The 133,277-nt window shown below is 41.1% G+C and overlaps 7 protein-coding genes, 3 long non-coding RNA genes and 1 pseudogene across 17 annotated transcripts; 3 read left to right on the forward strand and 8 right to left on the reverse strand.

The window, feature by feature from the left end:
* Positions 1 to 9,500: 9,500 nt before the first annotated feature.
* LOC146578631 (myelin-oligodendrocyte glycoprotein-like) lies at positions 9,501 to 18,187 on the reverse strand. 2 transcript variants are annotated; one of them, XM_085269087.1, is made up of 3 exons: positions 17,960 to 18,187; positions 11,068 to 11,430; positions 9,501 to 10,829 (listed from the first exon to the last, which is right to left on the reverse strand). In XM_085269087.1, exons 1-3 carry the CDS (start codon positions 18,015 to 18,017, stop codon positions 10,684 to 10,686), a joined length of 567 nt encoding a protein of 188 aa, XP_085125213.1. In that variant the 5' UTR covers positions 18,018 to 18,187; the 3' UTR covers positions 9,501 to 10,683. The 2 variants fall into 2 exon arrangements, with proteins under 2 accessions (XP_085125213.1, XP_085125212.1); XM_085269086.1 differs by lacking the exon at positions 17,960 to 18,187 and adding an exon at positions 12,281 to 12,568.
* A 3,302-nt stretch (positions 18,188 to 21,489) lies between these two features.
* LOC146578632 (low affinity immunoglobulin gamma Fc region receptor II-like) lies at positions 21,490 to 26,809 on the reverse strand. The gene is made up of 6 exons (XM_085269168.1): positions 25,482 to 26,809; positions 25,095 to 25,358; positions 24,770 to 25,015; positions 24,498 to 24,683; positions 23,556 to 23,648; positions 21,490 to 21,785 (listed from the first exon to the last, which is right to left on the reverse strand). Exons 1-6 carry the CDS (start codon positions 25,561 to 25,563, stop codon positions 21,613 to 21,615), a joined length of 1,044 nt encoding a protein of 347 aa, XP_085125294.1. The 5' UTR covers positions 25,564 to 26,809; the 3' UTR covers positions 21,490 to 21,612.
* Positions 26,810 to 29,192: 2,383 nt separating this feature from the next.
* Positions 29,193 to 38,482, reverse strand: LOC146578633 (junctional adhesion molecule-like). Of its 2 annotated transcripts, none has more exons than XM_085268927.1 (4): positions 38,387 to 38,482; positions 32,270 to 32,611; positions 30,606 to 30,971; positions 29,193 to 30,367 (listed from the first exon to the last, which is right to left on the reverse strand). In XM_085268927.1, the coding sequence occupies exons 1-4, from the start codon at positions 38,442 to 38,444 to the stop codon at positions 30,252 to 30,254; spliced, it is 882 nt and encodes a 293-aa protein (XP_085125053.1). In that variant the 5' UTR covers positions 38,445 to 38,482; the 3' UTR covers positions 29,193 to 30,251. The 2 variants fall into 2 exon arrangements, with proteins under 2 accessions (XP_085125053.1, XP_085125052.1); XM_085268926.1 differs by lacking the exon at positions 38,387 to 38,482 and adding an exon at positions 33,463 to 33,715.
* A 2,566-nt stretch (positions 38,483 to 41,048) lies between these two features.
* Positions 41,049 to 44,665, reverse strand: LOC146578634 (uncharacterized). Its single transcript, XR_014891549.1, has 4 exons — positions 44,466 to 44,665; positions 43,975 to 44,067; positions 42,121 to 42,208; positions 41,049 to 41,884 (listed from the first exon to the last, which is right to left on the reverse strand). It is a non-coding gene; the product is annotated as an uncharacterized LOC146578634 (long non-coding RNA).
* A 3,867-nt stretch (positions 44,666 to 48,532) lies between these two features.
* On the reverse strand, positions 48,533 to 51,518 carry LOC146578635 (myelin-oligodendrocyte glycoprotein-like). Its single transcript, XM_085269170.1, has 3 exons — positions 51,393 to 51,518; positions 50,670 to 51,005; positions 48,533 to 50,438 (listed from the first exon to the last, which is right to left on the reverse strand). Exons 1-3 carry the CDS (start codon positions 51,460 to 51,462, stop codon positions 50,323 to 50,325), a joined length of 522 nt encoding a protein of 173 aa, XP_085125296.1. The 5' UTR covers positions 51,463 to 51,518; the 3' UTR covers positions 48,533 to 50,322.
* A 14,984-nt stretch (positions 51,519 to 66,502) lies between these two features.
* LOC146578636 (uncharacterized) lies at positions 66,503 to 69,980 on the reverse strand. The gene is made up of 4 exons (XR_014891565.1): positions 69,853 to 69,980; positions 68,462 to 68,551; positions 66,974 to 67,061; positions 66,503 to 66,759 (listed from the first exon to the last, which is right to left on the reverse strand). It is a non-coding gene; the product is annotated as an uncharacterized LOC146578636 (long non-coding RNA).
* A 6,624-nt stretch (positions 69,981 to 76,604) lies between these two features.
* LOC146578637 (uncharacterized) lies at positions 76,605 to 78,069 on the forward strand (annotated as a pseudogene).
* An 898-nt stretch (positions 78,070 to 78,967) lies between these two features.
* On the reverse strand, positions 78,968 to 85,111 carry LOC146578638 (low affinity immunoglobulin gamma Fc region receptor II-like). 2 transcript variants are annotated; one of them, XM_085268934.1, is made up of 8 exons: positions 84,582 to 85,111; positions 84,172 to 84,423; positions 83,847 to 84,092; positions 83,644 to 83,760; positions 83,337 to 83,429; positions 81,283 to 81,342; positions 81,075 to 81,162; positions 78,968 to 80,775 (listed from the first exon to the last, which is right to left on the reverse strand). In XM_085268934.1, the coding sequence occupies exons 1-7, from the start codon at positions 84,655 to 84,657 to the stop codon at positions 81,119 to 81,121; spliced, it is 888 nt and encodes a 295-aa protein (XP_085125060.1). In that variant the 5' UTR covers positions 84,658 to 85,111; the 3' UTR covers positions 78,968 to 80,775; positions 81,075 to 81,118. The 2 variants fall into 2 exon arrangements, with proteins under 2 accessions (XP_085125060.1, XP_085125059.1); XM_085268933.1 differs by having other exon boundaries at positions 78,968 to 81,162.
* Positions 85,112 to 100,268: 15,157 nt separating this feature from the next.
* Positions 100,269 to 106,761, reverse strand: LOC146578639 (ICOS ligand-like). Its single transcript, XM_085269138.1, has 3 exons — positions 106,403 to 106,761; positions 102,820 to 103,161; positions 100,269 to 102,078 (listed from the first exon to the last, which is right to left on the reverse strand). The coding sequence occupies exons 1-3, from the start codon at positions 106,458 to 106,460 to the stop codon at positions 101,993 to 101,995; spliced, it is 486 nt and encodes a 161-aa protein (XP_085125264.1). The 5' UTR covers positions 106,461 to 106,761; the 3' UTR covers positions 100,269 to 101,992.
* Positions 106,762 to 112,714: 5,953 nt separating this feature from the next.
* Positions 112,715 to 117,810, forward strand: LOC146578640 (butyrophilin subfamily 2 member A1-like). Of its 5 annotated transcripts, none has more exons than XM_085268973.1 (4): positions 112,715 to 113,043; positions 113,131 to 113,237; positions 116,601 to 116,939; positions 117,178 to 117,810. In XM_085268973.1, the coding sequence occupies exons 2-4, from the start codon at positions 113,165 to 113,167 to the stop codon at positions 117,342 to 117,344; spliced, it is 579 nt and encodes a 192-aa protein (XP_085125099.1). In that variant the 5' UTR covers positions 112,715 to 113,043; positions 113,131 to 113,164; the 3' UTR covers positions 117,345 to 117,810. The 5 variants fall into 5 exon arrangements, with proteins under 5 accessions (XP_085125099.1, XP_085125100.1, XP_085125096.1 ...); XM_085268974.1 differs by having other exon boundaries at positions 113,152 to 113,237; XM_085268970.1 differs by having other exon boundaries at positions 112,715 to 113,020.
* Positions 117,811 to 119,714: 1,904 nt separating this feature from the next.
* LOC146578641 (uncharacterized) lies at positions 119,715 to 120,478 on the forward strand. The gene is made up of 3 exons (XR_014891563.1): positions 119,715 to 120,068; positions 120,154 to 120,265; positions 120,346 to 120,478. It is a non-coding gene; the product is annotated as an uncharacterized LOC146578641 (long non-coding RNA).
* Positions 120,479 to 133,277: the final 12,799 nt, after the last annotated feature.

The raw sequence follows: 133,277 nt of genomic DNA on the forward strand, positions 1-133,277 counted from the left end.
CCAGGCCAAAACAACTCAAATGGTGGAAGGTGAAGGAGCACACGGAGAATCTGACAGTTGCACTCATTTCACTCATTTCACTTGCAGCAAACACCGACCAACCCGCCGAGAAGATGTGGACTCAAGCGGCGGTCGAGTGAATCCATGAAATTGTGGAGGACACACTTGGCTCGACAAAATCGGGAAGAAAATACATTGACAAACAAGTGGAAGGAGGAAATACAAGAAGCAATAAAAGTGAAGAAGCTGGCCTTTAAGACTTGGTGGCACTTGTGAACTCACAAAGACTTTGATCAATACCACTCGCTGAAATTGGCAGCAAAGGGGGTGCTGGCCTCCACAAAAATCAGACAAAATCAGGGTTGCACATAACGTGAGCCTATCAGAAGCAAAAGACCGCCCAGACTTGCAAACCCAAACACAAGTTTGGAAAGATCGTCTCTCCAAAAATGGCAGGTGCCTGAACAAGAAGATTTAGTACCTCCAATGAACAATGGTACCATCACCATTGACCAAAGTCACTCAATTCAAATACCTTGGGTCCCTTGTCACCTTGTACTGCAAAACCCTGTACGTTGAGCCCATGTCAACGTAGAGTGGATGAAGTGGCTTCAGGTCACTGGAGTCCTGTGCAACAACAGAATTCAAATCTACCTCAAGGCAAAAGTCTAAAAGTCGATCATGTGTCTAGTGGCATTCTACGGGTCAGAGTGCTGGCCAGTGATGACCAAGCACGAGCGAGTTCTTCACACCATGGAGATGAAAACGCTGACGTCCCACATGACTCGACCGAGTAATGAATGAAGACGTCAGGAAACAATTGGGAGCAATCTTCCCTCCTGTTGTCAGGCCTGCAGGTATCAGGCTGTTGTTCTCCTTTATCTCATAGTGGACAGAAATATTTTTTGGAGTGGCACAAATAATTTGTGTGGCATCAGATTTGATGCAGAACACCTGATTGTTCTGTAAATAGTTTGAAATGTTTGTTTAAAAAACGCCTTGGCTGCATTTAAAAATATATGGCTGCAAAAAACTTTGTTGTTTGCCAAACTGAGTTACTTTTTTGAAGAAGTAACTATATAATTAATTGCCCAACATTGGTTATTATTTACTGTATTTTGCAGACAGAGTTACAGGACTCTCTCCCAGACCACAGACTCATAATACAAGTCAGAGCTTTATAAAAAAAAGAAAAAAAAAGAAAGAAAGTTGTGTTAATTTTCATTGTAAGTGGGCAAAAGCAGTTAATTAAAAGTAGTGTAACATAAATGTAAATGCTGTAATTTGATTATTTTAACAAACCATGTAACTTGGATGGATTGGATGCCGGCGTGACCACACGTCTGATGTCGCTCACAGTGGTCCAAGGGATCGCTCAGGTAGTTTGTGTGTTCGCTCAGACACGTGAAAAATTAGAGGGAACATTGGTTGGGAGTGGTCCAGATCATGGACAAGATGCAAGAGTCTAGTCTCTGATGGTACACTGAACAGCTCAACAATTAGACCTGGGTGGCAATACACCACAAGGAAGACCAAAAAAAAAGCACTGGATGGACCAAATCAAAGACAATATAAAGGCTGTGAAAGTCACACCGGAAGGCGCTCTGGATTGGAAGAAGAGGAGAAAAGCGTGCAAAACAGCGGACCCTGCATCGAACAGGACATGAACCGCTAAGACAGAGGGATGTGTTCAGGATGGTAATGATCAGACTTTGAAGACTGTGAGTGTTTGAGAGAAGAATAATAAAACATAAACTGAAGAAGAACACATTTATACAGATTACAGAGAACATAGTAAGGAGGAAAAACTACTCTCTGTTTAAAGTATCTACTCTGCTGATCAACACAACATAAGCAATTTTAATGTTAAGTCATTGTCACGGCTGGGGCAGCAGTCGTATGGTGGAGTGAACGAGGACTCAAGTAGCAGACAGAGGCGGAGGTGCAAGTGAGTTTTATTTACAGTGAACAATAACCAAGGTTAGGGCAGAACTGAACATAAACCTAAACTGGGAAAAACTAAGAAACAAATCCGAAAACATAAGGACAGCAGGAGATACACAGAGATGACAGATGAAGAAGGCAGGGCAGAGAGACGCAGAGAAACACTGATTGGCATGGAGCAACACAGAGTAATGCAGAGTAATGCAGACGATGCGACAAGGAGCACAGACTGACACCCACTATACACACACACACACACACACACACACACACACACACACAAGGTAATCCAGAAATGGCACACAGGAGGGGACACAGGTGGAACTAATGGGCATAACGAGACACAGACCTACAAAGTAAAACAGGAAACTCACAGACTGTTTTACAACACAAAACTCGGGGACACGAACAGAGCACAGAGGGAAGACACGGGTAGGGATATAAAAGACACAAGAACTAAACCCAAAGACTTAGCACAAAACATAAGCTGACACCAAAATGAAACACAAAACGCTGGGTCAACGACACAGGACCATGACAGTCATATTAACCTACAGTGTTGGGGAGTAACGGAATACATGTACCGCCGTTACGTATTTAAAATACAAAATATGAGTAACTGTATTCCGCTACAGTTACCGTTTATAAAGGTGGTATTTAGAATACAGTTACTTTGTTGAAATAAATGGATTACACTGCGGTACTTTCCTGTTTCATTTTGTCGCGGGTCAGGACTGTTTGGGTTTTGTTTGACAGCTACGTTCTGTTGTTCCAGACGGCAGCGTTACGGTTGCCATGGTTACAGTGTCTCTCTGCGTGTTTCCTGGGTGAGTGAGGCCTTTTGTTGTTGTTATGCTAAGCTAATAGGCAGAATGCTACAGGTATAGCTCTAAAGAATGTAGCATCATGGGCAGTGTAGTCCGTGCTGCAGGGAGAATGAACTGCCATACACGTTATGTATCTATGAGCAAGGGAGGGAGAAAAAGGAAAAGTACGAGTTATCATCGAGCAGAAACGGGAGCTGGAAGCATGTAAATATAATAATAACCACTGCAGCCAAGAAGAGTGCCTGACGAGCCCAGTTGTAAGTAAGCTATTAAGACTCGACTGTACGCTGTGTTCATGTTTTCCTCCGAAACAATAAGTTCCGTTGGAGCAGCCTTTCAACGCCTCTCTCTTTGTCTCTCGCAAGCAAAGTTGACCCACACATCAAAGTAAAGCTAGTTTTCGGCTACAAGCCCGACACGGACTCCACCGTATAAGTCAGAGGTCCCTTTACTACAGTTCGGAGCTGCGGACCTTCAGTAATCGTAATAAATCACACAGCAATAGTACATTCACGTTGTTGTAAACAGCATGATAATATATTACGTAATCCAAAGTATTCAAAATACGTTACTGTCATTGAGTAACGTAACGGAATACGTTACAGAATACATTTTGGGGCATGTATTCTGTAATGGAATACATTTTAAAAGTAACCTTCCCAACACTGTTAACTAAACGTTGAACCATTGAACTGAAATTCTTTAAATATGTGATCTATTCAAATGTTTGGCAGGTGGTTATAGATGTAAGACTAATAATATAATATATTTAATGAAAATAGGTTTTTTTAATACTGTTGAAGTAGCTTCCAATTTTTAGATTTAATTTACAGTAACAGTAAAACTAGGTAGGTAGTTAACACAAACTTACTCAAATCTTTTAGTTTTATCTCTCAGTCTGATGCCGTTAAAGCAGGGGTGTCAAACTCAATTGCACAGGGGGCCAAAACTCAAAGCACACTTTAGGTCATGGGCCAAACAGGTTAAATATTTACTGAACACACTATAACAATGTTTTGTGAACATAAATATGAATAGAAACAAACAGGAATATTATTCCTGAATAAATAAAATTATAATAAAGAATAACTTTAAACTTTAAACTTTTAATATTTTGCTCTCCATAAAACTATATCCTGTCAAAATTAAACAAGAACATGCTGCAAAAACCCCCAGAAAAAATACATAAAATTTGTGCTTTCTTAAATAAAGCTCGACCCACGACTGTCGAAGCTTTGAAAATCTTCTCATCCAAAGTTATCTCCTGGAAGAGGCAATAACTGGTTATGACTTTGTGTTTTTGTGTTTTTTCTTTCCTGTCCCCTTGCCTTGTGACCAATGTTTGCTTTGATAGTGCAGTTTACTGTTGTGCTGTATATGTCTGTTATGTCAGCCAGAAACGCCAACAAACATTTTCACTTGTCATCCCGCAAAACTGTGGAGTCATTTCCTTTACTGTCCATGAACTGACAGATTTCCTTGCTCTGCTCAAAAACTCTATTGAGAACTTTTATTTGACTCAGCCAATGGACCTATGATAAGGAATGTCTGTAAACTCTGAATCTATTTCCTCTCACAAACCTGATTTCTACTCAGGCTCACATTTGCCAAAATTTGCGCTTTGTCTAGATACAGGACATCGGTAAATGGCCCGGTGTTCCAGATCTACTGGCGTTTAGATCAACTGGCGTTGGTTGAACAGATGTGTGGCAGTCTTGCGTTTCAGGAGCTGCTACCGACAAACCAGCAAAAAAACGCCAAATGTGAGGTTATCTCAAACATACTCTGTCAGTCTTGATGCTGTTGAACAACAAAATGTTTAAAAATGTGGCGAGTTTACCTGGTGATATCCTCACGCGCGACGCGATTGCGAAAACAGCAAACAATTAACACCACGCCGATGTTGTTCACAGGACAGCAAGAGTAAACGATCGGGAAAGCGAGCAATTTACTTTGTGCACTTACATGGAGTCGAGTCAACCAGCGCCACCTCTGGCCAAGTGCCACAGCCTACAGCCAGATCAACCTGTGACACACATCTGCAACACGTTTGAATTCGTGTCATGCACAACACATTTGTACCTTTCAATTGTGTCTGTTTGTGCATCATGCAAATAAACCTCTGAAAAGAATGAAATGATATCATATATTCCTTATTGGCCTATGTGATATTCTGGATTAGGCTCTTTGAAAAGATCAGGACAGAAGGACGTGGATAGGTGCCTTTATTGAACAGCAGGACATCACACACTAACTTGTTGTTTTCTTAGCGTGCAGAAACTACCCTTTTTTGTTGTTATATATTGGTCAACCAAGAACTAGCCGTGTAACAGGCACTTCTGTATTTTACCACTGGGGGGCAACAATTCACTCTATTACAGCCTACATTTGTACAAAATTCCAAATTATATACACAAAGTCATAGAAATCACCACTCCAATTGGTCATCATGATTTTGATATTCTCTTTTCCCATAACAATGAAATACACCTTGGACAAACATGACACATCAATATTTCATTAGTGTTGTCACAGTGTCACAGTGAGCTTTATATATTTACTAGGTATGTGTGTTTTTAAAGGGATGTCAAATGCTGTCATTTTTCTGTAAAGCAAATTTACCTTGCCTTTGGGTATAAATAAAGTTACCTTACCTTACCTTACCTTACCTTACCTTACCTTACATCACATCCTGTAAGCACAGTCTGTCTGTGTCCTTTCTCTGGAAATTAATATTTCCAGCCAATATAGGCAATCCGTCAACATGGCTGGAGAGTTGGTAGTTATATACAGTCTGTGGTTAATCTAATGAACATTTGTAAGGAGATGACAGTTACTGTGAATTCACAGCAGTTACACAGTGATTAGTAATAAACAGCCAGTGAGAGTGAGTGGATATAAGTCAGTGACTCAGGTGTGTCGCTTGGTTTGTCATCTGTTTGTGAGACTGGAGGAGACGTAGAAATCTTTTGTTTTAAATCTTAGTTAGGAAGGTTCCTGTTTTAAAACAAGCACTTTTTGTGAGAAATGCAAGAAGTACATCTACAGAAAGCACACAGTTACATTCTGTCCATCATGTCGACAAAACTGAAAATGTTGAACATTGAAAAACTGAGAACGTTGGGCAAGTTCAAAAGAAATGTGTTTGTAAGAACGAAAAACCAAATTGTTCCTAAAATAGTTATGGAAAGTCAAACTGTTGGATGTCTTTGTTCTACATGTTTATCTCATGGGAAATAAAGTTGCTATTGTTTCAGTGCAGTTTTTTGACAATTCTGAGTGGATTTACACAGTACAGGTCAAAATGACCCGCAACAGAATCAATGTCACTTTTTTGTTCTTCAACATAATACAAGGGTTTTCCAACACTTGCATATGATCTTCAATTTGTAGCAGATCCACTATCACACAGCAGCTGGAGCAGTTTCAAATGGAGGTCAGTCCACTGCTGCCACCTGTGGCCAAATACCATAGCCTACTACTAGATTAACTTGTGACACATCTGCACCTGCTGCTATGATCACATTGAGTAGAGGCTGAGTGGCTGCACTTACCCCTGATACATCCAAATCTACCCACAAACATGTTGAAAGATGCAATCCCAGCAATGTGGATTGTCAACACTAAAAACAATCAGTAAGCAAAGACAACAGGGATCAATTTTCTCTGTTTATTTAGCACCCACAACATTTGTAGTTGCCTTCTGCAAAGGGGAAGTCCACACACACTGTGTGGTACCACTTTCCACAGAAGGAGCAATCTGCAAGATTGAATGAGATTGTCAGAGTTGTAAATGTCCAGTTTTGTTTATTGATCTAAGCCTGAACAGCTACGCGTAGTGTCCAGTAAAGGGCTCTGTTGTTTAGTTAGCGGCAAGCTGCACTTCCAGCTCAGACCGGTTTTTGTGGCGCACATGTCCCAGTAGGCAGCTCTCAATGAAGCGTGAAGCAGCGTGATACCGGACTCTAGCGAAATTAACAATTTGCAGCCCTTGGAATGCGGAGCGAGGTACATGTTTTAAGTTGTATTTCTTTGCTTAACTGATATTTTGTTGTATTTTCTGCTTTATTTGAGTTCATATTTGTAATAAGCATCTAAGAAAATGTATTTTGTGTTTCTGTTTAGTTTTCACGGTGCATTGGTGCACCTCAGCACTGTTAGATTCTGAATGAATCTCAAAGTAAAAATTACTGCACCCGTCGAGGCTCTCTCTATTTCTTCCTTGGTCCGAGGGACTGCTACAAGAGTCATTGTCTGACTGTTTATTACTAATCACCTGCTGTACATTCACAGTAACTGCCATCTCCTTACAAATGTTTATTAGATTAACCACACTTATACAGACTGTATATAACAACCAACTCTAAAATGTTTGTTCGCAGAGAAAAGACGCAGACAGACTATGCTAACGGCATGTGATGTTACAAAACTAGTGAAATATTAGTGTCATTTCATTCATTTCAAAGGTTTATTTGCATGACGCACAAACAGACACAATTGAAAGGTACAAATGTGTTGTGCAAGAAAGGAAACAAACGTGCTGCAGATGTGTGTCACAGGTTGATCTGGCTGTAGGCTGTGGCACTTGGCCAGAGGTGGCGCTGGTTGATTCGAGTCCATGTTAGTGCACAAAGTAAACTGCACGGTTTAGTTGTGAAGCAAAAACGCTGAAACCGGAGAAATAAAACGTGCGAGGGGAACGATAACGACGACAAGAGTCTCCCGATCGTTTACTCTTGTGTCCTGTGGACAACATCGGCGTGGTGTTAATTGGTTGCTGTTTCGCGATCGCGTCGCGCGTGAGGATATCACCAGGTAAACTCGCCACATTTTTAAACATTTTGTTGTTCAACAGCATCAAGACTGACGGAGTGTGTTTGAGACAACCTCACAAGTGTCACAGTTGACACATTTGGCGTTTTTTTGCTGGTTTGTCGGTAGCAGCTCCTGAAACACAAGACTGCCACACATCTGTTCGACCAACGCCAGTTGATCTAACGCCAGTAGATCTGGAACACCGGCTGATTTGACTGTCTCCTCTGCTACATTAAATCTTGCTTTAAAAACAGCTTCACTTTGAGATTTTGCTCTGGTGAAAAAGTCTGCTGAAATGTCAGATTCTTCTTCAGCTCTTCTACTTTCTGTAACTTCTGCTCTGCATTTAGGTTTTTCAGCTTATCCTGACGTTTTGTCTCGTAGTGCCGTCTTAAATTAAATTCCTTCATTAAAGCCACATTATCTCCACTAATAAGACACACGGGTTTACCAGCAATGTCTGTAAACATATATTCAGCCTCTCACTGGTGCTGAAAGGCTCTGCTTTCAGAATCAACTTTTCTCTCCACCATTGTGAGCGGCTAGCTTCACAATAACAGAAGTTTAACTGCACGGGAATGTTCCCAGGTAGACTAGCGTTCAGCAAGGAGGCTGCAGCGCTGCATTATGGGTAGGGATGGGTATCGAAAACCGGTTCTTGTTGAGAACCGGTTCCCACTGTTTCAATTCCTTGGAATTGGTTGCCATTTTTGCAAACGATTCCCTTATCGATTCCAGTCGCCCCTAATGATGTCACCACGTTGCGGAGCGTCATTTACCTGGCAGGAAACATGGCGGCTCAAACGCTAAAAAGTTTGGTTATACTTTACAAGAACGGATGACAACAGGGCAACTTGCAATACTTGCAAAGTAGATACAGGTACTTCATTTAAGGGAGGAAACACTACGAATATGCAAAAGCATTTGCTCACAAAACACGTGATAACCTTAAATGAATGTCGTGTTTTTAATTCCGCTCCGGACTCGTGAATCTCAACCCAGCAGCAGCGGTAACGTTTGCACGTCCTCTCCCGTTAATGCGGCAATGATAATCAGCTAACAGTGCATATTATGTTAGCGCGATCTGCCTTATCTGCCATTACTGTGCGTTTAGGTGACCATGATGAGAGAGACAGAGTCTGGCTGGCGCTCGCTCTCGCTGGCAGTTCTCGCTGCAGTCTACAGGTAGCATCTCCTTTCAAGCCAGGATAGACTAATGTTACCGAGCAGTGACTAAGTTTGTGGTCAAAGGCTTGCACCCATTTGCCACAGCAGATGCCCCCAATTTTCGGTAAGTGAATGTGTTTAATTGTAGGCAGGGACATTACTGGATATTCTTGTGTAATTGCTACAGAATAATTTATGCTATACTTTGTTATTGCTACAGAAGAATATTTATTTTATTATTTTACATTTACAATTTTTTTCCGCGGGGTCCCTGTGACACCACATTGAAGAGCCATAGGCTGGATCTCTTAAGATCTCACTGCTGGGTTTGTAAGGCCATGTTACTCCTAAATTTCTATCTTGTTCAAAGAGAAGATATAAAACAAAGTTCTAAGCTAATCGACCTTAGTGTTCTCCTTTTTTAAAAAGAATCGATAAAGAATCGAATCGTTAAACAGAATCGAAAATGGAATCGGAATCGTGAAAATCTTATCAATACCCATCCCTAATTATGGGATCTGTAGTTTGTGTGTTATTAGCGTGTCACATCGCCATGCATAATGACGATAATAAATAATACATTTATAAATCTATATAAATTGATCTTGCGGGCTGGATATAAATGTACGTCAAGCCAGATGTGGTCCGTGGGCCTTGAGTTTGACACATATGACTTAAAGAGTGTCTAGATTATTTTATTATGTATTATTGAAATCTAGCTGAGATAGAAATCTGCATCCGCTGCTCCAGAAAAAAAAGAGAAGAGTTACAGCCACAAAAAACACATGAACAGACTGAATCAACACAACAATAGAGTCCTAGTTTTTTTTTATTAGCAAAAACGGATTCAAAAAGAGTAAAATAAAACATTACAAATGTAACAAGTTCTTGAAATATTTAAACTGAAATAACACCCAGAAAACAAACAACCAAAAGAGTCGTTCATGGAATGAAAAGTTCAATAAAGCTTCACAGATAAGAGGAAACATCTGCCTAATATATAAACATTCATAGATTTGGTTTCATGACAAAATTACTGTTACTGTCTGTGATCTCCACATGAGGATGAGTCTGTGTGGGTCAAACCTCTCAGAATGAGTTTGATCTCACAGATAACTGAACCTGAAGATGAAACAAACACACTCAATCGTTCTGATGCTGCAACATTCTGAGCTCATGAATACTGATGAGAACCAAACTATGAAAAAGTAATTTGCGTTTCCACAGAAATGTAAATATGCACAGCTAAGCTCACAAACACAAATCTGAAAGTCATTTTTCTCTACAAGCTAATTTAGCTGCCTCAGTCCAAACGTACAATCAAATGATGAAAACCTGTGTGTGTTTGAAACATTTAACATTATCAAAACTGAACATGACTACTAATTATACTAATTTACAATTGTCCAATACATCAGAAGCCAAACATCCTCAGTGCTGGAAATATATACATAACAATGTTTGTTGTTAAAATGCTACCAGTAACAGTGTCGGCTTTAGTAATTCTTTCAACAGTATGCAGCATCTACTGTAAACGTGTTTACTACTGCAGCCTACAACCTGTTGATTAAAATGTCTTTGATCCTTCTTGGATTTAATTTCTCCCTCAGATGCTTGAGAATATTTTTTTTTCCTTAAATTGGATTTTCAAATTACAGTTAAAATAACCTGCAATTTAAATAATTGCAGTTTCCCATTTTCAGTTGATGAATGTGCTGCACCTTGTTCTCCACCTTTTTTCCTTCTTTTTGATTATCTGTTATTTTTTTCTTACTTGAGGAAAAATTAGCTTTTTCTTTAACATTGTCTCTGCTGTGAAATCTCTTTGGAATGAAGCAGCTCTTCTGGTTTTCTACATGATGTGATTGTTTTAGTTTCTGAAAGCAGGCCTCTGCTTTTTGCCTTAGTGATACAGGCGACTCTTACATCTTCAAACATGCTGCAGTTCAACAGGAGGCTGGTATGAATCCTGACTCTGCTGTTGTTTACATTTTCTGTAGATCAGAAAACCAACAACAGCAACAACAAGAAGCACAGCAGAAACACTCAGACCGACGATCAGTCCAACAGGTCCTCCTGCAGGTGAGAAACAGGTGTGAGGTGTCAGCTGTCAGGTAGGTGATGAGTGAAGAACAGAACAGAATCCATTTCCTCTTCAAACTGCTGTCAGACATTATCTACTGCACTCTGATCACATCACTCAGACCAGCTGCTTTCTACAAAGTCTCATCAACAACATCTTTAGAAACAAACATCAACAAGCAGGAAGCAGCTTCACCTCTGATCACACACACACTCAACTCTACTCACTCACCTGGAGGATCAACTTTCAGTGTGATGATGCTGATGGGGTCACCATCCAGATTTGCTCTCTTCTTCATGTTTGTTCCTCTCATGAAGACTTGACACTCATATATTCCAGTGTCATTAATCGTCACATCCTTCAGAATCAAAGACACATCTCCATCCTTCATCTGTCTGTCCTGCAGATCCACCCGGTTCTTAAAAGATGGATGCTGGTAATCTGGGTCAAATAACTCATCCCGGTACAAAAGAACATATTCGTCTCCCAGGTCAGCTCTGCTCCACTCTACACCGGTGATGCTGCTGCTGTTGTTTGGAGCTCGACATGGTAGCATGACATTCTGTCCAGGCTCAGCTGTGATGATTTTCTGGTCTGAAAGTAAAAACAACACAGAGCAGAGAGGTTAAAGGTCAAAGTACAACTGTTCACTTCGACAGCAGCCAATGAGAGGACCACAAACACACTCATTGCTGTAGTATCATTTTCAATAAATAACAGCAGGACCTGTGTTATATAAACATTTATACAGTGAAACGTGCTGAGAGAAAGCAGCCTCTCATCATAAGACACTGTGAGTCTCTGCATGCTGCCTTTATGTAGCTACAGCTGTTTGTATACACTGAACTAAAAGCTTTGTAGCTGTATACAGGGCTGGATGTAATGAAGTGTTCTTAGGGTGGCGTGGAAATCAAAGGTAAAATCAAAGCAATTTCTTTACACATATTGCAAGTGTAACATTGTGTAATGTGCCTTACAATGTAAACAATGATTCTGACATTTCTTTGTACAACCATTTAAAACTCAGGGGCAGATCTGCAGAGGTGGCATAGAGAGGCATGTGCCAGCCTAATATAATCTGTTGCCACACCTTAACAAACAACAATGTCCTATATAAAACTACTGTGGCACTAGAGGTGGCAAGAGATCATTTTAGGGTGGAGCATGCCACTCCATGCCACCTCTGTAGATCGGCCTCTGGCTGTATATTGACTCCTGAAACTACAACACATCACACTGACACACACACTACACTTCTTTGTCTCTGTGCTGGAAACAGCATCGCTGACCAAGCGGGTAAATCCACAGACACAAACAGGCCTCGTGATGCCGTCACACACGCAGACGCTCAGAAACTAAATGTTTGGGAAGTAACATGTAAACCAGACTGATGTTTATTCCTCTTTATCTCAGAGGGAAACACCGTTTGGTTTATAAACCTCACCTGCAGAGACAAACACGAAGACACCGACAAACAGCAAAGTCGAGCAGAGCGACGCAGTTACAGGAAACATTTCCGTGTTTTTGTTTCTGCTGATCTGACTCTTAGTTTGTTCTAAAAGTCTGAGTCTGTTGGTATTTTCAGCTAATAACAGAACCCGAGTTAAAACTGACTACATGAGGTTAACTTTGAGGTTTAAATAAAGCTGAAACATTTGTGTTTCAGACACTCGTTCAAACGCCACACTTTCGATGTCTCTTAAGGAAGTCGCGTTAAAGTGACGTTTGGTACGCTGCGCTGTATGATGACCATGAATAAGTGCGTCATAACTAAGGCGGTGAAATGTAATGTAATGATTTCTTTGAGAGATATCAATGTGAAAATCAGGTTAATTCTCTTTTTCACAGACAAACACTGTTTGTTTTCTAACAGTTAAATTTCGCCTACATTCACAAACACAAAGACACCAACAAACAAACAAGCTTTACTGATACAGGCTTCTCTTACCCAGCATCACCACGTAAGAAGCTCTGAGACATTTCTAACCTGCTGCTTTTCACTGGGAGGCTGGAATAAATCCTGACTCTGTCTCTTATGTTTACTGTAGATCAAAACACCAACAAGAAGCTTTCAGACCAACGTTCAGTCCAACAGATGATGCAGGTGAGAAACAGGTGTGAGGTGTCAGGTAGGTGATGAGTGAAGAACAGAACAGAATCCATTTCCTGCAGCTGTTTGTACACACTGAACTAAAAGCTTTGTATACAGGGCTGATGTAATGAAATGTTCTTAGGCTGGCAAAATCAAAGGTATTTATTTACATATATGCAGCTGTTGTATTGTGTAATATGCCTTAAAATGTAAACAGTGTTTCTGACTTTTTTGCACAACCATTTAAAACTCAGGGACAGATCTACAGAGGTGGCATGGAGTGGCATGTTTATAAACCTCGCCTGCAGAGACAAACACGAAGACGCCGACAAACAGCAAAGTGGAGCAGAGCGACACAGTTACAGGAAACATTTCCTTGTTTTTGTTTCTGCTGATCTGACTCTTAGATTGTTCTAACTATGTGAGTCTCTTGATTTTTTTCAGTGAATAAAAGAACCTCAGTTTTAAAAAAAAGTTTAAAAATGACTACATGAGGTTAAATTTGAGTTTTAATAAAGCTGAAACATTTAATTTTCACTCATACTCATATTCATACCCAACACATTTTGTAGGATGACCATAAGTAAGTGCATCATTACTAAAGTGGTGAAATCTGAGTGTTTAACAGGTTCAGTCCTTGAATGATCTCCACAGAACAACACAAACATAACCTCTCTCATCATCAACCATCAGCTACATACTAAAGACCATCATCAGCCAAAGGACTTCAAAATGACGTCACTGTATAAAAATGTAAATTGTACTATGGAGGAGGCAGCATTTAGCTGGAGCCTCCATCAAACCACAGAGAACTTTCTCCACCTTTGTACAAAATAGTCAAACACTTACTTTTTTTCTGGATGAAATCTGTAATCCTCAAAGTCTTTTCTGATCATCATGATGGAATAAAATAAATAATAAATAAATAAATAAAATATTTTAAAAATGTAAAGAGCAAAAAGAAAAAGTACAATAAAATAAAATAAAAATAAATGGACCTCTGTACTAAACATCCAGAGAACAAACTGAGCTGTGTTTCCTTATCAGCTGTTTTTATACAGACACACCTCAGATCTGTGACATCAGCACCCACAGCGTCACCTTAGCAACCACATTCCTCCACCTATCAGCTGTGAGTTCACATATTTTACAAACAAATACAAAGTCACAGCTGACTCTGAGCCTTCACAGTCAGCTGATCCTTCTGCCAAATAACTTAATGAAACCCTGAAATACTATAAATATTTCAGGTCCTTGAAGTACACACGGGTGGGGGCTGGAAACCCACTCCACCTGTCACAGTCTGAAGACAGAACGTGATTTCTGTCAGTGTGTGAGGATCAGTATGATGTATAATAATGTGAGTAAACTTCAGCAGGTTCATGTCTGTGATGTAGAAACAGGAACAAGCAGAGGTGCTCTGGATGTTTGATCTGTGCTCTGATAATTCAGCGTATCACCATGTGGGACAGGAGACTGTCCAGCACAAGTTACAGCCTGTCAGAGTGTCGCTCACGACAAACAACAGATGCATCTGTTACTGTTTCTGTCTGCTTTTATTCTAAGCCCACCTTTTATTTCCTGTCCTGTTCTTGTTTTGTGCTCATGCTCTGACTGTGAAATGATTTCACTTCAGTGCAGCTAAAGCTCCTGTTAGAGCGAACATAGCTGTGGTTAGCTCCACCTGCCCGTCTGTTAGAATACAATAGAATCAAATACAATAAAAACATCCTGAATATTAGGATCATTAGTTCAAACTAGCAAAGTCTATGTATTATTATTATAATTGTTTTAATATAACACTGAGATGCAGCATAAACTGTTCATTTAAAAGAAAAATTGAAACTGATTGTTGCAGTAACTAAATACATTTACTAAAGTGAAACTCATGATACAACCTGTTTAAAAAACAGATTTTACAAACCTTAAATATTCTTTTTAAATGCAAGATGTGTAAAACCAATAAATCAAGGTGATTAAATGATTAAATTATTGATCAGCTCCTCAGCACCACTGTGTTGATGGTAAATAGCTGTGTGTCAGTATCCTGGTCAGACTGGTTCAGCAGTAGCATCATGTGTCTGTGTGTGAATCATATCAGATTTCCTCTTTGGTGTTCAGCACATTCATCAGCTCTATTTGAACTTGGAGCTCCATTATTTTTCTTCTGTTGTTTTGTTCTCGTCTGGATGTAAAATCATTTTAGAGGTCAAAGCTGACACACCTGTGGTTATTTCTGCCTGTCCAACAGATCTAAACATTTCAAAGAGAAATGAGTAAATATTAACTTCCTTTCTCTGTGCTGACAGAGAGTGAAGATCAGATAGGAAACATTTTATGGTCTTCCTCTTGTCAGTAAATTATTTTGGGTCATTTCTTTTTATTCAGTCTGTGGAAATAAAATAGGGACACATTTTAGCTCAAGACTGTGGGAAGCAGGTACGCTGAGGGTGCTGCAGCACCTCCTGGTGGATGTTTAGATTTATGACCAGGGAGACGTATTAAAATAAATAAATAAATGATTAAATAAATACCAAAGATATCTCAAAATGTAAGTTCTTTTGTAAACAGCAGAGTAATAATGTGTAATTCCACCTGTACTTTGGCCCAGAGCACAAAGACTATATGCAGGTGAAGTCTATATTTTATGTATATGTTTTATATAATTACTCTTTTATAAAGAAGTTAAAATGTGTGTTAATGGCTAGAAAGATTCTAAAAAATGGATTTTGTTCCTCTGTGGACCTGGTATAAATAAAACCTTCCTACTCCTAACAGTTAAATCTTGCCTGCAGACACAAACACAACAACACCCACAAACAGAGAAACTGATCAGAGTAAAGCAAACATTCCTCTGTTATCTAGTTGTGATAATCTGCTGTCTTCTAAATGTCTGAGACTGTTTGTATTTTCAGTGAAAACAGAAACAGAGTTTCAATCTAACTAAGATTAAATTCAGATTTAAATAAGTTACCGATTAAGATAAGAGATCTGTGATTGAGCTACTTGGTTGACTTTCCCATAAATGTTGATGAAAAAAGAACTTTGTGTAACTACATATAAGTGCGTCATAATAAAATATTAGCTGTCACAACCATAAAACCACAGCTGTTCTGGAGAGCTTTGTCCACCTTTAGTATCCAATCTGTTATTCCACTGAAGACCATAGTTTTTTTTAGTTCTCTCCATGATGACAGCAGGGCTAACTATGTATTTAACTAGCTTTGCTATGCAAAACAGCTAAAGTCTGTCTAGATAGATGCAATATTTGTTGCTAGAAGGCAGAGCTATTTAGAAGCTTCTGATGAGGCTGTGTTCTCAGTTCTCCTTTCCTGCCGTGTTTCTCACCACAGCGTCGTAGGTGGGGTAGCAACAGCTCATTTGCTACAGACTCTGAAATTGACTGAAACCGCAGGTATACAGGCACGGTAGAATGAGCAATCTGAATGGTGTTTTAACATGAAACTTGAAAGGCACATTCTCAATCATGCAATAGCCTCTATTGGTAAAGCCTCAATTTTGCAGCAAGACAATGATCCCAAACTCACTGTCAATGCAGTAAAAGCACACGTGGATACAAAAAATAAAAAATAAACAAAACACACACACACACACACACACACAAAATGAAACTCTATCAATCATGGATTGGCTTCCTCAGAGCTGTGTTAGATCATTTTGCCAGAGAAAAGAACAAAAGGCAGCCAAGATCCAAAGAAACTTGGGTCATATTAAATAAAAAATCATTTTTATGCAACCAGGACAGCGTAGATGGAAACACTCATGCAGAGGTTTCACCGAATTCAGAAATCAGTGGACGGCATCATGGTAGCTATGTCCATCTTTTGTACTGTCTGTATTTACATAGACGTTTGCACTTGTTTCAGTAAATCCCTGGAGCTGTTTCCCACATAAATAGGAAAAAAGCTCATCTTACTATAATATGACTCCCTTTTAATAGAGGGTCTAACATGGAACATTAAATATGTGCAACACTTTGGTCACCGTCTGTTACATTTAAATGTGTTTTATGAATAAAGACTTGACTATCATGCACAGTGACATCAGAAAAATATATACACTGTGAGGTGCATCACTATGATGCAATAAAAGCACTGGAATTAAGACTATATTACTAAAAACCCTTAGTTCTGTTGACACTAACTGATTTGTGTGTTATACACTGGGGTTGAACAAAGTCTGGCTGCCATATTAAAATATTCTAATATTTTGTTTTATTCATCTTTATATAAACACATACTATTATATAATACAAACCAATCAAAGTCTACAACACTGCAAACCTCAAGCTCAAAAACTTATAGTCTGTGTCAAAACCAATTATATTCACTCTCCACAGCAACACAAACTTAGTGCAAATGCTGATAAGGTCATTTTTGGTCACTGGATAAATATGTTTGAGGTACCTCAAAGTACACTAAGAAAACATGCACCTTAAAGCTTTGATAATTTTGAATATGAAAAGGTGATTCTGTTTAAAGCTCTATTTCTTCTATGAAATCATATTCTTAAGTTTGATTGTTCACCTGCAAAAGACAAAAAAAGAAAAAAAAAGACCATAGCAACATTTTAGAAACCACAGTCCTGTCTTCTCCAGCTTTACATACACATATTTGACAAACAAGTACACTTACAAAGTAACAGGAAGTGAACTTGTCTCAGTAAAACAGGTAGATGTGTAGAAACATCCTGTCTGTGGAGTGTATGTGAATTGAAATCAACTTATTCTAATGAGTAAAATTCAAATGTCACATGTACCTAAACATCATGTACAATGTCCTGTACAACACGGTTATTTACAAAAACAACAGGCTCTTTTCTTAATTCTTCACATGCAACAAACCCCAAGAGAGTGACTGTTCAAACTATATCCACTGTCTTGAGTGAATGCATTTTTTCATTTGGAAACAAAAACAAACAAACAAACAAAAAAAAACATTGATCATAAATCCAGCAGGTCTGATCACATACTCAGACAACATGAATGGAAAATGTAAATAAAACACTTACTCTGTTTAAAACCACCGCACTTGTTTCTGGTGTCGTCTGTGTCATGGACGTCATTCATTACTCTACTCAGAGTACAAAGTGCTGTATAAGAACCATTTACCGTTTACGATTTGTTCCCTCAGAACTTCATAAGTTATGAAATTTCAATGGCTAAAAAAAACTAAACAACAAAAAAATTAAGTTCTATGAAAAGCTCAAACCACTACAACTGTCACAATCTAGAGACAAAATTTTTATCAAAGTTTTAATAAACTGAACCATCTGTGAGGAACAGAAACAAGTCCAGGGTAAACCAGTGCATTCTGGGAAACTTTAAAGGCTCATATGACCATGTGGGAAATGTGGGAAATGTGGCTGAGAACAAGTTTCAGAATAAAGTAAAACAAAAAGGCCGATGGAATTTTCCAATTATTTATTATTACTATTGATTATTATTTAAATAATATCCTGATTATTTATACAAATCCTCAGCAGCTGTGTGTTGGTGGAAAAGGTGTGTCTGTGTGTCTGTGTGTGTCTGTGTGTCAGTGTCCTGGTCAAACTGGTTCAGCAGTGAGTGTTTGTTTATTGTACAGATGTGTGTTTTGTTTCACATGAGCTGTTGGTTTGTACAGCAGAATGAAAACACACAAAGCTTCTTTCCTTCTACGTTTTTATTCTGTGTTCATGAAACATCTGACAGTGACGTGACCTCATGTGTCAGTAGAGCAAACAGAGCTGGTTAGCTGTTAACAAGATGCTTAGCTCAGCTGCGTGAAAGCGATAAAACCACACAGTTCAAAACGTTTTGAAACAGAATGGTTGTTGTTGTGTAGATTAGTGCTGCATTCATTTGATTTCTAGTCAAGGCTGTGGAAATGATGAGCTGCTCCCCCTGGTGGATCACCGGGGAAATTGTTGAACTAAATAGCAATAAAAATTAAAATACAGAAAAAAATCAAGACAGCACCAGTGTGTGTGGCTTGCCGTTCTTCTGTCAATTGTGTTATTATTTGTTTTGTTTCTGACAGTTCTTGCCACCCAATCAACTCACAACTGGTGGATGAATGCCCCAAAACTTTTGGATCTTCAGTTTTCTGCCATAAGTTTTGAAGCTCTAATCAGAAAGAGTTAAGAACAAGGTATCCACAAGGTATCTGATGTTCTTACTTGCTACGTGGAGCACTTCCACCTGCCCCGACACACCGTCATTAACGCCGTAAATGTACTGGTTTAAGGTTTAAGCTGGTGAAGTTTAAACCTTGCCTTAGTGTTTCTTCAGCGGCTGCTCCAGTTGGTTATTGTCTGTTCCATCCCAGGGCATCTCCTGGATCCTGTTGCCTCTTGTCTGGTTCTTGTGATGGGGTTGGGTGGAGGTGAGCCTGCTGGCTACTGTTGCCCTCTGACTGCTCATTTCTTAATGCTCTAAGGATATCAGGTAGAGGAGGAGGAATACTGACTGTTTTTAAAATAACGTTCACTGCAAACAACTCCATGTACCAGTTTCCCCCTCCAGCTTTGAACTTCTCATGATTGGATTTTAATAGTTGGTGATTTTAATATTCACGTCTGTTCCCCTGATGGATCGTTTGCTCAGGAGTTTTTAAATCTTATTCAATCTTTTAACCTTGTACAGTCTGTAGAAAGCCCTACACAGGGGCACACTCTTCAAACCGACCTTGACCTCTGTCTCGGTTTGCTCAAATGTTAGACTCAAAACTCACATTCCTTTCAAAGCTATTGGAAAAAAAAATCGTTTTTTTCCCAACTGATTATGTTTTTGGATGCTAATGGTGGGTTTTCAGTCTGGTTTTAAACTGGTTTTGATGTTGTTGACCAACCACAGTATTCTTGGAACACTGATCTAAAGGGTTGAAGGACCTTAGATCAGCCGACCTGCTGCTTTCGGTTGTCCCCAAAACTGGTTGAAACTTAGAGGAGAAAAAGCTTTTTCAATTGTGGCTCCCAAACTTTGGAATACGTTGCCTTTAAATATTAGACAGGCATCTTCGCTTCTTCCGTTTAAGTCTCTTTTGAAAACACAACTTTTTTCAGCATTTAGCATTTAGACTGGTGTGAGTTGATATGCTTTTTTTTCCTATATGTGCGTGTTTTAATGTGAATGGTTTTATCTTTTGTTTTATATCTTGTTTTTTTTTTATACAGCACTATGGGGAAACTTTCCACTTTTTAAATGTGCTATATAAATAAATTAGATTTGGATTTTGTATTTGAAAACCATTAATCTATAAATCAACACTAAACCTTCCAGGTGATGGCTATCTGATCATTTGTAACCTCTAATTATAAATTATTCCAATTCACTGGAATCAGAAAAAGCATTATTTTACTTTTATATATTTAACTAATAGTTTCCGAATCCTCTTAGGTAAAAAAGCAACTAAACTCTGACATCTTGAAGTAAAATGTGAACAGTAATCTATGGTGTGGAGGGCAAAATATTAATTAATTCAGTGTGAAAACACTGCCACCATGTGGTAAAAGTGAAACATTACATAATTATGAAAAGACACATTTGTGGGATCATAAATTATGCTTAATTCACTGGGTATAATATCGCATGTGACTGATTCTTCACCAGATTTACCTTTTGTTAAATCTGTTGTGCAGAACAGAAGAAGAGCACTGTCAGGACCCCCTGAGTTTCACAGAATTTCAGACTTTACTTTTCACAGAACGTTAAAAACACATCATCTGTGGTGATCTTAAGATGCCCCCAGCAAAGTCACAGGAGTGTTATACCCACTGAGATGTAAAGTCATCCCTCTTACCTAAATGGACATTGATTAGTTTCTGAAAATAGCAGCAGCACAAATTGGTTTGTATAATCAATAGATTAGTACGACTGTCATGCTGCTATGAGAGAGTATTAAGAAAAAAAAAAAAACATTGTCAATTTTGAGATTAAGCTCCAAACTCATATTTGACAAAGTTGAAATTTGGCCCTCAGAGTCGTTTCCAGCCGAACAACTGCCACAGTGCTTATACCCTCTACAAAATGCCTGTGTAGATGAGTCAGTGAAACACATTGGTCTTATTATGTCTTGTGATACAACACACATATTCTTTATTGCACAAGACTGTAAATATCCATATTTCCACTCCCAGCTATTTCATTTAGCACAAATCTGGCAAACTCTTTCATGTTTGTGTGTTTTTTCCTTTTAACCAGATGCAGATTTGTGCACCATCTCTTCTTTGTTATACTTATCACCACATTGTGTTTGTTTCTGAAGACATTCTGAATTATGATTTCACTAACTAATATACACGGGATATAGGCCCTTTGCACATTACTCATTTAGCCTGAAAAAATATTAAATATTCCAACAAAAAATACACAAAAAATGACATAAAACATATAAAAATGTGTTTTATGTATTTTTTTTACTCTGGTCTGAGGTGCTGGGGGACCAGTTAGAGACCAGCAGCTGGACGTCAGTGGTTGGACTGGTGGACTACTTCAGTGAACAGTAGACGACGTCTGGCTCTGGTTTAAAGTCTGAACACAAACACACACAGTTCAAACAACAGGAAACATGATTACAAGCTTTGTAGTTCAGTCAAGACCTCCAACCTCCATCTCTCTGCATCACACACAGTCCCAGTTCAACTGGGTCAGAGCTCTGAGTTTGATCCAGGATGAGGTTTGATCAGCTTATCTTAGCATGATGGATGCAAACAGGATGAGCAGCGAGCTTGTCTCTATGCAAAGTCAAAGATAAAGAGCAGCTGTACCTGTGCCTGCTTGTTCTGATGGTTGTTTGTCCAGAACTGATGTCTTCACTTCTCACTGCTGAGTAGATCACAACTACAAAATACATTTCTGCAAAATGAAAACAAAAAATCTTTGAAGCTACAACAACTACACCAGTGCAGCTACACAAAGCAAAACATTTTTACTGTTTCTAATGTTTCATCACGAGAGTCCATGACAGTGCCGGCCATTGCAAGGGTCACATTTGTAACCAGATGAATTTGTCCCACAAACACGTTTGTGTGACTTCCCAGAGTTTATCGTCCAATATAGTGAAGAAATTACAAGAACTTTCTTTCTGTTCTTCACACGGTTCAGTAACCTGAGAAATGTGATGTATCATGAGCAGGAGGAGCTACATGGCACTGATGTTCTGGTTTATAAACCGCAGCATCTTCTTACACTTTTTTTTCCTCATCTTAACACCTCTGCTGTGAAACACTGAGTGACCACAAAGAACTGGAGGCTGTTTCTGAGAAAGATGCAGGTGGACGACCACAAAGCTGCCATCTTTTTCCACTGCAGACTGACACTCTTCACCACAGAGCACAAAGCAAAGATGTTCTCACAACATGAACACTATTATTAGACAAACCAGTAAAAACTGTGGTGAGAACGTTCATCTGTTATAGATGAACTGTAATCAACAACAGGAAGTTGGTTTTACAGTTTGCAGAACGTTGAAACAGTTTAAAAGTTTTTATTATATTAAACAAGAACTTTTTTCATTATATGTCTAATAGTGACAATAAATGCGCTAAAAACCAAACAGCAGACACATATGGGACTATGCTCTGAGCTCCTACTACTCAGTTACAACACTGATAATATTCTGAGTGTCACAACACACCTGCCATCTGGACTTGAGGCTGAGCCATTAGTTAAAGTCAAATAATCCCTAAAGAAAATTGCTGATCTGCCACATTTCTTTACGCTTATCTAGAGCTGGGTTGCAGGGGCAGCAGCCTAAGGAGAGAAGCCCAGAACTCCCTCTCCCTCGCCACCTCCTCCAGTTCCTCCTCCGGGGAACACCGAGGCGTTCCCAAGGCCAGCCGAGAGATATTATCCCTTCAGCGTGTCCTGGGTCTTGCTCAGGCCTCCACCCAGTGGGCTATCCCCAGAAAACCCCAATGTACAGGCAGCAAGCTGAGGGGATGCCAAGATACCCAACCCGGCCCGCCACCTCTCCTGACTGTATCAGTACTGTATTTTCTTTGAATTGTTGCCTTTTTGTGGTGGAGGTGTGTCCCAGGGATCCCAGGGGCTATGTTGTTGTGGGCTTTTTGTCCCTTTGTTAGGGTCTGCTGTAACAAATTGGTCCTGGGTGAGGGACCAGAGAAAGAGCAATTCAACAACTCTTATGAAAAGAGGTTCATGTGGCCTGGCTGGGCATAGCCCAAAAAAGAGACTCTTTTGTCGGCCCGGCACCCACACGAGGAGCTGTAGGGGTTAGGTATAGCTGTGGGGGCGTGGCCAGGAGCGGAGACCCTGGTCGACCCATCCCTGGCTATCGAGACTACCAAGTTCATCTTTGACACAATAAGATATATCCAGTACATCTCACATCACATCTTTCTGTGTGTGTTCCAGTTTCAGCTGCTGACCGGCTCTTTTTGGGGCGGGGCAACCATGTTTATTGCAGATTTAGATTTATATGAAATTCTCCTTGAAATGTCTGTTTACACGTTTTTTAACTCATCGTTATTTGTTTTATAATACTTCCTTTATGAAAGTCTTTACAGGATTATTTATATACTTCCAAAAAATATTAAAAACAGATCGTTGACCTCACATGAAAGGGCAATGACCCACAACCCACCATAAAGAAAAAAATATTACCTTGTCTTTCTTTGACAGGTTGTTCTCGATGAGCTGATATCTTGATGATGACATGAGTGATGAGGTCATCTTCTTCACTTTCCTCTTGAGCTACTGAAATGATCCAAGCTGATCAATAATATGAATTAAATATCTAAACAGAGATTTGACCCAAAACCAATGTCACAAATGTGGTATTTCACCAGATACGTACTCTTAATGTCATTAACTTTGCCTCCAGGAACACTGTGAGAAACCTTGTAGTTATTTTTGACCAGATTATATCCTTCAGTGTCCATATTCAACTACTTGCTTTCTCCCATGTCTGTCTCAAAGTGATGCTGAAAAACTAGATTACCGTAATGCACTAAGTGTTTCTGTGTCAGTCAACTTTTACACTCACTATGTGCTTATACTTCACTTTTAAACATTTGCCATTATGAATCTTTGGCTCTCTCCTACAAGATGTCTCTGTCCTGTCTTCCCCCCCTCATGCCAACCAATCACAGCAGACGGCTGCCCCTCCCTGAGCCTGATTCTGCTGGAGGTTCCTTCCTGATAAAAGGGAGATTTTCCTCCCCACTTTCACCAAAGCTCTTGCTCATAAGAGGTCATATGACTTTTGGGTTTTACTGTTTGGTTTTGTTTGTTTTTTTAAAATTTCCATCCATTTGCCTCCACTTATCCTTTTCAGGGTCTAGGGGGAGCCTATCCCAGCTGTCTTAGGGTGACAGGCAGGGTACACCCTGGACAGGTCGCCAGTCTGGCGCAGGGCCAACACACGGAAACAGAAAACCATTCTCACTCACATTCACTCACGTATTCACACCAATGTGCAATTTAGATTTTTCTATTAACCTATCCCAACCTTTTTTATTTGTTTTGTTTAATGATCATAATGAATGTGAACTTTATTCTACTAAACAAACTCAGACATGAAAGATCAGGAAGTCTGAGTCTCACCTTCAGGTTTCCTGTGAACACATCGTCTCACCAGCAGAACCAGTAACACCAGTAGAACCACAACACAGACTGATCCAACAAATGAAAGCACAGAGAGAACAGGAGGAGAGAGTGATGGTGGAAGAGTGATGGAGGTGGAACCAGGAGGAGGTGTGGATGTAGGTGGAGGTGTGGTGGTGTGTTCCCCTAAAATAAAGCAAACACAGTCATTAAGTTGTCGTCACATTGTGAATGTTGAAAGCTGCAGAAACACAGACAGGTGAGTGTGTCACCTGTGACAGTGATCCAGCTGGATGGAGACTCTCCATGACCGCTGATGTCACACTTGTAGAGGCCTTCATCAGACCTGGAAACATGCTGGATGGTCATGTGACCTGTAGGCTGCTTCCTGATGAGGGAGCCATCTTTATAGAAAGCAGCTGGGAGGTTGGAGGGAGTGGTCTTTGTTTTACAGAGCAGAGTGACGTCATCTCCCTCCATCACAGGGAGGACAGGACTCTGCAGGATCACTGATCCACCTCAACACAGAGACAAACTACAGCATTTCATCCATTTACACACAGCTTCATCAACACTAACTCCACACACTCAGCTTACCAGTGACTGTCAGGTTAACCATGTTACTGATGGGACCCTCTCTGGACTCACACCAGTAAACTCCACTGTCCTGTGTTAAGATATAGCTCATGTTACAGGAAGAACCAGCTGGTTTTCCCCATGTGCTTCCACACTGAGTCCTCTGTTGTTTGCTTGTGTTTCTCCTCAGAGTCCATCCAGCAGAGCTGTCGTCCTCCTCACAGCTCAGAGACACAAAGTCTCCTTTAAAGATCTGAGAGCTGCTGGGACTCACAGTCAGACGAGCTGTGAGGGTTACAATGAAAAACTGATGATCTGTTAAACTTTACATTGTGAAACATGAACCCAATCAGGTCATATCAGTGAGCATTTCTCAGGTTTAAACTGTGACAGAAGAAGGTTACTGACCTTGGTTTGTTGTGCAGCTCAGCAGTGAGATTAGAACTAAAGAGAAATGACACTCAGGTTGATTTGACTGTATTTTAAACATTCTTTGCTTTATAAATGATTATTTCTCAGATCATGTATTCACTTAAAGTCAGTTCAATTTAATTTTGTTTATAATGCCAAATCACAACAACATTGGGCTGAAAGTTCTTTGTTTTGTAATGCAATTATGCTGAGACCCCCCAAAATCAGACAATCCTTCTGACCAAGCACTTTGACACTTACAGCCACACAGCGTTCCTTCAAGCAAATCTCATATATGTTACCTCCCCTCCCGTAGCAGAGCTGGGTTGTAAGATAGACAAATTGATGTTTCAATAAAGTTTGAACAACAAAACACCAAAAAGTGTGTAAAGCTAAAAAGCTGGTGGTGGAAGATTAACAATCATCTATCCCTTCCAGTTTTCACAGCATGTGTAAAGGTCATCCGTCCATCGCAGATTAGCATTCACACCTACAATCGGTTTAGAATCACCAGTTAACCAAACATTTCTCATGTCTAACCCTCATTTTTATTCAGTTCCTTATCCTTATCTGCTTCATGTTGTGTGGTCTCCTGTCTGTCAGTTAATCCATGTTTGTTAGTTTTTTTACAGTCAGTTTTAGTGATGTGCGAATGATGAACGAATTGTTTAATACTCGAGAATCACTTTAGACTGACTCGTGACTCATGATTCACAAGCCCAGCTGACTCACTGACTCATCCCTGTTGCTCTTAGCAAACTAATTTCATTATTAGAAAGTTGTGGAGAAGAACACAACATCCAGTATCTTAACAAAAACATTTCTGCTCTGAACTGGAAGAAAAAACCCTGAGTAGAAGCTCAATCTGGTCTTTAAGTGATGACATGACGAATTCTGCTTCCGGGTCTAAAGTAGTCTGCGTTTAATATGGCTTTTGTGTTGTTAACATGTTTAATGTTATGTATTTTCTTCTATTTAATCTCAAAAAGCTCCTAAAAACAGTCAGTGATGACTGTTGACCTCCCTCGGCTTTTATTACTGCTAATCATTTATTTAAGCTCAGTTTTTAAAACCTTAGGATGTAGCTTAAAAATGAAAGACTTTAGACAGTTTTTCAACTCTCAGTAATGCCACAGTGATCGTTTGATTAATGGACCTGCAGCGGAGTTTAAGCCCAGACACAGCTAGTGACGTCAGACTTAAAGACTTAAAGATAGCTCCTCAGTTCACAGTAGCGTCGCTCTGCTAACAGCACATTTGAGCTACTCACTTATGGCGTTATTTTTGTGCCACTATTCTGAGCGCACGTAAAAAATTTTTTACAAACAAATCACTCACGACTCACAACCCCTCGTCCTGGCTCACAGCTTCTTCTTCTTCTTGGTTGGCAACCAATGTTAAGGAGCATTACCGCCCCCTGGCTCACAGCTCAGTGGACATTTAGGTGAGAAAATATATATTTGACACATTTAAAGAAAATATTAATAAAATAAAAATAAATAAATAAATGTTCCCTTTAGAAATTTTTTTTGCTCTATAAAATAGTTGTTTTTCTTTTTCAATCACTCATCTTAGCAGTAGAATTTACACGAAAAGAGAAACAGATTAAGTTTGAGTGAAAATGTACATTTTTTGCACTCTCTAGTCAGTGACTCAAAAAAACCCGATTCACTTTGGTGACTCATTCAAACTTGATTCAGTAAAAAGAATCGAATTTACCATCACTAGTCAGTTTGCTTCCTCTGCCTTATATTTTGTTGAGACCTGCCAGTTTACATCTAATGAAGCTGTGTCTTCAGTCTGTATGATGAGTCCACTCTTTGCCTGCATCACACAGACACTAACCTCAGCACCTCTCTGCTACCTGTGCTGTCAAGTCTTTAATCAACAGTTCTCGCTACCCTGAAACTCATATGGAGGAACTTTGTCACTGACAAACATGTTTACACAGCTTGGGCTCACCTTTTTCTGTGATCATTATGTTTACAGCGAGTATACACAAGATATCCGTTGCCTCGACTCCTGAGCAAAGATAAAGAGTCAGTTCAGACCTGCAGTTGGTCCTCGTGGTGTTTGAACTTGAATTCAGCCTGATTTGTTTTTCATGTCTTCTCCTCCATCATCAGTTATCAGGAGAGCAGACAGTCAAAGTACAAGAATTCAAACAAACACAGAGATTCTACTTACAGAGCAGACACAGCACAGATGTTTCCTTCATCGTCCTTCTCACTCATTTGAGCTTTTTTTCATTTCTCTCACTGACACCAAGTAAAGCCCGCCCTCTTCCTCTGAGCACCAGCTTTCTATTGGTTCAACAACGATGATGGGGCATTGGGCTTTTTCTTTTTTCCTTTTAACAATAGAAATTATAAAACTATTTAAACATATATGTAAAGGCACACTGTACCACTGCAATTTTATATTGAAACAAAAAAAAAAAATCACAACTCACAATTATGTAATTTAAGACAAACATACATACAATTACTCAAGGATGGACATATTTTAAAAAAGTGTAAGTAGGCACTGTTGTAACAAAATCTGAATTTGAGATTTCATGTCCATGATGCCCACAAACATTGCATAATCAAATGTTCAAACTTATGTAATAAGATATTCATCATTTCACACAGAAAAAAATATAAATAAAAAAATTCAAATGTCCTCTGCTCTCAGTGATCCGTAGTTTGGTTGATGAACAAATCCATGTCCATGTAATGGACGTCCCCCTCAGTGAGAGAGGCAGATATGAGCTGAAACACAGGAATCAAACAGGGACGCTGCTGTTATGGAGCTGAACTGGAACCATTCAGACACTGAGGCCCTCTGAACACATTTTAATTACAGCTGTGCAGAGACACACTGATGACTGACTGGAACACTATGATTCACATTTTACATGAACACCATCCTCACACATGTTTATATTTGGCCACTAGAGGGAGATGTTGGACTTCAAATACTAACATGGATACAAGCAGATCATCAGTGATGATCGAGCAGGAACATCACACTGATCATTTGCATAATATTTGCATACTAAACGTATGTTCACTTAAATGAAATGGAGCTGTCACACCGAAAACAGTCACCTGTCTACTGCAGAGCTAATACAGAGATAGACAATGAAGCACGCTCATATTCATAGCTACGGCCCCACTAACTGCATGTCTTTGGACTGTGGAAGGAAGCTGGAGTACCTGGAGAGAACCCACACAAACACGGGGAGAACATGGACCTCCGCACAGACAGGCCCCGTGGTTGATTTAACTTCAAGATCTTCCTGCTGTGAGGCAGTAGTGCTGACATCAAAATGATGTCACTGTATAAAAATGTATATTGTGTACTGTGGAGGAGGCAGTATTTAGCTGTAGCTGTAAAGCCACAAAGAACTGTAGACAATGATCAAATATGTCATTTTAAAACACTTACTGTTCTTCTGACGGGACCTTAGAGTGATGCAATTAAACAACTTCAGGGTTATTTGAGTGATATTCTTGTTTTTATGTGATCTATTTGGACCGACTCCTATCTGCATCAATTATGTCAACACGGAGATAAAAGAGATATCAAAAAAACTTTCACAGCCACAGAAAACATGAATAAAGTCAAAACAACTATAAAGTACTATTTTATATAAAAAATGTATTAGCTCTTGAAATATTTCCACTGAAGTAACAACCACAGAACAAACAACACAAGTGTTCATGGGATTAAAAGTTCAATAAATCTTCAGAGGAAACATCTGACTTACAGAAATCATTTCATCTTTGGTTTCATGACACTGTCAGAACATTCATTCAGTTATAGTTGCCATCAGACTGATTATTGATCAGTTAGTGTCTGTAATTATGTAACAGCTGATCTGCACATGAGGATCAGTTTGTGGTTCAAACCTCACAGAAGACTGACTTTACAAACAGAGGTTGAACCTGTAACACACTGGGCACTGACCTCATCAATACTGTGGGGAAACAAACCATAAACAAAGTAAATTCCTGACGTCAATTGAAATGAAATTTAGCTTCAAACAAGTTCAATGAGAAATAGAATAGTCCGAGCTGCGCACTGGCTGCTGACATAGCTGTGCCATTGTTTTAGCATGGGGGGGGGGGGGGGGTCTAGCCAGGACCCTTATTGGATACAGGGTGGGACTCCTGCTCCAAAGGTGTGTAGTCTTACCAATAGACTAGCTCCAGACTAGCTACTAGCTCCTACACTAGATCCAGCTGCGATAATAACAATAATAATAATCATATCAATTTACAATTCTCCCATACATCATAAGCAAAAAATGTTCAGTGTTGCATGTAATTACATTCCAATAGATGTAAAAAAACAAAACAAAACAAACAAACACAAAAATACAGTTATGATGAAGGATTCAACACTTCTTCCAACATTATTCAGTATCTTCTCTAAGCCTGATGTCTTTGATCCTTCCTGGATCATAATTTCATCCCAAAAGGTGCTGGAGAACATTATTTATTTTAACGCGCAATTTTTAATAATTGTTTCATTATCTTTTTATTCCTTCTTACTTGCAGAAAGGACAGCAGATACAACGTTTCATTTAAATGTTGTATCTGCTGTGGAATTTTTGGAATGAAGCAAATTTCTGGTTTTTCACTTGAACTCTGGTGTTTATGTTTCTTCAGTCAGTCAGTACTCCTGTGTTTTTCCCTTAGTAATGTTGGCTTCTCTTATCCAGCTTCACCATGTAAGAAGCTCTGGGACATTTCAAACTTGCTGATGTTCATCAGGATGTTAGTTAAAATCTCGGTTCTGTTGTTTACATTTTCTGTAGACCAGAAAACCAGCAACAAGCACAACAGCAACAGCAGCAGAAACACTCAGACCGACGATCAGTCCAACAGGTCCTCCTGCAGGTGAGAAACAGGTGTGAGGTGTCAGCTGTCAGGTAGGTGATGAGTGAAGAACAGAACAGAATCCATTTCCTCTTCAAACTGCTGTCAGACATTATCTACTGCACTCTGATCACATCACTCAGACCAGCTGCTTTCTACAAAGTCTCATCAACAACATCTTTAGAAACAAACATCAACAACCAGGAAGCAGCTTCACCTCTGATCACACACACACTCAACTCTACTCACTCACCTGGAGGAACAACTCTGAGGTCGATGATGCTGATGGGGTCACCACCCAGATTAGCTCTCTTCTTCATGTTTGTTCCTCTCATGAAGACCTGACACACATATGTCCCATTATCAGTAATCGTCACATCCTTCAGAATCAAAGACACGTCTCCATCCTTCATCTGTCTGTCCTGCAGATCCACCCGGTTCTTAAAAGATGGATGCTGGTTGGTTGGATCAAACAGGTCATCCCGATACAAAAGCACATATTCATCTTGCAGGTCAGCTCTGCTCCACTCTACAACTGAGATGCTGCTGCTGTTGTTTGGAGCTCGACATGGAAGAGTGACGCTCTTCTGTCCAGGCTTAGCTGTGATGATTTTCTGGTCTGAAAGAGGAAACGACACAGAACAGGGAGGTTAAAGGTCAAAGTACAACTGTTCACGTCGACGGCAGCCAATCGGAATAAGAACAAAACACACTGACTGCTTGTAGCAAATAAATAAGATGGATGTAAGAATCAGTGTAATAAAAACATTTATACACGTGCTGATAATAAGTGAACATAATGTGTGAGAGAAAGCAGCCTCTCATCATAAGACACTGTGAGTCTCTGCATGCTACCTTTATAGAGCTACAGCTGTTTGTATACACTGAACTAAAAGCTTTGTAGCTGTATACTGACTCCTGACACTACAACACATCAGAGGATCTAGTGAAATGTTCTTAGGGTTGCATGGAAAATCACATGGGCTGGCAAAATCAAAGGCATTTCTTTACACATATGCAGGTGTAACATTGTGTAATATGCCTTAAAATGCCAATGCAAACTCAGGTGGATCAACAGAGGTGGCATGTGGCACCCAGGTTCAAAGTGTCGATACTAGCTTATTTTAATAAACAACATTGTCATTTACAAAACTACGGTGGCACAAGGTGTGGCAAGAGAATTATTTTTGTGTGGCACATGCCACTCCATGCCACCTCTGTAGATACGTCCCTGACTCCTGAAACTACAACACATCACACTGACACACACATGCTCTGTGCTGGAAACAGCACCGCTGTGCAAGCGGTCAAATTCACGCTACTTCACCTAAACTCGTGACATTTTCACACAAACAAACAAACTGATTCGATATGAAACTAATTGTTTAGGGAGTAACATGTAAACACTCTTTGGTTTATAAACCTCACCTGCAGAGACAAACACAAAGACACCGACAAACAGCAAAGTCGAGCAGAGCGACGTAGTTACAGCAGACATTTCCGGGTTCTCCGTTTCTGCTGATCTGACTCTTAGTTTGTTCTAAAAGTCTGAGTTTCTTGGTATTTTAAGTGAATAACAGAACCCGATTTAAAACTTGACTACACAGTGTTAACTTTGAGGATTAAATAAAGCTGAGAGACTTGAATTTCAGCCACTCGTTCAAACTCCACACTTTCGATGTGTCCTAGTCGCATCAGAGTGACGTTTGGTAGGTGGGCCTGTATGACATAAATAAGTGCGTCATAACTAAGGCAGCGAAATGTAATGACTTATTTGAGAGATATCAGCAATGTGTAAACCGGACTACTTCTCTTTCTCAGAGATATTTACTGTTTTCCTGCTAACATCTTTAGAAACAAACATCAAAGAAGCAGCTTTACCTCTGATCACACACACACAAAACTCTACTCACTCACCTGGAGGAACAACACTCAGTGTGACCATCACCAGGTTAGCTTTCATGTTTGTTCCTCTCATGGAGACTTGACACTCATATATTCCAGTGTCATTAATCGTCACATCCTTCAGAATCAAAGACACGTCTCCATCCTTCATCTGTCTGTCCTGCAGATCCACCCGGTTCTTAAAAGATGGATGCCGGTTTTCTGGGTCAAATAACTCATCCCGGTACAAAAGAACATATTCGTCTCCCAGGTCAGCTCTGCTCCACTCTACACCGGTGATGCTGCTGCTGTTGTTTGGAGCTCGACATGGTAGCATGACATTCTGTCCAGGCTCAGCTGTGATGATTTTCTGGTCTGAAAGTGAAAACAACACAGAGCAGAGAGGTTAAAGGTCAAAGTACAACTGTTCACTTCGACAGCAGCCAATGAAAGGACCACAAACACACTCATTGCTGTAGTATCATTTACAATAAATAACAGCAGGACCTGTGTTATATAAACATTTATACAGTGAAACGTGCTGAGAGAAAGCAGCCTCTCATCATAAGACACTGTGAGTCTCTGCATGCTGCCTTTATGGAGCTACAGCTGTTTGTATACACTGAACAAAAAGCTTTGTAGCTGTATACAGGGCTGGATGTAGTGAAATGTTCTTAGGGTGGCGTGGAAATCAAACGTAAAATCAAAGCCATTTCTTTACACATATCGCAAGTGTAACATTGTGTAATGTGCCTTACAATGTAAACAATGATTCTGACATTTCTTTGTACAACCATTTAAAACTCAGGGGCAGATCTGCAGAGGTGGCATAGAGAGGCATGTGCCAGCCTAATATAATCTGTTGCCACAACTTAACAAACAACAATGTCCTATATAAAACTACTGTGGCACTAGAGGTGGCAAGAGATCATTTTAGGGTGGAGCATGCCACTCCATGCCACCTCTGTAGATCGGCCTCTGGCTGTATACTGACTCCTGAAACTACAACACATCACACTGACAAACACACTACACTTCTTTGTCTCTGTGCTGGAAACAGCATCGCTGACCAAGCGGTCAAAACCCACAAACACCAACAGGCCTCGTGATGCCGTCACACACGCAGACACTCAGAAACTAAATGTTTGGGAAGTAACATGTAAACCAGACTGATGTTTGTTCCTCTTTATCTCAGAGGGAAACACCGTTTGGTTTATAAACCTCACCTGCAGAGACAAACACGAAGACACCGACAAACAGCAAAGTCGAGCAGAGCGACGCAGTTACAGGAAACATTTCCGTGTTTTTGTTTCTGCTGATCTGACTCTTAGTTTGTTCGAAAAGTCTGAGTCTGTTGGTATCTTCAGTTAATAACAGAACCCGAGTTAAAACTGACTACATGAGGTTAACTTTGAGGTTTAAATAAAGCTGAAACATTTGTTTTTCAGCCACTCGTTCAAACGCCACACTTTCGATGTCTCTTAAGGAAGTCGCGTTAAAGTGACGTTTGGTACGCTGCGCTGTATGATGACCATGAATAAGTGCGTCATAACTAAGGCGGTGAAATGTAATGCAATAATTTCTTTGAGAGATATCAATGTGAAAATCAGGCTAATTCTCTTTTTCACAGACAAACACTGTTTGTTTTCTAACAGTTAAATTTCACCTACATTCACAAACACAAAGACACCAACAAACAAACAAGCTTTACTGATACAGGCTTCTCTTACCCAGCATCACCACCTAAGAAGCTCTGAGACATTTCTAACCTGCTGCATTTGACTGGGAGGCTGGAATAAATCCTGACTCTGTCTCTTATGTTTACTGTAGATCAAAACACCAACAAGAAGCTTTCAGACCAACGTTCAGTCCAACAGATGATGCAGGTGAGAAACAGGTGTCAGCTGTCAGGTAGGTGATGAGTGAAGAACAGAACAGAATCCATTTCCTGCAGCTGCTTGTACACACTGAACTAAAAGCTTTGTATAAAGGGCCGGATGTAATGAAATGTTCTTAGGCTGGCAAAATCAAAGGTATTTCTTTAAAAATATGCAGCTGTTGCATTGTGTAATATGCCTTAAAATGTAAACAGTGTTTCTGACTTTTTTGCACAACCATTTAAAACTCAGGGACAGATCTACAGAGGTGGCATGGAGTGGCATGTTTATAAACCTCACCTGCAGAGACAAACACGAAGACCTGTGACATCAGCGCCCACAGCGTCACCTTAGCAACCACATTCCTCCACCTATCAGCTGTGAGTTCACATATTTGACAAACAAATACAAAGTCACAGCTGACTCTGAGCCCTCACAGTCAGCTGATCCTTCTGTCAAATAACTTAATGAAACCCTGAAATACTATAAATATTTCAGGTCCTTGAAGTACACACGGGTGGGGCTGGAAACCCACTCCACCTGTCACAGTCTGAAGACAGAACGTGATTTCTGTTCAGTGTGTGAGGATCAGTATGATGTATAATAATGTGAGTAAACTTGGGCAGGTTCATGTCTGTGATGTAGAAACAGGAATAAGCAGAGGTGCTCTGGATGTTTGATCTGTGCTCTGATAATTCAGCGTATCACCATGTGGGACAGGAGACTGTCCAGCACAAGTTACAGCCTGTCAGAGTGTCGCTCACGACAAACAACAGATGCATCTGTTACTGTTTCTGTCTGCTTTTATTCTAAGCCCACCTTTTATTTCCTGTCCTGTTCTTGTTTTGTGCTCATGCTCTGTGTGACTGTGAAATGATTTCACTTCAGTGCAGCTAAAGCTCCTGTTAGAGCGAACATAGCTGTGGTTAGCTCCACCTGCCCGTCTGTTAGAATACAATAGAATCAAATACAATAAAAACATCCTGAATATTAGGATCATTAGTTCAAACTAGCAAAGTCTATGTATTATTATTATAATTGTTTTAATATAACACTGAGATGCAGCATAAACTGTTCATTTAAAAGAAAAATTGAAACTGATTGTTGCAGTAACTAAATACATTTACTAAAGTGAAACTCATGATACAACCTGTTTAAAAAACAGATTTTACAAACCTTAAATATTCTTTTTAAATGCAAGATGTGTAAAACCAATAAATCAAGGTGATTAAATGATTAAATTATTGATCAGCTCCTCAGCACCACTGTGTTGATGGTAAATAGCTGTGTGTCAGTATCCTGGTCAGACTGGTTCAGCAGTAGCATCATGTGTCTGTGTGTGAATCATATCAGATTTCCTCTTTGGTGTTCAGCACATTCATCAGCTCTATTTGAACTTGGAGCTCCATTATTTTTCTTCTGTTGTTTTGTTCTCGTCTGGATGTAAAATCATTTTAGAGGTCAAAGCTGACACACCTGTGGTTATTTCTGCCTGTCCAACAGATCTAAACATTTCAAAGAGAAATGAGTAAATATTAACTTCCTTTCTCTGTGCTGACAGAGAGTGAAGATCAGATGGGAAACATTTTATGGTCTTCCTCTTGTCAGTAAATTATTTTGGGTCATTTCTTTTTATTCAGTCTGTGGAAATAAAATAGGGACACATTTTAGCTCAAGACTGTGGGAAGCAGGTACGCTGAGGGTGCTGCAGCACCTCCTGGTGGATGTTTATGTTCATGACCAGGGAGACGTATTAAAATAAATAAATAAATAAATACCAAAGATATCTCAAAAGGCAAGTTCTTTTGTAAACAGCAGATTAATAATGTGTAATATAACCTGTACTTTGGCCCAGAGCACAAAGACTATATACAGGTGAAGTCTATATTTTATGTATATGTTTTATATAATTACTCTTTTATAAAGAAGTTAAAATGTGTGTTAATGGCTATTAAGATTCTAAAAAAATGATTTCATTCCTCTGTGGACCTGGTATAAATAAAACCTTCCTACTCCTAACAGTTAAGTCTTGCCTGCAGACACAAACACAACAACACCCACAAACAGAGAAACTGATCAGAGTAAAGCAAACATTCCTCTGTTATCTAGTTGTGATAATCTGCTGTCTTCTAAATGTCTGAGACTGTTTGTATTTTCAGTGAAAACAGAAACAGAGTTTCAATCTAACTAAGATTAAATTCAGATTTAAATAAGTCACCGATTAAGATAAGAGATCTGTGTTTGAGCTTGACTTTCCCGTAAGTGTTGATGAAAGAAGAAGTTTGTGTAACTACATATAAGTGCTTCATAATAAAATATTAGCTGTCGCAACCATAAAACCACAGCTGTTCTGGAGAGCTTTGTCCACCTTTAGTATCCAATCTGTTATTCCACTGAAGACCATAGTTTTTTTTAGTTCTCTCCATGATGACAGCAGGGCTAACTATGTATTTAACTAGCTTTGCTATGCAAAACAGCTAAAGTCTGTCTAGATAGATGCAATATTTGTTGCTAGAAGGCAGAGCTATTTAGAAGCTTCTGATGAGGCTGTGTTCTCAGTTCTCCTTTCCTGCCGTGTTTCTCACCACAGCGTCGTAGGTGGGGTAGCAACAGCTCATTTGCTACAGACTCTGAAATTGACTGAAACCGCAGGTATACAGGCACGGTAGAATGAGCAATCTGAATGGTGTTTTAACATGAAACTTGAAAGGCACATTCTCAATCATGCAATAGCCTCTATTGGTAAAGCCTCAATTTTGCAGCAAGACAATGATCCCAAACTCACTGTCAATGCAGTAAAAGCACACGTGGATACAAAAAAACAAACAAAACACACACACACACACACACACACACACACACACACACACAAAATGAAACTCTATCAATCATGGATTGGCTTCCTCAGAGCTGTGTTAGATCATTTTGCCAGAGAAAAGAACAAAAGGCAGCCAAGATCCAAAGAAACTTGGGTCATATTAAATAAAAAATCATTTTTATGCAACCAGGACAGCGTAGATGGAAACACTCATGCAGAGGTTTCACCGAATTCAGAAATCAGTGGACGGCATCATGGTAGCTATGTCCATCTTTTGTACTGTCTGTATTTACATAGACGTTTGCACTTGTTTCAGTAAATCCCTGGAGCTGTTTCCCACATAAATAGGAAAAAAGCTCATCTTACTATAATATGACTCCCTTTTAATAGAGGGTCTAACATGGAACATTAAATATGTGCAACACTTTGGTCACCGTCTGTTACATTTAAATGTGTTTTATGAATAAAGACTTGACTATCATGCACAGTGACATCAGAAAAATACATACACTGTGAGGTGCATCACTATGATGCAATAAAAGCACTGGAATTAAGACTATATTACTAAAAACCCTTAGTTCTGTTGACACTAACTGATTTGTGTGTTATACACTGGGGTTGAACAATGTCTGGCTGCCATATTAAAATATTCTAATATTTTGTTTTATTCATCTTTATATAAACACATACTACTATATAATACAAACCAATCTACAACACTGCAAACCTCAAGCTCAAAAACTTATAGTCTGTGTCAAAACCAATTATATTCACTCTCCACAGCAACACAAACTTAGTGCAAATGCTGATAAGGTCATTTTTGGTCACTGGATAAATATGTTTGAGGTACCTCAAAGTACACTAAGGAAACATGCACCTTAAAGCTTTGATAATTTTGAATATGAAAAGGTGATTCTGTTTAAAGCTCTATTTCTTCTATGAAATCATATTCTTAAGTTTGATTGTTCACCTGCAAAAGAAAAAAAGAAAAAAAAGACCATAGCAACATTTTAGAAACCACAGTCCTGTCTTCTCCAGCTTTACATACACATATTTGACAAACAAGTACACTTACAAAGTAACAGGAAGTGAACTTGTCTCAGTAAAACAGGTAGATGTGTAGAAACATCCTGTCTGTGGAGTGTATGTGAATTGAAATCAACTTATTCTAATGAGTAAAATTCAAATGTCACATGTACCTAAACATCATGTACAATGTCCTGTACAACACGGTTATTTACAAAAACAACAGGCTCTTTTCTTAATTCTTCACATGCAACAAACCCCAAGAGAGTGACTGTTCAAAATATATCCACTGTCTTGAGTGAATGCATTTTTTCATTTGTAAACAAAAACAAACAAACAAACAAACAAACAAAACCATTGATCATAAATCCAGCAGGTCTGATCACATACTCAGACAACATGAATGGAAAATGTAAATAAAACACTTACTCTGTTTAAAACCACCGCACTTGTTTCTGGTGTCGTCTGTGTCATGGACGTCATTCATTACTCTACTCAGAGTACAAAGTGCTGTATAAGAACCATTTACCGTTTACGATGTGTTCCCTCAGAACTTCATAAGTTATGAAATTTCAATGGCTAAAAAAAACTAAACAACAAAAAATGAAGTTCTATGAAAAGCTCAAACCACTACAACTGTCACAATCTAGAGACAAAATTTTTATCAAAGTTTTAATAAACTGAACCATCTGTGAGGAACAGGAACAAGTCCAGGGTAAACCAGTGCATTCTGGGAAACTTTAAAGGCTCATATGACCGTGTGGGAAATGTGGGAAATGTGGCTCAGAACAAGTTTCAGAATAAAGTAAAACAAAAAGGCCGATGGAATTTTCCAATTATTTATTATTACTATTGATTATTATTTAAATAATATCCTGATTATTTATCAAATCCTCAGCAGCTGTGTGTTGGTGGAAAAGGTGTGTCTGTGTGTCTGTGTGTGTCTGTGTGTCAGTGTCCTGGTCAAACTGGTTCAGCAGTGAGTGTTTGTTTATTGTACAGATGTGTGTTTTGTTTCACATGAGCTGTTGGTTTGTACAGCAGAATGCAAACACACAAAGCTTCTTTCCTTCTACGATTTTATTCTGTGTTCATGAAACATCTGACAGTGACGTGACCTCATGTGTCAGTAGAGCAAACAGAGCTGGTTAGCTGTTAACAAGATGCTTAGCTCAGCTGCGTGAAAGTGATAAAACCACACAGTTCAAAACGTTTTGAAACAGAATGGTTGTTGTTGTGTAGATTAGTGCTGCATTCATTTGATTTCTAGTCAAGGCTGTGGAAATGATGAGCTGCTCCCCCTGGTGGATCACCGGGGAAATTGTTGAACTAAATAGCAATAAAAATTAAAATACAGAAAAAAATCAAGACAGCACCAGTGTGTGTGGCTTGCCGTTCTTCTGTCAATTGTGTTATTATTTGTTTTGTTTCTGACAGTTCTTGCCACCCAATCAACTCACAACTGGTGGATGAATGCCCCAAAACTTTTGGATCTTCAGTTTTCTGCCATAAGTTTTGAAGCTCTAATCAGAAAGAGTTAAGAACAAGGTATCCACAAGGTATCTGATGTTCTTACTTGCTACGTGGAGCACTTCCACCTGCCCCGACACACCGTCATTAACGCCGTAAATGTACTGGTTTAAGGTTTAAGCTGGTCAAGTTTAAACCTTGCCTTAGTGTTTCTTCAGCGGCTGCTCCAGTTGGTTATTGTCTGTTCCATCCCAGGGCATCTCCTGGATCCTGTTGCCTCTTGTCTGGTTCTTGTGATGGGGTTGGGTGGAGGTGAGCCTGCTGGCTACTGTTGCCCTCTGACTGCTCATTTCTTAATGCTCTAAGGATATCAGGTAGAGGAGGAGGAATACTGAGTTTTTAAAATAACGTTCACTGCAAACAACTCCATGTACCAGTTTCCCCCTCCAGCTTTGAACTTCTCATGATTGGATTTTAATAGTTGGTGATTTTAATATTCACGTCTGTTCCCCTGATGGATCGTTTGCTCAGGAGTTTTTAAATCTTATTCAATCTTTTAACCTTGTACAGTCTGTAGAAAGCCCTACACATCAGCAGGGGCACACTCTTCAAAGTGACCTTGACCTCTGTCTCGGTTTGCTCAAATGTTAGACTCAAAACTCACATTCCTTTCAAAGCTATTGGAAAAAAAATCGTTTTTTTCCCAACTGATTATGTTTTTGGATGCTAATGGTGGGTTTTCAGTCTGGTTTTAAACTGGTTTTGATGTTGTTGACCAACCACAGTATTCTTGGAACACTGATCTAAAGGGTTGAAGGACCTTAGATCAGCCGACCTGCTGCTTTCGGTTCCCCAAAACTGGTTGAAACTTAGAGGAGAAAAAGCTTTTTCAATTGTGGCTCCCAAACTTTGGAATACGTTGCCTTTAAATATTAGACAGGCATCTTCGCTTCTTCCGTTTAAGTCTCTTTTGAAAACACAACTTTTTTCAGCATTTAGCATTTAGACTGGTGTGAGTTGATATGCTTTTTTTTCCTATATGTGCGTGTTTTAATGTGAATGGTTTTATCTTTTGTTTTATATCTTGTTTTTTTTTTTGTACAGCACTTTGGGGAAACTTTCCACTTTTTAAATGTGCTATATAAATAAATTAGATTTGGATTTTGTATTTGAAAACCATTAATCTATAAATCAACACTAAACTTTCCAGGTGATGGCTATCTGATCATTTGTAACCTCTAATTATAAATTATTCCAATTCACTGGAATCAGAAAAAGCATTATTTTACTTTTATATATTTAACTAATAGTTTCTGAATCCTCTTAGGTAAAAAAGCAACTAAACTCTGACATCTTGAAGTAAAATGTGAACGGTAATCTGTGGTGTGGAGGGCAAAATATTAATTAATTCAGTGTGAAAACACTGCCACCATGTGGTAAAAGTGAAACATTACATAATTATGAAAAGACACATTTGTGGGATCATAAATTATGCTTAATCCACTGGGTATAATTTCGCATGTGACTGATTCTTCACCAGATTTACCTTTTGTTAAATCTGTTGTGCAGAACAGAAGAAGAGCACTGTCAGGACCCCCCTGAGTTTCACAGAATTGCAGACTTTACTTTTCACAGAACGTTAAAAACACATCATCTGTGGTGATCTTAAGATGCCCCCAGCAAAGTCACAGGAGTGTTATACCCACTGAGATTTAAACTCATCCCTCTTACCTAAATGGACATTGATTAGTTTCTGAAAATAGCAGCAGCACAAATTGGTTGTTAATAGATTAGTACGACTGTCATGCTGCTATGAGAGAGTATTAAGAAGAAAAAAAAAACATTGTCAATTTTGAGATTAAGCTCCAAACTCATATTTGACAAAGTTGAAATTTGGCCCTCAGAGTCGTTTCCAGCCGAACAACTGCCACAGTGCTTATACCCTCTACAAAATGCCTGTGTAGATGAGTCAGTGAAACACATTGGTCTTATTATGTCTTGTGATACAACACACATATTCTTTATTGCACAAGACTGTAAATATCCATATTTCCACTCCCAGCTAATTCATGTAGCACAAATCTGACAAACTCTTTCATGTTTGTGTGTTTTTTCCTTTTAACCAGATGCAGATTTGTGCACCATCTCTTCTTTGTTATACTTATCACCACATTGTGTTTGTTTCTGAAGACATTCTGAATTATGATTTCACTAACTAGTCTTTACTGGTGTATAGGCCCTTTGCACATTACTCATTTAGCCTGAAAAAATATTAAATATTCCAACAAAAAATACACAAAAAATGACATAAAACATATAAAAATGTGTTTTGTCTATTTTTTTTACTCTGGTCTGAGGTGCTGGGGGACCAGTTAGAGACCAGCAGCTGGACGTCAGTGGTTGGACTGGTGGACTACTTCAGTGAAGAGTAGACGACGTCTGGCTCTGGTTTAAAGTCTGAACACAAACACACACAGTTCAAACAACAGGAAACATGATTACAAGCTTTGTAGTTCAGTCAAGACCTCCAACCTCCATCTCTCTGCATCACACACAGTCCCAGTTCAACTGGGTCAGAGCTCTGAGTTTGATCCAGGATGAGGTTTGATCAGCTTATCTTAGCATGATGGATGCAAACAGGATGAGCAGCGAGCTTGTCTCTATGCAAAGTCAAAGATAAAGAGCAGCTGTACCTGTGCCTGCTTGTTCTGATGGTTGTTTGTCCAGAACTGATGTCTTCACTTCTCACTGCTGAGTAGATCACAACTACAAAATACATTTCTGCAAAATGAAAACAAAAAATCTTTGAAGCTACAACAACTACACCAGTGCAGCTACACAAAGCAAAACATTTTTACTGTTTCTAATGTTTCATCACGAGAGTCCATGACAGTGCCGGCCATTGCAAGGGTCACATTTGTAACCAGATGAATTTGTCCCACAAACACGTTTGTGTGACTTCCCAGAGTTTATCGTCCAATATAGTGAAGAAATTACAAGAACTTTCTTTCTGTTCTTCACACGGTTCAGTAACCTGAGAAATGTGATGTATCATGAGCAGGAGGAGCTACATGTCACTGATGTTCTGGTTTATAAACCGCAGCATCTTCTTACACTTTTTTTTCCTCATCTTAACACCTCTGCTGTGAAACACTGAGTGACCACAAAGAACTGGAGGCTGTTTCTGAGAAAGATGCAGGTGGACGACCACAAAGCTGCCATCTTTTTCCACTGCAGACTGACACTCTTCACCACAGAGCACAAAGCAAAGATGTTCTCACAACATGAACACTATTATTAGACAAACCAGTAAAAACTGTGGTGAGAACGTTCATCTGTTATAGATGAACTGTAATCAACAACAGGAAGTTGGTTTTACAGTTTGCAGAACGTTGAAACAGTTTAAAAGTTTTTATTATATTAAACAAGAACTTTTTTCATTATATGTCTAATAGTGACAATAAATGCGCTAAAAACCAAACAGCAGACACATATGGGACTATGCTCTGAGCTCCTACTACTCAGTTACAACACTGATAATATTCTGAGTGTCACAACACACCTGCCATCTGGACTTGAGGCTGAGCCATTAGTTAAAGTCAAATAATCCCTAAAGAAAATTGCTGATCTGCCACATTTCTTTACGCTTATCTAGAGCTGGGTTGCAGGGGCAGCAGCCTAAGGAGAGAAGCCCAGAACTCCCTCTCCCTCGCCACCTCCTCCAGTTCCTCCTCCGGGGAACACCGAGGCGTTCCCAAGGCCAGCCGAGAGATATTATCCCTTCAGCGTGTCCTGGGTCTTGCTCAGGCCTCCACCCAGTGGGCTATCCCCAGAAAACCCCAATGTACAGGCAGCAAGCTGAGGGGATGCCAAGATACCCAACCCGGCCCGCCACCTCTCCTGACTGTATCAGTACTGTATTTTCTTTGAATTGTTGCCTTTTTGTGGTGGAGGTGTGTCCCAGGGATCCCAGGGGCTATGTTGTTGTGGGCTTTTTGTCCCTTTGTTAGGGTCTGCTGTAACAAATTGGTCCTGGGTGAGGGACCAGAGAAAGAGCAATTCAACAACTGTTATGAAAAGAGGTCCATGTGGCCTGGCTGGGCATAGCCCAAAAAAGAGACTCTTTTGTCGGCCCGGCACCCACACGAGGAGCTGTAGGGGTTAGGTATAGCTATGGGGGCGTGGCCAGGAGCGGAGACCCTGGTCGACCCATCCCTGGCTATCGAGACTACCAAGTTCATCTTTGACACAATAAGATATATCCAGTACATCTCACATTTTTCTGTGTGTGTTCCAGTTTCAGCTGCTGACCGGCTCTTTTTGGGGCGGGGCAACCCTGTTTATTGCAGATTTAGATTTATATGAAATTCTCCTTGAAATGTCTGTTTACACGTTTTTTAACTCATCGTTATTTGTTTTATAATACTTCCTTTATGAAAGTCTTTACAGGATTATTTATATACTTCCAAAAAATATTAAAAACAGATCGTTGACCTCACATGAAAGGGCAATGACCCACAAACCACCATAAAGAAAAAAACTATTACCTTGTCTTTCTTTGACAGGTTGTTCTCGATGAGCTGATATCTTGATGATGACATGAGTGATGAGGTCATCTTCTTCACTTTCCTCTTGAGCTACTGAAATGATCCAAGCTGATCAATAATATGAATTAAATATCTAAACAGAGATTTGACCCAAAACCAATGTCACAAATGTGGTATTTCACCAGATACGTACTCTTAATGTCATTAACTTTGCCTCCAGGAACACTGTGAGAAACCTTGTAGTTATTTTTGACCAGATTATATCCTTCAGTGTCCATATTCAACTACTGGTTGACAGGTCGCCAGTCTGGCGCAGGGCCAACACACGGAAACAGAAACCATTCTCACTCACATATTCACACCAATGTGCAATTTAGATTTTTCTATTAACCTATCCCAACCTTTTTTATTTGTTTTGTTTAATGATCATAATGAATGTGAACTTTATTCTACAAACTCAGACATGAAAGATCAGGAAGTCTGAGTCTCACCTTCAGGTTTCCTGTGAACACATCGTCTCACCAGCAGAACCAGTAACACCAGTAGAACCGCAACACAGACTGATCCAACAAATGAAAGCACAGAGAGATCAAGAGGAGAGAGTGATGGTGGAAGAGTGATGGAGGTGGAACCAAGAGGAGGTGTGGATGTAGGTGGAGGTGTGGATGTAGGTGGAGGTGTGGTGGTGTGTTCCCCTAAAATAAAGCAAACACAGTCATTAAGTTGTCGTCACATTGTGAATGTTGAAAGCTGCAGAAACACAGACAGGTGAGTGTGTCACCTGTGACAGTGATCCAGCTGGATGGAGACTCTCCATGACCGCTGATGTCACACTTGTAGAGGCCTTCATCAGACCTGGAAACATGCTGGATGGTCATGTGACCTGTAGGCTGCTTCCTGATGAGGGAGCCATCTTTATAGAAAGCAGCTGGGAGGTTGGAGGGAGTGGTCTTTGTTTTACAGAGCAGAGTGACGTCATCTCCCTCCATCACAGGGAGGACAGGACTCTGCAGGATCACTGATCCACCTCAACACAGAGACAAACTACAGCATTTCATCCATTTACACACAGCTTCATCAACACTAACTCCACACACTCAGCTTACCAGTGACTGTCAGGTTAACCATGTTACTGATGGGACCCTCTCTGGACTCACACCAGTAAACTCCACTGTCATGAAGCATCATAGAGGTGTTACAGGAAGAACCTGCTGGTTTTCCCCATGTGCTTCCACACTGAGTCCTCTGTTGTTTGCTTGTGTTTCTCCTCAGAGTCCATCCAGCAGAGCTGTCGTCCTCCTCACAGCTCAGAGACACAAAGTCTCCTTTAAAGAACTGAGAGCTGCTGGGACTCACAGTCAGACGAGCTGTGAGGGTTAAAATGAAAAACTGATGATCTGTTAAACTTTACATTGTGAAACATGAACCCAATCAGGTCATATCAGTGAGCATTTCTCAGGTTTAAACTGTGACAGAAGAAGGTTACTGACCTTGGTTTGTTGTGCAGCTCAGCAGTGAGATTAGAACTAAAGAGAAATGACACTCAGGTTGATTTGACTGTATTTTAAACATTCTTTGCTTTATAAATGATTATTTCTCAGATCATGTATTCACTTAAAGTCAGTTCAATTTAATTTTGTTTATAATGCCAAATCACAACAACATTGGGCTGAAAGTTCTTTGTTTTGTAATGCAATTATGCTGAGACCCCCCAAAATCAGACAATCCTTCTGACCAAGCACTTTGACACTTACAGCCACACAGCGTTCCTTCAAGCAAATCTCATATATGTTACCTCCCCTCCCGTAGCAGAGCTGGGTTGTAAGATAGACAAATTGATGTTTCAATAAAGTTTGAACAACAAAACACCAAAAAGTGTGTAAAGCTAAAAAGCTGGTGGTGGAAGATTAACAATCATCTATCCCTTCCAGTTTTCACAGCATGTGTAAAGGTCATCCGTCCATCGCAGATTAGCATTCACACCTACAATCGGTTTAGAATCACCAGTTAACCAAACATTTCTCATGTCTAACCCTCATTTTTATTCAGTTCCTTATCCTTATCTGCTTCATGTTGTGTGGTCTCCTGTCTGTCAGTTAATCCATGTTTGTTTGTTTTTTTACAGTCAGTTTTAGTGATTTGCGAATGATGAACGAATTGTTTAATACTCGAGAATCACTTTAGACTGACTCGTGACTCATGATTCACAAGCCCAGCTGACTCACTGACTCATCCCTGTTGCTCTTAGCAAACTAATTTCATTATTAGAAAGTTGTGGAGAAGAACACAACATCCAGTATCTTAACAAAAACATTTCTGCTCTGAACTGGAAGAAAAAACCCTGAGTAGAAGCTCAATCTGGTCTTTAAGTGATGACATGACGAATTCTGCTTCCGGGTCTAAAGTAGTCTGCGTTTAATATGGCTTTTGTGTTGTTAACATGTTTAATGTTATGTATTTTCATCTATTTAATCTCAAAAAGCTCCTAAAAACAGTCAGTGATGACTGTTGACCTCCCTCGGCTTTTATTACTGCTAATCATTTATTTAAGCTCAGTTTTTAAAACCTTAGGATGTAGCTTAAAAATGAAAGACTTTAGACAGTTTTTCAACTCTCAGTAATGCCACAGTGATCGTTTGATTAATGGACCTGCAGCGGAGTTTAAGCCCAGACACAGCTAGTGACGTCAGACTTAAAGACTTAAAGATAGCTCCTCAGTTCACAGTAGCGTCGCTCTGCTAACAGCACATTTGAGCTACTCACTTATGGCGTTATTTTTGTGCCACTATTCTGAGCGCACGTAAAAAAAAATTTACAAACAAATCACTCACGACTCACAACCCCTCGTCCTGGCTCACAGCTTCTTCTTCTTCTTGGTTGGCAACCAATGTTAAGGAGCATTACCGCCCCCTGGCTCACAGCTCAGTGGACATTTAGGTGAGAAAATATATATTTGACACATTTAAAGAAAATATTAATAAAATAAAAATAAATAAATAAATGTTCCCTTTAGAAATTTTTTTTGCTCTATAAAATAGTTGTTTTTCTTTTTCAATCACTCATCTTAGAAGTAGAATTTACACGAAAAGAGAAACAGATTAAGTTTGAGTGAAAATGTACATTTTTTGCACTCTCTAGTCAGTGACTCAAAAAAACCCGATTCACTTTGGTGACTCATTCAAACTTGATTCAGTAAAAAGAATCGAATTTACCATCACTAGTCAGTTTGCTTCCTCTGCCTTATATTTTGTGGAGACCTGTGATGAAACTGTGTCTTCAGTCTGTATGATGAGTCCACTCTTTGCCTGCATCACACAGACACTAACCTCAGCACCTCTCTGCTACCTGTGCTTTCAAGTCTTTAATCAACAGTTCTCGCTACCCTGAAACTCATATGGAGGAACTTTGTCACTGACAAACATGTTTACACAGCTTGGGCTCGCCTTTTTCTGTGATCATTATGTTTACAGCGAGTATACACAAGATATCCGTTTCCTCGACTCCTGAGCAAAGATAAAGAGTCAGTTCAGACCTGCAGTTGGTCCTCGTGGTGTTTGAACTTGAATTCAGCCTGATTTGTTTTTCATGTCTTCTCCTCCATCATCAGTTATCAGGAGAGCAGACAGTCAAAGTAGAAGAATTCAAACAAACACAGAGATTCTACTTACAGAGCAGACACAGCACAGATGTTTCCTTCATCGTCCTTCTCACTCATTTGAGCTTTTTTTCATTTCTGTCACTGACACCAAGTAAAGCCCGCCCTCTTCCTCTGAGCACCAGCTTTCTATTGGTTCAAACACAGAGGTGGGGGACTCACTTTTTCTAATTACTAAAGAGACATCATCATCGAAGCTTTTTCATAAAATATGAGTTGCAACTTTTTGTCTGTTTTCCCAAAATACTTTAAAATAAAACATTCATTGGTTAACCAAATGAAAACAAAGTAAAAATAAATAAATAAATAAAACAAAGAAAGTTCAAATGTCCTCTGTTCTCTGTGATCTGTAGTTTGGTAGATGAACAAATCCATGTCCATGTAGTGGACGTCCCCCTCAGTGAGAGAGGCAGATATGAGCTGAAACACAGGAATCAAACCAGGGACGCTGCTGTTATGGAGCTGAACTGGAACCATTCAGACACTGAGGCCCTCTGAACACATTTTAATTACAGCTGTGCAGAGACACACTGATGACTGACTGGAACACTATGATTCACATTTTACATGAACACCATCCTCACACATGTTTATATTTGGCCACTAGAGGGAGATGTTGGACTTTAAACACTAACATGGATACAAGCAGATCATCAGTGATCGAGCAGTAACATCACACTGATCATTTGCATACTAAACGTATGTTCACTTAAATGAAATGGAGCTGTCACACCGAAAACAGTCACCTGTCTACTGCAGAGCTAATACAGAGATAGACAATGAAGCACGCTCATATTCACACCTACGGCCCCACTAACTGCATGTCTTTGGACTGTTGAACGAAGCTGGAGTACCTGGAGAGAACCCACACAAACACGGGGAGAACATGGACCTCCGCACAGACAGGCCCCGTGGTTGATTTAACTTCAAGATCTTCCTGCTGTGAGGCAGTAGTGCTGACATCAAAATGATGTCACTATATAAAAATGTATATTGTGTACTGTGGAGGAGGCAGTATTTAGCTGTAGCTGTAAAGCCACAAAGAACTGTAGACAATGATCAAATATGTCATTTTAAAACATTTACTGTTCTTCTGACGGGACCTTAGAGCGATGCAATTAAACAACTTCAGGGTTATTTGAGTGATATTCTTGTTTTTATATGATCTATTTGGACCGACTCCTAAGATAAAATCTGCATCAATTATGTCAACATGGAGATAAAAGAGATATCAAAAAAACTTTCACAGCCACAGAAAACATGAATAAAGTCAAAACAACTATAAAGTACTATTTTATATAAAAAATGTGTTAGCTCTTGGAATATTTCCACTGAAGTAACAACCACAGAACAAACAACACAAGTGTTCATGGGATTAAAAGTTCAATAAATCTTCAGAGGAAACATCTGACTTACAGAAATCATTTCATCTTTGGTTTCATGACACTGTCAGAACATTCATTCAGTTATAGTTGCCAAATGAACACCATCGGACTGATTACTGATCAGTTAGTGTCTGTAATTATGTAACAGCTGATCTGCACATGAGGATCAGTTTGTGGTTCAAACCTCACAGAAGAAGTCTGACTTTACAAACAGAGGCTGAACCTGTAACACACTGGGCACTGACCTCATCAATACTGTGGGGAAACAAACCATAAACAAAGTAAATTCCTGACGTCAATTGAAATGAAATTTAGCTTCAAACAAGTTCAATGAGAAATAGAATATGTTGTTAAGGAAAACAATGAAATATATTTGTACACATTTGAATATGTCTTAATTTTGTTTTGAAAATGGAAACTCATGTCTGTCCCACAGAAATGTAAAGAGTATAACATGTTAACAGATATTCATTTTTCCCTACAAACTCATTTAGCTGCCTGAGACCAAACATACAATTAAATGTAAATTCAACCTCTATTTGTCACATACACAGTACAACATGTAGTAAAATGCTTGTGTCCGAGCTGCGGACTGGCTGCTGACATAGCTGTGCCATTGTTTTAGCATGGGGGGGGGGGTCTAGCCAGGACCCTTATTGGATACAGGGTGGGACTCCTGCTCCAAAGGTGTGTAGTCTTACCAATAGACTAGCTCCAGACTAGCTACTAGCTCCTACACTAGATCCAGCTGCGATAATAACAATAATAATAATCATATCAATTTACAATTCTCCCATACATCATAAGCAAAAAATGTTCAGTGTTGCATGTAATTACATTCCAATAGATGTAAAAAAACAAAACAAAACAAACAAACAAACATAAAAATACAGTTATGGTGAAGGATTCAACACTTCTTCCAACATTATTCAGTATCTTCTCTAAGCCTGATGTTAAAAAAAATGTCTTTGATCCTTCCTGGATCATTTTGGGTCTAATTTCATCCCAAAGGTGCTGGAGAACATTTATTTTAACGCGCAATTTTTAATAATTGTTTCATTATCTTTTTTATTCCTTCTTACTTGCAGAAAGGACAGCAGATACAACGTTTTATTTAAATGCTGTATCTGCCGTGGAATTTTTGGAATGAAGCAAATTTCTGGTTTTTCACTTGAACTCTGGTGTTTATGTTTCTTCAGTCAGTCAGTACTCCTGTGTTTTTCCCTTAGTAATGTTGGCTTCTCTTATCCAGCTTCACCATGTAAGAAGCTCTGGGACATTTCAAACTTGCTGATGTTCATCAGGATGTTAGTTAAAATCTCGGTTCTGTCGTTTACATTTTCTGTAGACCAGAAAACCAAACACAAGCACAACAGCAACAGCAGCAGAAACACTCAGACCGACGATCAGTCCAACAGATCCTCCTGCAGGTGATAAACAGGTGTCAGCTGTCAGGTAGGTGATGAGTGAAGAACAGAACAGAATCCGTTTCCTCTTCAAACTGCTGTCAGACATTATCTACTGCACTCTGATCACATCACTCAGACCAGCTGCTTTCTACAAAGTCTCATCAACAACATCTTTAGAAACAAACATCAACAACCAGGAAGCAGCTTCACCTCTGATCACACACACACTCAACTCTACTCACTCACCTGGAGGATCAACATGAAGGTAGATGATGCTGATGACCTTCAACGGTTGTCTGACTCTCAGGACGACACAACACTCGTATGTTCCAGTGTCATCAATCGTCACATTCTTCAGAATCAAAGACACGTCTCCATCCTTCATCTGTCTGTCCTGCAGATCCACCCGGTTCTTAAATGATGGATGCTGATCGTCTGGTTCAAATCGACCATCCCTGTACAAAAGCACATATTCATCTCCCAGGTTGGCTCTGCTCCACTCTACAGCTAAGATGTTGTTGTTTGTAGCTCGACATGGCAGAGTGATGTTCTGTCCAGACTCAGCTGTGATGGTTTTCTTGTCTGAAAGAGGAAAAAAGTACACATACACATTATTTTTTGCTATCATTGCAGTACAATACATTACAAACATAATACTTTGAGGCTAATATACAAAAACATATTTCTCTTATTGTTGATGAAGGTCTGTCAAGCAAAACCAGAACACCTACAAAGAGCAATTCTTTATGTTCTCTCCCTCTTTTTCACTGTTTTATTTTATTATCTATTTCTATCTTTCACTCTCTCTTTGACAGAGATTTAGATTTAGACCTTAATATATTCCTGCTGAGACCAAAGCCAAGAGGATGAAATATACACATTACAATGAAACCAATAGTTTGGAAAGTATTGGTAACATGTATTCCTCTTTATCTCAGAGGGAAACACCGTTTGGTTTATAAACCTCACCTGCAGAGACAAACACGAAGACACCGACAATCAGCAAAGTCGAGCAGAGCGACGCAGTTACAGGAAACATTTCCGTGTTTTTGTTTCTGCTGATCTGACTCTTAGTTTGTTCTAAAAGTCCGAGTCTGTTGGTATTTTCAGTGCATAATAGACCTTAAGATTAACACTTGACTGCACGAGGTTGAATTTAAGGTTTAAACAATGCTGAAAGTTTTGTCTTTCAGCCACTCGTTCAAATTCCACACTTCCGATGTGTCTTAGGGAAGTCGCGTTAAAGTGACGTTTGGTAGGTTGGACTGTAGGACGACCATAAAGTGCGTCATAAGAAAAGTGCTGAAATTTGTCTGTTATCTACCTGTGATGATCTACTTTGTTCTAAATCTCTGAGTCTGTTGGTTTTTTTAGTCAGCAACAGAATATGACGTTAACACTACGTGAGATTAACCCTTTCACGCATAGTGGTTATTACAGCTATTCAAAGGCTGTTTTCAAATCTAAATAATATAATTGAAATAATAAATCTAAAGCAGGTCTGAGTGTTTAACAGGTTCAGTTCTTGAATGATCTCAGCAGAACAACACAAACATAACCTCTCTCATCATCAATCATCAGCTACATACTAAAGACCATCATCAGCCAAAGGACTTCAAAATGACGTCACTGTATAAAATGTAAATTGTACTATGGAGGAGGCAGCATTTAGCTGGAGCCTCCATCAAACCACAGAGAACTTTGTCCACCTTTGTACAAAATACTCAAATATGTCATTTTAAAACACTTACTTTTTTTCTGGAGGAAAATCCTCAAATTCTTTCCTGATCATTTTGATGGAAAAAATAAATATTCAAAATATTTAAAAAATGTAAAGAGCAAAAAGAAAAAGTACAATAAAATAAAATAAAAATAAATGGACCTCTGTACTAAACATCCAGAGAACAAACTGAGCTGTGTTTCCTTATCAGCTGTTTTTATACAGACACACCTCAGATCTGTGACATCAGCGCCCACAGCGTCACCTTAGCAACCACATTCCTCCACCTATCAGCTGTGAGTTCACATATTTTACAAACAAAAACAAAGTCACAGTTGACTCTGAGCCCTCACAGTCAGCTGATCTTTCTGTCAAATAACTTAATGAAACCCTGAAATACAACAAATGTTTTCAGGTCCTTGAAGTACACACGGGTGGGGGCTGGAAACCCACTCCACCTGTCACAGTCTGAAGACAGAACGTGATTTCTGTCAGTGTGTGAGGATCAGTATGATGTATAATAATGTGAGTAAACTTCAGCAGGTTCATGTCTGTGATGTAGAAACAGGATCAAGCAGAGGTGCTCTGGATGTTTGATCTGTGCTCTGATAATTCAGCGTATCACCATGTGGGACAGGAGACTGTCCAGCACAAGTTACAGCCTGTCAGAGTGTCGCTCACGACAAACAACAGATGCATCTGTTACTGTTTCTGTCTGCTTTTATTCTAAGCCCACCTTTTATTTCCTGTCCTGTTCTTGTTTTGTGCTCATGGAATTGATGGAAGATTGTGTCTCAGTATCCTGGTCAGACTGGTTCAGCAGTAGAATCATGTGTCTGTGTGTGAATCATATCAGATTTCCTCTTTGATGTTCAGCACATTCATCAGCTCTATTTGAACTTGGAGCTCCATTATTTTTCTGTTGTTTTGTTCTCGTCTCTTTTGGATGTAAAGTCATTTCAGAGCTTCACAAGTAACATACCTGTGGTTAGCTGTGCCAGTCTAACAGACTGAAAGAGTCTAAAGAGTTTAAAGAGTTTAATCCTCTTTGGCATGAATTAAAGTTTTTTAGAGAAAAAAATATTTCACTGTAGTTTCTTGGAGTTTGGAGCTCCTGCTTTATATTTGAATCAATAAATTTGCAATAAATAAATGTGCAATGCGGCTCCCAAAATGTCACATTTTTCTAATTCAGAACTTTTATGAAAGAAACAACTAATTGATTGAAAATTGTAATTTTTTTAAAACAAACATCACGTTGATTTTCATAGAAGTTTTTAATAAAATAAATTAAATATATTTATTTAATGGTAATTATTTATTCAATTACCATTAAATAAATGGTAAATTGACTGTTTTTATAGAGCACTTTTATATTGTACTTGAGCATCAAAGCGCTTAATGCAACATGCCTCATTCACACAAGCACCTTTTATACATGTTTTCCATCTAACATTCACACTCTGAGAAACACTTCAGGAGCAACTTGAGTTCAGTATCTTGCCCAAGGATACTTTGGGATCAGGTGGGCACAGGTTGTGTGCAATATCATGCACGATGCAAGGGTCTGTATGTGTGACTTTGTTTGTCTCTGTGTTTTTGTGTGTCTGAATGTGTGAAACTTTATGAATCAGAGGTGGACATCACATTTCTGTTGTTTGACATTTGGAGTACCATTACATCCTGGGAGTTTACATCTCCCTCCATTCTGTCCTCCTATGACATGTTCTTGTGGTAATTTTCTGCAATTTGTACAGGCTTGTTTTAGTGCATGGTTTGATTGCTACATATCCCATCACTCAGTGCTCAGACATTACCAATAAGTTTGATGTGTCACATGGCCCTCTTCCTATTGAACAAACAAAAGTTGTATCCAAGATGGCCGACTTCTAAATGGCCACCATGGTCACCACCGATGTTGAGGAGTTTGCCCCCTCACATATACTAATGTGTTTCTGATGGTAAAACTTTTGAAACAAAAAATTGATATTTGTGATTTATTGGAGAAACATGAACTTGTAAACCAGGCTGATTCTATTTAACAGAAACAAACACTGTTTGGTTTTTAACAGTTCACCTGCAGACACAAACCCAAACACACCGACAAACAGCAACACTGATCAGAGCAAAGCAGACATTTCTCTGTTATCTGGTTGTGATAATCTACTTTGTTTGGAGTTGGTATGTCTAATCTGAGAATCTGAGTTTCATAAATCTAACTAAGATTAAATTCAAGGTTCAAATGAAGTCACTGATTACGAGAAGTAACTTTGAGCTACTTGTTTGACTTTCCCATAAGTGTTGAAGAAAGAGGAAGTAATAACGCTGTGCCATTGAGAGCATCCTCACTGGATGCATCACCACCTGGTACGGCAACAGCACCGCCTACAACTGCAAAGCTCTCCAGCGAGTAGTGCGGTGCTCTGAACGGATAATTGGAGGTGAGCTTCCCTCCCTCCAAGACATCTACAGGAAGCGCTGCCTGAGGAAAGCGGGGAGGATCATCAAGGACTCCAGTCACCCCAGCCATAAACTGTTCAGACTGCTTCCATCAGGAAGGAGGTTCTGCAGCATCCGGTCCCGTACCAGCAGACTGAGAGACAGCTTTTTCCATCAGGCCATCAGACTGCTGAACACTTCATAGACACCTCAGCTTCACTACTGGAACTTCAACATTATGCACTCCACACTGTATATAAATGCCACTTGTTTTGCACATATTCAACTCTGTATATTTTATATATTTTATTATTATTATTATTATTATTTTATTATTATTTAATTTTATTTTTTTACTATTTAATTTGTAAAAATGTGTATACACACACACACACACACACACACACACACACACACACGTAGGAAAATATTTAGTATACACATCCAGGAATGCATACACTATTATATATTGTACATATATTTATTAGTTTCAGGTTGGCCATTCTTGTATTTTGCTCGTTTGTGTTGTTGTGTTTGCACATCTCTGTTGCTTGTGGGGCTTGCACACAAGAATTTCACTCGCATGTGCTGTGCCAGTGTGCCTGCACATGTGATGTGACAATAAAAAGTGATTTGATTTGATTTGATTTTGATTAACTACACATAAATGTGTCATAATAAAAGAGGTGAATGATGGAGGAGGCAGCATTTAGCTGGAGCCTCCATAAAACCACAGCTGTTCCTGAGAACTTTGTCCACCTTTGATTGTCTTTAAGTTGTGTTGGAGCCACAGAGAGCAAATCTTTGTTCTTTATGGAGAACCAGTGAGGTTGTTTGGACTTTCCTATGAAACATCAGTGCATGCAGCTGCTGCAGCACTTCCTGGAAATCACATGACTGTGTTCAGAGTACAGGACGGTCCATGAGTCATTTGGTACCGGGTTGCATGAGTTGAGGCTTGCAACTCTATAAACACAATAAACATAGTTTTTTATCGTTAACTTGGTTTCCCTGGGTCTTTTCTTGTGTTGTAGTTTTGTGTCTTTTTTTGAAAGAAATATTTACACATTACCATAGCGACCAGAAAACATTAAGGGGCAGAGAGGAGGATGTTACTCTCAGTGTTGTTGGCGCATTTCATGAGAATACTGCTAATAAAGTTACACAATTACACAGTGAATTTGCGTTTAGTATTATATTTACAAAATACCAGTTTTTGTCTTGGTCGTATCATTTTATTTTGTTGTATTTATTTGCCATACTTTCAACAAAAAAGGTTGGGGAACACTGATGTAGATTACAGAAATGGCTGAAAAACATCATTTTTTAACACTTACTGTTGTTCTGAAGGATCACTGAAACCCTCAAACACTCTTCTGATCATCAGGATGGAAAAATGATCCACTTGAAAACAACAAGCCCTTCACCTCTGTCACGCCATAGCTTGTTCCTGCCCACTCATACAGATATTTGACAAACAAATAGGTTTTTTGTTAATCCTTTACACAATACAAAAAACATAGGAGAAAATGAAAGTTCAAAATATATATTAAAATTGAAAAGTTAAAAAAACATTGATCATAACTCCAGCAGGTCTGATCGCTCAAACAACATGAAGAAATAGTTTATGAAGGCAAAATGTAAATAAAACACTAAGTCTGTTTAAAACCAACAAACTTGACTCTGGTGTCGTCTGTCTCTGGCACATTGTTCCCTCATAACTTCATAACATATGAAATCTTCAAGGCTAAAACACACATGTCACTTTTACTAAATTAATACATTTTACAGCACCTACTGCAGCTGTCAATATCTAGAGACAAGATCTTTATCACAATATCATCTGTGAGGAATAGAAAGAAATGCAGATTAAAACAGTGCATTCTGGGGAAACTGGGAAGACTCATATGACCATGTGGGAAATGTGGCTGCTCAGCCAGTTTCAATTTAGAGTAAAAGAAAAAACAGCTGATGAGCATAGCTGGACTGGCCATCAGGCATCGGGCATTTGCCCGGTATGCCCGATGGCCATCTTGCCCTATGGGCTGATGGTGATTTTTCGTTTTTATGGGCCGATGGGTTTTTTTCCCATAACGACATAAACACTGAAAGGTGGTGGATTGGCCAGATGAAGGGAGATTTGTAAAAAGAACTCAGTTGTTTGGTGGTGGCTATTGCGGAGCTTCCACAGTTTCAGTAACCTTAGCAAGTGGTGGAGGCCAGCAGATGCAACACGCTGGCAGGTGGATGACGGAAAGGCAGGAGGAGCAGAGACCCGAGGCGGTGAACTGAACTTCAGGTAAGAAGTTATGACTGCAGTCTATCTGGGTCAGATATAACCAAGTTTAGGTGGAGTTTATTTTCGTTATGCTGACTTTTTACAGTCAGTTACATTAACTTATAATAGCATTAACATTGAAAGGGGGGCACAAAGAAATACTTTTCTTTCTTATTCCCATTTAAAATATCTAGCTTTTAACAAATAATTATCTGAATCTTACAACAAACAGAATAGGGAGGATGGTGTGGGTTTACGTTTATTAGATTGATACATATACACCAACAAGACAGTGTACATCACTGTGACAACAGTGTTTGTTTTCATTCAAAGGCTTTATGGTTTTTCCTATAATACCTGGTGGGCCGGTCTCTAGTCAAAATGCCCGGGCCGATTTTTTGTCCCAGTCCAGCCCTGATCTCAGCTGCAGTCAGTCCAGATAGATCACATAAAATCAAAAATATCACTCAAATAAGCCTCAGACTGTTTAACTTCATCAGACTTGAAGATGAAACAGATTTGTGACTGTTCCTGTAACAAGAAACAAGAAGACGGGGAGTGAAGAGTTGTTTTTAATCTGCTCTTAATCATCTCCTTTAGTCAGAGACTGAAACACCCTCACTGCAGATCATTCATCCCAACAGCAGTTAGACTCTATAACCTATAACTCCTCAATCCCGATTTCACAAGTCACTGGACATCCACGGTCACCACTTCCTGCATAATGCACCTTCTATGTGTATGAACGTGTGCAGGTATATATGTATGTATATACATACATATGTATGTGTGTGTGTGTGTGTGTGTGTGTGTGTGTGTGTGTGTGTGTGTGTGTGTGTGTGTGTGTGTAGATGTCTATACATAGGAATAGTAAAGAATGTGAGTTTTCACTGTTGAAAGGTCTGAAGGACTCTGTAAAGTCAGCTTTGTGTCTGTGGAGAGCCTTTGAAAAAGTCCTCACCTTCAAAATAAGTATTTGATATTCTGATTATTCATTGAGTCCTCAAGAGTGTTGATATAAAACAGGTGTGTGTGTGTGTTTGCGTGTGAGTCAGTATCTTGGTCAAACTGGTTCAGCAATGAGTGTTTGCTGATCATACAAATGGGCTCTGTTTTGTTTCATATCACATGATCTGTTGGTATGTGCAGCAAAAGTAAAAACACTCAAAGCTTCTTTCTTTTCCATTTTTATTATTTTTATAAAAGTAGAGCTAAGATAGTTGCTTAGATGTTAACAAGGTGGTAATCTCAGGCTGTGTAATGTCGTGGTCTGGGTGGTTTTCCACAGCATCAGCTCCTCCCCACTGGGTGGAGTCTTTGTTGTTCCTCACCTGATGGCAATCGGACCAGCAGTATTTATGACCGGCGCACTCAACTGGTCTTCGCCAGATTATCTGCCAACTTTAGTCAGTTCTCGGCCTCACGTCCGTTCCTTGGTGACTAATCGTGTGTATTAACCGTATCTCTGTTTTTTTCGTCAGCCTCTGAAAACCACCTACCAAGCTCTCCTGGATACCAGTTTGCTGCCACCGGTAATCCCTCTCCGTTTTGGAGCTGCCATTTTCTCCTGCCTGCCTCCCTGCCTTGCATGCAGCACCCACCTGGACCTCTCCTGCCTCCACCCTCCACGCAACCCCCACCTGCAAGCTTGTAAGACAGCTCAGTGTACTATTTTTTAGATTCACTCGCAACCCTCTGTGGGATTCCCCTGACTGCTCTGTCCTCTGTTTCAGTGCCCGGGCCCGCCACAGTTTTCCCTGCCCAGTACCTGCACCCAGTTATCCCTGCCATCTAGTTTTCACCACAGTATTTTTCTCTCGCCTCAGACATCTAGTTTATGTTCATTGATTCTAGTCTGCACTTTCTGTTAGCCTCTGAGCATTGTAAAAATAAAGTCTCTTTTCGTTACACCTCACCCCTGGCCTCCGGTTTTGAATCTGCGCTTGAGTCCATCCCATGTCCACGGGCCACTGCGCCTGACAGTATAATCTGGCCAGTATATGGACTCAGCGGATCAAATCCGGACTGCCGTCTCGAAACAGGGCGCCATTCTTGGTACTCACGAGGACGCGCTCCAGTTTCTCCTGGCGAAGGTTAACTCACTCACTGACGAGCAAGAGAAGATGCAATCCGCGGTTCAGAACCTTCAGTCAGCCACTGCCCCTGAACCCGAACCCATTCCCAGTACGTCGGCACCGGTACCCGCGCCGCCGCCGCCGCCGCCTCAGCCCGCTGCGGATTCTGAGCCTCTGCAGACGCCGATGTTCCGCGATGCCGCCTCCCCGGAGCCGGAACCCTTTTCTGGCGGCCGGGGGGGATGCAGCGGTTTCCTCCTTCAGTGCGAGCTAGCGTTCGGTCGCTCACCCCGCTTGTTTGTTTCTGATACTGTGCGGATTTCTTATTTAGTCGGGAAACTGCGCGATCGCGCCCTTACATGGGCAGAGGCTTATCTAGCTAGACATCCGTTACCGACTTGTCATTATGATGACTTTTTGAGAGAGTTTAAGAAAACTTTCGCTCACCCGACCTCTGAATGCAGTTCGGCGCGGAGGCTGTTGCATCTTCGCCAGGGACGGCGGAGCATTGCGGACTTCCTAATCGATTCCCGCATCGCCGCCGCCGAGGCGGGCTGGTCTGATCGGGCTCTGCATGGGGTGTATTTGCACTCTCTCAACGATGAGATGAAGGACCACCTGGCCTCCCGGGATGAGCCCGCTACTTTTGAGGAGTTGGTTTCCCTCACACTTCGCATTGACAGCAGGTTGCGGGAGAGAGAGTGGGAGAGGGACTACAGTTCCCGTCGGTCCTTGCGGCGGTCATCTCCGGTCGTTTCTCCCCCGCCACCGCTTCCGGTTCAGCCGTCCACTCCCATTGCTGGCACCGGGGGTGGTGAACCGGAACCGGAACCCATGCAGATCGGGCGTTACCAGCTGACGGTGGAGGAGAGAGAGAGGCGCCGCCGTTCACGTTCTTGCTTTTATTGTGGCTCCGGTGAGCATTTGATTTCTTCCTGCCCTAAGAAGGGAAAAGAGACCGCCCGCCGGTAGGTCCGGGGATATGGGTGGGCGGTACCAGGGTTAACGCCAAGCCCCGATTTTTGCTTTCTGTGACACTCTTACTCGGTCAGGGAGCCCACGTCTCATCAGCGCTGGTTGATTCAGGGGCCGAGCAGAGTTTGATCGACAGGGGATTTGCTGAACAGCTTCAGATCCCTCTTTTTGAGTTAACTCCGTCTATTACAGTTAGGGCATTAAACGATCAGGTCTTTTCTTACATTACTCATCGCACTGCACCGGTTACCTTGATCACTTCCGGCAACCACAGAGAAACACTGATCTTTTACACCTCACAATCCCCTGACACGCCCATAATTTTAGGTTTCCCATGGCTAAGACATCATAATCCTCACCTGGATTGGGTGGGACAGAGGGTCGTGAGTTGGAGCCCATATTGTCATGCCAACTGTCTCGTCTCAGCTGCCCCACCTGGGGCCACTGAGCCCTCTAGCAAGGAGAACTGCACCCCTGACCTCTCTGCGGTTCCCCCCGAATATCATGACATATCAGAAGTTTTTAACAAAGATAAGGCACTGTCCCTACCACCCCATCGCCCTTACGATTGTGCCATTACCTTGTTTTCCGGCTCCACGTTACCTTCCAGCCGTCTCTACAACTTGTCACGCCCTGAACGGGCTGCCATGGAAAAATACATCGGAGACTCACTGGCGGCTGGACTCATCAGACCATCGACTTCCCCCGTGGGTGCTGGCTTCTTCTTCGTGGGTAAGAAGGATGGCACACTCCGTCCATGCATCGACTTTCGGCCCCTTAATGACATCACAGTTAAAAACAAATACCCATTACCACTCATCAGCTCCGCTTTTGAGCCCCTCCATGGGGCCACCATTTTTACCAAACTGGATCTCAGGAACGCATATCACCTAGTCAGAATCAGGGAGGGGGATGAGTGGAAGACTGCGTTTAACACACACTTAGGACATTTCGAGTATTTAGTCATGCCATTTGGCCTCACTAATGCACCTGCAGTTTTCCAAACCCTAGTGAATGATGTCCTTAGGGATTTTCTGGATCGTTTTGTCTTCGTTTACCTCGATGACATCCTGATTTTTTCCAAGGACCTCAAGGAACACAGAATCCATGTCCGGGCCGTACTCCAGCGGTTGTTGGAGAACAAATTATATGTCAAAGCCGAGAAATGCGAATTCCATGCACCATCTGTGTCATTCCTGGGTTACATTCTTGCAGGGGGGCAGGTGAAGACAGATCCGGCTAAAGTGAAGGCAGTAGCGGAGTGGCCACTACCTACCTCACGAAAACACTTACAAGGGTTTCTGGGCTTCGCGAACTTCTACCGCCGCTTCATCAGGAATTACAGTCAAGTAGCCGCTCCCCTAACTCGTCTAACTTCCTCTAAGCTTCCTTACCATTGGAGTCCAGAGGCCGACGCCGCCTTCTCCCGGTTGAAAGAACTGTTTACCTCTGCGCCGGTCTTAATCCATCCCAATCATAGTAAACCTTTTGTCGTGGAAGTAGACGCGTCAGGCGTTGGGGTCGGGGCGGTGTTGTCCCAGCGTTCAGGTTCATCTGCTAAGCTTCAGCCCTGCGCCTTTTTCTCCCGCCGCCTCTCACCTGCGGAGAGGAATTATGACGTTGGAGACAGGGAGTTGCTTGCTGTAAAGCTAGCGCTGGAGGAATGGCGGCATTTACTTGAGGGAGCAGAGCATCCATTCACTATTTGGACTGACCATAAGAACTTAACCTATTTACGCACAGCCAAAAGGCTCAACTCGCGCCAAGCTCGATGGTCCCTATTCTTTACTCGATTTAACTTTTCCATCTCTTACCGACCAGGCACCCGCAACACCAAGCCGGATGCTCTGTCCCGCCAGTTCGACCCTGTGTGTGACCCGTCTGATGCACCCACCATCTTGCCGGCAGGAGTCAGGATCGGTTCTGTCGCCTGGGACGTGGAGGAGGACATCCGCCGTGCGCTGGAGACTGAGCCAGACCCCGGCACGGGCCCTCCGAACCGACGCTATGTCCCCACCGTGGCTCGCCCTAAGGTGATCGATTGGGTCCACAAGGGCAAATTTTCTTGCCATCCGGGTGGGGGGAGAACAGGCTCACTCCTTAAAAGGTATTTCTGGTGGGAGACTATTGATAAAGACGTCAAAGAATATGTAGCTGCCTGTCCTGTCTGCGCACGTAACAAATCGAGCTCACTACGCCCAGCTGGACTTTTACGACCCCTCACTATACCTCATCGCCCCTGGTCTCACATTGCGTTGGATTTTGTCACTGGCCTTCCCGTCTCCTCAGGTAAAACCACGATTCTCACTGTGGTGGATAGATTCTCCAAAGCTGCACACTTCATTGCCCTAAACAAACTCCCCACTGCAACGGAGACAGCCAAGATTATGACTGAGCAGGTCTTCAGACTCCACGGCATACCTTGCGAGATCGTGTCAGATAGGGGCCCTCAGTTCATTTCGCGAGTGTGGAGGTCGTTCTGCACCGCTCTCGGGGCTAAACCCTGCTTGAGCTCAGGATTTCATCCACAGACGAATGGGCAGGCCGAACGGCTCAACCAGGAACTGGAGGCCACCCTCCGTTGTGTCGCTGCCTCCAACCCCGCCTCATGGTCCTCGTTGCTGCCGTGGGCAGAATACGCTCACAATTCGCTTACGTCTTCTGCTACTGGCCTCTCGCCTTTCGAGGCCTCCATAGGTTACCAGCCGCCTCTCTTCCCCGACCAGGAGGCCGACCTCGAGGTTCCCTCGGTCCAACACCATCTCCGACGTTGTCAGCGGGCGTGGAGGTTGACCCGTCGGTCGTTGTGCCGGTCCGTTGCTCGCCAGTGCCTGTACGCGGACCGTCGCCGCAGGGCAGCCCCTGCCTACTCCCCTGGGCAGAAAGTGTGGTTGTCTGCTAAGGACGTTCCCCTCAAGGTGGCATCCCGTAAGCTGGCCCCGCGTTTCATTGGACCCTTCGAGGTGGAGCGGGTCCTCAGCCCTTCTGCGCTGCGGTTGAAGCTGCCTTCCTCGCTGCGCATTCACCCGACCTTCCACGTCTCCCAGGTCAAGCCGGTGGTCGTGAGTCCGTTGTGCCCTCCTTCCGCTCCCCCTCCTCCCGCCTGGCTCGTGGATGGGCATCCTGCCTTCGCGGTCCGGCGCATTCTGGACGTCCGTCGGCGGGGACGGGTCCGGCAGTTCTTGGTAGACTGGGAGGGTTATGGGCCTGAGGAGCGGTCCTGGGTGTCTCGTTCCTTGATTTTGGATCCTGCTTTGCTTTCTGCTTTTTACGGGGCTCGACGCGGGCCGCGGGTGGCTCGGTCGCCGGGGGTCGACCCTTGATGGGGGGGTGGTGTCGTGGTCTGGGTGGTTTTCCACAGCATCAGCTCCTCCCCACTGGATGGAGTCTTTGTTGTTCCTCACCTGATGGCAATCGGACCAGCAGTATTTATGACCGGCGCACTCAACTGGTCTTCGCCAGATTATCTGCCAACTTTAGTCAGTTCTCGGCCTCACGTCCGTTCCTTGGTGACTAATCATGTGTATTAACCGTATCTCTGTTTTTTTTCGTCAGCCTCTGAAAACCACCTACCAAGCTCTCCTGGATACCAGTTTGCTGCCACCGGTAATCCCTCTCCGTTTTGGAGCTGCCATTTTCTCCTGCCTGCCTCCCTGCCTTGCATGCAGCACCCACCTGGACCTCTCCTGCCTCCCCCCTCCACGCAACCCCCACCTGCAAGCTTGTAAGACAGCTCAGTGTACTATTTTTTAGATTCACTCGCAACCCTCTGTGGGATTCCCCTGACTGCTCTGTCCTCTGTTTCAGTGCCCGGGCCCGCCACAGTTTTCCCTGCCCAGTACCTGCACCCAGTTATCCCTGCCATCTAGTTTTCACCACAGTATTTTTCTCTCGCCTCAGACATCTAGTTTATGTTCATTGATTCTAGTCTGCACTTTCTGTTAGCCTCTGAGCATTGTAAAAATAAAGTCTCTTTTCGTTACACCTCACCCCTGGCCTCCGGTTTTGAATCTGCGCTTGAGTCCATCCCATGTCCACGGGCCACTGCGCCTGACAGTCTAATAGCGATAAAACCACATAAAAAATCTTGAAATGGAACATTATTATCTACGCAAACTTAGATTTTACTGACTTTAAAAATCTATATTTTGCAAACACTACTCATACAGAGTATGAGTAGTGTTTGCGCCCCCCATGATCTTGAAAAGGATAAGCGGAAGTGAATGGATGGAAAACTGCAGCTTCCTTGAATGTAAATGTTTAATATTCAAACACTGAAATGATGACAGAGACGGAGATATGACTTAAAGACATTAGGAAACATGAATAAAAAGCATAAGAGAAGAAATGTGGATAAAACTGTGACCAACAGGAACCATTAAATAGATTCCTTTCTTTGTGCTGACAGTGAGTGACCACCAGAGAAGAAGCCGTCTGTGGTCATCAAGCAGTCAGAAACCACTCTGGATATTAGTCACTGGAAATAAAACAGGAACAGTGCTGGATTCAGGGCTGTGGGAGGAAAGATGCTGAAATGCACCCCGTGGTGGATCGTAGAGACTCGAACTCAAAGACAAATGAAAAATAAATAAACATTAAACTTTTCCTTTATTTGTGTGATGCATATCTGATTCTTATATCTAACATTAATGAACAGGGTTTGAATCAGATTTAAATAATTTCACTGTGAAAAACCATCAAACTCTGACGTTAAAGGAAACATTAAGTGTTCTGTAGAGAGCAAAATATTCATGTTTCATAAGATAAGATAAGATAAGATAAGATAACCTTTATTAGTCCCACACGTGGGAAATTTGTTTTGTCACAGCAGGAAGTGGACAGTGCAAAAGTTATGACGCAAAAATTAGAATACAATAAGAATAAATACAGTACACAGCTGTACAGAATAGAATAAAATAATATACTATATACAGTAGAATAAAATAGAATAAAAATATACAATAAGATAAAAATAGAATACGAATGCTATATACAACTGAGTAAAAATACAACGATGCCAGAAAAGATTATTGCACTTAGTGTTATTGCACATGTGTGGATGTGTGTGTTTGTTCAGTTAAAGTCTTTGTTGTGGAGTCTGACAGCAGTGGGGAGGAAAGACCTGCGAAATCTCTCCGTCCCACACCGTGGGTGCCGCAGTCTCCCACTGAAGGAGCTGCTCAGTGCTGTCACAGTCTGCTGCATGGGGTGGGAGATGTTGTCCATCAGGGATGACAGCTTAGCCGCCGTTCTCCTGTCACTCACCACCTCCACTGGGTCCAGAGGGCATCCTAGAACAGAGCTGGCCCTTCGGATCACCCTGTTCAGTCTCTTCCTGTCCCCAGCAGAGATGCTGCCGCCCCAGCAGACCACACCATAAAAGATAGCAGAAGCCACAACAGAGTCATAGGAGGTCTTCAGGAGTGGGCCCTCCACTCCAAACGACCTGAGTCTCCGCAGCAGGTACAACCTGCTCTGCCCTTTCCTGTAGAGGGCGTCTGAGTTATGAGTCCAGTCCAGTCTGTTGTTCAGATGAACACCAAGGTACCTGTAGCTGTCCACAGCCTCAATGTCCATACCCTGGATGTTCAGTGGTTGCAGTGGAGAATGCTTGTTTGTAACAACACTGCCACCATGAGGTTAAAGTGAACAATGACAGCTGTGCAGACATGCTCTACTCACTGGAACACAATGATTCAGATGTATGAGTTTTATAAATGGCTGCATTGTGTATAACTGTGGACGAAGATTCCTTTACTTTCACTTGTATTCAGGTTAATCATGAAATAGTCAGTGGAATAAACATGACTGTACTCATGATTGGGCAGTAATACTTCTAATATGAACCTAAGAACAATTTCAACAGCACAGTGAAAATATTTAAAATGTGTTTAATATTTCTGTTGGAAAGATTGTCAACAGTGTGTGAGAGCACCCTTGTGGCGAGAGAGCGCAATTGCACTATTGAGCACGTGAGCTAACCAAATCAAATCAAATCACTTTTATTGTCACATCACATGTGCAGGCACACTGGCACAGCACATGCGAGTGAAATTCTTGTGTGCGAGCCCCACAAGCAACAGAGACGTGCAAACACAACAACACAAACGAGCAAAATACAAGAATGGCCAACCTGAAACTAATAAATATATGTACAATATATAATAGTGTATGCATTTCTGGATGTGTATACTAAATATTTTCCTACGTGTGTGTGTGTGTGTGTGTGTGTGTGTGTGTGTGTGTGTGTGTGTGTGCATATTTTTACAAATTAAATAGTTAAAAAAATAATAATAATAATAATAATAATAATAAAATATATAAAATATACAGAGTTGAATATGTGCAAAACAAGTGGCATTTATATACAGTGTGTAGTGCATAATGTTAAAGTTCCAGTAGTGAAGCTGAGGTGTCTATGAAGTGTTCAGCAGTCTGATGGCCTGATGGAAGAAGCTGTCTCTCAGTCTGCTGGTACGGGATCGGATGCTGCAGAACCTCCTTCCTGATGGAAGCAGTCTGAACAGTTTATGGCTGGGGTGAGCCACTTTGCACACTGGCTCAACAGAGGATGTCTAGGCATGGTGTGAGTTGTGTGTGTTGCAAAAGAAGTGTCTGTAGACATTGATCCCTGCTTGGAAAGGACAGTCTTGAGCCTTTTATGTCATTCAGGCATTTGGTTTATTTATTTATTTTTTTAAAGAAAAATGTGTTGCATCTTTGTTATAATTTTGTATTCTGGTCTGAGGTGCTGGGGGGACCAGTTAGAGACCAACAGCTGGACATCGGTGGTTGGACTGGTGGACTACTTCAGTGAAGAGTAGACGACGTCTGGCTCTGGTTTAAAGTCTGAACACAAACACACACAGTTCAAAACAACAGGAAACATGATTACAAGCTTTGAAGTTTAATCAAGACCTCCAATCTCCACCTCTCTGCATCACACTGGACTGAGTTCTGAGCTTGAGTGAGGATGTGGTTTGATCAGCTTAGCTTAGCATGATGAATGAAAACAGCATGAGCAGCTAGCTTGTCTCTGTGCAAAGACAAAGAGCAGCTGTACCTGTTCTGTCATCTTGTTGTGATGGTTGTTTATCCATAACCGATGTCTTCAGTTCTCACTGCTAAGTAGACCACAGCCGAATAAATGTCTAAAAAAAAAAAAAACTTCAACAAACTGCAACTACACCAGTGCAGGTAAACATGGCAAAACATTTTTACTGTTTCTAATGTTCCATCACGAAACTACATGATGTGCCAGCCATTGCAAAGGTCAGGTTTTAGTGAAACCAGATTAATTTGAATCTATTCGACTGTTTTTGTGACTTCTCAGTGGAGTTTTTAGATTTTAGATTTTGTCTGTGTTGGACAGAGTACATCTTTCTTTCTGTACATCACATGTTACAGTAACCTGAGAACTGTGATGGATCATGAACAGGAGGAGCTACATGCCACTGATGTTCTGCTTTAAAAACCACAGCATCTTTGTACAGTTTTTTTTTCTCGTCTTAACACCTTTGCTGTGAAACACTGAGTGACCACAAAGAACTGTGGGGTGTTTCTGAGAAAGATGCAGGTGGACGACCACAAAGCTGCCATCTTTTTCCACTGCAGACTGACACTCTTCACCACAGAGCACAAAGCAAATACGTTCTCACAGCATGAACACTTTTATTAGACAAAACAGTAAAAACTGTGGCGAGAACATTCATGTGTTAGATGAACTGTAATCAACAACAGGAAGTTGCTGCTGATGGTTTTACATGAAGAACTTCAAAATAATAAACGATTGTGAACTTTTTAAAAAGACATCGTGTCCATTCATGTTTTTTTTATTTCTCATAGTGAAAATAAATTCATGAGCACCAAAAACCAGACAGCAGATACATGTCAGACTAATCAGAGCTTCTCTAAGCTCCTACTTTTCAATTACAACACTGATAATGTTCTGAGTTCACAACACACCTGACATCTGGACCCATGGCTGAGTCATTAGTTAAAATAAAATCAAAGAGTCCCTAAAGAAAAATGCTGATCTGTCACATTTGAACCAAATTTCTATTAAATTTTTGACACAATTAAATAAATATTTGTTTCAGCTGTTGACTGACTCTTTTTGGGCCTAAGGGTACATCTTTCACCATCTTACAATGCTGTGATGGCAGCCATTCCCCAACTCTCTGTGAATGGTGATAATGGCCATTAATCAATTATTATTGATCAGTGGCTGTGACAATTTGCATATTAATGATCAAGGAACTGACCTCCCAGCCCATTGTTCCTTCTGTGGGCTGATTTCAGTCAATATGCAAATGTACTGTTTATAAGATTGAAACCTGCAGTCAGCTGAGACTGAAGGAGTCACCTGGATGAGTGACGAAACGTTTCTCCCACTGAAAACATTTTGTCCAGATGAGCAGAATCAACTTTTGGGGATTGCTTGTCAAAATTATTTCCATAAATATATTTACTAAGAATATTTAAAGAATATTAAAGAACTCACGTGCGATGGTGATGAACTTCATAAAGAACAAAATAATAATAACACTACCTCGTCTTTCTTTGACAGATTGTTGTTGATAAACTGATATCTTGATGATGAGATGAGTGAGGAGGTCATCTTCTCCACTTTCTCCTCGATCTGCTGAAACAATGAAAAACAATTCAGTAATATAATTTAAATCTTTAAACAGGGTTTTGACCCCCAAAAATCTCATAATTGTGCTATCTAACCAGATACTTACTCTCATTTTTGTTACTGTGAGATCATTTTATTATCTTGTGCCGTGTTATACCCCTAATTAAAGATTGTGAAATTATTATGTAGTTTTAGTTTGCATTATTCTCCTGACTTAGAAAAAGGTGATAACTATTACATTTATTAAACTGATTTGTATTATTATTGTATTGATTTGTATTACATTAGACTGCTGATTTATTGTAAATGGATGATATTGTTTTATGATGCATTATACTGCTGAGGTATAAGAAATACTGTTTTCAGAGAATCATGGCCTTTTTTGACTGATTAGAAAAGAACAGAACACAGGAAGCCAAGGTCATAACTTAGGCTCACTGAGAGAGAGAAAGAATGTGGATGCTTAGGTATTATGACTTTGGAGGGGGGCTGAAGCTATAAGAATGTGAGAAACGCTCAGACACTTTGAGAGCAGGCGGACACCCTCCCATGCTCTCCCCTCCGGATGGTTTATGCTCAAAAGTGTTGTATGGAATAATAAGAATTGTATGGAATAAAGAGATTTTTTGATTGAGCATTTATACACCGAGTGTTGTCCTTCCTTCAGCCCAAAGATCAAAAGAACTGAGAATTTAACATTACCTTGGCCTCCAGTGACACTGTGAGAAATCGTATAGTCATTTTTAACCAGGTTATGTCCATCAATATTAATTTAAATTTCTTCCATTTCCATTTCCTCTCACAGTGATGGTGACATGCACTGAGTGTTTCCTTCTCCTTCACCTTTTTTTTTTCCACTCGCTAAGTGTTTATATATTTCTCTACATTTAATTATTAGCCATTATTAGATTATTATTTGTCCTGTCTTCCTCCCCTCAAACCCTCACATGAGTCTCCCTGAGCCTTGTTTTGCTGCTTTTTGACTGTCACTAAAGCTCTGGTTCATGGGGGGGGGGGGGGGGGGGGGGGGGGGTTATATGATTTTTTGTCTTTATTCCTTTTTTTTCTTTTTAAACTATACAGCTTTTACCAAACAATAGAAAACACCTTGAGGCAACTGGTTTTGCAATTGAACTCAAATGAATTGAATAAATTTAAGAAACTAGTCAGTGTAAACATAATGCCTGTGGACTTCTGCTGAAATTTAAAAAATGAACAATAATAAAAATTAAATATGTAAACAAATTTGTTACTGTGATCGTAATAAACGTTAATAAACTTTATTCTACTAAATAAACTCTCACCTTCAGGTCTTGTGTGAACACATCGTCTCACCAGCAGAACCAAAATACAGATTGATCCAACACATGACAACACAGAGAGAACAGCAGGAGAGGTGGATGTAGGTGGAGGTGTGGTGGTGTGTTCCCCTAAAATAAAGCAAACACAGTCATTAAGTTGTCGTCACATTGTGAATGTTGAAAGCTGCAGAAACACAGACAGGTGAGTGTGTCACCTGTGACAGTGATCCAGCTGGATGGAGACTCTCCATGACCGCTGATGTCACACTTGTAGAGGCCTTCATCAGACCTGGAAACATGCTGGATGGTCATGTGACCTGTAGGCTGCTTCCTGATGAGGGAGCCATCTTTATAGAAAGCAGCTGGGAGGTTGGAGGGAGTGGTCTTTGTTTTACAGAGCAGAGTGACGTCATCTCCCTCCATCACAGGGAGGACAGGACTCTGCAGGATCACTGATCCACCTCAACACAGAGACAAACTACAGCATTTCATCCATTTACACACAGCTTCATCAACACTAACTCCACACACTCAGCTTACCAGTGACTGTCAGGTTAACCATGTTACTGATGGTACTCTGATTGGACTCACACCAGTAAACTCCACTGTCATGAAGCATCATAGTGATGTTACAGGAAGAACCAGCTGGTTTTCCCCATGTACTTCCACACTGAGTCCTCTGTTGTTTGCTTGTGTTTCTCCTCAGAGTCCATCCAGCAGAGCTGTCGTCCTCCTCACAGCTCAGAGACACAAAGTCACCTTTAAATAATTGAGAGCTGCTGGGACTCACAGTTAGACGAGCTGTGAGGGTCAAAATGAAAAATTGATCATTTCTTGTGTAGACTTTCACCTGCCATTTGAGAGTATCCATATTCAAGTTGGATTAAGGGTTTACGAGTTTCAGCTACCTAACGTCTGCCACCGTCTTTATTGAGTGACCAAAAAATTAACTAGACAATGATTTATTTATTCATTTCATGGGTAGGTATTGCAATTCCATTATGTCATTATCAGTTAAGTTATTATCAGTTAAGATATGAGGCCTTGAGTTGATTTGAGTTGTTGTGCTTGCATTTAGAAGATTTTGCTGTGGGCCAACAACATGCAGTTAAAGCGGCTCTCAATGCAGGTGAATCAAGCCACCCTTAAGCTGCAGAAGGAAAAAACATAAAAACATCTGAGAAATTGCCTTCGTGAACTAGGCAATGCGAAAAGACCTGGATATCCATGGAAGACAACAGTGGTGAAGGGCCGCATAATTTCAGTACTGATGAGAAACAATCCTTAGTAGCCAACTGAGGGAACAATGCATTTTCTACCATTCTCTTTATGTCTACCATTACAACTAAACTGCATGAAAGTAAATCCACAGGGTTCACTGAAAGGTGCAAGCCACTCATGAGCCTCAAGTATAGGAAGACTAGATTCAACTTTAGTAAATTAAAAAAAAATCATCTAAAAAAAGTTGTAAAAACGTACTTTAGACTGATGAAACCAAGATCAACCTCTACCATAATGATCCAAAGCGTAGTGTGATGGCTTGGGAGTGCATGGGTGACAGTGACACAGGATTAACATTTATGGACCTCCTCATCCTTTATTTCATCAGTTTTATATGTGAGATCCATTGTGAAGCATGAACCCAATCAGGTCATATCAGTGAGCATTTGTCAGGTTTAAACTGTGACAGAAGAAGGTTACTGACCTTGGTTTGTTGTGCAGCTCAGCAGTGAGATCAGAACTAAAGAGAAATGACACTCAGGTTGGTTTGAGGTGAACATAAAGAACAACTCCACACAAACAGCTGACAAACATAGAAATGACATTGACACAGTCTTTTGAATTTTATTTTTGGATTTATGAGGTAGCTCACATTCTAGTGTTTTATTATTTAGTCATGAGTTTGAGTGCTTCTGAGTTTTGTGTCTATGTTTGCAGATCTTAGTTCCTTGTTTGCTGATGTTAATCTGAGTCTGGTCTCTGTGCATCTCCCGTGTTAAGTCAGTCTCGTCTCTTGTGTTAGTGTTTATTTCTTTATGCTTGTGTCTTATTGTGTTCAGTTTTTTCTTCCTCTTGTCTAGTAACTTAGCTTCGGTTCACCTGTGCCTCATTTTCACCAGCTGTGGCCTTTCTCTCTAATTGCCTCATGTTTTTATTTAAGCCCTCAGTTTTCTTCAGTTCCTGACCACCTGCAATCTGTGTGCTCTCCTGCTTGTCTGTTAGGCAGTTCAAGCACTCTTAATTCTTATTCTCATGTATATATCTCATGTATATCTCATGCACATATCTTTCTACGTAGCACTTTTAATTCTTATTCCTACTTTTATTTTTTCATGTCTATTTAAGTGCTATTTATGACACTATGTTTGCACTGAAGCACCGCAGCAATTTCCTAATGTTGTAAACCTGCTCAACATTTGGCAATAAACCCCTTTCTGATTCTGATTCTGATGTTAGTTTTTTCTCTCCCAAGTCAGCCAAAATTCCAATGATTATGTTTTGTTTAAAGAAATCACATTTTCACATTTTCACATGAGTCTTTCTGCCCACTTCTGGATTTGGCTCATTTGGCTCACACTTTGCCTGTATCACAAACACACTAACCACTGCACCTCTCCGCTACCTGTGCTGTTAAAACTAATTTAAATAACATTTTTATAGTGTTTTAATCAACATTTCTGGAGGAACTTACTGACATAAGTATTTACAGAGAGTGGACTCAGCTTTTACTGTGATCATTATGTACATGCTGAGTATATACTTTACAAATTATCTACTACTTAAACGTATTCAAACAGTTTGGCATCTCCATCTGCTATCCCAATTTTTATCTAAAAAGCAGCTCTTACTGTGGTCACTCATGTACACTGACTACTCCGAGTATATACAAATGTTCACTATAATAACCCAGTGAAGTCATGTGTCCACTGTGCAGCTGTGTTGATATAATGAGTGAATGATTTGATCTTTTCACTGCCTGCTGCGTTTCCTCGACTCCTGAGCAAAGATAAAGAGTCAGTTCAGACCTGCAGTTGGTCCTCGTGGTGTTTGAACTTGAATTCAGCCTGATTTGTTTTTCATGTCTTCTCCTCCATCATCAGTTATCAGGAGAGCAGACAGTCAAAGTACAAGAATTCAAACAAACACAGAGATTCTACTTACAGAGCAGACACAGCACAGATGTTTCCTTCATCGTCCTTCTCACTCATTTGAGCTTTTTTTCATTTCTGTCACTGACACCAAGTAAAGCCCGCCCTCTTCCTCTGAGCACCAGCTTTCTATTGGTTCAAAGAAAGTCGTGAGGGGCTCACTTTTTTCTTTGTGATATGATGTTGCTTGAAAAAGTTATTTTGAAATCTAACTACAATCACACTATAATCCCTTTAAAAAAATTAACTATTGTTTTAATATGATCCAGTATTTTCTATAAACATCTTTATATAAAAATCTGAGGAATAAGATGTCCTCTGTTCTCAGTGATCTGTAGATTGGTTGATAATCAGCTCCATTTCCATGTAGTGGACGTCCCCCTCAGTGAGAGAGGCTGAAACACAGGAATCCAACCAGGGTCGCTGCTGTTATGGAGCTGAACTGGAGCCATTCAGACACCGAGGCCCTCTGAAAATATTTTAATTACAGGTGTCCAAAGACACACTGGTTTACTTTTTTACAGACATATGTCTTCCCGCAACTGTTAGCAGCACTTCAAATGAGCCATAATGCGCAAAGGGGCACAATTTGTCATGGCTATATCGAGACTCTTTCTCCACTCCATTATATATTCCATATGTATAGGGGTAACTCTGTAAGACACCCCGTGAGGAAACAGTGCAACCGAACCCAGAGTCAATGTATCAACGAACTATTTACAAATGTACGTATATCCACGCCACCCCGGCCAGGGCCTTGCCAGACGCAAGGCCGAGTCGGAGGCATCAGTCCGCAAGACTGGCCTGAACCGGCCCTGCAAGACGCAAATACTGCAACCGATCGGATGCTTTCGGTCAGCCTGCAATACGCCAGGCAGACCAGGGAACGACAGTTACCACCGATGGGCACCCAGCACCCGCTTCCCAAAGAGGGGCTGGCTGCCACGTTCAAGTGGTAAAACCACGTAAAAGTGGTGGCTGAGGACCACATGGCGACCACACAAAATGAGGAGAGGGAGGCATCTGTCCACAAGGCCCAAAAAGTGGCCACCCCACGTGTTGAGTGTGCTCACACACCCGAGGGGAGAGGGATTGCTGCCAAGGAGTAAGCCTGGCGGATGGCCTCTACAGCCCAACGGGACAACTAGGACTTGGACAGGGGCCTGCCCAGGATCCTGGGATGGAACGAGACAAACAGTTGGTCCGTGGTCCGAATTGGCTGAGTACGTGCACTGAGCACCAGTGCTTGTAGAGGGCACAGGGCCCAGAGACGCTGCGCCTCCTCCCAGTCCAAACCTTCTGTGGGAGCTGACCGCAGCTCAACTGACTGGGGAAGGTGGAAATCCGAGAGGACTTACGGCAAGAAGGTAGGGTTTGGCCAGAGGACCACCCTCTGGCAGCCACCTGCAGCATTCACCATGGACCGACAGCGGAGCTCACTAATTTTTCTGGCGATGAAGAAAGGCGGTCTTGAGCAGCAGCCACTTCAACTCTGCTTTTTCCAGAGGCTCGAAGGGAGGGCGCTGGAGGGCATGAAGGACCAGGTCCAGATCCCGGGGGGAATGGGGACCCTGGCATACGATCTGGGCACCCCTCAAGAACCACGAAATCAAAGCAGTGTCGGTGTCGCTGAGTGCTGAGCGACCAAGACAAATAGCCTTAATCGCAGCCACCAGCCCACGCAGGGTAACAGCGACTCTGCCTGCCTCTAGCTGGGACTCCAACTGCAGCATTCAGGCCCATGAGGCGGAGACACAGGCCCCAGTTCACCCAAGAGTGGAGGCTGAAGTGGTCCAGGCACACCCTGAAGACCCGCTACCGTTCTGCTGTGAGGGACACTAAGCCCCTGACGGAGTCCAGGTACATGCCTAGAAAGGTGGTACTCTGAGGTGGTTCTAAGATCCTGAGGCCCCGCAGCCTCATAGGAGCGAGGGCGGTGTGCACACACCTGGTGAAGGTTCGGAGTGCCAGGGAGATGCCAAAGAGGCGGGCGCGGAACTCGAAGATCTGCTCTCGAACCCGAATCTGAGGACCATCAACATCTTGCACTTCAGGGGCCAGAGATAACAATTGAGGCCCCTGTTGTCCAGAATGGGACAAAGACCCCCGTCCTGCTTGCCGACCAGTAAGTAGTGGGAGAAAACCCCCACTTTGCGGTCCCCAACGTCCACCTCCTGTATGGCCCCCTTTGCCAGAAGCATCACCAGTTCCTCCCGCAGCACCAGGGCCTGCTTCGGGTTGCTCACAGCGTTAAAGGTCGGGACATTATGTTACTGTTAACTGCAGGCGATAACCCTGGGTCATAGTGGAAACCACCCAAGGGTCCGCCCCCAGGGCTGACCAGGCCACCCTGCACTGCTCTGTGGATAGGGCTGGGTGGCCTGGCACCAAGAAATGTCAGGAGGGAGGGGTGGCTGGAGGACTGAGAGACTCCACATCCTCCCTGCCTGCCCTGGGCGTGACTGCCGCGTCTATGAAAGGCCTCCAGCTAGGGCGGAAGAGCTCCAGGGCCCCTGGCTGGGGCAGGTTGAGGCACAGAAGCCCTGGGCCTCCCCACCCTGTCCAAACTCTTGCGCAGGCCTCGTGAAACCTACTAAGGAGTGCCGTGAGTCTCTGTAGCCTGCTGCAGGAGCCAGGCCGCACCTTGGTCGAACATGGCTGAAGGGTCAACCAACAGTCTCATAAGGCAGTCCCAGTCGTCCGACATGGAGCCAGGACTGAGACAGCCACAGGTGGCGGCGTACTACCCAGAATCAGCCTAAAGTGCAGCCCATAGCAGTGGCCTGCTCTTTCATAAGCGAGGCTAGTTGAGAGGAGGCAGACAGAAGCTCCCCTACGCCGTCTAGGTCCCCCAAACTAGCCTGCAACTGGCGGGCCAAGTGTCGTACACGAAGCAAAAAAAATGGCTGTCAAATTGGAGAGGCAGGCCTGCGTTACCATTGCCCTGTGCAACTTAGTCAACAGGACATCCCTCATTGTTAGGGCATGCAGGCCGCCCCAGGAGGGAGCCCGAAATGGCAACCAGAGGGTTCAGGGGCAGATCCACCAGGGAAAAGTGCCACAGTCAATCTGCTCTTGGCCATGCAGAGCAGCAAACCACTTACAGACAGGGGACCAGTGATGCAGGGCTGTAGGGGATCAAACTGCCTGCATACCAGGTCCTGAAAATCAGGAAGCAGTGGCACCTGCAAGAGGTGGCGCTGAGGCTGTGTGGCATCATCAAACATAGAGGGTACTTAGACGGGTTATCCTTAAATCTAATGGGATGTTGAGAGTGCCCATTGTACATGCATGGGGGGTGTGGCAGAGAAGTGTGTACATGTGGCAGCTCTCCTGTACAAAATTTACACTGCAGTGCGTCTACGAGGGAACATCACACATACAGATGTCCAGGCTTACTGGATAATGCCCTCAAATATGAAGAAAGTGCAAGGAGTCCCAGGCCATGCAATCAACTACACCACCAGTACAGCAAGGAAAAGGGCACTCGACTAGTCCATTAGTGAAGGACAAAGTGAGTGTTCTGTACCCAGAATCTGGACGCATACTGGTTGCAGTTTGCTAAAACAAAGAACACTGACTGAGTTAAAACCTCCCACTGATCTTATGCATGCACAATGGTCGGGGCTCTGTTCTGTTATTAAGGAATTCCGCCACTTATATGCAGACCCTGTCCAGCCTTGTGTCCTCCCCAAAACACTTACATGTCTCCATGAAAACAAGGGGACGCAACAAATATGACTTTTGGCACACAGCACAGGCAGGAAGAATCACTGTGCCAAACATACATGCAGTTATGTTTGCCTCCAATGCCACTCCTGCGTTATCAACTGTGAAGAAAGTGTGCTACCCACAAAAACTGTCACATCAGCTCTCAGACACTGAACCACAACAAATCAAATGGGGAAAAGAAAATGAAGACAGAGCTACAGAATGGTATACCTCACAGAGTAAGCTGCAGCACAGAGAGCTTAAAGCGGAGAAGTGTGGTTTCATCATCGACCACTGATGCTCTCGTTAACTGTGAATGTTGTGGAAAAGGCAACAATCCCCTGCAGGCCTGTGAAGATGACAAGTTCTGTCTGAGGCTAACTGATGGAACAGTGGATTTGAAACAGACACGCATCTACTACAAGCAGGTCCAAACCAGATTTTTGTTACAAAGTCACACTTTTGTGACTTAGTTGTGTGGACAACCAAAGCTTTTGTAATTACATGTGTGATGCCAGATGTAAACATGTGGGGTAAAGGTTTAGCAGTGGCTCAGAATTTCCGTGGATGTTGCAATGACAATCAAAAAGAGAGAGAGAAAAAAAGCTTGCTAAGAAAACTGAGGCAGTATTCCAGTTACACCCGTTTAGACAGAACTCTAATATTGCAGGTTTCTTTTAAGATTTTTGGTTCAGTGTCACGTTAGGGTGGACCCATCTTCCTGTACTCTGCACTTCATGTTTTATTTTACCCGTTTTTCTATCACTCACTGTGAATTAGTAGATCATGTTTAAAATACTACCAATGTAATTCACAACATACATACTTTGGCGTATCTATTTTCTGATTTATTTCATTTTATAGCTGTCGTTAAAATGTTTTCTTTATCTCCTGTACAGGCCAACGCAATCTATTTGTCTTTTCAGGTTGTAGTATTACACAACATGTTCAGATCCAATAGAAATAAAATAAGTGTTTCATAATTTATTAAATTGTCTTTATTTATAACTGGCATTATTTTGTCATTTTATTATAGAAGCTTACAAGAAAGAGGCAAAATTGTATTCCGTTGTGCTTTATTAGCTGCTTCGGGGAAAAACAAAACAAACAAACAATGCAAAAAAACAAAAACATTTCAAAACAAACTGGAAAACAGTTCATCAATTGATATTTAATTGTGTGCCTACTTTTGTAAGTGGAATATGTCTCTGCCTTAGCGCGTAAATTTTGTGTTCTCTCTATAAAAACTTCAAAATAGTCAATAACTGTCACACGGTCACCAAACATCTCAACATACTGGTGTGGCACACTGGCCCGTATGCAATGTATTTTAGCCCAGTGCACCAATGGGCTGAGGTGAGCGTACAGTAAATTTACAGTAATGTTAAACACAGTGGTTTTAGTTTAAGCTAAAATCAAAGAGATGTGCAACATGTTCAAGTGGAAGGTTTAGTCTTAAACGCATCAAAGTCAACAAGAGCATCTGAAAATGAGATTTTTCTGTGAGTATCTGGTAAGATGGGGCTAATTTGTTATAGCACGCCCATTAGTAAAGCAAGAGATGGCAGCCCTGTGTTACTACCCGGCTCAAAAGCCGAAACATAAAAAAAGGAGATGAATACCAGAGTGTTAGTGAGAAGAGGTTTTATCTTAAAATGAAATACCAGGTTGGCTAAAATGACTGGTACCACCAAGGCAAAGACAAGCTTGCCTCAGGTAAGTTTTTATCCACACCTGACTAGGTGTGACCAATTAGCACCAGCTGAAAACATTGAGGAGATTAGGGGCTGCAGAGGGACGAAACTCCTGTGTAGGTCTTCACTTTAGAGTTGTCTTTCAGGAAGTCCTTGTCTAATTATTTTTTGGACAGTTCTTGTTTCAATTTTTGTTTTTCTTTTGTTTTTCTCTGTGAATAAAACACAGAATTGTTAGCAAAGTAATATAATTTATTTTGTGTGTTGAAATCCAGTTTAAATTAATAAAATGTTTCCAAGATAAAACTTTCAAATGGATCAAATTTGACTGAAAAAAAAAAATACGAGTGTGATACTGAGAATAAACTAGAGATGGAACGATACCATTTTTTTATGACTATACCGATATCATAAATTTGGACATCTGCCTATATAGTGTATTTTAAAATTAATAAAACTGTTTTTTTTTTTTTTATATATCTTGTTGCATTTTGTATTAGGTCATACTCAAATTTAAAAAGACCAAACACTTTAAAATGCAAAGAATACACAGCACCCAAAATATTGAACAGTTCAACAATGCTGATCTTTTTATTTAAACATTTAGCAGAACTTCAAATCTAAGTACTTAAACTAATATCCATCCATCTATTCGCTTCCGCTTATCCTTTTTCAGGGTCGCGGGGGGCGCTGGAGCCTATCCCAGCTGTCATAGGGCGAGAGGCGGGGTACACCCTGGACAGGTCGCCAGTCTGTCGCAGGGCTAACACACAGGGACAGACAACCATTCGCACTCACTTTCATTCGCATATTCACACCTAGTGACAATTTGGGTTATCCAATTAACCTATCCCCACTTAAACTAATATTCAAAAATAATTTAAAATGCAATTTTATGCAGATTTCAAAAGCTCTTTTGTTCTGAAAAAAGAAGTGCAATATCAGGACAAAATAATCTTTATATTCCACAACTTAAAATGGACCCTTTCATACTTGAAGCTACATGTAAAGAGACATCCAGAGTGGAAATAAGTGCAAATGAAAGCAAACATGGCTTCATGACACTCATCTGTTATCAAGATGAATGTCAGTAAGCTGTTTCTATCACATTTAACCTGATGCTGAATGTTATGTCATTTCCATACAAACCTTAACACAAGTATGAAAGTTTTGTTTGTTTTTTAAAGTAAAACTTGAGTCTATCTTTTGTATGGTCAGACTTAGCAGTGACAACGCACAGACGTCCGAGCTCCATATATCGGTTGTTAAGCTTAATGCAAGATCGCTTTGCAAACATTCAAAAATGAACTGACTCACTTGCTTTACTTCTCTGCGATAGCTCAGAGATGAAATGCCGGTTTGGCTCCAGATGCTTTCAGTGTGAAGCAACTCTACAATGTCGACAGGCCTCATACACAACAGCTACTCTACTGTGTGAAGCATACTGCTCCTTCATGCTAAGGTCACAACCTGGGTTACGCCATGTTGCAAGTTTTATGAGGTGCTTTTGTGACATTTAATGGATCGGGTTACATTTTTTATTTCTCCTCGATATCCAATAAAGTAATTTAGGTCAGGATCGATACCAATACTGTATCCGATCGGTCCATCCCTAGAACAAACAAGTCAAACCTGCTCAGTTCCTGTTTTATTTCTCTAAAGTGAAAGATGAAAACATTTTGTCTTTAAATTATATCTGTATAACTGTAATACTTGGACTTAACAGTAGATGGCTGCAGACTCTAATTTGTTGTTGTGTTTAGCAATTTGTTGGTGTGATTTGCACTTCAGGGCCACCGTACTAAATGGATGTTTTGGCTATGTTAGGCTTCAGAGTAGTTTAGCCCAAGAGCTGGGACACATGAATCAGCCTGACTGATCATGCGTGTAAATTATCGGACACCAAACACTTTCAGCTCTTTGCTGAGGAGGTAAGAACATGAGATCTTCTTAATGTTTTTTTTTTTTCTTTTTTTTTTTAAAGTGACTTCATTGTGTTGTAGTTTACACCAGGGGTAGAAAACTCCCAAGCTTTGCCCTGGGTCAACACACCTGAATCAAATGATTAGTTCAGGCATCTGGAGAACTTCAAGACATGTTGAGGAGGTAATTTATCCATTTAAATCAGCTGTGTTGGATCAGGGACACATCTAAAACCTGCAGGACACCGGCCCTCGAGGCCTGGAGTTCCCCCACCCCTGGTTTACACCATTCTCTAACTGTTAGAGAATGGTGTAACAAATACATCCCCAGTTCAGTCTCAGAAGGAGACACAAATCCCTTTGCTCTTTGGTTTTTGGGTGATATAAAAATGCCAGCCCTTTAGTCTCAAACATGCACATCCTGGAATGAAGCTGTTCTGTTTTCAGCCACTGAATGATTGAAAGAAGGACATATCAGTTAGCTACAAACAAATAAGTCAAATTTTCCATTTGATATCTTTTCCAAGCGCACACATGAGAAAACACATGACAATATTACTGCTGAAGAGTAACTAAATGAGTGTGATAAGCATGAGAACAAACGCCATCAAACATGAATAAATTAAACATAAGAACAGTCAAGGACATGAATCATATTAGTAGAGGATAAAATTTGAAAACTCAAGTTAAAAATACATTGTGAGCATGCAGGTCTAATTCAGTGAGAACGACAGGAAGAGGGAACGGACCAGTTAGAGACCAGGAGCTGGACGTCAGTGGTTGGACTGGTGGACTACTTCACTGAAGAGTAGACGACGTCTGGCTCTGGTTTAAAGTCTGAACACAAACACAGTTCAAACAACATTACAGTTTTCTCTCTGACAGAAAGGAGATATTCTGTGCTTAAGTCATGATGTGGTTAGAATAACTCTGTACAAAGGTACAGAGCAGCTGTACCTTTTATTCTCTGCCCAGCAGTGACATCTTGTGTTGTATCGAGTGCAGCTGGATCGTTCTCTGCACAATAAAACAAAGAAATGAATAAAGGGACAAAAACATAACATAACATAACCATACTACTTTTGTTTAGAGATTAATAAGGAATTTTTATAAATAGCAACAATTTTCAAGCTTTGTCCTTTTAAAAACAAAACAAAAAAACATCCCCTCTGCTGTGAAACTGTGGTTACCACATGAAACTGGGGATGTTTGTGTGAAAAAAGAAAGAAAGCAGATGTCAGTTTCTTTCAGTTCTAACCAAAATTTCTCCACAGGGCACAAATGAAACCTGTTCTCAAATACAAAACAATTGTTACACAAACCAGACAAGACCGTGGTTAGAAATGTCACGACCTCAGAGAACAGTCATCTGGAATCAATAACAGGAAGTTGCTGCTGAGGGTTTTTTAGACAGAATTTTACAGAAGTGGGAAGTTGTTGGTCTTTTAGTCCTTTGTGTATTAGAGAAACAACTGTGTATGTATATTGTGTGTACCAAACCCAGACACATCTGGGATTAATCTGAGCTGCTTCTAAATTTACTGCTCAGTTATGACACTGGCAGAATTCACAACACATCTGACATCTGGCCTATGTGAGGCAGACCTGTGACTGCTGCAACGTGGGATATTGATTGGTACAGCTGCTGCGTTAGCTTTGCTCCAACTCACTGACAGGAAAGACAGAGACGGGAAGTACTTCACATTTAAAGGGAAGGACCAAAGGGTGATAACTGTTTTGCAAAAAGGAAATGCAAACAATGTTACTGTAAGAAAATACTTCCAGTTTAGTGAAGCACATAAAGGACTGGCATCCAAAAATAAGTTCAGTAAGTTTCAGTTCACAGTAAAATCCAAAGTATTATCCTTCTCACATTTTCCTGAAATCTCATTATTAGTTTGTTTGAGAGAACCAGAGCTTTTCGAAAGGGTAATTTTTTTTTCAATGACTAAAAAAAAAATTCCTATGGTATGGTAATGTAACATAAGTTGGCCACTCAGCAAACATCTTAACATTTCAGTCTTTGTCCCGGAACCAAATATATTGTTAAAATTTTAAATAAATGACCAGCAACCTTGTTAGTGTTAAAACTAGTTAGTGTTTTGTTTTTTTTGTTTTTTTAAAAAAAAAAAAGGAGTTTATGTTTAAATACGTTGGATGATCATTTTGTTTTTCTGTGTTGAGACTTGAGTAAATCCACTGGTATTAGTACCACCTACAAAATCTCTGGTATCAGGACTCCTTAAGTGGATTTTTAAAAACAAAACAAAAAACAACTCACCTGTTTAAACTGTATTAAAGCTTAAAGTTTGCATTCATAGGGGCGTGGCCTCTTTGACTTACAGGTGGATGGAGAAACTGTTATTAGCTGTATGCTAGGCTTCACCTCAGCTAATTGGGGTCCTTGAACTGGATCTCTACACAGTGTTTGTTCTGTTGGTGCCCTTGGGAGCATTTATAATGTCATTATATGACAAATAATACGTCTGATGTGCGGTATGATGTGTGGTTTGGAGATGGTGGTACTAACAAAAAGACAGATGGCCAAGCTGGAGGTGTTAGAATTTTTGAGTTTTGTTGAGAGAACTAACGTTGAAGCTTCAAAATGTCAGGCCCAAAAACCTGCGGGTGATGCCATAGTTAATCTGTCTACTGCATGTAGTCTATTAAATTAACATGAACGCATAATAATGGAAAATAAAACAAAAAAAAAAAAAGGTGACCCACATTAGCATGGTAAGGAGTAGCTGAAACTTTCCATTCCATGCAATAACGTGACTGGTCACTTATTTCCTGTTTAAGCTGCTGATAGGCTCTTTGGAAGAAAGCCCTCTGTGTTCACCTACATAGGTATTCACTTTCTGGCTGAACCTATAATTTATGTTTATTTATTTATTTTATTTTTATTTTTTGATTACGTAATTCTAAATGTCCACAATTGTATTAAGTGTTCTAATTTTATGAACCACAACCCAGCCCCCAACCACAAATCTTAATAAAAGAAAATTTACCTCTTTTTGATTTGACTGGTTTTTGCTGACGATTTGATAAAATGACCTCAGTGTATGTGACTTGGTTTTCTTGGACTTCTTCAGGATTTTCAGCTGAAAAAAACAACATTTAACCCGAAATTAGTTAGGGGTAAATGAAGAGAATAAGAAATAGAAAAAAGAACATGTGTTTTCATTACTGTGTAACAGCTAAAAGGAGTTACTTCCATTGGGAGTGAGAGTCAATATAAAAACATCTAATCACAATAGCTGTGTAGCTTATTCAGCAGAACTTTATTTATGTAAAATCCAGAAGTCTAGGTCTCACCTTCAGGTTTCCTATGAGCACGCCATCTCAGCAGCAGAACCAGTAACACCAGTAGAACCACAACACAGACTGATCCAACAGACAACAGCACAGTGAGAACAGATGTGGTGTGTTTGTCTAAAATAAAGCAAACACAGTCATTAAGTTGTCGTCACATTGTGAATGTTGAAAGCTGCAGAAACACAGACAGGTGAGTGTGTCACCTGTGACAGTGATCCAGCTGGATGGAGACTCTCCATGACCGCTGATGTCACACTTGTAGAGGCCTTCATCAGACCTGGAAACATGCTGGATGGTCATGTGACCTGTAGGCTGCTTCCTGATGAGGGAGCCATCTTTATAGAAAGCAGCTGGGAGGTTGGAGGGAGTGGTCTTTGCTTTACAGAGCAGAGTGAGGTCATCTCCCTCCATCACAGGGAGGACAGGACTCTGCAGGATCACTGATCCACCTCAACACAGAGACAAACTACAGCATTTCATCCATTTACACACAGCTTCATCAACACTAACTCCACACACTCAGCTTACCAGTGACTGTCAGGTTAACCATGTTACTGATGGGACCCTCTCTGGACTCACACCAGTAAACGCCACTGTCTGATTGGAAAACAGTGATGTTACAGGAAGAACCAGACCATCTTCCCCACCCATCTCCACATTGAGTGATCTTATTATTGGTCCTCAGAGTCCATCCAGCAGAGCTGTCGTCCTCCTCACAGCTCAGAGACACAGAGTCTCTTTCAAAGAACTGAGAGCTGCTGGGACTCACAGTCAGACGAGCTGTGAGGGTTAAAATGAAAAAAAAAAACAAACAACTGTTGCTTGGTTGCTTTTGTCTGACACAAGCATGTTTTACTTAATTCTGAAACATGAACCCCATCAGGTCATATCAGTGAGCATTTCTCAGGTTTAAACTGTGACAGAAGAAGGTTACTGACCTTGGTTTGTTGTGCAGCTCAGCAGTGAGATCAGAACTAAAGAGAAATGACACTCAGGTTGATTTGAGGTGAACATAAAGAACAACTGCACACAAACAGCTGACAAACACACAAACTCATCTCTCTTTGATATATCTGCTCACTTTCTGTTCGATATCAGGAATAGGTTAAAATAAAGTTCAGACTGACAAAAGAGTGTTAATATAGAGCTACATTGTATCCCAGCTGCCACTGTGGGAGAGTTAATGTGGACTGGTCAGCAGTTTCACATTCTGCTTGTATAGAATCACCATTTAACCTCAAACATTTTCCACCACATTTTCTGAAGGAACTTCTTTATTACTGAAATAAAATTAAACAAAACTCTTGATTCTCCACCAGTCTGAAGTTTTCATCTAGAAAGCTGCTCTTACAGTGATCATATTTTTATGTACACTGTGTATACTCAGAGTGTAGTCAAACTATCCACTGCATTTCAATAACACAGTAGTCATGTGTCCACTGTGCAGCTGTGTTGATATAATAAGTGAATGATTTGATCTTTTCACTGCCTGCTGTGTTTCCTCGACTCCTGAGCAAAGATAAAGAGTCAGTTCAGACCTGCAGTTGGTCCTCGTGGTGTTTGAACTTGAATTCAGCCTGATTTGTTTTTCATGTCTTCTCCTCCATCATCAGTTATCAGGAGAGCAGACAGTCAAAGTACAAGAATTCAAACAAACACAGAGATTCTACTTACAGAGCAGACACAGCACAGATGTTTCCTTCATCGTCCTTCTCACTCATTTGAGCTTTTTTTCATTTCTGTCACTGACACCAAGTAAAGCCAGCCCTCTTCCTCTGAGCACCAGCTTTCTATTGGTTCAGAGTGGTGGGGACCTGAAGTTTTACTTAGTATAAAGAAAAAAATTACTCTGCAGTATCATTCACGTCTTAAGACTGGAACACTATGATTCACATTTTACATTAACACCATCCTCACACATGTTTATATATGGACACTAGAGCAATGTTCCCTCTAAGCTGCGCACGTGCGCAATTGCGCACTGCTGGCACGGTCTCTGCGCACAGTTGCGCACAAAAAAAAATCTAACCTGAATTGAAATTAAAATTAAGACTTTAACAATTCTGTTTTGCAGTGTTAGTCAGTAAGTGACTGGCTGCTCCTGTATGGGATTAGAACGATGCCACCTTATCCCATAGTGCAGCCAATAATGCGATTCACATTCGTATATACGCATCTAATCGACGTCGTTGACAGGCTATGACAGCGTCCTTATGTGCCGACACCGGTGTTTTAGCTAGCAAAGCGACGTGGCTGATGTGGAGCGAAGCCAACGTGTACATTGGAGATGTGAGCAGGACAGACGGAACAATTGACGGAAAAAGTGTGAACTTTATACCAGTTTTGATTTTGTGTTGATAGGCCACGTAAAACCAGAGTTGTTATACAAAATATCTGCAATGTTTGGTTTTCTTCCTGAATACTGTCGTTGTTTATATTTACTGCGGGAAGAAACGTTCTATAAGAAAAAAGTCTCGAAAGCGCTCTGCAAAAACAAAACCAAAAACACCCCCACCCTTTCCTATTGGTCAAAAAAAGTACCATGTCGACCAATCAAAAAAGGATATGGCAAGTTGTAAAGAAACGGGGGGAAGTTTTAGGAGTGACGGCGGTGTTTTGAGATGTGAGAGATTTGCGACGTGTAGTTAATGTTATCACTCCCTCCAGTTAATACACGACACCACGGTTCTTCATTCACAGATGGATTTATTCTTCTGTCACACTTCTCCTCAGAAACACCATAAAATCCACCGTCAAACTGTTATTACATAAAAGTACAGAATGACCAACATAAATATTACAAATAAACATTTAAACCCAAGTTAACAAATACGCGATAAACAAACACAGTTAACGTACCTCGCTGGCTGCACGTAACCGTGAGGGAATGAGTCCGCTTCAGGAACAAAACTTAACAAAAATAATTCCCAATTTCTTCTTCTTTGCAGCTTTCTTTTACTTTAAACTGCTTATTTATTCCTTCTTCTGCCTTAGTTAACTTATTAACTTAGCTTCTTGCACATGCTTTTTACTTCCCTTTACGTCACTTAAAAAGGCCTGTGTGCAACACAGAATGAACCTTAGTTCCTACCCCAAAAGGAACAATAAATAAAGAAAATAAATAACATAAATGAACACAATAAATTAAACAAACTGACATAATTTACATTTATGGCAGTTAAACTCCCACCAAATCTCAACTTGAGATTTCTTCACAGATTTGCATCTTCAAGTTATAAGCATTTAGTTTAACACATGCTTATTATTTGTCTTTGGATTTTACGTCCTTGGATTGCTGTAAATTCTTGATTTCACTGCTGAATACTTCTGTTTGGACCAATCTGATTAGGAAAAGTTCAGCTTGTTGTCTTTCCTCAACACTTGTACTTCCATTGAGTTTGGGACTAAGACCCTTAACTTGCTTAGCATGACGTTTAAGACAAGCAATAGCCTTAACAACTCTTTTCCAGTCAGAAAACTTAGTCAGGCAGTCCAACAATGTTCTATTTATCCTTGCGCTGGTGTTGAGCACCTGAGCCCTTCGAAGTTCTGGATCAGTATCACTAACCTCTCCCACCTTAGCATCTCTTGTGGGTAGCTCCCTTTCCCACAGAAAGTCTGGGCCAGTGAACCAATTTGAAGCAACGAGCCGATCTGCCGATAACCCTCTCGAAGCATGGTCCGCCGGATTGTCTTCGGACTGCACATGATACCACTGGTTGACATCTGTGGTGGCTTTGATTCTCTGGATCCTATTTGCCACGAAAACATGAAAGCGTCTGGCATCATTATTAATGTACCCGAGAACAACCTTTGAATCAGTCCAATAATATTCCTTAAGGTTGTCTATTTCGAGCTCATGTTTTAAGATGGCACCCATCTTCGCAGCAACCACTGCTGCAGACAACTCAAGCCTTGGAACTGTTGTGACCTTAGTGGGGGCAACACGTGCTTTCCCCATGACAAGTGAGCAGTGTACGCTGCCATTAGAGTCCACTGCTCTTAGATAAGTGCACTCCCCATAACCTGTGAAGCTAGCATCTGAGAAGTGATGTAACTCGTACTGCTTGACATCTATGAAGCTTGCTGGTATGTAGCACCTCTTAATCTTTACTTGACACAAGTTATGGAGATCTTGTAACCATGACTGCCACTGTGATCTGCACTCCTCTGAAAGTGGTTCATCCCAACTAGCTTTCTCTCGACTCAACTGTTGCAAGATCAACTTCCCACGCAAAACAAACGGTGCTACGAAACCCAAAGGATCGTAGATGGAAGCTACTGTGGATAGCACTCCCCTTCTCGTCATTGGGTGTTTCTTGACAGTTACTCTGAACTGAAAGTCATCAGAGGATACGCACCATTGCACGCCCAGTGCTCTTTCTAGGAGTGGCTCCCCTAAATCTATGTCCAGTTCTTTGACACTGTCTGCACACTCTTCCTTTGGTATTGACTCCAATACCTTCTTGCTGTTGGAAATGAACTTGTGTAGTCTAAGCTTGCCTGTGCTGCAAAGCTCTCTTGCTTCCTTGATCAGCTTGATTGCCTCAGCATCAGACCTTACACTCACCAGTCCATCATCAACATAAAAATTTCTTCGGATGAACTTGACAGTGCTTTGGTTAAATCGATCTTGACCTTCTGTGGCTAGATGTTTAAGTCCAAAATTGGCACAGCCAGGTGAGGAAGCTGCTCCAAACAAATGGACTTTCATCCGAAAAACTGATGGCGGAGACTCAAGATCACCATTCTCCCACCATAAGAACCTCAAGTAGTCTTGGTCTTCAGGCTTTACATGGAATTGATGAAACATTCGTTCCACATCACACATAATAGCGACTGGGCCCTTTCGAAATCTACAAAGAACTCCCACCAAGGTGTTTGTGAGCTCTGGCCCTGTAAGAAGGTAGTCATTCAATGACATGTCTTGAAATCTTGCCGAGCAATCAAAGACCACTCGCAGTTTCTCTGGCTTTTGAGGGTGGTATACGCCATGGTGGGGAATATACCAAGCTGATCGTTTATCAAGCTCTTTTTCTGGGACCTTTTCTGCTTCACCACGACTGATAATGTCTTCCATGAAGTTCATGTAGTCTCTCCGATATTTCTGGTCTCTCTTGAGCTTCTTTTCCAAGCACATGAGGCGTTGAACAGCACTTGGCTTGTTATTTGGTAGCTCTGGCCTGCTCTGTTTAAAAGGCAGAGGCATTTCAAGATGTCCGTCTTCTTTGTGCTTAATTTCTTCTTTCATTTTAGTCAAAAACCGGAGATCTTCTTGCGAGAGATTTGTCTCTTCTCCAAGCCTTTCACTGAAGTCAGATTCCAGCACCTTAAGTATGTCTTCTGGAGCAGTCATCTCCTTAATTCTTGTTTTGCAAACATAATGAACTTCGCTCTTCAACTTACTTGTTACTTTGGGTTCAGGGGTCACTTGCTTTACAATGATGCGGTGACTTACTCCTATTGCATCACTGTAGTGTTCACCTGGATCACCATAGCTCACTATGCTCCAGCCTACGTCAGTTTTCTGTGCGAAGGGCTGGTTGTCCTCACCACATACAACTTCTCTAGGCATTAGTGCTTGTGGACAGTTATACCCGATAAGAAGACCGATTTCACATTTCTTCGGCGGGGCAATGTGTTCCGCAAGATGCTCTAAATGAGGCCATGCCTTTGCAGTCTCTGGTGTTGGAATGTGTGTACGATTGGCAGGTATGAATTCACGAGTGTAGACCGTTGGCACTGTGATCTTCTTAGAAGAAGATAACCCTCTTATTTGTAGACCTTTGAGTCTTTTGCATGGTACAATTGTCTCCTTGGAAGACATTGTAGACAGCTTCAACTTGACTGGCTCTGCATTAACATCAAGAGCATCTACCACTTCTTCAAGAATGAATGAAGAATCACTTTGTGAATCTAACAGAGCATAGACAAGGACTTCTTTGTTTGAATCACTTGGCATTGATGCATAAACAGGAACTATTGCTGAAGTCTGAGCACTGTTACCATCATGCACAACTCTATTGGATGTGGTTTCGTGAGTGGTGTCTTGCGGCGATTGTGGCTTTCTTTCTTTACTGCAACTTGTCTCGTCATTTTCCTTTTGCTTTGAGCGACCCTCATGTAAGCATGTGGGGTGGCGCTTTGAGCAGGTGTCGCAGACCATCCGGTTGCTGCAATGCTTGGATTGATGGCCAGGACTCAAACAGCCAAAGCACAGTTTCTCACCTTGTATGAACTTCACTCTGTCAGCAACTGGCCTTGCAGTTAGTCTACGGCACTTGTGCAAGACATGCCCTGTTTTCTTACAAAACATACATGTGCTTATGCTCTTCTCAGTGGTGTTAGTTGTAAAAATCCTTGCATTTGCTGCTTGGTTCTTAGAGGTCACTACATTCTGAGGTTTAGATCTTGTCCTTTCTGGCTCCCCTTGCCGCAAAGCATAGTAAGATGTAACAGGGTTACAAGCAATACTAGCCTCCAAAGTCAGGAAAGTTACGAAATACTTGAAATCTGGGAACCTTCCATGCTCCAGCTGATACTGTGTGGCTTTTCGGTTCCATCTGCTGCTTAACCAATCAGGCAACTTGGCTGTCAGTTTTTGGTTTTCAATGCCATCATCAAGAATACGCAGACTCTCATTGTGAGCCATGGCACATTCACAACTGCGTAAAAAGTCTACAAATTTCCTTAAGTCAGCGCTCTCTCTTGATGCTATCTTTGGCCAGGCATGTAATTTGTCTCGGCAGGCTTTGGCAATCATAAAAGGCTGGCCGTATCGCTCATTGAGGAGTTCCCATGCAGCAACATATGCAGTATCTGAACCAATCAGAAAATAACCTTCTAATGCCTCTCTAGCTGCTCCTCCAACATATTTCTGGAGGAAGAATATTTTCTCCGAGCTTGGAATGTTTTTCTTTTCAATAAGAGTTTGGAAGGATGACGTCCAATGATTAAACTTGAGTGGATCACCACTAAAAACTGTGGGCTCTGGAATGGGTAGCCTATTTGCTGATATAGCCTCAGCTAAGACCTTCACGAGCTCTCCTGTGCTATCGTGGAGCACATGTGTTAGCACTGCATCCTTTGGTGGTTGTGAGTGCTGGTCCTCAGTCTTCACCTGATTGAGTGGCTGCATAACCTTATGTAGATCCAGGCTCTGTGCAGCATTCCCTTGGGCTGGACTGAGCTCACTCTCATCATATACTTGAAGCCTTGCTTTGGCTGCATTCAGCCTTTTCAAATTTTCCAAACGCTCAAGTTCTCTCTTTAGGTTTTCTACAGACCTTCTTCTTGCAGCATTCTCTTCTTGCTGTTTCTTTAAGAGAGCAGCCTCTTGTTTCTCTCTTTCTAGCCTACGTTCAGTTTCTTCCCTTTCTCCTTCAAGACGACGAGCTAATGCTGCTGCTTCTTGGTCTGCAATGATCAACCTCTCTTCAGCTTCAAGGTTTTGCAGTTTCTCTTCGTGGCCCTCTTGTTCAGCCATAATCTGCAGTACAGCCTGTGTAGCTGCATACTCGGCAGCAGCTTCTTGTCTTCTAAGTGAAGATACGTTTGAGTGAATAGAAGAAGCTTTAGAACCATTAGAGGCAGGAAGTGAAACACTGGAGGCTGACGATGAGAATACAGAACTATTATCTGGCCAAATCAACTCCTCCGCTGTTCCCTGCATTTCAGATTGAGCATTTTGTACTACAGTCTTTGTGATCGAGATGCAGTTATCCATCTTGCGACGCATGTCATGGGCTGGTTGATCAATTCTTCTGTAATCATCATAAGCAATGTTCAACTCAGATAATTCCCTTTGAATACTGGTGATGTGTTCTTGTAGGATGTCACTAGGATCCTGTTTTAATACAGATCTTTTAGCTACCTTAATCAGAGCTTTCCATCGTTCATATTTGCTGTCAAAGCGAAGCAATAGCCCTTTGATTTGCTCTTTCTGAAACTCTTTTCCTTTTTCTGTTAATGTTCGGGCTCTTTCACTTCTACGAGGCTCTTCAGGTGGTGCTATATTTTGCCCGATATTTGATTCACCTGTCTGTTCTAACTCAGTCTCTTCTTCCGGAGCAGCTACTGCACCCTGAGCTTCTTTACTTGTATGTGACATTTTGATTATTTAGACACAGATATACACAGGCAGCATAGAAAAGCAAGCTGCAACAACATTTGTGAATACTGAAAGAATGAGCTTAACTAAATGAAGTCACTCTCATTCAAATTAGCCCATACATGTAGAATATTACAGAGTAAGTACACTTAACAGAGTTCTTAAAAGATACTGAACCATAAATACAAACTGAATTTCTGTCAAAATGTACAAAGTTTACTTCTGCCCTTTCAGAGCCAACTATAATTATTCAGTTGAACATGAATTTACATCTCTTACGTAAATGCACATTCATATACGTGAAACAGCGTGGCTGCCAGGCTATACACAGTTCCTTTTAGTTTCCAACTCTTGTATCTGTGTTCCCGTCTTGATGAGCTGTCGAATTTGCGCTGATAGGGCGAGTCTGGGCAGGTCCGAGTTTGACTATCACTCCCTCCAGTTAATACACGACACCACGGTTCTTCATTCACAGATGGATTTATTCTTCTGTCACACTTCTCCTCAGAAACACCATAAAATCCACCGTCAAACTGTTATTACATAAAAGTACAGAATGACCAACATAAATATTACAAATAAACATTTAAACCCAAGTTAACAAATACGCGATAAACAAACACAGTTAACGTACCTCGCTGGCTGCACGTAACCGTGAGGGAATGAGTCCGCTTCAGGAACAAAACTTAACAAAAATAATTCCCAATTTCTTCTTCTTTGCAGCTTTCTTTTACTTTAAACTGCTTATTTATTCCTTCTTCTGCCTTAGTTAACTTATTAACTTAGCTTCTTGCACATGCTTTTTACTTCCCTTTACGTCACTTAAAAAGGCCTGTGTGCAACACAGAATGAACCTTAGTTCCTACCCCAAAAGGAACAATAAATAAAGAAAATAAATAACATAAATGAACACAATAAATTAAACAAACTGACATAATTTACATTTATGGCAGTTAAAAGTGTGTAGTGTAGTCAATAGTTTTGTTGTGTGTCAGAACAATGAGGCGACTGCTGAATGTTACAGCTGTTAAAGGAGTGATACATCTCCTGTTGTCAGGCCTGCGGGTATCAGGCTGCTGTTCTCCTTTATCTCATAATGGACAGAAATATTTTTTGGAGTGGCACAAATAATTTGTGTGGCATCAAATTTGATGCAGAACAGCTGATTGTTCTGTAAATAGTTTGAAATGTTTATTTAAAAACACCTTGGCTGCATTTAAAAAAAATAGCTGCAAAAAACTTTGTTTGCCAAACTGAGTTACTTTTTTGGAGAAGTAACTATATAATTAATTGCCCAACATTGGTCATTATATGCTGTACTCTCTCCGAGACCACAGACTCATAATACAAGTCAGAGCTTTGTAAGAAAAAAAAAAGTTGTGTTTTCAAAATTGGAGTTCAAGTTATTTTTACTTCCAATAGTGTTAACGTACTACACAGGTCATGAACAAGATTTTTTTACATTTTTATTGTAAGTGGGCTAAAGCAGTTAATTAAAAGTAGTCTAAATGCTGTAATTTGATTATCTTAATAAACCATGTAACTTGGATGGATTCAGTGCGGCGTGACCACAGTGCACACGTCTGATGTCGCTCAAAGTGGTCCAAGTTTGTATTTCTGTGAGGTGTTATAATATACTTAATACATGAATGATAATAATAAGACCTTTTATACTTTTTAGGAACTGTATAACAAACACTTTAAAGAGGAGAAAAAAAAACACAGTTTTACTTAAAAAAAAAACAACAACCAATTTTCAGGTTCAGTTCACATCTCGTGGAAAATTAATCAAATACAAACTATCTCACGTCATCTCAGTTTTCCAATAAATAAAACACAGCAGCCTCTGATGGGCCAGATCTTCCAGATCATCTGTCACTGAGGGATAGCTCAGTAGGTAAAGTGGTTGCCCCATGATCGGAAGGTTAGGGGTTAGAATCCCCTGAACGGCTACCCCGAGGTACCCTTGAGCAAGGTACCATCCCCACCCACTGCTCCCCGGGCACTGGTGGCTGCTTCACTGAGTGAATGGGTTAAATGCAGAGAAGAATTTCCCCACGGGGATTAATAAAAGTGTACATTATTATTATTATTATTATTATTTTAAAAAAAAGAAAAACTTGAATATGTCTTCATCAGCTATGTCGGCAGGTTCAATTTCAAGATGACCCAGTTTTACTCCTGTAAATACAGATATGTTCACTGTGATGGGTCCATCACCAGGGCCCTGTTTCAGGAAGCCGGTTTAGAAAACTCAGAGTGAAAAACGATACGCAGGGTTGAGTAACCCCGAACTGTCCAACTCGGAATATTCGGTTTCAGAAAGGCTGATAACAATTAGTTCAGTCAACGGGGAGTTGCTTTAACCCCAAGTTAAGCGCGCGCACGAGGATACATAAAGCCCTGGAGACGGAGGGAAAGAAGGCGCGGTCAATGTATTTTACAGCGCTTGAGGCCGAAATTCTGATGGCAGCATATGCCGATAACATGCAAATTTTGCAGAAAAAAAGTAACACAGCCTCAGCTGCAAAAGAAAGTGAGCATGCATGGCAAAACATAGCCGACAGAGTCAATGCGTGAGTGTTAATTTAAACATTGATCTAGGGATTTCCACCCATTTAACACGTTATTTTATCATATGTTATTTTATTTGTTATTTTATACATTTTATTTTGTGACGTGATGTGAGCGCAGGTGCAACCCAACAGGCCCCCAACGTTCCTGGCAGCAAGTAAAAATGAAATATAAAAATATAGTCCAAACAGGTAAGGTGTAATTGTATTATGAGCCATAGTGCTTGGTCTGTTTGTCCCATGTAAATCAATTGCAGTTAGAGGCTACATTAATTTCCCCTCTGTAAGCACTTATTGAAATTATCTGAGCACATTACAAGTACATATTTGCTTACTCTGTATGCTCAAATGTGACCCGTTATAGCCAACAGAAAAAAAGCGGAGGCCCGAAAAACAGGTGGGGGTCCTCCACCACCACCACTCACAGAGGCTGAGCAGTTGGCCCTCAGCCAAAACAGTGGGCGCCCTGTGGCCGAAGGCATCTCTGCGGGGACATCCTCTGAGTCAATAACCCCGCAAGACACAAGTGCCTACATAGGGGGTAAATTCAAAATAATACATGATGTGCATACATCCTGTCTTCACAGTCACCTTTGCAGTGCTACTCATTCATCTGATAAACTCTTTACCATAATGGATTATTTTGTAGTGAAGTTATTTTCCGACTGATTTTGCCTTCCCTCAGTCTTGGTTGTCTTTGAGAGCATAATGACAATGAAGTGTAAGGTGATTGGTATGTTTGTTAATTGCCATTTGGTCCCTTGTAAGTTATGAGTGACCTGTATAAACCTCATATTCTATCAGTTGATGGTGGTGGTGTACTGCATCTGGTGCAGCCTCCTGTTGAGCCAGACCAACATGCAGTTGTGAGTAATACTCCACAGATTATATGAGTTTACAGTAGAACAGCAATGTTGTTAATTTCTTCACTACAGGAAAATAATGAAGAAACATTGACAGCTGTTACAGAGGAGGAAGCAACAGAGACACTTTATGAGGTTTACATCTTACAATGGAAAATATAACAATTGAATAAAATGTGGTACTATAATAAAACCATGGACTTTCTATGTCTCTAACAGAGTGATGATGGAAATGAAGAGGAAGAGGGTCCAGCCACTTCTCCATCAATCCTTTCCTCAGTAAGATGTTCAGCACTGATTTACAACCAACCTAAGTAGGCATGTACTATGAATGTCAATGCTATTTTCTGCATTTCATTAGCTCCCTGTAAAGCAGCTGTACAAGACCTATTTGATCAAGAAAATAAAAAAATGCGACTTGGAAATGGAACACTTCAAGTAGCAAATCCAAAAGACCAAGATTGAGATTTTACTGCTGGAACATCAGTTAAGGGTGGGTGAAGTGGTCAGAGATGGACGAATTATTTCAGTGTTTAAACAACATAATAATATACGTATTGATACTTTGTGTACAGGAAACACAGGCAACCAATAAAGCCAGTTGAACAAAAAATCTCTTTATTCTTCTTTCAACATGTTGAGGTGATGGGTCAAAGGAAATGATTGTGACATATGGGGTCTCTGACTGCGCTTCCATCTTGTATGTCCGTGGGAGGGTCAGGATGTTCATGGTTTGGATCACTGCTGATGTTTGGTTCAGAAGGACAGTGTTCTCCTCTAATTGTGGCAATGTTGTGAAGAATCACACATGCCACAATAATATCACATGCCCTTTCTGGGGTGACCCTGAGTTTTTGCAGGCACTGTAACCGGGCCTTAAGCATTCCGATAGTCATTTCAATTCTGGCTCTTGTCCTGCAATTAGCCAGATTATATCGCTGCTGTGGGCCCGGTTCAGGGTCAGGGTAAGGGGTAAGCAAATAGGGTAAACATGGATACCAAACAAGTAGCCAGTGAACTCTCCTAAGACAGAAGGATACACTTCAGTTCAAATGTCCCTGAAGCAATTGATCTTTATATATTTTAAAGTATTCTCAACTCACCATGTCCAAATTTTGTGCTCAGTGTACATTCACGGAATATTTGTGAGTCATGGACAGAGCCTGGCCACTTGGCTTCCACATTTGTGATAATGTTGGCAGCATCACATATGATCTTCACAGTGCAGAGAACACAAATTAGCATCCATTACTATAATGGAATAATTTGTTAGTTTGAAATGCTACAGGGAACTATGTACCTGCACATTAATGCTGTGGAAAGACTTCCTGTTCACATAGTCTCCTTCATTTACTGAAGGAGCAATGATTGGAATGTGAGTACCATCTGTACAGCCAATCACGCCTGGGAACCGTGAGAATAAATGTAAAATTTAAGTAGTAGTCCAAGTATCACCACATCATAAATTAAGTTTTGGTCATCCTGATACCTGCAATTTTGTGGCATCCCTCTTTGATAAATCTTGTGGGTCTATGACCGGGGAACACCACAAACGAGTACAGGAGACGTTTCAGTGCAACTGTAACATTCCTGACTGCCCGACAGACGGTAGCCTTGGAAACGTGCTCAGCGTCACCAATATTATACAGAAGGCTCCCGTTTGCAAAAAACCAAAGTGCAATACAAATAATATGCAATGAACTGAGAGCATGTCCACGATGTGTCACATGCGTAATATATGGCCTGAGGATGTTATTCAAATAAATTATAGATTGTGCTGAGAAACGGTAACGTTCACACAGAAAATCATCAGGAAATGATAAAATGTCCAAACGCGCTCTGATCACTCTCTCCCGGCGGAGAGCTCTGCGGAGAATTTGGGCTTCACGATCTACTGGCTCTTCAAGGAAGTGGCACGCCATGTCTGACACTTCCTACAGTCAGGTTTCTGACAAAGGGGCGGAGACAGTCAGGGTTAGTTGTGGTAAACCTGCTAGGGGGCAGGTTAGCTTCACGGCGTGTGTCGTCATAGTGACTCACTCAGGCTTCATCTGAACTCGCTTTGTGAAACCGAAAACCCAGAGTTTTCGTTAACTCAGGGTATACTTACTCAGAGTTTGCACTAAACCAGCTTCCTGAAACAGGGCCCAGGAAAGGATAATGTTTCTTTTTCTTTCACCTTTCTGATTTCACTGAATCTTTTCCCAAGTGCAGTTTACATTACTATGATTGCATATTGCAAATGCTCACATTTTATGTGATTGCTTGCTCTGAGCTCTCTTGGGAAGGGACAAGAGAGAATGTATCTTTCTGTAGTCTCAAAAGTGATTTTGTGCTTGAGCACCAAAACATCCTGAGGACCGAAACAAACCAAACACAAGGAGCCAGAAACAAAAAAAAGTGCAAACAAGGGAGCCCGGAAAGCAACATAACAAAACACAGGCTCACGACAGGCGCAGGCAGCCAGGAGAAACAGTTCACACAAAGTTCAGGGGGCCGGCCCGGAGGCTGACAGCACGATAGTCCAAACCCGGGCAGTTCAGGGGGGCGGCCCGGAGGCTGACGGCCCAAGAGCCCAGAAAACAGTTCAGGTGGCCGGGCAGGCAGGAGACACCGGCCGCGACGGAGTAGTTCAGGAGGCCGTCCATGATGGCAACGACGTCCAGTCATCGGCCAGACAGGACGTGCAGGACGAGCAGGCCGGACAGGACGTGCAGGACGAGCAGGCCGGACAGGACGTGCAGGAACATTGAGACCTCAGGAGCAGACGAAGCTGAACACTCGGAGGCTGGACCAGGCGGAGCTGCAGAGGCTGGGGCTGGACCAGGCGGAGCTGCAGACTCGGAGGCCGGACCAGGCGGTGGAGCCGGTGGTGGCTGAACGGCCTTGCCAGAACCATCAGCAGACACTGGGACGTGCTGGCTGGGTCCTCCCGGACCCCCAGCTGAGGAGGCAAGAGGCTGAACGGGCCCCTCGGACCCTCCAGCGGAGACGGGTGGCTGAACGGGCCCCTCGGACCCTCCAGCGGAGGCAGGAGGCTGAAGCGGTTCCCCGGACCCTCCAGTGGGAAAAGACGGCTGAAGCGGTTCTCCAGAACCCCCCAGCAGGAACAACAGGTGGCAGAACAGAAGAGTGAGGAGAGGAGCGATGGTGGCGTCGTTTCCTTCTGAATGAGGGAACTGAAGCTGGCGGAGAAACGGAGACCTCTTCATCGTCCGACCACATCGCTGCCAGAAAAAACGCAGGCGAACGAGATCCCGGCTGGTGCGGGGAGGGAGAGGAAGTCCGCGGCAATGTTGAGACAGGTGGAAAGAGTGTGTTGTCCTGGGGCAGCGGTGGGGAAGATGTAGTGAGTGAGAGAGCAAGTTCACCAGCCTTGACTTGCTCTCTCCAGGCAGCAATGGTGCCGTCCAACTTAGTGTCCTTAGCAAACTGAGAAAGCTGAGGGTTATGGCGAATGATGGCATCTCAGCCCGACAGCCATACTCCGTAAATCCTGTGACTGGGCAATGCGGTCAAGCAGACTCACCATCTGCATCATCTCGCCGTTGAACTCCGAGGAAAAGGAATCTGCAGGGTCCATGTTCTGGTCGCGATCCTCTGTTAAGTGACGGCTATGTGCAAACAGGAATAGGACCCAAGATGCAGACTCCAGAGACAAACTTAAACCAAAACAGCTTTAATATTGAACTCAAATATAACATAACTGGAAAAAAGTCAAAATAAACTAACACCGGCAGACTGACAAAACACACAGCAAAATAAACGGTAGATCGCAACACGGACACAGAGAAACACAGGGCTTAAATACACAGAGGGAGCAATCAGGGAATGAGTAACAGGAGGAAAACACAGCTGGGACAAATCAGAACTGACGAGACCAAAGAAGCCTAAACTGAACACATTGAGATAAGACAGAGACCTTCAAAGTAAAACAGGAAACACATAACACAGACTGAACAAAGACACAGACTCACATGCAGGCACTACAGAGGGAACAGAGACGTGGGACCAGGGCAGACACAAACACTGACTGGACACGGGGATATAGGAACTAAGGATACACAGAGACGCGAACTAGACAAGGGGATGCAGGTGATAGGGGAGACAGAGCAACTAAAGAAGACAGAGACATAAACCATAAGACAGAACTCAAAGAAACCAAAGACTAGAAAGTATAAATAACATAATAAACTCAAAACCCCTGGGTCAACGACCCAGGCATCCTAACAGTTATGGTGATGCGATGGTCATCTTATATCTACCACGAAGTGCAGCTTTTCAAGCCACTCTGAGGTTTCCAGTTGGGATAGGGGAAGTTTTCACATGTTTCACACTCGCAGCAAATTGTTTTAGCCCCTCTCCCTTTGACAGCCACCAGACTTTGTCTTGCAGCAAGAGATTTGATGTGAGAATAGGTGCACTGATAATTTTATGAATTGTTTATGTTTTTATGTATTCTCCATCGGTGAATGGATGTTGTGTCTTACTATCTCATGGGTTACCAGAAAACTAGCAGCAATAATTGCATTTCTATTGAACAAGGTCTAAAAAAAGCATTTGGTCTGCTTAGCAGTTCCAGTCTCTCTTTTTGTGTTTGTCTCCAGCTTGGTGCTTTTCAGCAAACTTGGAAACGTCTTGCGACACTGCAATTAAAAAAATGTTATTAAACATCGGGCAAGTCAGCGTAATAAGTGGTGAAAGCAAATGAATCAGTCCAAACAGAGAATTACACACCAGTTTCCCCCTAGAGTTTTGTTCTTCGGATTAATCCACGGTTAGCTTGCTGGAGCTCTCTCGTTATTAGCCACTGGCAGGGAAAACACGGGAGAGCGAGAGGTGTGGTAGACGGGGTGGATATTTTTGTTTTATTAATACATTTAATAAAACTGGGTATAGAATAAATAAATATAAAAATAGTTTGTTTAAAATTGTCTTAGTTATATATTTTTTTTACCCCGAAAGATTCCGGCAGCCACAGCTAGAAGAGGGCAGGTTACCGACCTCTGAGCTAAAACAACACTCTAAATAGATACCAACCCTGCCCTAATCACCAGAAACGGAGAAAAAAAAAAGAAGAAAGCTTTAACAGTTCTTTATTAGCAAAACATGACTTCTTATAAAAATATACAATTACAGATAAAAAAAAAAGTTTATTCATATTTGAATGTAAAAAGCAAAAATACAACTCGAATTCCAGAGAAGTAATTTAATAATTAATTAATTAATTTAATTTGAACAAAATGAAAACTAAGACTTTCAAAAAGCATGAGCCAATATTTCATTCACAACAGAACATGAATAACACTCTGATTGTGTTGGACACTTTTGTTTATGTAAGATTGTTTTTTTATTATATTGCATTGTGTTGTACATAAGATTGTTGTATTTCATCCATTGGGTATCCTTGTTGGTCTTCAGACAACAATTCTGATGGCTAAAGAACCAAATGGGACAGGCAAAAAAAAAAAATGTTGTATTTCTATCTTTTTATCTCGAGGGCTGGGGGCTGTGGGAGCATTGCAATTTGAAATTCCTGTGTATGCTCTGTGCATATGGTTTTTGCCAATAAAGCTGACTTCGATAACATGAATGTTTAAACTGAGATTTTATACTTTCAGGCACTAAATGAGCTCATTTCAAATCAGATGCTTGCTCCAGGTCTCAGAGTAGTTGAAACAGGGGCCTGTTTGTGTAGCATCTCCTCTTCTTTTCAAACCAGTGTGAAGATGTCTGAGCATTGAAGTTATGACTTTCTGGAGTTTTGGTTTGGAAATTCAGTCCAATTCTTTCCTGATATAGGTTTTCATCTGCCGAAGAGTTTGTGCATTTAATTAATTATGCGTCTGTAATGTTCTCTATAGGTGAAAGATTGGCAAATACAAACGGCCTTCCCTGAACTAGACATCATCTGAAGGGTAGTAGATGGTAAATGGCCTGTATTTATATAGCGCTTTTCTAGTCCCTAATGACCCCAAAGCACTTTACATATCCAGTCATCCACCCATTCACGCACACATTCACACACTGGTGATGGCAGCTACATTGCAGCCACAGCCACCCTGGGGCGCACTGACAGAGGCGAGGCTGCCAAACACTGGCGCCACCGGGCCCTCTGACCACCGCCAGTAGGCAACGGGTGAAGTGTCTTGCCCAAGGACACAACGACCGAGACTGTCCAAGCCTGGGCTCGAACCGGCAACCTTCCGATTACAAGGCGAACATTTCTAATGTTAATTACGTTCTGTTGCTCTAAATCCTTTATAGCAATTTTAGCATTCATAGTTTTAAAATTTCTCAGTTTAAACATTTCTTATGTTAATTACGTTCTGTTGTGAATAAGTTATTGGCTCATATCAAGTGAAAGTCTTAGCTTTCATGTTGTTCAAATTTATGAAACGTCACAACTTTTCTGGAATTCAGGTTGTATAAAGAACAACAAATTGGAGGCTGAGAGGAACGGAAAACCTACAAGCTACTATACTATTAGGATAATGATTTTGTATCATACAGTGAATTCATTGATTGATTTACAAAGTTCTTCTTATTGTAAACAAATCCTATGGAAACTGAAGATGAACAAACAATGTAGTTCACAGAGTCTCTGACAGACAGCACAGAGACTGGCACAGTCTGAACAGGTCTGATGATAGTCAGAGAAATTTGACATCAAAGCAACTCTGGACGTGTTCGATGTTCATCATCAATTCATGGGTCAGAGTTCAGATGGAAAAAGTTCTGAGAGGTTTCAAAGCTGTTGTGGTTCAGCAGGAGGCTGGTACGGATCCTGTCGCTGTTATTCTCTAAAATGCAAAAGCAAAAGCAACAACAAAAAGCAGACCTAAAACTAGCACACTGCCTTTCAGTCCAACAGATCCTCCTCGCTGACCTGCAGGTGAGAAACAGGTGTGAGATGTTAGCTGTCAGGTAGATCAGTGTTTCCCAAACTTTTGGAGCCACGGCGCATATTTCAAATTAGAAAAATCACACGGCACACCACCAAACAAAAATGTCACGAAAAGCATGTTGATAATTCTTTCCCTGCATAGCAGAAGTGGCTTGATTTGTCCCCAGGATACCTTTTCTTTTGTTTAAATTGCTTTCTTCTGACCACATCTCGTGCTAGGGCCTTCATCTGTGTTGGGATTTTCTCCAGGATCCAGGTAAGATTGACAAATTTTTCTTTTCAAATATTTATTGCTTTTATGTGCTGCATTGTCACACTCACAGCATGACAATTATGTAATTTCCTCTGTCTTCTGTTTTACTGGCGACACATTTAATCAGAGCAGGTTGCATTGCCCTCTAGTGGAAGAGAATGTAATTGTTCTGCCAGTCACGCCATTTGCTTAGAGTACCAACCAGGTGAAACCAGATCATCTTCCACGACAAACCTGTGTGCCGCAGCACAGTGGTTGGGAAACACTGAGGTAGGTGATGAGTGAAGAACAGAACAGAATCCATTTCCTCTTCAAACTGCTGTCAGACATTATCTACTGCACTCTGATCACATCACTCAGACCAGCTGCTTTCTACAAAGTCTCATCAACAACATCTTTAGAAACAAACATCAACAACCAGGAAGCAGCTTCACCTCTGATCACACACACACTCAACTCTACTCACTCACCTGGAGGATCAACAACACTCAGGGTGATGTTTGTGATGGACTGCAAGGAGCGTGTTTCTTCCAGGAAGACTTGACACTCGTATGTTCCAGTGTCATTAATCGTCACATTCTTCAGAATCAAAGACACGTTTCCATCCTTCATCTTTCTGTCCTGCAGATCCACCCGGTTCTTAAAAGATTGATGCTGGTTGTCTGGATCAATGTTTCCATCCCGAAATAAAAGAACATATTTTGGCTGCAGGTCAGGTCGGTGCCACTCTACAGTTAGGATCTTGCTGTTGTTTCGAGCTCGACATGGCAGAGTGACATTCTGTCCAGACTCAGCTGTGATGGTTTTCTGGTCTGTCAGAGGAAACAATACAAAGCAGAGAGGTTATAGGTCAAAGTACAACTGTTCACTGTGCGCTGGTTTATGTACAGGTGTTTATGTACAAACATAAACACCTGCTCATAGTGTAATTTGTGAAACAAAATAAATACAACAGTCGGAGAATGAAAAATTCAGGAACCAAATCTTTTATGAAGCCTCTTAGTGTATTTCTGATTTACTCACTCTGTCAATATAATGTTTTATAGAAAAATTACAAACTATTTTAACATTCCTTTCTCTTAGCGCTGTGACTTTAATATTTAGCATGAAAAAAAAATCCCAAAATACAAAAAATGCTGTCAAAACAAACAAACAACAAAAATAGTAGATCTCTAAGCTTTGATAGCAGACTTTTCTGATTTCTTGTGCAGCATCATACAGTGTGTTCTTGTGTTTGTCTACGTCTACAAATCTCCACACAGGAAAGGAAGTGACCCTGACTCAGTTCTGCATAATCAGTTTCAAAGCCACTAAACTATGCACGTCATTTTTTCAAAGACCCCTTCACAGCAAAGCTTTCTGACTGCAGGAGACCCAAAGCCTAATTAACTTTCAACTGCAGCTTTGGCAAATGACATCAGTGAGACACCTGACCTCTTTGTGCTTAATTTAACCATGTTTGTTACTGTTTGGGATTTGCCTTCGATGAGCCTTCAGAAAAGTGTTCCCAGTCTCTGCAAATTTGTTCCTATACAGTGCTACCAAATCCCAAGTGCACAATGATTGACGTGGATGAAACTGTGCAGTGGATGAATGCAGATTGTTTGACAAATGGGTCCAAACAGGGAGGGTGAAACAGCAGATTTCACAGAGAAACATTTCATTGTTTTAAACACCGGTTTCACTTCAGCTATTTGTATGTTATAAGTTTACCTTTATCTGCAGCTCAGTGAAGGACCAACAACAGCACAAGCATGAGTGGCCCACGGGCAAACTGTACCGCATATATATCTATGTCTATCTAGATATCTCGTAACAATATATCTCTTCCAATTAATATTGTGCAAAAGATTGAATAACTGACATCAGTGTCTACTGTCGGTCTACTGTTTACTATCATAGTGTGTGCGTGGATGTACGCATACATTTAGCCTACATATACACATATATAGTTTAGAACTTTGATAGGTTATGTTTAGGATAAAACATAACCTATCAACCCTGATTATGTCATAGTCAGGGTTCACCAGCCTCTGAGTTTAAGATTAGGGCCAGCGATCCTGAATAAAACATATATATATATATATACACACACATGTATGACAGAGAGAGAGATGGCTAGGTACAGCCGTTGACCGATGGCCGTACAAGGAGTGAAACCTGCCCATTCGTTCATTTTTATTACTGGCAGCCACCAGCCCCTCCCCTACACTTGCTGTGCCTGTGCGCTCGCGGGGCTTTTAACATGGAAGAAGTGTCAAAAATAAAAATAATCAAAATCAACAGTCAAATTAACGACATGTTATCAACATTAAAGTGAGATAAAGTGCAGCATAAATGTCACATGTTGCAGTGCAGCAGGCAGCCCTGCACAACACACTTCTTTATTTTTGTCACACCGGTGACATTAAGAGGGCGTTGTAAGTCTGTCTTTCACTCAGTGTTGCCAACTATATTTAGCAAGCTTTCAGACCCCTTAGCGACTTTTTTTTTCTAAAAAACAGTCGCTAAAAAAGACGTGAAAGCGCGTATCGCTTTTACTCTCAACAAGCAGCGGGTGCTGTCAGTTCTTCTTTTACTCTTTTACTCTTATGCTGTTTTGTGGATCACAAGGTTTAAAACTACTTATAAACACACACAAAGTAACTCCACCAGAGGGCCTATTTCGGGTCACTTTTGCCGGTCCAAGCCCGGGCAAAGGAGCAGGGTTGGAATTGTGACATTAAAAAAACAATAATTGCTAAAAGAAATTTAATTTGTAGTTCTAAATAAACTCTAAATACATTTAGGATGTTTTTTACTCACTTTATGTCTCTTCCACGATGTTATTTCTCTCTCCAACAACACAATTAGGGTTACAATTAGATTAGCATGACCAATTATGCAAATTAGGCGTAGACGTCATTTAGCGACTTCTAGCGACTTTTAGGACAACCAATAGCGATTTTCCTTACTGAGGAGTTGGCAACACTGCTTTCACTGGTTTGATTTTGACAGAGAGGAGGGCTGGGTAGCCGTAGTTTTTGTTGACCGCTGCACAACGAGTTTCCCCTTGTTGCATTAGAGCCTGTGATGTTTTAAGAGTTTGAAACGTGAGCCGATCACGTTGCTCTGTAAACTTTTCAAGCACTTTAATAAACAAGCAAGCAATTCCACCTCTCGCATTATTGCGTTAAGTTGACAGCGCGTCAGGCAAATAGGCAGGCTCAGTCCCCGCCCTCTAGCGATTGTGGAAGTCGCTACACTCCTCTTCTTTTCTCTTTTTTTAAACTTTGAAAACGGGTTGTGTGTGAGACTTTAAATCAACAAAATATAAAATGTACATTTTAAATTGTTATTGATCCCTTTACCCCGAGTTCTAAAGTGTATATTAATTTTTTTACTCTTAAATATTTATTGTTCGTTTACTTGCACTGCTGTAACTGGGAGCCTCGTCGTCTCTCTATATACTGGACTGTATGTAGCGGAGATGACAATAAAGTTTACTTTGACTTCAGCAGCGAGCAGGCGCACAGAGGGCTCTCGCGATCACTTTTCATGTATAGAAAAACATCGGTGCAGATTATAAGTCTGTATCATGATGTCTGGTGTTTTCGTGTTTGTTGTTTTGTTTTTATTTTGTTTAATTTTGCGAGTTGGTTATAAGATGCTGCTCCAGCCAGCCAGAGAATCCCCCGCCGCCCCGCCATCTCCTCTCTGCGCCGCAAGCAGCAGGTGCACCTCGCAAACGGAGAGCGCCCTTACTCCCAGCAAATGTGCGATAGAAAACCGATGGGTGCCTATGCCATCCCCAATATGCGCTGGCATGATGTCGGGACAGCATGAATACGAGCAATTTTTATTTATTTTTTTTCTTGCCCGTGATGCCGCCCCCCACCACGATGCCGCCCCGGGCAACCGCCCGTGTCGCCCGTATCTAAAACCGCTACTGGTTACACCTGCATTACACTAACGGACGTGAACTCCACGAATCAATAGAAAACCCACAGTGATTTCCTTTACTTTTCTCTACCTCAGTGGGAAATAGTTTGGTTCTAAATTTTTGAATCTCACCTGCAGAGACAAACACGAGGAGCCCCACAGACAGGAAACAGCAGAGAGATGTAGACATTTCCTTGTTAGTGCTGATGATCCGACACTTGTCCAAAGGCGCTGGTATTTACTGTAAATGACTGAGCCTCAGTATAAAGCCTGACTAATTAATTAGGTACTGAAAGTTATTTCCCGTGAAAACAAGCACTTCTCTCGCTTATGCGATTGGCGCTTTCAGATGCATTGTCTTTGAAAAGGAAGTAGGAAATCTGAACTATCGAATCACAACACTACATCAGCCTCTCGTGACTGATATCTACCTCCAATCAAACTTCCATCCATCAGCCTGCACTAGTGCAATGCGCAGTAGTGAACCTGTGGGACTGCCATTTTTGCTTGTGCTGTTTGCGTCTGTGTCTGAGCCGTGCGCCGCCTCCTTCCGTGAACGTGTCGCCGCGGTGTGCATAATGTGCCTACACAATGCAGGCACAGCGCTGTACTGTTAATGACATCCGAATGAGTTTCCCGTTCTACGGAGCAAACAAAGCCTGTTTTATTGTTTCATTTTTTTCTGGCCTTCTCACTTACTTCTGCTTGAACTTGGTGAACGTCTCATTTCCGAGGTAAAGGGAACTTGATGCTTTAGATGTAGTGATCCAGTGAGAAATTCAAGCCATTTATAGGAATATAAAAAGTTATTAAATGCAGTACTGTGCAACAATGTAAAGCATCCTTTCAGAAGAGTGAAGATTATCAGTAACATTTACTCAAGTAAAATTCACTGAAGTTCAACTTAAATATACTTTAATTCTGTTTAACATTCATAGTTAACATATGAAGAGATCAATGGATGCAAACTAAGAAAACTAAAAAAAAACTAAAAAAAAAGTGAACGCTCATCAGGAACCACAGTGAAAATATGACAAAAATAAACTGACAGCTAGAAAACTATTTTTCTTCCTTTCCTGTGCACAATTCCACAGAATGGCATTAAGTTTACTTCAGTTTACTTCATTTCTCTGCGCTGGCAGTGATAAACACAAGCAGAGAAAGTGTTTGTGTTCCAGTGATTCTTGAGATAAGGGACAAAACATGTCTGGCAGATAAAACCTAATTCTGTGGTTAAAAATATGCATACAAGTGTTAACCCAACTGCCTAAAAGACAAACCAAGGCAATGTTTATACAACAAAACTATGGCTTTGCATTTTTATAAATATATATTTATTTTAAATGGTACATTACCAGTACCTTAAAAGTCCATTGTCCAGAAGCAGGTGTGATAATATTAAAATATAAAAAAAATTAAAAGTAATGTAAAATTAAACATCATGGCTCTCGTCACGAAGTATTTAAGTCAATACCTTATACAATATCAAAATATGACATCGAAAATTTATTTTTAAATATTTTTTAAGTGATTAAAATCGTGTTCAGAGTTTTTGTCAACACCGTCAGATTTTTTCAAAAGTACAAAAAATTCAAATCATTGTGACACTCTGAGGACCCCTTTACCACTTCCTGTTTGATGCACTTCCTGTTTGATACACATGCCATGAGGTCACTGCTGTGATAATTTGTTTGTTTTTATTTCATTTATTGCACACCTTTCTGATAAAACTCTGTGTCACAACCATAGTGCGTCAACACCAAAGTCGATCTAATCCAAGATTTAATTATTTTTTCTTGTAAAAAGAGCTTAATTTAGGTAGATTGTTGAGGCCATAAGCAACTGATGAAAAACAAGATGGCTTCTGTCAGAAAAACATGTGTTATGAGAAAAAGTCGGGTATTTTGTCAACACCATCAAATGTCCACACCATCAGGATTTTTGTCTGACGGTGTTGACCCTTTTTCTAATGGTGTTGACAAATGTCACAAAAGTCTGCTGTTCACCGTTTATATTAAGTAATTTTTTATTTATATTTCAGTCATATTACTTCCTGTGCATTTTACTGATATTTCTGCTTCACAGATGTGTCAAATATTATCAAATTTGCCTTATCTTGAATCTCATTGTTTATGTATACAGTATTAATCCTGTAGGAAAATGCTTAGTCCTCTGCATTTAACCCATTCACTCAGTGATGCAGTGGGCAGCTACCAACCCAGGATAGCCTCTGTTCGTTGGATTTGAACGCCCAACCTTCCGATCATGTGACATCAACTGAGCTATCTCTGCCCCGAGAGTTGATCTTTAAGTGATGATGCTTCCTGCTTCCGGGCCCAAACTACTCTGTGTTTATTAAGCCTGTTGTGCTGTTAAAATGTTTTAATGCTTTTTATCGTATTCTATTACATCTGAACAAGCCCCTAAAAACAGCCAGTGATCACTGTCAGCCTAACCATCGGGAACCCTCACGTTAACTTTTATCAAGTGGAAAAAAGTTAGCATTCATCCTCCAGCTTCACTGTGTTTATGTTATGCTAACACAGCTGTGTCGCCAGCGATCACGTGGCACATCACTACATACCAGCTAGCCCAACTTCAGTAACCTGACAATAGTCACTGCTGTTTAGTTTTCTGTCTCCATTTATGTTGGAAGTGGTAGCAGAGCTGGTGTATCATGTTCAGGTGGAAACAAGCAATCTAACTTTAACTCTGTTAAATTTCATATATTCTGTTTTCATGGATGCCTGGATGTTACACCTGGTAGAGCCACACACTGATCATTTTATTAAAGATGAAGGAATTTAGACAGGTTGTAACTCTCAGTGATGCCGCAGAGTTCCTTTGACTTTGGGATCTGCAGCGGAGTTTGGACCTGGAAATGGCTAATGACATCAAACTTAATGGCCGGATAGCATTTCTATTGCTTAATGCATAATTGTGTTGTGAATATTCATCCTTAATCTGTGAAAAAGCATAAGGTTCAGAAAAGTTATAGTAATTACAAAATGGTACATTTCAGGCTAGAATGGCAAAGGGGAAGCTGCCCTTAGAGGAACGAAAGAGAAGGAACAGGGAGTATCAAAAAAGAAAGAGACAAAATTAACAGCCAGCCTGAGCTGAAGAAAGAGTTTCTCATAAAGGAAAGATGGAGAAATAAAGAACACCAGTGATCTGAAAGGAAGAGAAAAAAGGCAGAAGAGAAGGTTTTGGAAGAAAACACAGAGACAAAAGGAGAGAAAGTCCAGCAGGGTCGAAACACACAACCACAGAGAACTTTAGGAATCAAGGAGTAGTAGGCTGGTGAACTATTAAGATGTAGAACTTGACATGTGCAAAAACAGAATTGTTATGATGTGTCTTGTGATATTACGAAGGTTGTTAAGGTTTAATTGTCATTTTGAAAGAAATAATATCTTGTTTTCTACTAGTGTGTCTCCACCGTCAGCACCTTGTCAACTCCATAACATGGAGTTTTGGTTTATTTTTCCTCTTTTGGAGAACCATATAGTTTCCTCCCTCATGATCTTCTAATAAAAATACGTAATTTTCTCAATAAATGTGTAATTTGCATGCTGCTTGATATGACTGTTTCTTATACAGATTAAATACAAGCTTCTGAAAATATGTATGACTGTAACTGGCTGCGCGCACACAGCATATATGATTTAATACATAAAATAATTTTATGTATTAAAGAACATATGAGAAAGCGCTTCACTTTAAATGTTGGCCTCAGATGTGATGATGATTTCTCTTAAATTCTAACGTTAATTGTTAATTGTTATGAGAAAAGGTTGGTGTTAGTGTACATTAATACTAACATGGTAACATTGCTGTTTGCGTCTTGATACATTCTCAATCATCCAGGAAAGTAAAGTAAATAAATAAAGTAAAGTAAATCTCCAAAAGTTGTCATGAGAATTTGCATAATTAAGATTAAGGAACTGACAGGGTACATCTGTCACCATCTTACAATGCTGTGATTGCAGCCATTCCCCAACTCTCTGTGAATGCTGCTCATGGCCATTGATCAGTGGTCTTTGATCAGTGGGTTTTGGTCAGTGGTTAATTGAGTAACTAATGATCAAGGAACTGACCTCCCAGCCCATTGTTCCTTCAGTGGGCTGGTTTCAGTCATTATGGAAATGTACTGTTTATAAGATTGGGGAAAGGAAAGAGTGTGAGGATAAGGAAACCCCACCATGTTCCCAAAGGACATCCCAGATTTACCCCTCCTGTAACAGAAAAAGCCTGTAACAAAAGCCAAAGGTCTACTGGGGTCAGCAGGGGAGCTGGCCCCAGGGAGGGGTCACTTGCCCCTCCCTTCCTTCCCTCCCCATCTCCAGCTGCCTCCCTCTTCCCGCTCCACCACAATCACCCACACATGCAGGGCCTTGGGGGTAAAGGTGTGTCACCAGGGTGCAGGGGAGACACCCCCCCGTCCCCCTCTGTCCCCTTCTGGCTTCTTGTGCCTCAATTTTATCTCACAACTTAGACATTCACATTACTCACACTCTCATAACACATACATATAGGTTTCCCCCTCCAGGGGCAAGGGTACCTAGACCTGGTTTGTAGAGTACGCTTGGGGAGTGTGATCGTGTGTACAGCGTCTCTTTATGTCTGTCTCCACGTTGGTTGAGTGTGGAGTAAGTGCATATGAGAGCATGAGGGTGGGAATGGATGTTTGTATCTGTGTGTGCCTGTTTGTCTGTGTCTATATGTCAGGTTGGGTATCAGACGCCACCTCTCTGGGGACATCTCAGGCCCTCCAAGGTTTGGAGGCCTATCTCCACCCACCACCACTTCCCCTGCCAGTGGCGGACTCCCTCAGACATCGGTGCGTTGGTGGTTCTTTGTGTCCGGGGATGGGCGTCCAGGTACACACCGGCTCACTCCTTGGTGGCTGCTTGTTGGGACCTGGAGCCTGGGGCTCGCTCGGGCCACTTCAGGGGTGGGGTGCCCTCGGCCTCTCGGCCTGGGGCTCGGTCACTCAGGCACGGCTGGCTGCCGGCAGAGCTCACGGACACAACCCCCCCTGGCTTTTGCTCCACGGCTGCTGAGTGAGCCCTCATCTGGGACTCTCCTCAGCTCTTTCTGGGACAGTGGCGCAGCTGCCCCTCTGTTGGTCTTCCTTGGTCTCTTGTGTTCTGGGGGCCTCTGGATGTCTGGAGTTTTGATCTCCTCCATACCTGCTTCATGCCCTGGAGGACGGGGCTGTGGCCCCCCCACACCCTCTAGCAGATCATTACATGAAGGAACCTTTTAAAACAAGCGCGTCCATGCTCACAGGTGTACACACGGGTGATCACACCCACAAACTACACCCTTTTTGGCTCCTACCTCAAAGCACACTGTGTTCTGTTGATCTTATGTGCTGCACAATAATGTTTAACATTTAGTATTTACTGTCATATTCCCATATATCATTGTGATGTTGTTTATTCTATTACTCTTGTTCTCTTCTGCTTGTTTTCTTTTTTCTTTCTCAGCAGGTGATCCAGGTGATTAATATATGCATTTTTTTTTGTCTGCTTATTTAGTTGTTTTTTTTGTTTTTTAGCCCTTTATCCCCGTCCCTCTTCTCCACTGTTTCCCCCCCTCTTCCTTTCTCCCTTTTCTTTTCCTCATTCAAGTCTGTCCCGTATCTAGCAAGTGAAAATAAAATAAACAATAAAATAAACAATAAAAGGTGAATCAAATGGACCATTACGGCAAGTCTGGGATGGTCCATTTGGTAAAGTAAATCCGTTGGGCATCTTTCCTCACCTTTAGACAATAATTCTGATGGCAAAAGAACCAAACGGGACAGGCAAAAAAAAAGGAAAAAAAAAAGCGAAAGGCTTGAATGCCTTCTTGCTGAGTGATGGAAAGATTTGGAATGCCACTCATCTAGCATGCTGTCGCCCAGTGACTGAAAAGAACGCTGACACTGCTAGCACCACACTCTTACTGGCTCACCTACTGCCACGCGTCAAGTACAAGTCTCGCTGGCACAAAGACTATATTGTACCATAAAAGGTTGCTTGGAAAAAGAACATTAGAGAAACGTTATTACTTGTTCTATCTTGGGTTTAAAAATAACTGATTTTCTGCCACCAATGCACTAAGAAAAAATTGTCATGGAAAAACTGGAATAATAATTTTTCATGTTACGTAGGAGTGCAATATAGTTTCAGGCTTATTAAGCTTTGCTAGTTGTAGTAATCTGATGGTATAACTATTGCAGCATTTAAGTTCACAAGTGTATGTGTGACTTGCTAAACAGTGAATTACTTTATTTCTGTACTACGCTATTTGGTGAACTCTGTTCATAAAGAGAGAGGAGATGTTGTGTCCTGTAATGATCGTACCATATTGCACCACTAGAGGGTGGTGTCGTGAAATAAGAGTAAAGTGGAGTTGGTAAAGTTTTAGAGTTAGAGTATAGTTAGATGGATAACTTGTTGTGTCTCCCTGTTACCTGTACGATGTAAAGTCTGTGCTGAATTCATTAAAGAGCACGGTTCCTTTATGCGGACTGGTTTATTACCGGCCGCTACTACAGAAGGGATTATTTTGGCCATAACTTGAACATAACTGAATGGAACTGTTATTTCTATTCTCGGATATTCAAAGATGTTCTTCTCGTAAAGTAAAGCAGCTTTTAATTCTACCCTGCTTGATTCCCAGGCTCGTCCTCGTAGCTTATAAATGTAACACTGATCTCAGATCTGTGCTCGTCATCGGCGTATATTTAAAGCCCAGGTAACCGAAACGGATCCATTGTGGTCAGTGTGTTTTTTGCTCTATTTCAAAACTTACAATTAATTTAGTTGTGACAAGGGGACAATATATTTTTTGTTATCCGCATAAAGTTCCGGTGTCCCGTCCCGCAGACCTACATCTGAAATGTCCGCTGCAACGTCTGTATCGCTCATCAGGAATGTGCTGTCAGTCTGCCTCCTCGTTTCAATCCGTGCAGGTGAGATTTGTCTTTAATTTCAAACCAAAAAGCCTTCCTTCTCTGTTGTAGGTGTGCAGAGGGGAACAGCTGAGGCAGTTTTTTGGCCACTCAACTCGGTTATGTTTGTTACGCTGGAAACGTGTTTGTGTGTAGTTTCTTCTTTTGACACTGAGACACAAGGAGTTAATTAGCCGAATAAATATGCCACTAAAATTTACGATTAATTTTTTTTGTCCGTTTTTTTGTATTGATTTTATTAAGTCTTGCAGTTTAGCAAGTGCGTCACAAATTGTTGCGCTTCCGCATTGTGACGTTTTAACTTCCCTTTGAACCTCCTATTTAACAATACCAGCAGACTAGGGGATTTAAAGATTTAAACTAGCTAATATCGAGTGATTTAAATTACATCAGCTAACTTTTTTGATGCTATTTACAGAACAAATAAAAATAAATACTTAATTTTTAATAAGATACTTTGTAAGTAACAGCAACGTTTATCACAACAGTTTGAAATTTTGGTATATTTCAGTTAAAGTGTTTTAAATCTGCATCACTGTGTCATGAAATTCATTCTGCATCTTTCTGTTGCAGTCGTATTAGCCTATTAATGACAAGCTGAAGCAGCAACGCCTCTGTGCGGGCTCAGTGTAACAGCACTGGTGATGACAACATCTTAGAGTTGTTATCACCAGAATGCACAGAGAACAACTATCAGTTAGTTGCCGTATGTCTGGATTTATTTCACTTAAATCAACACTGACTGCTAAACGCTGAAAGGGAAAACAAAATTGGGCTTAAAGTTATTAACTTTAACGGGCGATCGTGGCTCAAGAGTTGGGAGTTCGCCTTGTAATCGGAAGGTTGCCGGTTCGAGCCCCGGCTTGGACAGTCTCAGTCGTTGTGTCCTTGGGCAAGACACTTCACCCGTTGCCTACTGGTGGTGGTCAGAGGGCCCGGTGGCGCCAGTGTCCGGCAGCCTCGCCTCTGTCAGTGCGCCCCAGGGTGGCTGTGGCTACAATGTAGCTTGCCATCACCAGTGTGTGAATGGGTGGATGACTGGATATGTAAAGCGCTTTGGGGTCCTTAGGGACTAGTAAAGCGCTATATAAATACAGGCCATTTACCATTTACCATTTACCATAACTTAAACATAAATATTTAAGGTGAGAAGAACAAATCAAACTCACCTCAGCTGCAGTCCCATGTTGGCATAAAAAAGAGTGTGTGAAAGGGAGCGAGGTCCTTATATAATGTGTGTTAGCCCAGTTTAATTAATGACAGAAACTCAAGAACCAATCAGTGATGAGAAAGTCAAGAGACCAAACAGGGTAAGTGTGGCGAGATGAGGGAGAGTGGGGGAAAGGGCAAACAGAATATCAATCTTTACACAGGTATATATGGTTGCCAGCCAAAGAGCTCATGTCCATCATTGTTTTAGTTTGTTAAAAATTTCTATTCCTCTTATGGTCAAATTTGGCTTAGGTTGTTTTTTTATAGTACAGCTCCAGACCCAAGTGACAGCAAGTCAAAATGAAAAAAAACAAAACATTACCTTCCTGTGTTCAGCAGTAGTCTGTATTCAGTTTAAAAACTGATATGGAGTTTATGTGACAGTAAACATTTGGGTGGACAGAGTCTGAGAGAGGAGGACAGAGAGGGAGAGAGCAAAAAGAAACAGATAAGAGTGGATATGTAGTCAAATTCTCCAAAATTATAGAGCTGTAGCTTTACAACATGCATATAATAATTATTATAAGATTATATTTTCGTCATATTCTAGTTTCTAGTTGAGTGAGGAGTATGGAGAGAGAGAGGTTGTACAAGAACAGGAAGCATGACGGAGCAGGTGGTGAAGTTAGCTGGAAAAACAAGTCATTTTTCACAAAGTAGTTTTTCATGTCTTTCATGAATGCTTTGTGTGTTTCCAGTAACACACTGAAGAAAATGTAAGTGAACATCCTAAACAGAGCATGTTGACATGAATAGCAGCATTTAACAGGATTCATATCTCTCTAAACATGGACAGGATGGCTGCCACTACATCGATGTCACTACAAATCTGTTTTCCACTCATGAAATTGGGGTTCATGATGCTCTGTGCTCAGTCTCTATAATAAAGGGAGGGTTTGAATGAATTCAAAAACTTAATAGAAGGTAATTCTATTGCACGTTTGCTTTGTGTACAGGTCTGTGTAGTAGAAGGATGATTTTAATAGTGCTAATAATGCTACTTCAAGAGATTGATTTGGTGGACTGCCTCTATGTGATCAAGAGACTGAATGTTGTACATGTTTCTCATCGTATCTCCTTTGCTACAAATAGTTCTTTAACTTCTTTAAAGACTGGACATGTGTGTGCATGACATAATGACTGGGGACCGAGCCCCCCTAAATGTTTGAAACTAGAATCACCCCTGGTAAAAATGGTTGCTGTGACTGAGTATTAGAGCCACATGAAAAAAAAATGTTTTGAAAAAAAGTTGAAATGTGAAGATTAAAGTTGTTGTTTCATGTCAAACTGCCACAGTAGCTATACCCTCTACAAAATGCCTTGTGTATAAGACTTTGTAAAAAACATATATCCTCTTTATTCTACCAAACTGCATCAGTTGTTACTAAAACTGATTCTGAAGTAGGAGTTCATTAACTTATCCACACAAGGCAGGTTATGGGAGACTATGTTCATGTTTTGGACTTTATTTCCCCCCAAAATATATTTTTTCTTAATGTGGTGCGAATACTCCTTTGTAATAGTACTTTGCTTTATTGTAGAGCTCTTATTAATTAGTAATTGTTATTAGTAGTGAGACCCACCTTGTTTGTAGAGTGTCTGCTTGAATGTGTGTTGATCCCAGTGCCTTCAAAGCCACGATGTGATTATTTTCAGTGACATATTTTTACTTGAAGTTTTCCAGGCCTCAATTACAGCTGGAATATTAGTGGAAGACATGTATGAATGTGGAAGTTACAATGGCATGCTACCCTCTGAAATATTTGTAGTTTGTAAGGTATTTAATATCTATATTCTTCTGGTTACTTGCAGATAATAGCTGCTCTGCGGAGCTACTATGTGTTTGCTTCCAACATGAAGCTGCGGTTTAAAGTGTTATTACTGAAGTCAGAAATCACACACAAAAAAATCCCCTTTTCTCAGCTCAGAAATGTTTAGTGTTTTATTTTAAGCTCCCAGTGAGCTTTCACTCCATTTTCCATCTATTAATTATTTGCTCATTAAGTAAACTGGATCCTTCTCATAAATATTTTTTACATTTTACACAAATGAAATTGCTATAGGGAGGATTTGGATGCAATTTTGAAAATATAAAACTTTCTATCTCTCTGATCCTCACATTGATTGGCTCTGTGTTGTTTCCTCTTTCAGACCAGAAAATCATCATAGCTGAGACTGGACAGGCTGTCACTCTACCATGTCGAGCTCCAAACAACAACATCATAGTTGTAGAGTGGAGCAGAGCTGACCTGAAGTCAGATTATGTCTTTTTGTACCGCGATGAGCAGTCTGATCCAGAAGAGCAGCATCCATCTTTTAAGAACCGGGTGGATCTGCAGGACAGACAGATGAAAGATGGAGACGTGTCTGTGATTCTGAGGGACGTGACGATTAATGATGCTGGAACATACGAGTGTCGTATAATCATGAGAGAAACATACTCATGGAAACCCAGCAGCATCATCTACCTGAGAGTTGTTGTTCCTCCAGGTGAGTGAGTAGAGTTGAGTGTGTGTGTGATCAGAGGTGAAGCTGCTTCCTGGTTGTTGATGTTTGTTTCTAAAGATGTTGTTGATGAGACTTTGTAGAAAGCAGCTGGTCTGAGTGATGTGATCAGAGTGCAGTAGATAATGTCTGACAGCAGTTTGAAGAGGAAATGGATTCTGTTCTGTTCTTCACTCATCACCTACCTGACAGCTGACACCTCACACCTGTTTCTCACCTGCAGGTCAGACAGGAGGAGACACAGAGGACGGAGGGAAGGAGGGAGGAGGCAAGGAGAATGACTTTCGCCAATTTATATTTTGCTTGGTAGTTTTTCTTGTATATGTTGGGATTGTTGTTTATGTGATCTTCATGATACATAAACAAAAACAGAAACAGGATCCCCATTAATCTCGTGCTGAACGGCAGCATGCAGAAATGCCAGGATGTGTTTTTCAAGCAGTACTCTCCTGCAGCTCTCAGTGTTCACGCCGAGCCTTCAGGGAAAGACAGATGACAGAAATGGACAGGCTCGGGAAATCTGGGCAGTCGCCGTCATGATGTTGTTCATGTAAAACCGACAACATGAACAAAAGACAGACACCAACAGGCAAAAAGGAGGAAAATGCACAAAATAAATCAGCCATGTGAAGGCCAGTAACAAGGTATGATACAGAGAGAAGCTAAACAAAGGTGTGTTATTAGGAGGGGTTGAGCTATTAAAAACAGAAAGAATGATCGCTTTCATTTTTCATTTGTAGTTTTAGGAGCTCCCGATGCTCAAAATTTACAACATTTTCACAGAACTGTAATAATATACTTACTGTAGTTGTACTAAACTGTGGATGTTAAAAATAAAAAAGTCATTCATATTTGATATAGTTTTTATGTCTTTTTTATGGCACAGTATTTCATTATCATACTTCATGTTCTAGTGCAGGGACTTCTAGTAACTTTGTTCTCCACTGATACGGGTCAGAGTTCCTTGTGTCCAAGATATAACAGTGATATCCACTTAGGATCACACTGTTATATTTCAGAAACATTTTTTAAAATGAGAAAAAAAAAATCATAAATATTATACTGTCATGTATTTACAGCCAAGAAAACTGGCACATCTAAGAAATGCAACAACCTCAACTCCTTGTTGCTGCTTCCAATCTGCAAAGCACTCTCACTCTGTTCTGTAAAAGACTTCCACAATTTGACTTTCAAACCCAAAGGCAACATCTATCCCCCTGTATGATTCTCAGCTTCTAAGTAGTTAAGCTTCTTTGTGAAGATACTTTGTGCTTGGACAGGAAAAGCTGGAAACATTACTGTGAATGTCCATAAACAGGGTGCACCTTAAAGACCGATTGTCTGAATTATCAACTCGGTTACCTATAACGTCTCTAAGTTTCTGGCTTCGATCCTCAACCCGCTGGTGGGCAGCTCTGAACACCACATCCACAACACCCTGGATTTTGTTGAAAAGGTGAGCGATGTCATTATGGAGGCAGATGAAACCATGGTCTCGTACGACGTTACATCTCTCTTCACTTGCATCCCAGTCAGGGAAGCGTTGGAGGTAGTCCGTAAGAGATTACAGGATGACCCCAACCTCAGCAACAGGACCACTCTCAGCATCTACCGAGTGTGTTTGCTTCTGGAACTGTGTCTTCATTCCACCTACTTCACATACAAGGGTCAGTTCTACAGGCAGAAACATGGGTGTGCCATGGGCTCCCCAGTTTCACCCATTGTGGCCAATTTGTACATGGAAGAAGTGGAAAAGAGGGCTTTGCTATCCTATCTTGGACAGGGAGGAACGCTGGTTTGAGCGCAGAGTCACTTTCGCGGAGTCCATTCACTCACTGGGCTGGTTTCAGTCATTATGCAAATGTACTGTTTATAAGACTGGTGAAACCTGCAGTCAGCTGAGACTGAAGATGAGTGACGAAACGTTTCTCCCACAAAATGCTACGTCCAGATGAACAGAATCAACTTTTGGAGATTGCTGTTTGCTCATCACACAAATACCATGTTTTCTCCAATAGTGACCGACTTTTTCACTTCATCTTTGAGTGTATAGAAAACTCTTTACCAGTAAGTGAATTAAACATTTTCTAAAATGTCCTTGGGAAAAACATCCTTGATTGCCAGTCTACCTCGGTCACCAGTCTGAAAGCAAAAGACAACAGTTTTGCTTTTTGTGAGTATCCTCCATCTTCCTCCAGAGGGTGCTAAACATCTGAAAGCCACGAGTATCACTATTTCAGACCTTTTTCCAAAAAATGTTCCACACCAGGGCCCTGTTTCAGGAAGCCGGTTTAGTGGAAAAACTGAGTAAGTATACCCTGAGTTAACGAAAACTCTGGGTTTTCGGTTTCACAAAGCGAGTTCAGCTGCAGCCTGAGTGAGTCACTATGACGACACACTCCGTGAAGCTAACCTGCCCCCTAGCAGGTTTACTACAACTAACCCTGACTGTCTCCGCCCCTTTGTCGGAAACCTGACAGTAGGAAGTGTCAGACATGGCGTGCCCCTTCCTTGAAGAGCCAGTAGATGTTGAAGCCCAAATTCTCCGCAGAGCTCTCCGCCGGGAGAGAGTGATCAGAGCGCGTTTGGACATTTTATCATTTCCTGATGATTTTCTGTGCGAACGTTACCGTTTCTCAGCACAATCTATAATTTATTTGGATAACATCCTCAGGCCATATATTACGCATGTGACACATCGCGGACATGCTCTCAGTTCATTGCATATTATTTGTATTGCACTTTGGTTTTTTGCAAACGGGAGCTTTCTGTATAATATTGGTGACGCTGAGCACGTTTCCAAGGCTACCGTCTGTCGGGCAGTCAGGAATGTTACAGTTGCACTGAAACGTCTCCTGTACTCGTTTGTGTTCCCCGGTCATAGACCCACAAGATTCATCAAAGAGGGATGCCACAAAATTGCAGGTATCAGGATGACCAAAACTTAATGTATGATGTGGTGATACTTGAACTACTACTTAAATTTTACATTTATTTTCAGGGTTCCCAGGCGTGATTGGCTGTATAGATGGTACTCACATTCCAATCATTGCTCCTTCAGTAAATGAAGGAGACTATGTGAACAGGAAGTCTTTCCACAGCATTAATGTACAGGTACATAGTTCCCTGTAGCATTTCAAACTAGCAAATTATTTCAGTATAGTAATGGATGCTAATTTGTGTTCTCTGCACTGTGAAGATCATATATGATGCTGCCAACATTATCACAAATGTGGAAGCCAAGTGGCCAGGCTCTGTCCATGACTCACAAATATTCCGTGAATGTACACTGAGCACAAAATTTGGACATGGTGAGTTGAGAATACTTTAAAATATATAAAGACCAATTGCTACAGGGACATTTGAACTGAAGTGTATCCTTCTGTCTTAGGAGAGTTCACTGGCTACTTGCTTGGTGATAGGGGGTATCCATGTTTACCCTATTTGCTTACCCCTTACCCTGACCCTGAACCGGGCCCACAGCAGCGATATAATCTGGCTAATTGCAGGACAAGAGCCAGAATTGAAATGACTATCGGAATGCTTAAGGCCCGGTTCCAGTGCCTGCAAAGACTCAGGGTCACCCCAGAAAGGGCATGTGACATTATTGTGGCATGTGTGATTCTTCACAACATTGCCACAATTAGAGGAGAACACTGTCCTTCTGAACCAAACATCAGCAGTGATCCAAACCATGAACATCCTGACCCTCGCACGGACATACAAGATGGAAGCGCAGTCAGAGACACCATATGTCACAATCATTTCTTTTGACCCATCACCTCAACATGTTGAAAGAAGAATAAACAGATTTTTTGTTCAACTGGCTTTATTGGTCGCCTGTGTTTCCTGTACACAAAGTATTAAAAGATGTAAACCTCATAAAGTGTCTCTGTTGCTTCCTCCTCTGTAACAGCTGTCAATGTTTCTTCATTATTTTCCTGTAGTAAAGAAATAGACAACATTGCTGTTCTACTGTAAACTCATATAATCTGTGGAGTATTACTCACAACTGCATGTTGGTCTGGCTCAACAGGAGGCTGCACCAGATGCAGTACACCATCACCATCAACTGATAGAATATGAGGTTTATACAGGTCACTTATAACTTACAAGGGACCAAATGGCAATTAACAAACATACCAATCACCTTACACTTCATTGTCATTATGCTCTCAAAGACAACCAAGGCTGAGGGAAGGCAAAATCAGTCGGAAAATAACTTCACTACAAAATAATTCATTATGGTAAAGAGTTTATCAGATGAATGAGTAGCACTGCAAAGGTGACTGTGAAGAAAGGATGTATGCACATCATGTATTATTTTGAATTTACCCCTTATGTAGGCACTTGTGTCTTGCGGGGTTATTGACTCAGAGGATGTCCCCGCAGAGATGCCTTCGGCCACAGGGCGCCCACTGTTTTGGCTGAGGGCCAACTGCTCAGCCTCTGTGAGTGGTGGTGGTGGAGGACCCCCACCTGTTTTTCGGGCCTCCGCTTTTTTTCTGTTGGCTATAACGGGCCACATTTGAGCATACAGAGTAAGCAAATATGTACTTGTAATGTGCTCAGATAATTTCAATTAGCGCTTACAGAAAGAAAATTAATGTAGCCTCTAACTGCAATTGATTTACATGGGACAAACAGACCAAGCACTGTGGCTCATAATACAATTACACCTTACCTGTTTGGACTATATTTTTATATTTCATTTTTACTTGCTGCCAGGCACGTTTGGGGCCTGTTGGGTTGCACCTGTGCTCACATCACATCACAAAATAAAATGTATAAAATAACAAATAAAATAACATATGATAAAATAACGTGTTAAATGGGTGGAAATCCCTAGATCAATGTTTAAATTAACACTCACGCATTGACTCTGTCGGCTATGTTTTGCCATGCATGCTCCCTTTCTTTTGCAGCTGTGGCTGTGTTACTTTTTTCCGCGGAATTTGCATGTTCTCGGCATATGCTGCCATCAGAATTTCGGCCTCAAGCGCTGTGAAATACATTGACCGCGCCTTCTTTCCCTCCGTCTCCATGGTGACTCGCTTAATCTGTGCTCCGCTTATCAGGGCTTTATGTATCCTCGTCCGCGCGCTTCACTTGGGGTTAAAGCAACTCCGCGTTGACTGAACTAATTGTTATCAGCCTTTCTGAAACGGAATATTCCGAGTTGGACAGTTTGGGGTTACTCAACCGTGAGTGTCGTTTTTCACTCTGAGTTTTCCAAACCGGCTTCCTGAAACAGGGCCCAGCTCCATAAGGGGCAATTCTAAAATAATCCAAGAGGTGGGTCTTTGTGCTGGATCACAAGACGTAAACCAGCCTAATGGATAATATGATGAAGACACTGACATTAAATGTGTTTTTATAACCCTATTCTCTGCGTTAAGCTGGCAATCAATGGCTCCAAAATATCATATTGTTTTTATATAATCTTTTCACGAAAGACATACTTAGAAAATAAGCTTCAGGAGCTTTGAATGAGTCCCAGAAGGAGAAACAATACATAAAATAATGCTTTGCAAAAACAAAAATAAAAACAATGGTGGTCTACTGACAGGTTTACTCTCCTCTATGCCTAGCACACCTACAATGAAGCACAGTTATAAAATACTTGTAATTATTTTTTGAAGTCTAAAGTTAAGTTGTTGAAAATTTGTTTATGCTGTTGTTGTTATTGTTGTTGTCTGAACAGCAGACAAACAAGACAATTTTGACTTCATAAGAAGCTGGTATTAGATGTATTTACTTCTTTTGCTGCTGGCGGTTTCTGTTTGACACAGGAAATAAAGACATGAAAACTCTTGACACACAGTCAGCACTGAAGCGTCTCTGTGCAGTTTACATTCATGCAATGTTGCCGCTGTTGTGGTTTGATACTTATTCTTTGTTTTCTGCAGTAAAATAAGGTGAGTTTTGGTTAGCCACAACCAAAGCGGAAGAAGTCAAATTTTCCATCTGCGCCTTGGTGAAACCCACAGAACCACACGAGGAAAACAAAAGTTTAATAATTTGACTGAAACCAGATCACTACAATGGGAGGAAAAGCCAACAAGCTTAAATAGCATTTATACAATAGTAAAGTTACTGAGAACACGAAACATATTAATAGTTAAAACGTTAAATGTTCAATAACTAAATAAGTAATAAAATGACATAAAACATATACAAATATTTTTATTACATGGATGACCTCCGGATTGATGTGCTGGAGGGACCAGTTAGAGACCAGCAGCTGGACGTCAGTGGTTGGACTAGTGGACTTCTGGGACGACTTCTTTCTCAGTTTTAAAGTCTGAACACAAACACACACAGTTCAAACAACAGGAAACATGATTGCAGGCTTTGTCATTCAGTCAAGACCTCCAATCTCAGCCTATCTGTGTCACACATTTCAGATTTTACTGGGAACCACCTCAGACCGAAGTTAGAGAGCTTCTATACCGCCCACACTTTTGTGAATTTCAAGAAGCAGCTAGAGTCAAATCTGGAACCCACAGAGCTGAATAATTTGCATCAACTAGACTCAGTGACATTAAAAGTCAAAGCTTTTGCTGCTCCCAGCTTCTCACAGAATATTTGTCAGACAGGCCGAGCAGTGACACGTATAAACAGGAACCATGAAATATTCATTCTGTTCACTACTGGGTGGAGCTTTATCAACCAGAATTATTTTGCTTTCCAGTTTTTTTCATCTTCTTGCCTTACAGCTGAGATAAGCTCCCACAGGACTAAACAGGTGCTAAGAAAATGGATGGAGTCACAGCCTTATGTGACTGTTAGGGCTTGCTACTAGTCGTTGCTTGTACTCCTGTTGATGGTGCAGCAGCAGCCCTGACAGCCAGTTAATCTGGTCAGCTAATTTGACCCATTGTGCTGCATTTATTTTTGGTTACTTCGTCTTTGGTTACAGCCTTATGTGACTGTTAATTCAATTCAATTCAATTCTTTATTTATTTGTCACATGTAGTTATAGCTAGTACAACATACAGTGAAATGTTTTTCCTGGCTAAAAAATACTCCCCCCGACTGTGAGAAACATACTAGAAAAAAACTTTTACCTAAACTAAGAGAAAGAAAAAACTATAAAAATATAAAAATATACATATTTACATAAGTACAAATGTATATAATATGATAAAATAAGATAAGATAAGATAAGGTTCAGGAAAGAAAAAAGTAAAGTGCGAATTATGTACTATGTGTGAGATTGTCCAGCATATTATCCGGTTTGCGTTTTTTGTTGAGGAGTCTCACTGTTTGTGGGTAGAAACTCCTCCTGAACCTTTCTGTTCTTGTTTTCAGGCTACAGAGGCGTTTCCCTGACCTCAGCAGCCTGAACAATTTATGGGCTGGATGGCTGGAGTCCCTAATGATCCTGATGGCCCGGGATCTGCACCTTTCAGCGTAGATGTCCTGCAGTGCTGGTAGAGGTGTTCCCATAGTGCGTTCAGCTGTGCGCACAACCCTCTGCAGGGCTTTCTGTTGCTGTACTGTGCAGTTCCCGTACCACACCATGATGTTGTTGCACAAAATGCTCTCAATGACACCAGTGTAGAATCTCCTCTGTATGTTCTTGGAGATCTTAGTTGTTAGGGCTTGCTACTAGTCGTTGCTTGTACTCCTGTTGATGGTGCAGCAGCAGCCCTGACAGCCAGTTAATTTGACCCATTGTGCTGCATTTACTTTTGGTTACTTCGTCTCTCTTAGCTTTTCAGCTCTAACTTTCCTTCACTTCTTCCACACTAAAATCTGTCTTCTGCATGAGCAGCAAAGGTAAGGGAGGGCCCGAAGATGTTCAGTGATGTGATTGGGCAATACAGTGTCAGTAATGAAAATTTACAAACAGACTGCTGTCAGTGCATGTAGAGATGATGTGCAATAGGCTTTCAATTGACCCATCGATCCAAAAGTGCATCTGCCCACCAGGAAAATGCCTGGTATGCCAGATTACCAGTCCAGCCCTGTTTCCATCTCTTTGCTGTGTTCACAGGGTAAGAGAGCAGTGAGGCAGCAGAAAGTAACAGTAAGCAGTGGTGCACAAGTTAGAGTTTCCAATTAACCCAACTCCACTAACTCCATGTTTGGACTGTGACCATGAGAACACACAGAAAGACCCAGCCCAGAAATATGTCTCAATCCAAAGTTAAGATAAACAGCAGCTGTACCTCCTTTCCTCTTTGCTGTGACGTCTATTTGTCCATAAATTATGTTGTTAGTTCTCACTGCTGAGTAGACTACAGCTATGTCAGTCTCTGTGGAAGAAAAATAGCTCAGGTAACACAGCTGTGGCAAAACTTTTTTTTTTTTTTGCACATTTGATTATGCAGAGATTAGGTTTTAGTTTCTGCAACTTGCAGCAGGTTTTCACAGTTTTTCTCCCATTTCTTTACACCTCTGGTGAGAAACAAGAATTGATTGCATAAAATTGGTAGGTGTTTGTCTGAAGTCAAAGGTGCACAACCACAGAGATGGCCCCCTTTTCAGTGCAGTCTGACACACTTCACCACAGAGCACCAAGCAAACGTTTTCTCACAACATGAACATGACATTAGCCAAACCAGAACTCACTATGGTGAAAAGTCTTCAGCTTCAGACTAGAATCAACAGGAAGTAGCTGCTGTGGTTTGACATGCAGAACTTGTTTCATTGCATTAAAGGATATTTGTTATCTGCATTCTTCCTTCATTTCTTTAGACACCTCATATCAACAACATATTCCCCCTGTTAACTTCTGTTTGAGCGAAACTGTGCATTTTGAATGCTCAGTTGTGGCCAAAAGTAACTACACACCTGAAATCTCATTCATTTAAGTTTTGTTGGTTGTTACCAATCAAATGTGCCACAAAACCAGAAATGTCCCATACTCATAGCTGGACTGGCCATCGGGCATACCGGGCATTTGCCCGGTGGGCCGCTGGCGATTTTTTGTTTTTATGGGCCGATGGATTTTTTTTTTTTTTTTTAGTAAGGGTATATATAATGAAAGGTGTTGGATTGGCCAATTGGTCATGATCGACTCTGGGCTGGACCAATTACAGCCGAGGAGGCTAGATGCACCCGCCCCCTTGTTTAGCAATCACGTGATTTTCGCGCATTGCATGCCGGGAACTCGTGGCAAAACAATCCAAGTACCGCATCAAATGCAAGCATTTGCAGCACCGCAAAACGTTCATTCTCCGTTTCCAATACCTTCTTGTTTTTTCTTTTTTCTTTCTTGCATTTTTCTTTGCCGCACAAAAAAGGAATGTACAAAACAAAAGGAGAACAATGCCGGTCCGTACAAAGACAGACTCGACGAAAAGACAAAGAAAAGATACGAGGAAAAAATCAAAGGAGTGAAAGGGTCAGACCCTTATGAGCGCACAGAGGGACAAAAGATGTTAGCGTGCTGCCCAACTTTCACCACGCTCATATTTATAATCATACGGTTCTTGGAGTGAGTGCATACACTCGTGAAGTTTAGTAACTTCAGGTCACTGCAACAAGCCCAGGTACAGTTTACCGACGGATGGGTGCAGGACCTTGAAATGCACCGTGTAGAACGAAAGACCATCGTACGAACAAAGGTAAGTTTACCAGTCTCACAAATCGTCTCATAGATACACATTCGTTAACCGTTTATTAATATAACCTTTGAGCTCAACGGTAATTAATTAGTAGTGGAAATAATTTCTGGTAGCATCACAGAAATGTAGCAGTGACAATAATATTGTAATGACCTGGCTGGGGTTGTTAGCCAGGTGCATTCTGGGTATTGTGTTGTCTGTGTTTTCTATCGTTCTGCTAGTTCCTATGTGTTTGATTCGCATGTTGTGTTAGTGTTATGTTAATGTAAGCCACAGTGAAGTTGATGTGTGTTCTGTGGAGTGGGTTGAATTGGCATGGTTGGCTGACACCGCGACTCTATGTGGTGGGAGCGTGATAGGGGTTCGGTGTCAGCAGCGTTACGTTGTTGTAGAAAAAGATGGTAAATAAACGACTGGTGTGAACTACTACAGCCTTCTGCTGGATCATTTGGGGATTATCAGTCTGCTGCTGAGACGCTCGGGATCGTGCGGTGTATGAGGCGTGAGCGCTCTCCATTTGTTGCGAAGTTTAGCGATAGCTGCTAGAGCCCTGCTAGCCGTTTTAGCTAGTGAGCAGTTTAGCCAGTTCAGCTCCACTAACCCACGGTCGTTACAATATTGTATGCTGTAATTGCACTGGACAATTAGTGATACAAAACAACTGTTTTACCCTGTGAATAAAAGTATATGTTTTTGTCAATATACCATGGTAATAACAGAAGCGAAACACAATATTGTGTCAGGACAATTCACTATTTATGCACAATAAACAAAGGAGCATAGCGCGACAATTTCTGTTCAGCGCCAGACTTGCTTGTAACCTATATCACCAATTATGTTAAGAAAAATGACGTATTAATACTACAAAACTCCAGACCATCTGTCGGCTCTTACTTCGGAAACATGGCTTAAAAATTTCTCTTCAACGACGTAATCCGATTACAAAAAAACGATCTCTTTACCCGTCGGCTTCCCGTGGCTGTCATGCGACCAGCTATTGCAGTTAATAATACAACAGCTTCTTGGCATTTTTTGGGTTTCTTTTTATCGCTGTGTAACTGAGTTCAATTGAACGCCTGCGTGCGCTAGTACCTCTTGCCACAAGTTCCCAGAATCCTTTGCGGTTTTACCCCTGAATGACGTCACATTTTCAATCTTTATCCTGGTGGGCTGGTCTCTAGTCAAAATGCCCGGGCCGATTTTTTGTCCCAGTCCAGCCCTGCCCATACTTCAACTAAATAGTGCGATTCCTCATTTTATTTGTTTTAGGTGGGTTTGGAGTCGATGTCTGTGGGGAAGGGTTCTGTGGTTGATGAGAGGAAACCTATTAACTTGTTTGGCAGTAAGTTAGCTGCAAAAATATGCAATCAAGCATTTGCAATAACTGGCAAAGAGTCCTTTACATTTTTTGGCCCACACATCTTCACACAATTGTTGTAATTCAGCCACACTGGAGAATTTTCAAGCATGAACCACCTTTTTAAATTCATGCCACAGCATCTAAATTGGATTTGGTCAGAACTTTGACTATACCACTTCAAAATCTTCATTTTGTTTTTCTTAAGCCATTTAGAGGTGGACTTGCAGGTGTGTTTTGGATCATTCTCCTGCTGCAGAACCAAAAGTTCAAAACAGCTTGAGGCAATGAACATATGACCAGGCATTCTCCTTCAAGATGTTTGGGTAGACAGCAGAATTCATGTTTCCATTTACCACAGCAATTATTCCAGTTCCTGAGACAGCAAAACAGCCGCAGACCATCACACTACCGCTACCATATTTTATTGGAGATTATGTATCGGAATTTCAGAAGTGGGACCATGCTTCCAAACACACTCCTTCCGGTTGTCATAGGTTACCCCAGTTCTGCAAGGTTATATATAATATTATAATATAATATAATATAATATAATATAATATAATATAATATAATATAATATAATATATACTAGGGGTACAACGATACTCGTATCAATATTGAACCGTTCGATACAGTGCTTTCGGTTCGGTACGCATATGTATCGAACAATACAAAATTTTTAATTCATTTTATCAACTTTTCTTCTGACGATGCTGTCTGTGTTGAGAGCTCAGTGGATCTGTGTTCGACTTATCCGCCTAGGCTGCACTGTCGAGCGCAGATTCACTGAGCGCAGCACAAGCTAGCAAGACAGAAGCTAAGCTTGTTGCAACATGACAAATTGAACCTCCCCCACCCTCATTCATATCTGGCCTTTGGAACTATATTGGTTTTCATGTGAAGTATGACCCATTACTAGTTAACTTTTAAACAAATGCTTGGTTCTAGACCTTTTCTAGAGACTTTTTTGTCAGCCTGGTTACAGTAAACGGGTTTACCTAGGGTTGTTCTTGTTTTCTATTATTTCTATTATTTATTATATCATTTACTCTTTCTATAAAACTATGAATAATAAGATGTTCTAACTTTACACAGGGTTATATATGGTGTTACGGCCTCCGGCCTCAGGTGGCCCCGCCTTCCTCTAGGTAAATCAATGTGTTCCAGGACTCGTGTGTGATAGGGTACTGGGAGACCCGTGCCAACCCTCTCTTATGCAGAATGAAGTGTGCCAGACCACACGGACGATTGGCTGCCCCGGAATCCCATGATGCTCCAAGAGGCAATCAGTGGCTGATCGTACCCACCTGTGGCTACAAAAGGCTGGAGGTCCTTCACTCAGTGGCTGCTGCTTAGGACTGAACATGCAGTTTGCCCTTCATGCCTCCCTCGTCGATCTTTGTTGAACTTATTCATATTGCTGACCTTTGTCGAACCTTGGTGCATGCTTTAAACCTAGCCTGATTAGAGTTTTGAGCTGCTAGCTGGCTGTGAGTAGGATTTTGTGAAGCTGGCTTACCTTAGTTAAAACCCTAGCTTTTATTTTGTGTGCGGCCAGCCTGCCTTAGTTACCCTTTAACTTTTACTCGTGACTGTTCTTTCTTTATGTAATAATTGTGTGCCCAGTGGTCTGTTGCACAGCCCTGTCGGTTTTCTGTTTAAAGTTTGTAATTAGAACCTTTCGCTTTACTCAGTTTTGTGTTGGGGGGCTCGTGTATGTTACTCCCTCCCCCAACTTTTCCAGGCTTAATGATGATATTTTAATTAGTGAGACTATTTTCTCTCCAGCTTACAGCTTACAGTTTATTTGTTTTAAAGAGTTATACCAAGCAGTCAAGTACTTCTGATTTGAGACTTTTGAGAGGAGAAAATATATATATAGATATAAAATATCCAGAGTTGTATATAGTAAATAAGTAAAATTAAGGATAAAACAAGATAATCAACTTCTGTGGAAGTAGCGTTCAGGTGGCTGCTCTGCACTGTCTTGGCACAAGTCATTGAAAAACATAACAGTGTAAACATATCCTTATACTAAGTCAGCGCACTTTCAGAAAGAGATCGACTGTGATGAAATCTGTTCAGCTTTTCACTGCCTGCTGTGTTTCCTCGACTCCTGAGCAAAGATAAAGAGTCAGTTCAGACCTGCAGTTGGTCCTCGTGGTGTTTGAACTTGAACTCAGCCTGATTTGTTTTTCATGTCTTCTCCTCCATCATCAGTTATCAGGAGAGCAGACAGTCAAAGTACAAGAATTCAAACAAACACAGAGATTCTACTTACAGAGCAGACACAGCACAGATGTTTCCTTCATCGTCCTTCTCACCCATTTGAGCTTTTTTTTTATTTCTGTCACTGACACCAAGTAAAGCCCGCCCTCTTCCTCTGAGCACCAGCTTTCTATTGGTTCAAACACAGAGGTGGGGGACTCACTTTTTCTAATTACTAAAGAGACATCATCATCGAAGCGTTTTCATAAAATATGAGTTGCAACTTTTTGTCTGTTTTCCGAAAATAAAGCCCGCCCTCTTTCTTTGAGTAGGAGCTTTTCTATTGGTTTTTAATGTGGGTGCCTATCATGTGTAAAAGTATATTTTTAAAATATAACAATTAAAAAAAATGTCTAGTCCACCGTGAATGCAAATGAAAAGGTAAAATAAATAAATGTTCAAACTTATGTAATAAGATATTCATCATTTCACACAGAAAAAAATATAATTAAAAAAATTCAAACGTCCTCTGCTCTCTGTGATCTGTAGTTTGGTTGATGAACAAATCCATGTCCATGTAGTGGACGTCCCCCTCAGTGAGAGAGGCAGATATGAGCTGAAACACAGGAATCAAACCAGGGACGCTGCTGTTATGGAGCTGAACTGGAACCATTCAGACACTGAGGCCCTCTGAACACATTTTAATTACAGCTGTGCAGAGACACACTGATGACTGACTGGAACACTATGATTCACATTTTACATTCACACCATCCTCACACATGGCTTATATTTGGCCACTAGAGGCCGATACTTTACTTTAAATAATAACATGAAAACACTCGGCTCACCAGTGATGCTTCCACTTTTTGATATAAAGAGCTTAAGTAGTGAGACTGTGTAGTTTCTAATACACTGGCTGGATTTTAATACACTTTTGATAAAAATCATCTTCCCTCAAATATGACTGCAGGATGGTGATGAAACAGACTGTGAGTCATTTGATTCCATCCTCCCCACAGCCCTTTTACCAAACTGTCAGACATAGGACTTCCAAACTCCACTTGCCTTTGTTCAGCCCCCTGCTTCACACCCAGCATGGATACAAGGAGATCAGCATTGAAGTTATCGGTAGGAAACCATCAGGCTGAAGAGTCCTATTGGGCTTGGTTAGCCTGTTGGACTTTGGAGGCAGGTGATAGGCACAAACAGGCCTTCCTCTATAGAACACCAGCAGCAGTTTGAGGACAAGGGGGACGAGCTGTCCATCATTGGTGGTAAGGTCACTAAGGCAGTAAAAAACTCATGCCACCAACTCAGGGGATGAGGCTTCCCCTGAGTTCCTGAAGGCTCTGGACTTTTTCAGGGCTGTCTTGGTTAACCTGCGTCTACAATGTTGTGTGGAGATCAGGTATAGTACCTCTGGGCTGGTTGGTGGTTCCCATCTTCAGGAACCAGAGGGTGTGTTCCAGCTATAGGGGGTCACACTTGTCAGCCTCACTGGAAAAGTCTATGCCAAGGTGCTGGAAAGAAGAGTCCATCTATTAGTCAAACCTTGGACACAGGAGGAACAATCATTTTCTCCTCATTTTAACAACATATCACAAAAGTCAAAATTGGCTTTATGTAAGCAGCAATACATGAAAAAAACATGGGACCGGGGGGGAAAAGAATCAGCACCTGAGTCTGAGGCCATGGTTCTCAGCCAGAAAAGAGTGGCGTGCCCAGTCAGGGTCAAGGACGAGTTCCTGCCCCAAGTGGAGTTGTGTAAGTATTCCAGTAGGGCCCCTAGTCCTCCACATTGAAGTGTGCCAGTTGAGGTTGTTTGAGTGTCTGACAAGTTGCCTCCTGGGTATTTGGTCATGGCCCACTGGGAGGAGGCCCCGGGGCAGACACAGCACACACTAGAGAGGTAATATCTCTCAGCTAGTCTGGGAACACCTTTGTGTTCCGTAAGAGGGAGGTCTGAGCATTTCTGCTTAGGCTGCTGTCCCTGCAGCCCAGTCCTGGTAAGAAGAAGAAAATTGACAGATGGATGAATGGAATAATACAGTGAGCAAGAGGAGTACCTAACAAAGTGACTGTTTTATTTCATTGTAGATAAAGATTATCATCATTTAAAGGTGACTGTGATGTGTTCAGCGCTACTTCCTGGTTGAGGTTAACTAGCTAGTGTTAGCTGATACCTTAGAATGTCCCTCTCATCCAAATACAGTAAATTCTGGCTGTCAAAAAAAAAGAAAACAACATGGCCTCCAAGTTTCATCCCAGTGTTCAAAGCACTCCATTAACCAAATATTTGAGGCCATCACTCAGTGAAGATACCAGCACAACTTTAACAGCAAAGAGCAAAGATTTAATTCTGAGATGACCAAATTTAATACCCACCAGGAAAGACTCTGAACATACACATGAAGGTTAGGCCTGAGAGTGAAACAATCATGTGTGGTTAAACCCCTAACACCATGATCGGTTCTACATGTCAGAAAACAAAGCAGATATTAGAAAAAACAAAACAAAGTAAAACAAAAAAAACAAACAAACACAACAACACTGAAAAATAAATGACAGAATTAAGAAAACATTGTGTACTCGTGAATGTAAAACAATGTGTCAACCAATTAAAGCTCATCAATGGATACTGAACACTAATGGCCAAATCAGTGATTATCTATACTCACATCATACCAGTGCTATGTTTGTGTTGCCACTTGTTTCATTCAGTATCTGTAAGTATAAGCTAACAGCTGGTCTCTAAAAACAGAGGACACTGAATTAATGAATACTTAACAGAAACAGGCAATAAACAGAGACAAAAACAGAAACATGACTTTTAAGACAGCAGAAAAGCTGATGTCATCAAACAGTTGGTAAACAATCTGAAATTAGTAACGGGACAGAAAACAGGGGGAGTGTCGGATTTGGGGGATTTTAGCACGCTTGTAGTGAAGCAGTGACACTGAAGGTCTTCTGTAACACTCAGTTTTACCAGTAGGTGGCAGCACATTTACAATGCGTTCAATAGTAGTATTCGTATAGTATACTACTATTGAATTGAATAGTAGTATTAGTATTCAATTATGAACAAATAAAATATAACACTGCTGACATAAACAGTTTTACAATCCTCAAACAAACAGCTGTAAAAACATCTGTCATAGACCAGGTTAACCCACG

Source organism: Mchenga conophoros, linkage group LG3 (assembly GCF_057382185.1).
Source record: "Mchenga conophoros isolate Kocher_MC1m ecotype Shallow Benthic linkage group LG3, M_conophoros_male_GT1.1, whole genome shotgun sequence".
NCBI lineage: Eukaryota > Metazoa > Chordata > Actinopteri > Cichliformes > Cichlidae > Mchenga > Mchenga conophoros.

Bases quoted from the DNA above. Each gene is read 5' to 3' on its own strand.
- LOC146578631 (XM_085269086.1), bottom strand. From the start codon at position 12,350: ATGTTTCCTGTAACTGCGTCGCTCTGCTCGACTTTGCTGTTTGTCGGT. The intron at 11,431-12,280 runs GTGAGGTTTATA...TTTTACTTTCAG, and splicing joins CTTCGTGTTTGTCTCTGCAG to ACCAGAAAATCATCACAGCT. The intron at 10,830-11,067 runs GTGAGTGAGTAG...TCTCACCTGCAG, and splicing joins ACTGAAAGTTGATCCTCCAG to GAGGACCTGTTGGACTGATC.
- LOC146578632 (XM_085269168.1), bottom strand. From the start codon at position 25,563: ATGTTTAAAATACAGTCAAATCAACCTGAGTGTCATTTCTCTTTAGTT. The intron at 25,359-25,481 runs GTCAGTAACCTT...TAACCCTCACAG, and splicing joins GAGCTGCACAACAAACCAAG to CTCGTCTGACTGTGAGTCCC. The intron at 21,786-23,555 runs GTAATATTTTTT...TTCATTTTGCAG, and splicing joins ACCTGTCAAAGAAAGACAAG to AAATGTATTTTGTAGTTGTG.
- LOC146578633 (XM_085268926.1), bottom strand. From the start codon at position 33,532: ATGTTTCCTGTAACTGCGTCGCTCTGCTCGACTTTGCTGTTTGTCGGT. The intron at 32,612-33,462 runs GTGAGGTTTATA...TTTCACTTTCAG, and splicing joins CTTCGTGTTTGTCTCTGCAG to ACCAGAAAATCATCACAGCT. The intron at 30,368-30,605 runs GTGAGTGAGTAG...TCTCACCTGCAG, and splicing joins CCTCAGAGTTGTTCCTCCAG to GAGGACCTGTTGGACTGATC.
- LOC146578635 (XM_085269170.1), bottom strand. From the start codon at position 51,462: ATGTTTCCTGTAACTGCGTCGCTCTGCTCGACTTTGCTGATTGTCGGT. The intron at 51,006-51,392 runs GTGAGGTTTATA...TTCCTCTTTCAG, and splicing joins CTTCGTGTTTGTCTCTGCAG to ACAAGAAAACCATCACAGCT. The intron at 50,439-50,669 runs GTGAGTGAGTAG...TATCACCTGCAG, and splicing joins CCTTCATGTTGATCCTCCAG to GAGGATCTGTTGGACTGATC.
- LOC146578638 (XM_085268934.1), bottom strand. From the start codon at position 84,657: ATGTTCACCTCAAATCAACCTGAGTGTCATTTCTCTTTAGTTCTGATC. The intron at 84,093-84,171 runs GTAAGCTGAGTG...CTCTGTGTTGAG, and splicing joins GGTTAACCTGACAGTCACTG to GTGGATCAGTGATCCTGCAG. The intron at 83,430-83,643 runs GTGAGACCTAGA...TGTTTTTTTCAG, and splicing joins TGCTCATAGGAAACCTGAAG to CTGAAAATCCTGAAGAAGTC.
- LOC146578639 (XM_085269138.1), bottom strand. From the start codon at position 106,460: ATGTCTACATCTCTCTGCTGTTTCCTGTCTGTGGGGCTCCTCGTGTTT. The intron at 103,162-106,402 runs GTGAGATTCAAA...TTCCTCTGACAG, and splicing joins CCTCGTGTTTGTCTCTGCAG to ACCAGAAAACCATCACAGCT. The intron at 102,079-102,819 runs GTGAGTGAGTAG...TCTCACCTGCAG, and splicing joins GAGTGTTGTTGATCCTCCAG to GTCAGCGAGGAGGATCTGTT.
- LOC146578640 (XM_085268970.1), top strand. From the start codon at position 112,857: ATGGAACTGTTATTTCTATTCTCGGATATTCAAAGATGTTCTTCTCGT. The intron at 113,021-113,130 runs GTAACCGAAACG...ATCCGCATAAAG, and splicing joins GGCGTATATTTAAAGCCCAG to TTCCGGTGTCCCGTCCCGCA. The intron at 116,940-117,177 runs GTGAGTGAGTAG...TCTCACCTGCAG, and splicing joins GAGAGTTGTTGTTCCTCCAG to GTCAGACAGGAGGAGACACA.